The 144179-nt window shown below is 37.1% G+C and overlaps 1 protein-coding gene across 2 annotated transcripts; it reads left to right on the top strand.

Annotated features, from left to right (window-relative positions):
* The first annotated feature begins 29768 nt into the window (after positions 1 to 29768).
* Positions 29769 to 143028, top strand: cntnap3 (contactin associated protein family member 3). 2 transcript variants are annotated; one of them, XM_036528677.1, is made up of 24 exons: positions 29769 to 30092; positions 76572 to 76682; positions 87349 to 87542; positions 96064 to 96211; positions 98339 to 98542; positions 101947 to 102131; positions 102772 to 102912; positions 104870 to 105131; positions 105513 to 105662; positions 107843 to 108014; positions 116023 to 116129; positions 117408 to 117527; positions 120711 to 120908; positions 121740 to 121896; positions 122174 to 122301; positions 122527 to 122697; positions 123902 to 124120; positions 125129 to 125368; positions 126290 to 126514; positions 129830 to 129963; positions 130391 to 130478; positions 133930 to 134148; positions 134782 to 134853; positions 142775 to 143028. In XM_036528677.1, exons 1-24 carry the CDS (start codon positions 29888 to 29890, stop codon positions 142969 to 142971), a joined length of 4047 nt encoding a protein of 1348 aa, XP_036384570.1. In that variant the 5' UTR covers positions 29769 to 29887; the 3' UTR covers positions 142972 to 143028. The 2 variants fall into 2 exon arrangements, with proteins under 2 accessions (XP_036384570.1, XP_036384571.1); XM_036528678.1 differs by lacking the exons at positions 29769 to 30092; positions 76572 to 76682; positions 87349 to 87542 and having other exon boundaries at positions 96156 to 96211; positions 98385 to 98542.
* The last annotated feature ends 1151 nt before the right edge of the window (positions 143029 to 144179 follow it).

Below are 144179 nucleotides of genomic sequence, written 5' to 3'. Positions count from 1 at the left end.
TTTTTAAGAAGGTAAATTACTGGTTCTGCATAAAAGAGCCAACTTAAAATAGCATGAAATAATTGGCACACTTGCAAAGCTTAAGGAGTATATTGATGGGAATTGAAGCATTCATAATGTATTCAGGTATAGTACTATGATCTCCTGTTTTGTTGAACTTGTTGATATTCAAGACAGAGCTTCCACTCTTGTAAATGAAGTAAATTCCAAATGACATTCAGAGAGCCCAGATTTGCATTCAGAGTGAGCATACCAAATAACTATTAATGCTAGATGTTGTTTAGACTTTGAAAAGCTATAAACATTCATTTAGAGTTCAGCTACAGTGTATTTTAGAGCAAATTTCAGATAAACTTTTGACTCAGCTGTTATTACATAACACTTACGTAGACAGATGACATACATGTGACTTATCTGTCTCTCTCTATCTGTCTGTCTATCTGTCTATCCATCTGTCGGCCTGCACACACACACACCACACTCAAACAGTTATATAATTCCAATTTTGAAATGTTTATCAATTCACAGAAAATACAAGAAGAACAATACAACAACCAGAAAAATAAGGGCAGAGAAAGACTCCAGGTGGCCCAAAAAGAAAAGTATTAATGTCAATCCAATTACCAATGCTTCCTGTTTATCCTTTTTTGGTTGAGAGTGCTAATAAAGATTAACCTTATTCTGTGTAGTTCCAGACTGCTTTAATTCTGTTGATATGTCCACAAATGCTTAGGATGGGCGTGTAATATCCTGGCAGATTTCTAAATAATGGTAGGGACAACCTTTAATTTTGTTTTAATTTCCATTAACCATAAAATTTGAATTTGCATTTAAACATCTTATTTGGGGTTACAAATGGCAAAATGTAAACGTAAATCTGTCAGGTCTAATCTGCAGAGTTATTCATAACCACACATAGATTATAGTGTAGTGTATGGGGTGTTTTTATCGAGCCAAACCCAGGTATTAATTATACAGCACTGAAAAAGAGAAAATTAAATCTGTGATTAGTCTTGGGAGGAATATAAATTAGCCCATCTTTGAACAAATTAGTGAATAACTGTAGTTATGCAAATCAAGGGAGCAGTTTGATGTCATGTTAAACAATCTTTCACCCTTGAAGCACTGGAGTTAAATTATGAGTCTTAGGCAAATTACCCTGAACTTTGGCTCATATCACAAAGCCATTAAGTCATAGGTCAGTTGTTACCCCTTCCCCCACTCCTTTAAAAGCCATCAGAGCACTTCCTGTTTGTTCATTATGACATATCCTGAGGTGGTGTGGGATTTTCAGCACAGTTGATTTTACAAGCTGGCAATAACGTTTGGAAGAATGAAAGAAAGTGGTGTCAGCTCTCAGTGGTGAAAACATGTTTAGGGATGTAACGGAAATGCCTTTTAACACACGGTCTTTCAAGTGGTCTTTAAAGTGCTACATTCATTTTCTTCCTGTATTAGTCTACAGGCTTATTTTCCCTATGTATATTGCCAGCGTTGACGTGCAGATGCAACATTTTTGATTGGCATATAATTTTCAAGTAAAAATAATTAGCATGGTCAAATTAAATGAAGAAATGCATGAACAGATTTTGAGTTTGGAGATGAAAGTAATTATTAATAAACAATTAAAGGTTATTAAAGTGAATGAAATGTGAAATGATTTGTTTTAACAGGCACTTCTTTTCTAATCCTGCTAATACTAATATGTGCTTTAAACATTTCAGGCACTACTCCTTTAGCATTCATATATCAAGCACTGTTTTCAACTCTTGATGCTCATTTTCTGTATTACTGGCTGGTCCCTACCATCATACCCATAGGTGATGTTGTCCTTTTGATTTGCATTTGATATATCTTGAATGCCTAGTTACTAGTTACTCTGGATTTGAGCTTTCTGTCAAAAACCAAAGGTAAACAAGGGGAACAATTGTGTTCATACTGATTTCTGCAAATGGACAAGCACACTCACTAAAAGCAAATGATGGGATAGCTGGAAGATTTATCATGTGGTGCTGGAACTCACCACACAATGAATGGGAAATGTTGTAAGGGCTAATGTGAGGGGAAAAAATCATTTGTCTCCCATTGCAGCCCTCTATTAATGCTGTGAACAGATTCATCTACGATCATGCAGAATGGATGCTTCAAACATTTGAAGTTGTTATGACAGATGGGATAATCCTTTCTGAGAGAAGCTGGGCTGCCGCAATTTTTCAGCAGAACATATCCGTTGTGAATAATAGTTATAATAATGTAGTGGTAATAACAATAAATAGCTGCAAGCAGGGGTTTAATGGAGGCCAAATACAAGCACAGGTTTCTTTATGCAGAAGTAAGTGGTGAAATCACACATGAATATTGAGAAATTTGCTAAAATCCAATCTAATATGGCAGCCAAATCATGCAACATGTGCATGCACAGTTGTCTGTATGCACCCATCCTATCAAACAAATAGTATAGGAGCCCTTGCTACTTGAAAAACAATGGCAGAAGTATAATAACAGCCATCAGAACAATAACAATAGGGCAACTTTACACGTTTGGTGCCTATTACAAACAATAAAAATGATGATGTGGCAGATATTTAATGATTTAAGAAAATTACTTCCCAGAAAAATCAATTTTGCTAACACAATATTTAACATATCAAACCATGAACTACTGAAATAAGTCAGGCTGCAAGTTACTGACATTAAATGACATTTAACTTCTTTTTAAAGGACATCATAATACAGAAGCCAAGCCATGTGATTTACAATGTCTCAATCATCCATACAGTGAGAAAACAATAAAAGAACTTCAAGACTGTAAACGGTTGGTGAAAATTGTTACAGGCAGGGAGTGCCCCAGTTCATAGCTTCAGTTATTACAGCTATGACCAATGAACTGCGACCGCAATTGCTGATGACTATTTCATTTTATTCTTTGAGAATGTATTTTCAGCTATAAAGGTACATTGTATACGGGTTCTTAATGGGATTTTGAAAGGTTTCTGTCAAATATAATAGCAGGGGAAAGGGATGATATAGCAAGCTGTTGTCAAGAATATCCAATTAAAGTTAAATGTAGGATGCTAATGATTGCACATGATGAAAAACAGTGACATCAGAGGATGATGCCATAGGACACTGTAAAGCGTCTTTAAGTAGAAGCATCCATGTCCACGTTGGAAAATGGAACAATTCAAACCATAGCACTTCCATGCATTATTTAAATTGGACATATCCCATTTGAAAGTGTTTTCTTGTGTTCACACCAAGGGCGAAAAAACCAATCTGACTCAGCCCTGTAAAATATTGGAATGAGGTAAGACTTAAGAGTTTGGTGTAAACATAACATTTTTTTTCATATTAGCACAAGGTTGACATCACCAGGAATGATAAATTCAACCACAGCATGACATTACTAGACCATCTCTGGATTGATGGCTGCTTCTGAGATTCTCACAACCTGACAATGTCAGAATATGGAAGTAACTTTGGTTTCAAGAAACAAAGACCTACCAGGAATCTAACTGAAAAGAAAGGGAACACAGTTTTCTCAGCTCAACAAGGGGTCAATAACCTGCAACTACATACTGCTTGTGGATTTTCACAGTGTGAATGGAAGGCCTCGGGGATTTTCTGCCACATAATCCAGATTGACTTCTCCATTATTCCTAACAGAAAGGCATCAGCTGATAAGCAAACACCGCTGAAGATCTCTGTTGTGCCCAGGTCTCCAGGAGCTTGATAACTGAGTGAATCTGGACATTAAATCTCATAGGCAATCCCAATACATGATACTTCATCTTAACCATCATGTTACCCCGTTAATGTGCTAAAGATTATCAGAAAATGAGGTGAACTCTACAATGGATGAGGGCAAAAAAATTAAACAAGCAAAAAAAACCCCAAATATTTCTTGTTTACATAACTCTGTATGGCTTTGTATAACATTTCAATCACAATCATTTGTGAATATAGTATATATTTATGCATTCACCTTTAAGGTACATGTAAATGTGGTACCAATTAGTTGAAAGAGCAGTGCTCAAAAGTTCTGTTGGACAGGAAATTGCTAGGGGAATTGTGATGGTATACATGTATCATTATCATCTTTAAGCCTAGGGGGAGATCAAAAACCATGCTATGTGCAAAGGATTGTGGTTATAACATGATGCAGGTCACCAATAGTATGACACCATACACTCCTGTCACACAACACAATCCTGATTTAATGTCACAGCACCTCTGTACTGAAGCACAGGTATCTCACAAACAGCCTACAGTTACAACCTGATGGATATTTCTCCCACAGTCAATTCAAACTTATCCTTAAAAGGCGAGCATGTGAATCGATGATACAAATTTCTTAAACATATTTATGTTAGAATGGTTATGTACAGTATGTTGTGGTTCTTTATGTTTACCTGTGTTTTATGAAATTACATGGTTTGTGTTATAGCATCACACATCACAAATGGATTCTCCAATACATGTAAAGAGCTTAATTAATAATGTAATTAATAAAGTATTTATAAGAAAATGCAACCAGTCATCTAGCAGAGATCCCATGTTTCAGTGCTGAATACCTGAGTATACAGTCAGTTGCATTTAGTGTAGTGATCTAATCCTGCAAGTAAGTGCCTGAATGGACCTGAGTTTCCTATCTCTTATGTGAGTTGAAATAGGAAACTGTGCATTCAAGTCAAAACTACAGAACAAGAAGTGTTAGAAGCAAGTCAGGTTGATCTTAAATATTCTTTTGCTAAGATCAATACAAAACATTTTTTTCATATACTGACATGCAACACATCTTTCCCTATTAAGTGATATTTTTGGTAGCCAGAGGGTTTCAGTATTGCTTCCCATGATTGAGATGTTAGATGGTTGTGAGATTGAGGGTGCCATGCAGGATTGTTTTTAATTTAATTTAATTTTTAATTTAATTTTAAAACAATGTTACATTAATTAATCCCTTTTCTATGCATTGCATCTAAGTTTTCTAGTACCTGCTTCATGTTCATTTTTCATTTTCTGGGGAGGGAGCTACACTACATTCTGAAGTTTGATTTCAATAACACTGTGCCATGAAATGGTTTCTGTGACTTTATTGGGCAGGAAAACTCTTGTTTTTTTTCTTGAAGCTAAACCCATCAATCAGGTTAGGGTGTGATGAAAATAGTGACCCTTTCCCAAAAATTGGAGACCGTTATTATAGATAATATGCCTGGACCTTGACTGACCAGAACACAATTCCAGGCTTTCCTCAGGATTGGCTCACACAAGAATGCACATACGTCTAAGCCAATTTCCATTAAAATGTCTGCCCGCCCTATCATGCAAGTTACCGCTTACCCTGTGTAGTAATTATACATCAATGCCCAGTATCGGCCAGCAGGGTTAAGACCTTGACCCAGTGTCCTGCACTCATTGAGTCAACTGTGTACCTGCTTTATTTATCAAGTTTATCATTGTGGGCTTTAGAGTGCCTTTATTGATTGCTCTCCATCCCTTTCATAGGAACTACACAGGTCCTGAACAGAAGGCTAGTTAGTGTTTAATATTTAAAGATGCTTTTTTAATGAAGGAAAGCATATGGCACATTTCAAGCCTAGGCTTTATTGCTTGTCTTGCAGTAACCTGTTAATAATTCTCCTTTCAAGAAGACCTATTAATGTATAAAGAAAATAAACCACTGAATATGATTGAAGATATACATGAAGAGTACTGAGCTGCATATTTTGCATTCAGAATTACTGTTAATTCCACTCCAGTGCAGTGATTTGTATTTCTGATTTTGAATTATGTTGACCTAGAAGGGTGATACTCTTTCCTTCTCAGTTATACTGTGTTTAATGTAGTATGACAGTTACAAATAGTTTAATGGTGCTCAGAGAAAAAAATAAAATAAAATATTAATGAGAAAAATGTATTTGGGTATCTGACATTTGAAGTTTGAAGCAAAAATCTTCCACTGAAAACAAACACTCTTCCCACCTGCTGCACAACACCAATTCCTCTGCTGAACTTGTCAAGCTGTGTTGGTGAGGGAAACCACAACTTGTTTACTTGTCAGCCAAACTCCTCTTCTCATTAGTTAAATTCTATCACATCAAAGAAGCAGATTTTCCTCTGGTCAGTTCATCACTTTGTTGATGAAGAGGATTTTTTTTTCTCAATCATTGTCTTTAAATTAAGAGTTAATCAGAATAATATTAAAAAAGATGAATACCATGTTACCTTGAAGTCTTAAGTCTACTCTTTTTTATGATTTTTTAAACAGACAGTCTGAACTTATTCTTATACGTATCAGAGATCATCATGCAGCTGGGAACTGTGTTCACATCTTCCCTCTCTCCATAGTCAGACTCAATGCCCCTCCTCCACCAGCTGCTCAGGTGCTGGCCCTAATCTACTGTGCATAGCCAGACAACTTGGCAACATGATGGTACAGCAGGTTGCAGGGACCCTGTAGGAACAATAATGCATATATTTTTTGGCACACTTTCTCTAAAGAGTATTTTATCATATGGTATGTAAGGTGCCAAAACAAAACCGTTCCTTAGAGAGGTACTTAGAGTAATGGTCTACTGATGGTCAGAAATCTAAAACTACTTGTGAACAGATTTGTGCAACTTAAGAATTCTTCAACTTTAGTTCCCAAAAGCACATGTACTTGTGTATATTTACTTGGCTTACATTATATCTAATTGAGATACTGAATTTGTCATGTTTTTTTTTTTTATCATCTGCAAATAAAGTGAGAAGAACACTCAAAAAAACCTGAGGGAAACACAAAACCCTTTTCAACCTAAATGTCAAATAAATATTTTTTTAGAGAGAACAATGATTTAAATGCCATGGCTCTGTATGCTGATAAATCCAAAGCATGGGGTAGAGTCATTCAGGCTGTAGGAATCTTGCACTTTGAAACTAGGATAGAGAGATGCAAAGCCCTTCCCAGCAGCTGACAAGAAGACATTTCAGCTTTTCTGTAGAATAATAGCTTGGACAGTGCCTTAATGCTGATCAGTGATGGCGCCACCAAAATTTGGGAGAATTGCAAAATCAATTGCCTGACACACAGAAAGACCTGTACGATCATAACCAGTCTTGGTTCAAGGCTCTGATGAAATAGTTCTTCTTTCTGTGATAATCATGGGTAGACTGAACATTCCTGGTGGGCCAAGGAGGATTAATATACAGGCCAAATCATTATGTTGTTCAACAAAGCAGTCGGTGTAGTTGTGGGTGAGCTATCGAAGAAATAAGACAGTTGGAACCTAAAAGTTTGTGACACAGTATACAAAACTGACAAAATGTGTATGTGTGTGTGTGTGTGTGTGTGTGTGTGTGTGAGAGAGAGAGAGAGATTGCGCTATGCAGTTTCACAAAGGGCTTAAGTCATCTAAATAGCGAACCTAATCCAACAAATGATAGCTAGTTGATGCTAATTAGCTGACTAGTGTTATCTAGCTACAGTAAGTACATTGCTATCTAGCTCACTGACTGAGCGTTCAGCTGAAGACTAAAGTTTTCTAGTTAGATATGTTGCTAGCTACCAATCTAGCCATTGTCAACATTCGTTCTTACTGGTCTTAATGGTCAACTAAAACAATGAGTCGGTTTGCTGTCAGCTAGCTGTTAAAAGGTAGCTAACATTAGCTAGCTGACGTTGACGTGGTGCACTCGAATCGGTAAGCATGGTGAGTCATACTCTTCAACTGTTACTTAGAGTAAGTATAAGATTCATGACTATATAATTTGAAAATTTGCAGCAGCTTGGGTCAGAATATTCTCAATTCATGTTCTTTTATCACATTATTATCATTTTTATTAGCCTAATTTATTCATTTTAGCAAAGTCTCAGTTTCATGTGGATTTTAATGTTTGGCCAACTTCCCAACTCATATGCCTTATTGTACATAAAGTACTGGGGCTACATAAGTCTTTTGCTGATTATAAATTTGGTTTATTAATTTTTTCATATCCAGGTTGCTGACAGGCCCTGACTAGCACTGAACAAAAATCAGTCTATGTCAGGGATGGGGCAGGGGGATGTGTGTGTCTTGTGGGGGGCTAGTCTGAATGAAAGTCCAGGGCTGTTTTTCAGTCATAGTCTGTCCCAGTCACAAATGTCCCTATACACTTCAAGGGTTGCTTCCCAATCTTCTTTCCTGATCCTCCTATACCTTTCTAGGGCCTTTGATACAGTAAATGGGCTATGGATATCATAATGGACTGACCACACAGAAAGTGGTCAGTAGGGCCTACAACATAGGGAAAATCTGCCCCTTCCTCATGACTTATTCTGACCAACCCGAACCTCATCCAAGCTATGCGCTGATTCTTTTCAGGACACTTTACTGTCGTCGTCATCCCCCCCCCCCCCCCCCCAAATTTTGGATTCCAGTCACATCTGCCCATATTCGCCTCTGCGTGGTGAAATGAGCTTACTGTTACAGTCAGAACAACAGAGTCACTAGCCACATTCCGTCACAGACTGAAGACCCACCGATTCAAATTGTACTTTCCCCCTAGTGTGATCACTTGTTCCTCTTCTATGTTTTTATATTAGGTGATAGTTTTGCTACATGGTATGTGGTAGCTCTGTGGTGATCTCAGAACTGTTTAGCACAGACATATGTCTGAATATGTGTAGTTATGTCCTTGTTTGTACATTTCTTGCTTTTTTTCTCTCGGTAAGAGCATGTGCCAAATGACAAATTGTAAATGTAAATTCATCATTATTGAAATGATACAGCAACATTTTATTTTTCTAAAAATATGACAATTAAAAACAATCATTTGAGTTTGATTTCATGACATTAAGATTTAGTGGGTAATGCACATGAATGTGTGCTATGATATATATGAGCACCTACTGTATGTGGCCCCCCATAGAGTTACAGGGAGGTTCATGGCTTTCTTCTGCATCAAAGTTGCCTGTCATTGATGCAAAGCTTTAAACACTGCTGCACAGGTACGTAATTTCACAGTCTCCTTGAAATGCAAAGCACTCCCATAAATAACCTCTACCAGCTTTATGTTCTCTCTCTTTGTGTACCGTGAATTGTGGACCTCAAATTTATTATGCTGTAAAAGACCACATGGGGGTTGCTTTCCAAAATGTGACACTCATACAGTAGCTCTGAGCCTCCACCAGGTTAGACTGCAGTGACATCCTAGGTACAGTAAAACAGCTAATTTACAGCGCAGTGTTACTGTTCTTTTTTGACATGGAGGTTTTACATCCCATTGTTTCCTTCCTGCAGTGTCCCAGGGAGAACACCTTGATCTCTGCGCCTCTTCAGAGGAAACGACAGCTCTTCAACCAACTTGCAAAGCAATCTCAGCCCAGGTGAAACATAAAAGGCCCAACAGTGCACCAAGTGTGCATTATGGTGTACAGATATAAATCACAATGTGACCAAACTACAAATGGCGTTATTGAAGTCTCTGGGAAAAAAAAAAAAACTATATACATAATGCAGTGAAAAAGCGATTCATACTGTTTGCGTTTTTGTTTTTGCAAAATGTCGAAAGTGCACATTTGGTGCATTGCAGGCATCCTCATCTTGTCAAGGATTTGTGCAAAATAAGCCCTGCTCAAGGCTGGGTGAAATAGAAATGATTTGCAGTGGCAAGGAAATGAATCTTTTCCAGTAAGGTTAAAAGGATATCAAATATTTGTCATCTGTTTTATTTCAAATCATGTTGATGAGTTATATCAGTGACCTCTTGTTATAGGCAGGTAGATTTCAGGAGAAAAACAAGAAATTAATTTATTTTGTTGTATTAAAGAGATAATGCAAGCCAGAAATGTAATAATTACTTCTTCATAATAGCTGCCACAAATATCATCAGTGCCCTGGTATAAAATGAAATCCTCTCAATACATGTGTAATAATCATGAAATATCTCATTTTCATGAGTGTCAGGATATTTTAAACAAAATACACAGCTTTATTGTGTTTATTCTGTAATCAGAAGTGGACATTATTACATTCCACATGTTTAGAGTGATCTGCATTTTGGAGTCCTTACCAGTGTGTACATTTTGTCCATGTACAGTTGAACATGAATCCTGATATTTCAAGTGAATGCTGGACAAAGAAATCAATGTTACCCTGTGCAAATTAGTCAAAGGACTATTTAGAGAATCTCCATCAAGTTGATCCATTTTACTTGCAGTTACAATTGATATGTATCTTGTACAAGATGCAGAGACAAGAATAAGTGTCGAATTAATAAGTATTACTTTGGAACAAAATAAAACTACCAATAGATTTTTACATTGTGCATGTTTGCACATGCTAAATGGGTAAAATACATGGTAAAAGGTAACGCATGCCAAATCACTATATGATTGAACAAGGTCAATATTAATGTAGCTGTTGGCGATTGTCTATATGGTCAACCCCAGTTAATCTACTGAGAGAAAAGCTTGCTTTTAGACAAGGTTTATGTATTCTGTGGTGGTCCAGCATGATGATCAATCTGTGTGAGCCATGAAATGAACCTGTCTGTAGGGATGAGGTCAGGAGTATTGTGCGAGGACTTGCAGTGTACCAAGTTGTGAGTGGCAGATCAAGGCGAACCTGTTTGTTTATACAAAGTTAAAACTAGTCCAGAATGGAATGAGTGTTGAGGAGTGTCCACGCTACAATATGGATTTGTGAAAATATGTAGGTTTGTCTACAGGGACATAGCAATCGGAAAGTAGCTACAGGCTAGTGGGGCAGTGCAAATCCAGCGGCAACAATTTTGAAGCAGATGGAATGGTGACCTCGGATTTGTAGTTAGTGAGGGGTACGTGGCAGATGGATGGAGCAAAGTTACCAGACCCTTAGAGGACCATGTAGTCAGAACAAGTGGACAAATGACTGAGCCTGAGGTTAGGGTAGAGTGCCAGGACCATCACCTAATGGAAACAAATGTGGGCCCGCGGCAGGGCACTGCAAATGGTGCAGATCAGAAACAGGAGTTAGAGAAAGATATGGGACAACATGAAGAGGGAGAAAGTGTTGAAGAAAGCCATGGAACAAGGCAATGTAGATTCCACAAAGGAGGACCAGCAGCAGCACCAGAAACATGGTCAGCCTTGTTATGCCTGAGTTTAACAGCAGGAGCAGCAGATGTAAACTAGGTTGCTTGGGCTGACGGAGCGGTACAAGAGTGTAAAAGAACAAAAGAAGATTGGGACAAACGGCCAAAGCCCTTGTTTAAATGTTAAACATAATAAATAAATGATAATGATAAATAAAAACTTAGAGTCAAAGGTCTTGATAATGTTTGAACAGTGAATTGTACTTTTCTGTACAAATCTGTGAATTTTTTTTCTCATTTTAAATTTGACATTTTGCTATTTAATATTCTTAATTTCTTCATGTAATATTCTTTATTTCTGTATGATGCACCTTTAATGTTGCAATAGTAACGTCATACATCATGCCGTGGCAAATGGTAAGTTGTTAATCCAATGTAATTGATCTTGCTGGGTCAATTTACACCTGTCTTTTCTGACAGTGGGGGGGAGCTGGGATATGAGTGGCCATTCCATTAATGCTCAGTGGTGTGAGCCTTTGTTCAGTAGCTGACTGTTCATGAGAATTGTACATACAAGAGACCCTCACCATTAATGGAGGGTTTATTGTAGAAATATAAAAACGTTTTGTTCCAGACACAAAACAGCCACATTTTTAGTGTAAAAACAACGTCATAATGTAACAAACAGGTATTAATGTGTATATTTGTGTAGAGATGCTACAAATAAATGCAATGTGTGAAATAAATGGCAGAGAGTGTAGGCTGGGGGAGGGGTCATTCCTATGTTCCCAGGGTCCTGTGTTCCCCAGCTCTATATAGCACATAATGGGAACCTGAAAAAGATGTTCCCCAGCTCTGTATTCACTTAATATGACATGGATAATGCTTCCAAGGGCCCAAATGGAGGTTCATGTTAGGGTTAGCTTTGCCATTAGTTTTCTGGTTAGCATTAGCTTTAATGTCAGATTTAGCCTTGAAATTTGGGTGAGAGTCAGAGTTCGGATTAGGGTTAGTTTTAGGGTTGGGGTTAGGGTTAGGGTTGGGGTTAGGGTTAGGGTTAAGGTTAGGCTTAGGTTTAGGGTTAGTGTTAAGGTTAGCATTAGCATGTGGGCAAGTGTTAGGGTTAAGGTTGTGTTAGCATTAGCGTGTGAGTAAGTGTTATCATTAGACTTAGCATTATCTTGAGAGTTAGCATTAGCTTTAGGGTTGTGTTAGTATTAACATGTGGGTAAGTGTTAGCATTAGCATTTCAGTTACTACTAACATTAGCATTAGGTGCAAGGTCGGCATTAGCTGGTGTGTTAGCAGAATATTGACCTGGGGAACATACGACCCTGGGAACAAATATATGTTCCCGGCTGGGGCAGCTCTCAGTCACCAAGGAACAGAGTTTGAAGTGGTGAAAGGGAAGTGCAGCCTGGCCCTGTGAACAAAATGACCTTTCACAGTTCAAATACATATGATTCATTTTGCATTAAAGAAATAAATATACTAAGTAACTAATCTAAACAGTAAGTTTATACTAAACTTGCATGCCAAATTGTAATTGCTAATCTGTCTATACTGTAGGTGTACTTGGTCTGCACATATTGCTTAATGCTGACCACGGCACTTCCCATAGGTGTGCTGGTTTATGGAAACAAATTAGGATACAGCAGCAAACCTGCACTCCAGGGACCAAAAAAAAAATCCCACCAAAGGAGTTAAAGTAAACACAGGTGTAGTGCCCAAGCACAGAGGGTGAATGAACTTTTGGAAACTTTTTGGTCAAGCAACATTCATCACTGCTATTCTTTTCCACATAGTTATGTGCTAAATCCCTGGCTGATGATTTTGTCGTTTCATTTTTGTCATTTAGCAGGTGCTCTTTTCCAGAGAGTTTCAGCAACTTGCATAGGTTTCAGTTTTTTACAATTGTTATTCATTTATACAGCTGGATATTTACTGAGGAAATTGTGGGTTAAGTACCTTGCCCAAGGGTACAGGGAATCAAACTGGCAACCTTTCAGTTACGAGTCCTCTATGCTATACTGCCGCCCTAATGATACTGCTGGTTAAAGTGCAAACAGAATGGAAAGTTGCATACAACTTCCTATGTGTACTCACTCCATGATGGAGTGCACTATCGGTGTGCTAAATGGCCGGTGGGTATATTTGGACACAGCAAATAGTGCGTGTTTGTACAAAGCAAAGTATACACCAAACAACGCATGTAAAATGATGGTGGTCTGCTGTGTTCTCCACAGTATGGCCATGGAACGTGCCATTTGTTCTCCACCAGATGAATTGCAACAATTGGACCCTCTGTCTGAATAGCTCCAAAGAACAGAGCTAGGATTCAGACTTATATAACGATCTTTGAGACAATGTATGAATTACATATAACCATGCATCTGTGTTCCCTAAGGCTTACATAATGCAAACTCTACTACCATACCTTTCCATATCATACCTTTCCTGTGTCAAATACAATTTCTTTGTTAGACAAGACAACTTTTTGATGTTAATATTAATATATGTACTCCTTTCAAATCGCTGCTTATTTCATCTGGTTATTTACAATGTCCTGGACACTCTACTGCTCACACTATGAAATAAATACTTTTTCTTGCATCTCCCTCAGAATCAGATAAAATATCTGCCTTTTTTCCATCTTGGCAGCATTGGCTATATCTGCGATTAAGTCAGAACTTCCTAATATGTAATTGGGGCATTTACTTATTCTACTTACCAATGATAATTGCAAGTAATTTAAGAACAGTTAGGATTCATTATCATAAGAATGAGGGTTAGAAAATGGGTGTTTCTACATGTTTCATAAATCTGAAATGATTTTTTTTTTTTTTACTTAATTTTCCCAGTGACAAAATACTGTATGTTCATTCCTACCAACATTTTGATGAATGACGTTTATTGAGAGTACAGTGATAAGCCTTCACAAGAATAACTCATATGCAAAAGGACAAAAATTTAAAAAATAATTAAGCAAGATTTGTTTGGTTAATTTCATAGTGAAAATTGGTTTATTTTTGTCAGACTTCAGCATCTGTCCTCAAAGAAATTGGGATCAAGAAATTGCCAGAGTAGAAGAACACATCAGATGTTTTCCATTTTTGAATGGACCTGATCCATGTTGACTACTTGGTAATATACTAAAATAGTATCTGCAAGCTAGCCAGCTGAATTGTATCAAAAGGTGTATCTACGAGATATTAAAAGGGTGAAAAGTAATAACTTGCCAAGACTAGTTGCTGCTCGTAAGCTAGCTAGCCAACTGTAGCAACATGCATCAGTAGCTACACAGTGGAACTAGATAGTGAGCTAGCATTGGCTTTGTCCAGGGTGATCAACATCAATGTTACTGCAACACTGAAATGCTAGCAACCTGATAGCTATGTTATTCATTATAATTTACTGAACATTTCCATTCATTGTGCAATGAAAATATTGTTTCTTTTAACATTAGCTGGTGGAACATGGGTAGTGTCAGCAAGAATAATGCTCCAAAGTCCACCTCTGGTAGCTCTCTCTGATTTATGCCTGCTCATGGATGTAATTTTCCTTTTTTCATTTGATAAGTTTTGAACCAGGGTGCAAGGCAGCAATTTGTAGCTATATGTGGTGCTGCAGGACAATCCTCAGAAACACAGTTGTGGTCTGTTGCAGTTTACCTAGTTAGCTATCTAGCTAGGTAACTACCTAGCAATTACAATGACCTCTTACAAATAATCTCAGCTATCATTATCTAGATAGCGAGCCAGTTTGTCTCAGTTGCAAGCAAATTTGATGAGCAAATTTACTAGAACAAAGGAAACATTGATTGTGAAATATGTTTTCCAACTGGTGTACATAGGTAGCTACTTAGCTTGTGATTAATGTACTTGCCTGTACCATGAACTGGTCGGTTGGAACAATATGAGCCCGGTGAATGTACACATGGCTTTTTCAGACCTGATCACACCACTGTTGTTGTATTTACAATTTACATATTAAGCAGTCCCAACTGTTCACATATTAAACATTCAGCTAAATGAATGTAATCTAATGTAATGTAGTATATTGTGAATACAGTGGGCAATGAACCCTTCAGGCCTATATATAAATAAAAATATATATCCAACCGATTTAAGAGTCTGGCACAAGATTATGCAACATAGTAATTATAAAAGGCTCACATGCTTTATGTGTGGATACAAAGTAGTGAAAGCTTCTTGTGAGCTCTTGCCTGTTGTTGATACCATAATTTTATGTGGCAGGTGTAGCATTGTGATTTTTCCTCTGTAAGACTTGCATATTTCTTTCAGAAATATGTACAAGCACTGTAACAGATGGCACTGTATGTGTTTAAAAGCCCTATTTCATTTTGTGTTTGAATAATCTTAAATAACCTTTAACAGCATTTATTACTCAATAAATGTTTTAATTATAACTTTTGAATTTCCTATAACATATATGTAACTGAGTTTATAGCCTCAAACTAACATTTGCATAATTGCTGTTGATGTGCACATCTTAGTTAACATTCAGGCCTCTCTACACTCAGCTTGTGATTCAATTTAACTTGACCCAAGCATTAACAGTGTCATTATTAGAAGTGTGCCATTAGGAGTGCTGAAAAAATATATATGTTGAGGAAAATATACAGGATATCATGACCTCTGAAAGCAGGGTAGTGCATTGATCAAAAGAGGTATGTTTAATTCTGGCTTTACTGCCAAATGTTAAACACAGATTTTTTGTGGATTAGTGCTGCGTTCCATTTACCTCGGAAGTCAGAAGTCGGAGCTGGGAAAGACGTCACACCTGAGTTCCGCGTTCCAGTACAAGAAGTCGGAAACCCAAGATGGACGCCTCCAGGAAACCTTTGTTGTGCTTGCTCTTCTGGAATACAGACACTACAGAATACATATGAGGTGCACCTCAAAAACATCACATAAGAGTAAAGAAGGCACAGAAGGTATGTTTGTTTTTCAGTGTATTTCACTGTGTAAAAAACGTTTTGACTGTGTTTACTGTTGATGCGCGGAGCAGCCATCTTGAATTTTGAGGTCGGGGTTGGTGAGGTTCTTCCGATTTTCCGAGGCGGAAATCTGACTACAGGGGGGCGTTCCAGTTGAAATTTCCGACTGGGAACTCGGAGATTCTGACTTCCCAGTTCAAATGGAATGCAGCATAATGCTGCATTCACATGCTCCTCGGATGCTCCCATTTCCCGAGTTGTGAAGTCGTTCTTCGTCCGACTGCGGTGTGTTCATGCGCTTTTAAATCGGAATGTGGAAGCAACATGGACGCTACAAAGAAGATGTGTCGTATTTGATTGCTCAGAGTGTTTAAACAACATGTTGGTAGCTGTTTCCAGTATTTGCATGAAAACAGAGTGCAAAGGAAACGGATCAGGTGAGCCATGACATTTGAATAATTTAAAACATATGCACGTTAATCATAAAAAGCGTAGGCATTTGCTCAAAAGTGTGGTGTTAGGCGCTTGTGAGAGATGGACATGCAGCTTGCAAGTGACAAAACTGTAACATTTGTTCACATTAAAAGCTTTAGAGCAGAAATTATGTTAATTAGTTTATAAGTGATAGATGTTGAATAGGGACATTGATGCTGATATCATGGGGCTGTCTTATCAAGACAAAGGGATTGTCTTGTGGACTTCTTGTACATCTCTAATATTCACCAAAACTCATTCAGGCAGCTGTCTGACAAATATGACGTCTCCCAAGGTGCTGCCCACAAGGTCATCATGGAGGTTTTAGATCTGTCCTGTCTCTTTGCTTCCTCATTCATCACTTGGCCAACTTATTGTGAGAAGCAGACCAATGCAGCGGTCTTTAGAAGAGTATGTGGCATTGATGGCATTGTTGGAGCCATTGATGGCTCCCACATTAAGATCCAGAGGCCACCTGTCAGGGGAAGGGACTACCTCAACAGAAAGTCCTTATATTCAACTATTATACTGCAAGGTGTAGGTGATGACCAGGGGAAGTTCATCGACATTTTCACTGGGCCTCCAGGGAGGGTACATGATTCTAGAATGTTGAGGTCCTCGCCATTCTTCAACAACTGGAGGCAGTCCATTGGTCATTACAAGCTCCTGGGAGACACTGCCTACATATCGCACAACTACCCCTTCATCATCACCCCTAAGCGAGACAATGGTGCTCTGACAACGGACGACCAGCAGCTGAATGCTCAGATCAGCCGTGGCAGAGTGGTGGTAGGGCAGGCATTTGGACGCCTGAAGTGTAAGTGGAGGCGGCTGAGGGATCTTCAGAACACCCATGTGGACATTATGGTGAAGATCATTGTGGCATCATGTGCTCTGCACAACATGTGCATTGGACTGGCAGAGGAGGCATGCAATGAGCATCCACACGGATGTCCCAGGCAGGAGGATGACAATCATTAGGCGACTGTATATTGAGAGGAACTCAGTGTGTGGCTGGCTGTGAGGATGCTGCAAAAATTAGACATGTTCTCCGAATTCTGAGACACCCACAGCCTCTTCAGAGCCGTACCGACAGGATTTACTTTGTGAATGGACACAAACACAACAAACTGTCATTGTAAACATTACTGTAACGTTTCCTTTATGTAAACACTTTAGTACAAACATATTTGTGATATTCAACTTAAATAAACTTAAAATATATAATAACAAACTATGTTCTGTAAATCTATTCACTGTACAATAAACGTAATAAACTTAAAATATATAATAACATAAATTCTGTTCTGTTAAACCATTCGCTGTACAATGGAACTACAGTTTACATTTCTTTTCGCCATAGTATCACTGCTTGTCAATAAATGACTGCATCATGCGTTCAAATGAGAACTGAGAGGCCTTCATTTGTTGGAGTTCATCATGCCTTCTTTGGCTTGCTGCTTCGGCTTCTTTGAGGAAATCCAGTAGTTCTCCCAGTCGCCCCTTCCTCTTTCTCATAGGGGTGGCAGTGGTGGTGAATGAGGTGGAGGAGGAAGTGCTGTCATCATCAGTGGCATCAGTACTCTGCCGTAGACTGTTCTGCCCAGGTGTTGGCCCTCTCACCAAGGCCTCAGGTCTTACAATCACACAATCACAACACCTTTAGCAGTTCCTATTACAGGGAAATCTACATTGTGATGCCCTCTAATTTCACTAATTTCATGATAAAACTGAAATTTCATCATACCTCTCCCTGTTGAATTATTGTTATCTTTGACTTTTTCAAAGCCATCTAATAATGTACCCCGCTTTCTGGATACCTTTTCATGGTCAAATATTTCATGGAACTGGTTGGTCATCCTCTGGGCTATGTCTTGCCAGAAAACCTTTCCTTGGCCTCTGGTTTGTTTTACCTCCTCACCCAGCTCAGCAAGACTTTTAGGAAGGTTTACATTGCCCTTTGTGAGGTAGTCACGCATCAGATCAATGAGAAAGAGAGCTTGCTCTGTAGTGAAAGTCTGATGTTGTGTTAAGGTGGTGGGGGTATCTGAGCTGCTACTCTGACCTACAACAAAACAAAAATAACATCAGCAAACAGGTGCATGCCCCCCTACACAACATATCCAAAACTAAAATAGAAAAATGTAGACTTGCAGTTAAAACAATACAAATACAAATCTGTAATCTGAGATTACAGAGTTGAACTGTTGAACTTGTTTGTTCCTTTTAAATTCAACTTACCTGCCGCTGATTGGACAGAGGCAGTCTGGACAGGGGCACTGGCACTCTCAGATGTGGTTGCAGAGGCTGTACTTGCAGACACTGTGCTTGCAAGCGGGGCAGAAGAGTGCTCCACAGGGGCACACCCAATCAATATTGGGTTTAATTTAATTGTTAGAGCTTCATCTACATACAGCATGGGATCCCCTTCTCTTTGGTATAGCGTCTGGGTGATGGGTTGGTGGAGACTAGTGTTCCAGTAAAGATTCATGTTGTCATCCAAGTATGCTGAAACAGTTTGAAGCTTTATATTACAAAGTGATTCTGTCCCAGAGTTGTTGCTGCACCAGTACATTCCTAAAATATTGATTTACCTGACTTGTTATCAGGGTTACTGCTAATAAATAACTTTTCTAAGTAATCTAGGTCACCCTACGTGGACAGCAACTAACCGTCACAACCTAATACCATATTACAAATTAAATGTTAGCAAAAAATTGATATAGTGTACCTGGGTATAGTGTATAGTGTGATAGTGTACCTGGGTACTATTTTATATTCTGCACTTCAAACTGTTAACTGCTCTTATTGTCACTTAATTAAATATTTTTTCATGCATATAGTAATTTACTAGTTAAAACACACGCAAAGAACAGGGTTTATATCGGAGGTAGATTTTCAGCAAAGGAACGGTTAATGCCCTAATATAGCTTACATAGCATTCAGCCCCACCAATTCACTTTCTCTGCACGTTAGAAGCCCTTTTAACAACTCTATTTTTTTTTTTTTTTTGGAATAGAAGGCTACCGTGGGAAGTAACCATCTGGGGAAACAAGAACTGTGATTCCAACAACAAGGCTAGGCAGTAAGCGGGCAACACAGCGGGGGGCAGGTATTCCATAAATCACTTCTTTGAAACTTTATTCCTGCCTTCACTCCAAAGTGGAGCTGGGGAAAATTCCTCTACACATGCTCTTCCTCCTCTCTTTCACATGCACACACACACACACACACATAAGATAAGAAAATATCTCGCTCGCATGGAAATGAATATAGAAAACATCAGTCGCAAGATGGTTGGTTACCAGCATTTATTCAGAAGTTGAAAAGGATCTGTGTGTTTTTGTCTGGTTTTTGTTTTTGATAACACAACCAGTGCAGTGACCTGCATCCAAGGTCAAAGCTCATGGTGCCCAATGAAAGCACATGTAATAGGAAGTATTCAATTGTAAGGACATTTTAATGTACTTTGTGTATTATACATTATTTAATGTTTAATATGCATCAGATAAGGTTACCCTTTTGCATTTTGCATTGACATGATCACATTGAATCAAAATGTTAAAAGTTTAAAAGGGCAGTTTGATAGATTCCACATTTATATATCAACTAGATAGCATCCTGTTAGATGTAGTAAGATGGTTTAGTAGTAATTGGAGATTTCACTCAATGGAATTTTCAAAATGTTATCATTATTAAACATTTAATGACAGACAGCATCCCTGGATCAACTATGCCTACTATAGCAAATAAAATGAATCCATTAAATTGTATTCTTCCATTTTTCTCTTAATGTCATGACAAATGTTGCTCAAAGCAGTGTCATGACAGAAATGTTTTTAGGCATGAGTCTTTACATTTACATGTATTCATTTGGCACACTTTTATCAAAAGCAACTTACAAGTGAGAGAGAGTACAACAAGCTATACATGGAATCACATTATTAGAAACGCTCCATGACCAAGTTTCAATAGTTTGCCAGACAAGATGCAAGGTAGAGTCAAGGTACAAGAGTCTTTACTTCTTGTATTCCTTAGCATTTTTTATGTTCAATCTCATGCAGATGTATAGCCTTCTTTCTTGTAAATTAAGGCCATCTGAGGGTAAGGGAGTCACATTTTTGATGATCAATTTATCATCTTTTCATTTTGTAGACATATTGCAATTCAAGCACTTTCCAGCATCTTGTCCTAATGACTCTGGGAGAAGATTTGCAGTGTGTTCACATTCATATTTTAAATGAATGAACTAATGCATAAATGAATGAAAGAATGAATACATAAGTAAATAAGTACAAGAGAACATTTATAAGAGAGCTCTTTGCTCAAAGTTGTGTGATTTTTTTATACACTCCGTTTAACAAAGAATTTAAAGCAATATTTACCTGCATTTTTGCCTTAAACAAAATTGATAAATGCCAGTGAAATTGCTATGGAGCACAGTAGAAGATTACTCCAATGAATTTAATGTTTATGTTTTATGTTCAATGAAGTATTATTTTATGTCAGTGGACTTGATTATAATTTCACAACATAGACACTGAATTCGTAGCACTTCAGTGCACATTAATAATGGTTAACTAGCTTGTTAGTTTAATTAAATGAATAATTGGAAACATACTGTGAAGTGCCTTGGGTATGGATGTTAGCTGCCTCCTTGATAGACTGGTTGAAAGGACTCCCAGCAGCCTTAACACCATTGCTTTAGTGTTTACAGTATTACCATTTGGGAGTTACTGGCCTTACTTAATATTTGTGGCATCAGCTTTATCTTTGTTGTGAAAGATGTTTTTGAAAGATGGAAAAACCTGATACCTGCTTAAAGTAATCAGTAATAGTTAAGCACAAATTTCACTGAATTTGGAGCGAACCTGGGTTTTGAACCATGACCATATAATAAAAACCATGTCCTGAAAGTCCATATCACTGGTCACACTTTCACTTGTGGAGTATTGCAGCAAAGAAAGGTGAAGTGTTTAAAACATCTGCATTCAACAATCATGTATAAAGATGACAGTAAATGATTAAAACTTTCTACATTCTGTCATCATTGTTGAAAATCATCGTTCTGTTGGCACCCTTTGTATGTCTAACTCCAATATGTTTCCACAGATGTACAGCTTAATGAGAAAAGGACTGTCAGTCAGCGCCTCTGTTTTCTGTGAGGCTATTAACCGGGTTCCCTGTTCTTGGCAGCATATCAAAGAAGAAATATCAATTTTTTAAAATAAATGGATTGTGCTCTTATTTTAGCCTATAGGTAAAAAAAGAGGTATGTAGATCAAAAGAATTTTAGAGATTACATTCATGAAAGATCAGCATTCAATATTTTTACCTGTAAAGATAAAAGATTAAACCCTTTCGGGAAGATTAAACCATTTAAGTCTCCATCAGTCAACGTATTGTTCTGTTGGCACTGTTTTTTATGCTTAACTCTAAAGCATCACAGCAAATGGACTTACCTGCATCCTTTTTAAAGTGAACCTGTCTGTGAACCTGTGAACCTGAATTAGTGTAAAGTAGTCCCTCATCAACTGCGGAAGTTCCATTCTTGAATTAGCCCATGGCTGACAAATCCATGCTAGTTGAGGGCTTGAGTCCATGAGAAAGAATTAGGAGTATATGAAACTTTTTGAATCTATATTTCATGTGTCATCATAAAACTGCATTTGGGACACAGGCTTGTGATAAAATTTATAAAAAAAAATATCTGTCCATACATGAAACCATGGACATGAAAGACATATGGAAATTACGCTGTAATGATGGCTAATGATATTAACAGACTGTAAACAGGCCTACTAATCTGAAAGCAGGTTTTAACACTACACAGTGAAAAATGATGTACTTTCCAGCACAGTTTTGAAATTGGGGGTGGCCTTGGAGGTAGAATCAATCAATCAATTAATCAATCTGTAAAATATTATCAGTAGTAATATTAGATGAGAAATATAAATATGGGCAAATACACAAAATATTACTTGTATTACCTACAATGCAAGAGTCTCACTCCTGTAAATCTAACAGTTTTAGACTGGAGACATTTGGTCCAACATTACCAGTTTCGTGACTGTGTCAGGAATTTTCATTCTTACAGAAAAATTCAGTACTATCTGGCGTAACATCACGCAGTTTTTCTTTGTCACTGCAGTGGAGTGGAGTGGCATTGAAAACGTGTAAATGCTTGAATGAAAGGAATCCTGGAATGCCACACCAAATGTTAAGGGTACAAGCTTGCACACTCGTTCAGAAGGTGCAACTGAGGACAAGTGAAAGTTCCTTTTGCTTACTGAGATACTGTCAACCATGTGGCTTGTGCCATTTTGAGAGCAAGTGAGAAAAAATGCAGACACAGTTGGACACAGTTGGGTAGGAGAGGGTGAATGTGAGAAGATGTGAGCTCTGGTGTTCTGTTTTATCAATAAATGAAATAAAGAAAATATGGATTTGTATGTATGTTATTAATAATATAAAATTAACCAACAGGTGTAGCATCTTTCATACAAAACTTTCTTTGCAACCCAGTGGACTTTACAAATCTGTCAAGGGGCTCAGGCAGGGACTCAGGCGCAGACAGGAAGGCACGATGAACAAGGCAAGTTTATTGTATCCAAAATGGTCAAAAACCAGGGTAAACACAGCGAACAACAACCAGAAAACATATAAAAAATCAAGGTCAAGAGAAACAAGCTGGTTCGCAAAAAATGGGCAGGCAAAACAGAACAAAGAACGGCTGGTAGCAAAACAGGAGAACTGAGACGAACTAGCAAAAGAGCATGCAACAAACAGGGAATATATAGGGCGAGTCAGGTGAGAGGATGAGATGCAGGTGTGCAGGCAGGCAGGTGATCAGGCACAGGTGGGCGGAAACAGGGCGGAGAACAGGGCAAAACATATGGAAACAGGAGCACATGGACAGCGAAAACAACAAAAGAAGCCGCTGTACTGAAAAAATCAGACTGACATATGTCACAACATTAGGCTCTACCTCTTGTGCACATGCGAATGCACTTTGTTACTATGGCTAGTAGAAGTTAAAGTGCTACGTAGAGACCTGCAATTGAATGGAAGACAGAGTTTGTAGAGAAACCTGTTGATTGTATTACTTCATACCTTTGCATGTATGGCTTTGACAGGCCAGATTACTAAGATTCTCTTATAGAAGGACATGGTTTCACATTAGTAGCCAGCCAACTAAACTGGGAAGGTCAAGAGTGGTTAACTAGGCCCAAACAATACAACAAAGTTAAGTTTCTTAACATTAGCTAAATGGCTACATCATGTGTCATTACTATTTGTATCAGTAAATCTATCAATCAGTTACATCTATCTACCTAACAATTATCGGCAAACTAATTTCCCATCTAATATTATTTTCCAACTAGCTGGGTGGCTAGCTGCCCCATCTTGACCTATTTATGGGTTTCATTTAAATTCTACTCTTGCAATCTACTGCTCAAGGTTTTATGCTTTCTTCAAGCATCATTAGCCAAATTATAAGATGAATGACAATGGAAGGTTGGTGACATCACAATGATTGCAGTCACTGTAAACACTGTGCTTATAATTAAGAGCAAAAAATGAAAGTGATAAATAAACATTAATCTCCACCCACTCTCCATGGTTTAACTGTGAACCATGATCACAATTATGACAGTTAACTGCCAACCCAAATTTCATGACCACCACAGCCCTACTTCTCAGGAAGGAAACTGCGGGGGTGATGTCATATTATATAGTGGACATTCGCTCATGCTTCTAAACACAGTTGCTACACTTACACTCATGATACATAAACATGAAAGTATCTTGCATGATCTCACATGTGATTACATGGATGAACTGTCTTAATATTAAATGTAGTTGACCATTATAGTCAACGGGGTTTACTGGTTTACTGGTTCCTGTTTTCTTCCATTATTACAAAGGATTTTAAAGTCTCATCACTTTCCGCTACACTGTTGTGCTTACTGAGTTGATGCTTTACCCTTTTCTTGACCTTTTCCTGTGCTACAGCACAGATACAAGTAGCTGGCACACTACGACAGGAGATGCGTACCTCTGCAACTTCAACATCATGGACAAATAGTCAGTTTGGTTTCTCACACTGAAATTGCATTACAGAAAGAAAATTAGTCAGGACAGGTGCACTAGAGGTGTAGTACTACTATAATTATTACTATTATTATTATCACTAGTAGTAGTAGTAGTAGTAGTAGTATTTTGCAGAGGGCACTCATATGTAATAATATATGTATGTAATATGTGTTTATCAAATGAGATGGCTTATTAATCAAAATATTTATATGGATATGAATTATATGTAATTAAACATTGCACATAATTTCATAATAAATTATATGATAAACCACATTTACAATTAAGCACATCTGAATACATATAGAACATATGGCACATGTAAATAAAATCCAAGGAGTATGTAACCCTGTTATATTTATACTAAAAATAAGCTTAAAAATATATGTTAAGGAAAAATATTGAGTTACACAAAATTCTTGCTTACAGCTAATGGCAGTTGAGAATGAACAAGAGAGATGAAAGATCTGGGGAAATGCAAATGTGACGATTGAAGCTTTTCCTTTTAGGAAATGACAAAAACTATAAGTGACAGTCTTAATGTTAGTAAGAAGTTAATTCTAGCACTGGGGAGCTGAAGAAGAAAATTAGTTAATTGTAGTAGCAAACAACAAGTAAAACTTTAAGATTGTGTGCCTCTCAGGTGTTATATCTCAGGGGCTGAAAATCGGAAGTCATTAAAAGTCTGCAGGTGTGAATAAAATAGGATTTGACTTGTTTGTAAATAAGCAACATAAAAATACAACAATTTCCATGTCCAACAGTGGCTCACCTATGCCATTTGGAGTCAAGTCAACATTGCATATGTTCTGTATTAAATGAAAGACAGCTCTGATTACTACTCTCTCTTCTAATTACAATAATTAAAATTGTCATATTTTGCATACTAGTTTATTACTTTACTTACACATAAAGTGTATCACACTTTTTCCACAGATAGATAAGTAGCAAAAAATAACATGAATTTAAATTAAAAGTTTGTTTTGACCTCTTTGGATGGGTTAATGAGTGATATTAAATCCTATACTGCCTCTGGAGAACTACTGACAACGTGTCATCAGATCTTTACATAGAATTTTGAGCATATATCATTATTTTTTAAATCCTACTACAATTAAATTGTAGGAACATGTATACACTTGCAAATTAGCACATTTATTTAAACAAGTCTCCTAATAATTTAAAAACTCATGCAAGCAAATTAGATTTGAAAGAAGTCATTTGTTAGAAAATCATTTATTACAGCAATTAACTGCAAAAAGTAATTTTGCTACCAGAGTTATCTTTTATTGTACATGCCTATACATGGTTTAATTGGTATTAAAACTAAATAAAGCTAAAGTTATATAGACACTGGGCTGCATCTGTTTAGAGTCTTTTCACATGTCAAACCTAGACCTGCTTTCAGGGTTCTAGTCAGTTTAACACTGGTATTGTTTCAAAACCTTTACCTGAGAGGACATCTGATACACCCCTAAATAGTCCAGTGGTTCCTATAAGTGCAGTCTGTCAGTTGTGCTGTGAAGTGTGATGGTTATGGGTAGAATGTGCAATCTAACCCCTGGGACAGCGCTCAGAGCAAAGGTTTAACATTCTCCGCAGCTAGCAGTAAGAGGGAAAAACCTTATATCAATTGTTTCTGAGCAATTGTACATGTTCTTTATTTATGTTTTGATTCCGTGTTTTGTTGGTGGGAAATGTTATTCTTAAATAGCTTTTACAATTGCAGCCTTATTTCTGCATTTGTTGTTGCTGTTGGAATGGCTTAGCATAGGTTCCGTGGGAAGTGCAGCATGAGGCCAGGCAAGAATGAAGTCATACTACGACCTGATGTGTTTGGCTTGAACATATGGTCGCTTTTGGCAGAGACATCCTGAATGCCCTGTGCTTGAAATGTACTGTAGGAAATGAACTGGGCTGAACTGTACCTTGTGGCATCGCAGCCTCTGTGCTATTGCCATGACATTGTAAAGAGCGATCGTACACATTATTCATGAACAGGACTGACAGTGGTGATAATTCTGTTGTTAATTTCTTTGGTTGACATTCCAATCAGATGGGTAATAAAAATAAATTCTGAGCCAACAGAGTAAGATGAAATGTGTCATTCTGCTTTATCACGGTGGACAATGGCAAACTGGGGTCTGCGCTTCTTTCAGTCCGATATTTACTGCTGCTCCAAAACAAGCCCAGTCTCAGTACGTCTCCAGGAGCATTGGGGTACGTGTGTGTGTGTGTGTATGAGAGTGACACACACTCCCACACAACGCTGCTGGTACCCTGCCCACTGCGGTATTCCCTTTCATCCACAGAGTGGCTTGGTCACATTATGTGACTGTCACCCACAGGTGTTTACTTTAAGATCTCCCTGTGACAGCGCTCTCTCCCTGCAGCCATTCCTTCTCACAAGCAGATAGTTCTGCTTTGATTGAATACCTATTGATTTGTGCAGCAGTGATACTTTTATGGCAAGACCAGGACCTGCATCATGATGCGTACTATCCTTTTATATATGCTTATGTTTGTCAGTTTAACATATTTTGTCTGCATCCATGTTTATTCATTTGTGCCACACAATGGAAAAACAGTGTGTTTTATAAATGAGAGGCAAGATATCTGCCCCCAATTACAATACAAAAGATTATGCATGCAATCAGGTGCAGATCCCAAGTGTGGATTGAGAGAAAATGTTTGATTTTTGCATTACAGAAAATCAAAGGAACTGTGGGAATATGTGTAAAGGCACCGCAATAACAACTGTATAATAATTATAATGCCCGCCCCAGCACCTGGAGGCAGCTTATCTAAAATCAACAGAAGACATGAACAACAATGTTGCTGGTTGTAAACAGAACAAAAACCTATACACATTCAAATACTCATGCCTTCACATAGATATTGCATTTTAATTCACTGAACAAAACCTTAATGTCCCATTAACAGACATTTCATTCTCCATCTTTTTTTCTGTTAAAACATTTCCACAATTGCTGGTCACTGTGTTATAAAACAATCTGAAGTGCATAAAATGCCTCATACTTAGGACCATTATTATGAAAAAAAGACATTTTAGGAGTTTTGTTACTTATTTTTTTTACTAATATTTTCATTTCAGTTTGAAAAAGAACACAAATGTGTTGTTTGTAACAAATGCAATGGTGCCATATATATATATATATATATATATATATATATATATATTTTTTTTTTTTTTTTTTTTAAAGGTAGGGCCAAACAACATTGTGCTTTGCTTTAGTCTGCCCATCAATTCGCCAATAAATAAACTTATAAAGGATACATTTTCTTCAGAAAATCCTCAAGGTGTGTTAAAAAAGGCAGCTGATGAGAACACTCAACGTCATTGTAAGAGTGTGCAGCTTTAGAGGACCCACAAATGGGAATGTTTTTCAGCAAGACTGTTCTTTTCAGGGTGGAAACACAATTTGCATTAAGGTAGGTCTGAGGGAGTTAGCCAACAGAACCTTTCAGACCACTGACAGTACTAGTGATAAAACCGTATTACCTTCTCGTTGAATTGTTCATTCAGCATTGTAGTTGCGGGGGCTGAGTGACCTGGGCTTTAGTGGAATTCTCCCTCTCATCAGTTTATCATCTGCAGTATCTTATTGTGTGAGAAATTTTCGGACAATTTGAATTCCTTGAGTTCATTGGTGGCAACAATGAACTCATCTTCTTACTATTATACTATTAATACTATTACTATTACTACTAGAATACTATTAACTATCAGCATTATTTCTTTGGGAGGTATTATTTCATGATAATTCTGAACTGTGACCTCCATATTTGTGAAATGGAGATATTGCCTGATGCCTGTTATGCACCAGTTTTTAGTTCATTCCTAATCATGATAGGAATTTTAAAAATTTCCAGTACTGGTTACAGTTCAATGGTCTGTAGCAGCTATACCTCTTAATGTATTGCCAAGAATTCTGGGGAAGTTCATAGATCTGTTCTACAGTGCATTTGTACCACATTGCATGCAGATAGGACTAATGGTTGGTAAGTTCGGAATCATGTACTTTAAATGTTAATTGATTGGCTTACAACAGCCATCCTCTCAGTGTTTAAAAATGATCTTCAGCTGACTCCAAAAAGGGTCATTCAAATATTAATCTATCTGGACCATTTTTGGTCTTCATAGCACTCCATGAGAATGTGCTGTTTAAGCATTTCACAAAATATTCAGAATGAAGGGAAAAATGGGCCCAGTATATACTGTGTCATAAATGTTCCTTGTGAAACAAGACACACGTATTCCAAGTTTTATGACTAAAGTGCAAACCGTTTGAATGTCATGGAGGCTTAAACATTGTGAACATCTGTTACAGTGCCACTGTGAATCTTATAAATGTGATAATGTGTGTGGCCTACTCCTATAGCCCCTAGAAAACTACCAAGTTGTCAACACATTATAAGCAACATTGCAGAAAAAAAAAACACCCAAAACAGTAGGAGGACTACACATCTATGGTGCTAGGTCGCCTAATAAGCCAAACAGAATCAAAACAAAACAATAGTGTGCCTATGCACTTATAGTGTTATTCTGTTTAATGAGAAATCGAAAATTACTGTATGAACAAGATCAATAATCTTCCTTCCATTTTGACTTGGAAGCCTAATTGCTCTATGTGTCCTTCATTAAGCGAGAGCAGAACATGCATTTAGGCCGTGATTCTACTGCTTGTGGTCTTACTGAACGGTGTGCACAATACTGCATCTTCACCCACAGTGCAGTATATTAAGTGATGGACTGAATTAACAAAGCTTTCGGTATGTCGTTCTTCAGATGATTTCATGATTTAAATTTATGCAGAACTTTGAAGTGACCTAAATGAAGGAATTGTCTTAGGTCTTTGATCCCTAAATGAAGGTCTTCGTTACATTAGATATGCAATAAACAAAAGCTAGGTATTTACCTGCTCTGGCAGAAAGCACTGCCAAATATATTTGGCAGGCCATCGAGATTGGCTTAGAACCAAATGGTGAGAAGCATGACATTGTAACACATTGTTACTTCCCAAAGAGAGCGGACGGTTTATGTAAAAAAAAAAAAAGTATTTCGAAAATACTGCTTAAAGAAAGAATAATTCGGCAGCGAAGACCGTATACGCCCCTGTGCTCTTCTCTGTTTTCAACAACGCTGTCTGACACTCTCGGACCGTCTGCTGGGCTATTTTGAACTGAGAAGAAGCTGTCTTTCCCATGGCCGCCTGACAATAGAGGCACGCTGGCAGTGCGTTTCGGCGGAGGCTGGACCGTAGTAGGTGTGTCTGAGGATAACATGCAGAATATATTGTAATGTGTTCAGCAGCAGGATGGCGTGAAAGAGCTGCACTGAGAGAAAGACAGCAGAGAGAAGCGCACGTTCAAAACAGTGAGAGAAGAGGCAAGGAACACTTCTCACGGCATATCACAAATATGGATTTTGGTTTTAAAGCACATACCGGAATGCTGGCATTGCTGACTACTCTTCTTTGTTGCTTGAATGGGGCGTTTAGTAAAGGTGGGTATCCGATCCATTTTGTAAAAGACGATTTGATATGAACTTGATGTACGTAGTTTGTTCGGTACAACCCGACAGGCAATTTCATTACCATTATGGAGAGTAAGTTTTGGACCGAGTAACTTTGTTCTGTGCATAATGTTAATGATGTAGACTAATTCATCTACATTGTTTGGCAGTGGCATATTTTATATTGTGCGTTCCTGCTGAGTAATTACTTTGAGTCAAATTCGCACAGAATTATAGAAAGGGGCATAAAGACAATTGCTTATCTGTATACGCAAACCAACTGACTTTTCCTATATAAACATAACGACTCACTTACATTTACTCCATTGAGGAAAGCAGCACATTTTCTGCTGCGTATGTACAGTAAGATGTTCAGATATGACTAAAATTTTGTACAATATATTTAAGTCTGTCTGTAAGTAGGGGATTTCAATTAATTTGTTGTCCTTGACGCGGTTTTGCGGGCTGTTGGAGAGTTTGAAGAGAATGCATTGAATCCAGGGAATTTTATCGTCGCAGCGAAAATACGTTTGGTAGGCTACTTTCTTCTGTAAGCGATTTGGATGAACTAAGAAACTGGTATTACACAGTAGGTAACCGAACCTCATACGCTAGATTGTGAAGAAATGACCTGAAATCACGGAATACTCTTCTGGTAAATTCGATAAAAATAAGTATTAGCAGGTACAATTAGCTCGCCATCCTACAAACGGTATCACATCTGCTGAACTTGTTTTGTTATTTGTTCAGTAAGATCCTTAGTACTTCGGTACAATATATATATTCGTCATAGTTTCAAGCAGCGTGTAGAAGAGGCAGGTACTGAATAATGTACTGCAATAAAGCACTTTGATGAACTTCCACAGAGAAGTGACAAGGTAAGTACATCACTTGTGTTCTCTACGCTCCAACCTCGCTGAGTAGCATTTTCAGTGACAAAAGATGGGACGGTACTAGCCCAGTCTTCACAATGCCTAATACCTCCTTAAGCACTAATATTGACAAAGAGAAGAATGGTGAATGCGTCGCAAAATGATTAAAGGGTCAGATCCGATTGTGACGAAAATATACAAAGGCACGCACTATTATTATTATTATTATTATTATTATTTTTATTATTATTATTATATAATTTTTGTTGTTGTTTTGTTGTTATTGTTATTATTATTATTTGGTAATCGCTTCAGCGGTAATGGAAACGGCTACCAAGGTGAAATAGACTAATACAGAATATTAACGCGTTACATTACGCGTTGAATCGGGTGGTGGTTTTCAAAAGTTGTTCTTGGAATTTTGTCAAATTAAGGAAAACTTTTTGGCTCTCAATCATAAATGCATTAAAAAGACACTTTTTAAAATTTGATATTGGTTTGTGTACGGGTGAAGTGTAAAAAGTGATCGCAGGTTTTTTGTGCGAAGATACCTTTTTTACTGGAGAAAGAGAAACGTATTATATGCAGAATTTAAACAGTTTACAAGTTCGACTTGCGTTGTACCGGATCAACTGTAATCACCAGTTCTGCTTATTATAGGTCTAAGCTGAAGACCATCCTGCCAAAATAAGATAAAATGCAGAAAAAACTTGTAAATGTGAATCCTCTGTCTATCTGACATTTCACAGTTATGCCACAGAAATGTGAGCAGATACCTTGAGAGTGAGGGATGGTGAAAACGAGGTGCATCTGCATTGTAATTGAAGCAGATGGGGCTGAACTTTCCAAAACCCCAACACTCTATACATTTCTAATCGGAAGGCAAAATGTGACAAAAGGCTGTTTCTAATCTAGTGCAGGAAGTGATTTTTTAAGGGGTTTATTCCATCAGGGGTAGAAATGATGGCAGATTCTTTTAAGAAGTAAAGAACATCAGTGTTTCATATTCTGTAGCATTGACCTTCTCTGATTTCCATGAGATAAAGGAATCTTCCATCAGAAGATGTACATACATCTGTCTGTATTCTAGTCCAATAGTATTTTCCCAACAATGACTGATCAGTTGTATTTTGACCCAAGTCAGACCTGCATCTGAAAAATTTGACTGGATTCCACCCGACCCAATTTAAGACATCTTAAATTATCACCTGACTCTTGCCAGAACCCAACATCACACCAGAGGAGGCTCATCCATTGAGGAAAGGGAGGACCATCCTCCCTAAAATTTCAGAGAAAAATAAACGTCCAAGAGAAAAATAAATACACGGAAATTTAACAGATGAATCTGTTAAACTACTAATAATACTACTATTTAATACTACTACTATTTCAACACTTTGAAGTCACAAAAATCGTCTCCCCATGTCAAAATACCAACAGCACCCCCTACCGCAATTGAAAATTACTGTACAGAGGTCCGACCTCCCCATGCCTCCATTGATGCCCATTATAAATGGTTGTCACCCCAGCGGCTCGTGAGTCCTGGCTTTTAACATGAGGGTGAATGGCAGTAAGGGAGGACAAACCTCCCTTAGGGCGGGTCTAGCCAGATCCTCTGGATTTAATGCCTAACATCAGTGAACCAATCAGCACAGCTGATTGCGCTGGTGAATATCCAATTAGAGTTTTGAGGGAGGGGGTTATCAATGATATCATGCAAGAATCTTGTCTTGTGTCATTAGTCATACAGCAAGGATAAGAATTGTCGTGTTTAGTCGAGACGTTTTTTCTGTTGGAAGCTAGATTTGTTTATCGCAAATAAAGCCACAGTGGAAACAGCGGACGTTGTCCATGTTTTATTAAATACACCATTTCACTCATTGGACTACAGTGAGAAGGTTAGGGTCAGAGCAACAGGGAGACCAGTTCCAAAAATCAAGATTACCAAACCAAATGGTAAGGTCAGTGTGTTCAACACCACATGGTATGAGAAATACCCATGGCTCACTGGCAGCCTAATGAACAACCGTCTGTATTGCTGGCCTTGCCTGCTAATGGGGAAACATCCCCAAAAATCTCAAACATGGTCTGTTCAGGGATTTAGTGATATAAAGAATTAGGATGGGGCAACAAAACGCCACAATAAATGTAAAGACCACATTGGTGCTGCAGTTAGATTGAAATTTCTGGGCAGGATGCCAATCGATCAAGTTGTGTATGAGGGTGTACGGTTGCAAACGGCGCAGCACAATGCAAAAGTGTGTCATAATAGAGATACTCTGAATTGATACCCTGGTTGATACCACTGCTTATCTAGGCATGCAATAGTTGGCATTCAGGGGGCATATCAAGGGGGCCAGTTCAGACAACAAGGGAAACTATAGAGAGCTAGCAAAGGTGATTGCATGATATGATGATTTACTTGCAGAGCATTTGCAGCCTTCATCAGTGTTTACCGGCATGTCTAAAACCATCCAAAATGAATTGATTTCAGCAATAGCCACCTCAAAAGCGAAATCAAGCAGGAATTAGACGCTGCTCCATTCTTCTCTTGGCAGATTGATGAAACTACAGACATAAGCTGTCATTCACAGCTCTCAGTCATCGTCAGATATGTAGACCATCAAGGAACTATTCAGAAATGTTTTTTCGATGTGTCGGGTGGGCGAGATGCACAGTTGTTGTTCGAGTTTGTGCAGGCTGAGATGTCAGGGTACAATTTCAAAACAACAGAATGCAGCAATTTACCACTATTTAGGTATATTTTTATTGGCAACTAATTTTAGCGTCATCTTCAAATTCATTTTTATAGTATATGGTCATGTGAAGAACAGAACACAACTGTCATTCCCACTAGCCGCCCGAGCTATGCACTATTTAGTTCTGTGTTCAGACCACTCATTGAAAATGTAAGAACTGCTTTCACAGCACAACATTGCCAACTATATCCCAAAAAGACACAAATTAGAATGCTAGCAAGCTTTTATCAGTGCTTACTGTGCTGTTGTTGTATTTTGTATGTCTTTTAGGTAGTTAGCTCACTAGTTGTAGACCACAACTCCTTACTGCTGCTTTAAAAGTGTCTGGGTATTACATGCCTGCATATGCCCTCACTAAGAACCCCCCCCACCACCACCACCACCACCACCATCACCATCACCAAACTTCACCAAGCGCACCCTCCTTCCTCCCCTACTTTTATAATCACCAGCCGCCGCTGCATCACACAACACACTAAGTAAGATAAATATAGACTATATGGCCAAAAGTACAGTATGTGGACAGCCCTCCTAATTATTGAGTTCAGGGGCCTCATGTATAAAACTTTCTTACACACAGATTTGATCTTAGAATGTGCGTATGCTCAAATCCACGCCAAAGTTCAGATTTATAAAAACAGTCTTTGACATGGAAAAGTACTTAGCTCGATGTAAGGCTCCAACTTGGCGTATGCACGTTTCCTTGTGGCAGTGTTGGAGTACTGCAGGTATTTGGAAATCTAAGAGCGCCAACCAGGGTTTCCGCTAGGATTTTTTCTTTCTGGTCCGGTGTGCGGAAAGAATTTACCAGACAAATTTGAAACTTACCAGTCACGTTTCATTAACAGTCTATGTTACAAACGCAAATATAATGTACACCTAGGTTGATGAAAGAATGACAATGATCTCAAATCAGTTTGACTATTTAATGAACAGTAAGGATTAAGCAAAACAAACTGTAACAATTGAGCAAAACCTCAACATTACCCGCTGAAATGTAGGCTACGTTTTGTATGAGCATTATTACTGGACATTTTGACCGGCAAGTTTTTAATTTATCGGTTTTTCATAAATTTTACCAGGCAAAAACCGCTAATTACCGGCTAATGGAAACCCTGGTGCTAATATGTTGTCTGCTGCCTAATTGTTTACACATTATTATTATTAGTAGTAGTAGTAGTAGTAGTAGTAGTGTAACGAAAGAGTCAGAAGACCCAAGTGCAGAGCTCCAGTACTTTTAATACAGAGTCCACAAATCCAAAACAGAATCTTCTAGAATGGTCCAAACACAAGCCAGGGGCAAAGAACTTGGAGGGCAAACAGTAACACCAAACAAACAATCCAAACCGCCAGACAATAAGCAGGGTCAAAAGACAGGCAAACAGGTCAAAACAGAACCAGAGCAAAGCACAAACACCAATAAACCGGTTCAGTATGCGAATGCAATACCTCACAAAGAGGTGCATGAATTGCAGTCCTTAAATCCCCCAGTGGTGATTAACTGAATTTGCTGCAGGTGTGGTTAAAATTCAGATGACTCAGAGCGTGGGTGTGGCTGAACAGGGAGTTGGCTGGAGGTGGGTCTGACAAGTAGTAGTAGTAGATGCTGTTGTAGTTGTATTGCCAGATTGAACACATTGCTTAGGCTATATGTAATGGTTTGCATAATACAGTTATCAGTAAATTAAAACAACATAAGCTAGACTACTAGTGGAAAACAAAACAAAAACACACACTGGTTTTCCAAAACTACCCCTATTAGCATAATTGGCACATCCTTGAAGGAAATTTATTTAATATACTTATTATGGTTCCACACGTGTAAAACATCTCAGTCAATCTATAGGCTATAAAATTTCCAATCATGCAGTAGTTTGCAAGAGGAAGAATGGCTGCATTGGCACTTCTCCGGGATTCCGCCACCCGACGGCAGACGTCTTTACGCATGACAGGTGGCTGATAAGCAGGTAGCGTTTGCCGAGAGCTACGCTATTAGAGCTTTGTGCCCAGATGGCACATACTTGGTTTTAGTGGTAACACTACTGGAAAGGCTCCCAAACAGCATCCCTGAACGCATCTGCACCTCCACCAACAGGACCTCAATTTCTGCCCTGCTAGATCTACCCCAGTTAACTGTAGGTGCTATTATTGTCAAGTGGAAGCATCTAGGAGCAACAACAGTTCAGCCATGAAAGGGTAGACCACGCAAACTTACAGAGCGGGGCTGCCGAGTGCTGAAGCGCATTTGTTGAATCACTCACTACAGAGTTCCAAACTGTCTCTGGCTGCAACATCAGCACAAGAACTGTGCATCAGGAGCTTCATGAAATGGGTTTCCATGGCTGAGCAGCTGCACAAAAGCCCAACATCACTATGCGCAATGCCAAGTGACGGCAGGAGTGGAGCAAAGCATGTCGCCACTGGACTCTGGAGCAGTGGAAACGTGTTCTCTGGAGTGATGAATCACACTTCACTATCTGGCAGTCTGATGGATGAATCTGAGTTTAGCGGATGCCAGGAGAGTGCTACCTACCGGAATGCACTGTGCCTACTGTAAAGTTTGGTGGAGGAGGGATAATGGGGCTGTTTCAGGGTTTGGGCTGGGCCCCTTAGTTCCAGTGAAGGGTGATTTTAATGCTACAGCATACAAAGTCATTTTAGACAATTGTATGCTTCCAACTTTGTGGCAATAGTTTGGGGAAGGCCCTTTCTTGTTCCAGCATGACTGTGCCCCTGTGCGTAAAGCAACGTCCATAAAGACATGGTTTGACGAGTTTTGTACAGTGGAACTCCAGTGGCCTGCACAGAGCCCTGACCTCAATCCCACTGAACACCTTTGGGATGAATTAGAACACCGACTGCGAGCAAGGCCTTCTCGTCCAACATCAGTGCCTGACCTCACAAATGCTCTTTTGACTGAATGGGCACAAATTCCCACAGACACACTCCAAAATCTTGTGGAAAGCCTTCCCAGAAGAGTGGAAGCTGTTATAGCTGCAAATGGGGGCGGGGGGGGGGGGGGCAACTCCAATGCCCTTGGTTTTGTTTTGGAATGTGATGTCCAATAAGCTCATATAGGTGTGTTGGTCAGGTGTCCACATACTTTTGGCGATATAGTGTAGCTCTACTGATCTGCCAGTCCACACAACTGTTCAGTGATCAAACTGTGTACAGCTATTTATGCATAAAAGAAAAGAATGACCACATTTTAATGATTTGTGGAACAGAAACAAAAAAAAATTAGGAATCATCATAGAAAAAAACTGGATTCTTCATGTTGCTTTTCCTTTGCAGCACTATGTAGAAAGACAGTGACATCCACTGTGCCAGGTGGTAAAGAGGTTGCAGCTTTAAGATCACAAGCTAAAACAGAGTCTTAATTTTGAATCACTGTTAATGCAGGTAAGTCATTTATCATAGTCCTTCAGGGAAAAACTAAAAACTGGATTTGAAATATAGCGAGGCAGCTCTCTGAACTGACAATTAGTGATTGTTAGTTAGTGATTGTTAATCAGTGAGTCAACAAGCTAGCTAAGCTTACACCAAAATTTGTTGGTGGCGGCAGTGCAAGTTAGCTTAGAAGTGTTGCTTGCTTGTTGAAAACTAGTTATTGGCCTATTTAATTATCAGTTGTTACTGCTATCAAGACCAGGCATAATTCATCATTATAATTCAATTAATTCATGTTGTTAAATGAAAATATATGGGTGTGCTATTCATTACGAAATTACCATTATATTATGCCTCTTACTAACAGAAAGTGAGAATTTCACAGAAAAATAATGTTTTATGTCTTCTGCTTATCAATAGATTGCACAGTTTTAAAGATAAAAAAGTATCAAGGGGAGATTTATGTAATAATTATTTTGTTTATTTATGTATGGTAGGAATATATGTGGTGAAGATAGAATATGTCTCTAAAGGTCCAGGATCCAGGATTTTTTTTTTTTGTTTTTAGCTTATGATAGACATGACATGAATTTTGAAGGGGAATTCTTGACTAATGCAACGTGGACTGCTGATAAGGTGGAAGTACTGCAAACTGCTGTACTGCTGTAGGACAAGTACTTCCTAGCTGATCAAAATCTTAAACTGCATGCTGGACCTGAACTGCATGTGAATAACTTTGAACTCGTCCACATCACCACACCAGCGGGATTTTGGCAAACCTGCACACTACTAGCACACACACACACACACCTGTACCTCTTTTTGCCTAACAACAGTTGATTCTAAGAGCCCTTGGTACTGCTGTGTGATTGTTAATCCACACATGCATTTCAGGAGTGAGGATGCTTCCCATGTGTTTAAAGAACAGAACTCACATGCATTTTAAACAGCCACAAGAGTTGTACCACAGCCACAGCTGCAGAGCCTGTCATCCAGCATGTTTTTTTGCCCTCATTGGCCATTAATGCATTCATTAAGGATGGAAACAGTGAGGCTTCATGAAGAAATCAGAAGTTGTGTCTTTATGAGAAAAATATGATGATAATAAGACATTATTCAATGCCTCAGCAGTTCAGTTCTAACAGGAAAGGTGCTGAAAACCCTGTGAAACTGAAAGACAACGTATTTTTCTTCAGCTTTGGTTACAAAACAGGCCAGGTTTCCTGGGTGTATACTCACAAAAGCACTGTTTTTGTTGTGAACTCTATGGCAAGGTAGTTCTATAATATTACTTGATTCAGTTTTGTATTGTGCTGCTACTACTAGTCAAATACTCTTTCTGATCACACACAAATTAGTGCTCAATAGCAAACTCATTGGTGTTACCCCACTTTTTACTACATTCAGCTTGCAGGGTGGATAACTGATACTGTCCCTCCCTTTGTAACCACACCATAATCCGGCAGAGTACATCCCAGTGCTTCAGGCCAAAGACACATTGAAGGTGTAACATGTAACATGATTTTTTATACATCCAGCTTCTTCAGACTTAAAAGGGCAATGACAATCAATCATAAAAAAAACAAAACAAAGGTGTCTGAAACAGGAAGGCTGTGCTGCAGCTTTTAACTAAAAAACCGCATTGCCTTTTGGGAGGAGCTAGTCTTATCCATTTGTATCCTACATCACACCACTAACTAGGTCAAATTACAGCCTTAAATGATGAAAGAGACAAAAGAGGTTGGATATCCAGACGTGTACTTGAAAGAATCGTAAATCCTTACAATCCTGAGTCTTTCAACAACAGTTCTCTGCTTCATGCAAAGTTTGTCAAAAAATTTCAGAGCGACTTACACGGTGCATCTAATAAAGTGGCGTGAAAAGTTGCACAAATAGGACACCGCTAAGAGCACATGAACAAGTGACAGTGCCAAACATAGTGCTGAGACTGCAAATTTGTGCCTGTCCTGACGTGTGAGTCTAAAGGAACATGTACGACTTAAGGACTGTACAATTCCAAATATAATGCTATCACATGCCACACAAATAAACCTCCGCATACCCAATCACATAAATCTCTGAAGTACACCTCCACATATATAATTGCACGTAAGAGGTGCAAAAAGATCACGTTTGGGTAGGGGGGGTAGAGATGAGGTGGGTCTTCAGTCTATGATGAAAGATGGTCAGTGTTTCAGCTGTCCTGACTGAAACAGGAAAGGTTGTAGGGCAGGTGATAACTGAAGTGAAGAGGGTGCCATCCCCCTCACTGCTTGGCAGGATAACACCAGCATTTTGAGGCGGCCACAAGCTGCCTGTGGTAGCCATTGAAGGGAGATCATGACGTGTAGGACACAGGAGAATTTGGGGATATTGTGGACCAATCAAGTAGCAGCATTCTGATTAAGCTGCAGCCAGGGCAGCAAGGAGGGAGTTGCAGTAGTCTACAGCAGGTGAGAGAGAACCAGGGTTTGTATCAGGATTTGGGTTGTGTAAGTGGTAAGGAGGGGCCAAATTCTTCTGGTGTTGACGTCCTCTGATGTAAATAGACCAGTTAAGCTTGAAGAAGTGGAGGCTAAAAACGTACCTTTAAACTGCTATTACAATTAAAACTTTAACTTAAAACCAAACAACTCTAAAAAACAAAGCACATGTATACTGTTGTACTGGTGCCAAGGAGGCAACCAGTCATGCTCCCTCTGTTATGTGCCAAGTGCATTGTGTAACTTAAACATAACTTTATGTGCTTGCTCTTTGAAGTGAATGGGACTCCTCTGAGAGCAATGTCTGTCGCCATTCATGACGTCTTTTTAATTTTACTTTCATCCAAACTGTTGCTGTGATTGACACTCATGCAGTGCATATTGGAATTTCAAAGAAATTATGCATAATGCTGCTTGTACTCCTTTGAGTTGATGCTTGCTGGCAATAGACATTCGTTTAGATACAAGACTTTAATTATGTAGAGAACAAAGTAGTTTGAAGGGAAGAACATAGATTATTTAGTTAAAACAGATTTTATTACTGTGCTGAAATTCTTTTATTCCATACTAGTTAACAATGTATTTTGTCGTTCTCTTCAAGTGAGTGTTGCACCGATGTTTTTTTTTTTGCAATTTGTGTATGTTATTAACACTGCAATGTAAGGATGTTAGAGCATTTAGATCTTCTCTGGCTTTGGAGTTACTTGTAAATGGAAATAAAAATATATTTTAAAAACTCAGTGTATCATAGTGGTAAGGAGCGGGGCTCATAAACTAAAAATGGTTGTCAGTTGCAAAGGGGGCCACTGCTGTTGTACACTTGGGCAAGGTACTTATTGTTTCTGTAAATATTCAGCTGCATAAATTGATAACATGTAATAGTAAGCTATGTAAGGTGCTTTGGATAAGGGCATCTGCCATGCTAAACCCAATGTGAAACAAAAACATACAACATCAATCACACGCTAAGGCAAACACAGTGTCATTTTCATTCATTTATGTAATTACATTACATTACATACGTTACATGCATTTAGCAGATTTTCTTATCCGGAGTGACTTCCATCGCAATGGAACATAAGTGTATCCATTCAATTTAAACAAGCAATAGTGTCAGACCAGGCTCACAGCACTCCCAGACCAGTGAGTGTGAGCATAACACTATTCAAGCTCTACCACAAGTTAACTTGTGCACTCCGACAAAAACCAAGTATACTACGATACAACAGGTCCTAGAACACAAATTCATAATACATCATAATACTACACATAAAGTTAACATTGAATCCAAGACGTAGTAGGTATTAGGGGGTGGGGATGTAGTCTGAAGAGGTGGGTCTTCAGTCTGCGTTGGAAGATGGCCAGTGATTCCTCTGTCCTAACCCCCGTGGGAAGTTCACCCCACAACTGAGGGACCAATACAGACAGGGATCGTGACTGAGAAGAGCGATCCCATCAGGTTGGGGCAGTCAGTTGCCCTGTGGATGCAGAGCTCAGCAATCTTGAGGGAACATAGGGTTTGAACAGGGGTCGTAGGTATGACGGGGCTGTCCCATTCACTGTCCTCTATGCAAGCAGCAGGGTTTCGAACTTGATGCAAGCAATAACAGGAAGCCAGTGAAGTGAGATGAGGAGGGGAGTAACTTGACTAGTGTCAGCTACTAAACTGCTGTATGTGGTTGTATCATTGTTAACTGAAATAATTTGTTCTATGTTTTTGATCATGTTATAAACACACCTGTAGAAAACAAGGTTGTTATATGTTAGGTAACATGACCACAAAGAGAGGAACATAGCTAACACCTTGTCAGATTTTGCTTGTTTAGAAACAAGAAAATGTTGTATTTGACAAATTTAAAATAAATCTAAAACAGCATGTATCCATGCAATTTTGACTGTTATCTTAAATAAAGCTTATTTATGAGCTGGCTTTAAAAATATATCCACCCCAAAATACAAAGAAATTATGCACTTTATGTACAAAACATGGGTGATACAGCCATGACACGGCAGTGGGTCCTCATCTGAACTAAATAATTTCAAAGCAAAATTTTACAATTTTTGTGCTTGTTAGCTGGATAAATGCAGTGTCGGTTGCAAATATGTTATATAGTACTAATGTTCAATGTGATGTTCTTATTTGCTTGGGCATGCTGGACTCTACAGGTCATGTCATATTTTTACTTTTGTAACAACAAAATTGGTTTTAAGAGCTAGTAAACCCAATGCCTTAGGTCACATAAAAAACACAAATCTAGGTAAAAATATCTAAAGGTATCTAAAGGTAAAAATAATCCTTTATTGTACAGCATCAAAGCTGCATCTCAGTTTGCACGTGTTGTGACCCTGTTCATCCTCCATTCAAGGATGTACTTGGTATGACATTAGCAAGAGTGCGAGTGGGTTGTAAAACTATGTTTAATTTGGGACATGCTTGCCAACATCTGTACTTGGACATTAATCATCTGGTGCCACCTTTACTACAGAGAGATTTACACAAACCATGGAGATGGCTAAAGAATTGGCTTGCATGTTTGTAGCAAACTATATTCTGATTTGACAACTTTATGAATGTGCAACAAAGCTGTAGCTAATACCTAATACTGTGTCAGCTTTAAATATATGTTTGTTGGATAGGCTGCTAGCTTCACCTTTGTTTCTTCACAACATGTTTATGAAGTAGTGTCCAGTTTTATTGGTGTTAGGTTGATTTTGATTGGTAGCCAGCTATGATATATAGCTCTCACATTTATCCAGTCAGATATTTCTGAATTTCAGACTCTGTAAGAGTTTGTGGGCTAGGCAGACTAAAATGATCCAATTGGTGTCAACAAATTTAAGTCATTGAATAAACTGGAGTGTGCAAGGAACATCTGTATTTTTAATAGTTCCAAATTTTAATGTCAGGAACAGTGAATAACACATTTTATTTTCCCTTTAGGCTTTAAAATGAGTTAAAAGCATATTTTGGAGTAATAAGCAAACAGTCCAAATGATTATAATCAACCAATCCCAATTTTACATTTTCCTGTTATGAGCATGGTACAAACACCAAATGTTTAACACATGGAGTTACCTTGGAAAAAAAAATCCTACTAACGTAATACACTTACTCTTCAATATCTTTCAGTATAATGTATTGTTCTGCAGCCTGAATCTGGGGGAGGAACAGTGAGGGCAGATGAAGCCTCATTTTGCTTGCCTGTTTAAGGATTGGGACAACCTTAAAGATGGTGGTGATTTTACTCCTGGCTCCAAATGAGGGGAAATGCCAGGTGAATTAAGTGAGGGAGCATTAAATAATCGATTGGGCTGCAGCCCTTGTATTTCTGTTAGTATAAAATAATTGCGTCCGTCAGGTTTACGTGTCCTATCTGGTTCATAATGCATGTTCCTCATCAAATTGTGACAATGGGAGTGAAAAATCCTCACAGAAAGCAAGGCATAATCACGGCACACCTTCAGATTTCAATATGATGAAATTCTCACAGGATGCTGTGATTTTCCTGGGCAAGAAATGTAAATGTAAATGTAAGAAAAGAAATTTTTGGGCTGATTCTTTTATTTGAGTTTTGAATTTGATTTAAATAGTGCTGTCTTTTAGATATTCTCAATCAGCCAGGTTAATCTAATTCCCTGTCTTGTGTGCTGAATGCTGTACCAAAGCACCACTTCCTTTTGCTGAGGGTGATTGAATATTCTGCAGAAGCAGATTTTTGGCTGTGCAATGTTGGTGGAGAGGCGTCCTTTGTGTGAGGGGGTCAGTATATGATCATTTGAAATGATGAAATCACATACCTTGCAAATATATATAGAGTGAGGTTATGACATTAGCAATATCCCATCAATTTCTCTCTGCCCCAGACTGGGATCTATATCTCTTACCCACATGTGACATCGAAGCCGTCTTTTCCATACAGGTCTATCTTGAACAAATGCAGCATTGGAAAATAAATAAAATATTTGTATTTACAACAAAATTACTAATAAATACATTTTTTATGACAGTTTTTTTTAATGGCAAACCCTATTTTAATGAGATATACAAGTTTATAAAATGACCATCTGGGGGAGTTAAAAATTTGCACTATTGTATATATTTTTTGTTAGCTTGTTTTGTATAAGATTTCTAATCTGGTGGGCTGAAAGAAAAAAGATTAAAAATACTGCAGATAACACTGTCTTTGTTCAGTCTCTTGGTTGTGACCTGAATAATTGATAAGAAATTACTGTCCTTTTCTCATTATCCACTGATTCTGTGTCAGTATGCTGCATATGAATTAAGAGTATCAACTGTATGGAAGCTTGCTTGATACAGATCCTGAACTGTAAATGTCTCAGCTAATGCCTCTTGGGTCTGTTTCAGTATGAACAAATGTGTGATACTGGATATGGACAACGTGTTTATCCACTGTCACTAACTTGGTATTTTCAACCTGGATTTTCTGTAGTGTAACACAAGCAGTAGAAACAAGCAGTAGAATTTTTCATTCCAAAATTTCAATAACAAAAAAGAGAGAAGAGGAAGAAATCTGACAGCATAAAATTCCAAAGAAAAGAGCCTACTGTGATTTGACACAATTGTCGTCTTAATATTAGCTATTCTAAAATGATCACTAAATAGGCACACAGGGAGAGGGAAAATTGGAAATATTCATACGGAGCTGTCTACAATAAGACTATGCCCATAGAACTTACAATAAATTCATATTGTGATTTTGTGAGTACAGCAAACACCTAGATGTTTGTGCATCGACAATCAGGCTTCTCTCTAGCTGAAGACAGTATGCGCCACATTATGATGTCCCTGATTTTGGGGCGGATCCATGGGTTGGTCTGTGAGGCCACTGATTGGAGTCTTGCCCTAGAGCAGAAGGTCACACTGCAACATGTATATGTTTTGTGAGTCACTAGCTATGTATTTGTTTCAGCAGATTTTTTTGTGAGATGTTTTAGCAAATCTTTAAATGCTTCTGATTAATTAAATGCATTAAACAGTATCTATAAATAGCTGGTTGTTTTCTTCCTTTTTGAATAAACCTAACCCTGTTAACAAGAGCTATAGGTTCATATGGGAGACAAAGTACCCGTGGTATAGGACAGCTAGTTAAATAGCCAGCCAGCTAGCTAGCTAACTTTATGTCTCTTTCCAGATAACAATCTCTTCAGCTATAATTTGGTTCAAAATATGGATAAGCAAATGCCAGCATTCATCATAGGAGCATTCAGCACTCTGAAAAAAGAAAACACTGTTGCCTGATGTGCAATGGACAGATTAAACCCCTGGCTGGCCTATCTACCCCTATATCCATCAGTGGAACAAAGTCAGTCTGGTCTTCCTCAGCTGATGACACAGCTGGAATCAAAGTTGGGTTGAAGTGCTCACCTTGCCCTTGTCAGAGCAAGTGTTTTTACCAGTTGAGCCACTTGGGAGCACTACAGTTAGTTTCTCAGATGAGTGTCATATAATTTAATAATAGTTCCCATTTTCTTATTCAATGGATTAACAATGAGTCATGACGCATAACATCCCTACTGTATGTGAAGTATTTCCCACAATACCCATAATACAAAGCAGTAAGGAATTGAAACGTTACACATTTGCATACAAAAGACAACTGCATACAGACTGTTATGTTCAAGTGAACCCTTTTTACTCAACTGTGGTGTTTGAGGTAGCAAAGTCTTTCCACATTGCACATTGAATATCAGGAGATCTGCTCTGATCTAAAGGCATTGAATTCGTCATGAGTCAGTATTAATGCTCATAATGCCCAAAAGCTATTACTTTTGTATTGTCCACAGAACTATAATCAGGGTTTCACCAGTACCTGTAGTATTAAGCAATATCTTGCATGTAGCTACACATTTCCTGTTCAAAATGTCTGATATGGCTGTGATGTGTAACAGTATTGGAGTATCAAAATGGTAAAAAAATTAGTTCCAGCATAGAAAGGTAGTTGAAAAGTCCTGAAAGGCTCCTCTTATATTATTGTGTTATCATAGTAAGTGATCCTGTATGACAGAGGAGATTATATTGAAAGTCTTTGTATCTAATCTCATATATAAGATATTTAACACATGTATTTAGGAAATGTGCAACCTTGTGTATGATAGGGAAGGGGAGTGATGGAAGTAAATTATGGCCTGAGTAAAAATGATATATTTTGCTAGGCTCTGTATTTTATATGCAGCATACCTCTGTCCCATCAGAATTTATTAGTTTTCAATGAGGTGGTTGTTTGTATTGCAAAGAACATAAACCCACTGAAGAAAATCAATTTGTCGTAAACGCATTGTATATTTTCCGCAAACCCTGCACTGTCTATTATGATTCATGAGCTGGTACTGTCTCAAAGAGCTGGAGTGAAGGAAGGGGAAAATGAGGAATAAATCACCCTTATATTTCTTCTTTAGTGTCATTTATAAAAATTCATGTCAGAGAAGGCCAGCCATGAATGGAAGTCTTATGAAGTCAAGGTTAAACAAAGGTGTGACTTGAGACCCCCCCCCCCCCCCCCCAAAAAAAAAAAAAAAAAAAAACTGAAGTTGGATATTATGAATCAAGATTTATTCATGTGGAATGCAATATTTAAAAAAAAGAATTGACAGAAAATTATACTCTACTTGTGTGTGAGTCATCTAACCTTCTCAAGGCTGAATTCTTCAAAACACTTCAGCACATTCAAACAGACACATTTATCTTAGAAAAAAGTCACAATAGATAAGCTGTTTTTATTATACTTTGAAAACAGTTTATCAGGTAGACATGTACTGTGTCCAGACCATCTTCAATAGTTTATAATTCCAGTGTCAAAGAAAAAGTATTCCCATATTACTTGTGACAAATTAGGAGAAGGATTAAAAGGACCACACATTATTTTCTAGAGCTTACATTGTTCTATTCCAACTTTAGGGTTAGAAGAGTTTAAGAATTGACAGAAGGCACAAATAAGCATTTACAGATATATTTACAGATTTTTTAAAACAATTTTCATTGTACAGCATAATGGTACCTGTGAAAGGTGCAGTTAATCTCCAGGAGAAGACAAAGCACAGTTTCTTTCTGTGTATATTGCACAGCGATAGAGGGTGTTTACGTTTTATAAATGTGAATCATTAAACTCACTTGGCTTTCATATCCAGACTCTTTATATTACTTTGAGGAGCGTTTCTAAATGGATGTGTACATATTTGAAAATGTCCAGTACCATCTTGTGTCTGGTCATTGCAATCACAGAGAAAATGGCTGTCTTTGTTTACTTATGCACATTGCCAATTTTAAGTTTATTAAAATGACTTCAGAACCCACTTCATAACCATCTTAATTTCACTCTTTCTCAAGTGCAGCCATTCAGTTTGCTTTAACCCTCAGAATAGATCTTTCAATTTCTAGTGAATAATCTGTCGGTGTAAATCGATGAGGCAAAATAATTATTTGGTGATATTTAGTAAATTTGACTCAAGAACATCTGAATATCTTCTGAGCACTGGTTGCCAGTCACCATTGTTTATTAACCATTCATCCTGCATTTAAGCCTTTCATTTATGTTTTAAAATGTAATGCACTTGAGTTCAGATATAGAATCATCCTAAATGATTGAATCCTATGTGGAGTCCCGTTCAATCTCTGAGCTGCTCTTTTTTTTTTTTTCTTTTTCATATTGTTTGGTTTTCTTACCCAACATACAGTCATCGCTTCATTTTGCCGTCCAGATTCTTCATGAAGAAAAACATATCTTGAACTATCAGAGGCCCTGGAAGGCTACTTTTGATATGTATTTTTTTGTAATCGGTGCAATCATAATGATACATTTTACCATTGAATTAACAAAGTGTACCCTCATATCAGTAACACTTAGCATTAATAACTGGAACCCTCAGTTTAGTAAAGTGCACCCTTGATTTAGTCATTTTGAGGGCAGAGTTTACGAAATTGAAGATATGAAAGAGTGAAAAACGTTTCAGTGTAATGATGGCCACTGCGATGAGGGCCCTGGAGTCTGTTTTATTTTTAGGTCCAATGGTAATGGATTGATGCAGAGCACTAAACCAGGCCAGCTGGAAAAAAACAACAACAAAAAAAGACAGTCAGTCCCAGTCAGTATGTGGTAAAACTATAATTTGAATGTTATTAATAGGCAACAAAGGAAACATACAGTACATTCAAAAATGTGTGACAGAATGACAGGATGAGTTCATGTGTCTGTGTGCTCTGTAATAGGACTTTTGGACTGCTATTGGGTGGCTTTTGAGGGCTTTTAGGAAGCTTGGTGGATAAAGATGTACACTAAAAATTCAGGCAAAGCCAAATATCCCAGATTTCGCTAGTTCAAATCGGTTGTATCCTTAAGATATCTGAAAATCTGTGATGACAGGACACAGTTGGCTTCATCCCACTGGGGTAGGGTGAGATAAAGGTAGCCAGGTAACTGTTGTATTAGCACCTTATAGGGACATGCTAGATGCCTAAAGGTTATTAGTTTTCATCTGTAAGAGAGGGCACCACTCCTACAATCAGCTTTAGCTCTCTTGTAGTTCACTGTGTGCTTTGGAGTATAAAAGGAACCTGCTGAATTATCACATTCAATGGTACAAGAGATGTTAAATGCTTTACCTGACACAGAGGCAAGACCTCACCTGAGAACCTGCTCTTTGGTGCATAGTTGTACAATTCAAAGTATCTTAAATGGAAGTACTCATGTAAAACATGTGAGTCCAGTCCCCAAATAATGCAGTTGACAATAGTTTTCATTTCTGTTGGACTTAAGGAATACAAAAACCCAGACAGCTTATTGTTATAATGGGTCTACTACTGTTCATCATTTGTTATTCATTTGCCTACAGTGCAAGAGAAACAATACATGCTCACCGAAAGAAAAAAAAAAAAATCCTCAGCTTCCCATTACAAATTCACTGGATGAGAACTACAAACTGAAATAGCAAGAACAATGCAACAGACTAAATCAAAGATCTCTGAAGTGTTGCCTTTTTGGTCTTTTTTTGTTGTTGTTGTTCAGATCTTTAGCCCTTGAGCTCATTTTTCTAACTTTCATTACCTCTCTCCAGCCTCTGTCTTGTTTAAAACTGTTAATGGTGGTATTTTCATAAAGGCTGTGTATGCTGATCCTCGCAAACTGGATCGTTGTGAAGCAAGGATTGGCTGAACTACTTCCTGCTGTCTGTCAGTGGTCAGAGTTTATGGCTGTTATGCATTATGTAGGACCGACAGCTGGTGAGCTCAGGTGACCCCGCCCCCCAGTGATTACAGTTGCCTAGCTATAATACTAAGTGCAATATGTTGTTTGGCATAGAAAGCCTGTTCAATTGAATTCAACACAAAGTTGACTTTCTGGAAAAATATGTCAAATCAGTGTTATGATGGCATTCAGGGCCAAGAATTGCTAATGTCCTAAAATTAAAATGTAGGTGGTTATACTGTAAGATAGGTGTCAAGGTATGTAGCTGTAAAGCAACTCTGCCAGGGCAACCAGAACAATATCTGATTTATGTAATACATATTGTGTGTGTGTGTGTATGCTGTTTATAAAAATACATTTAAACCTTAAGAAATGACAAAAAAAGGACTCAGTAATTCAATAAAAGAATTGAAACATCTGAATTTATGTTTTGCTAAATAACTTATATATTATTATTATTATTATTAATAATAATAATAATTAATTAATTAATAATTAATCAATTATTAATAATTAATAATTATAAATAATTATTTTTTTAAATAATAATAATAATTTACTTTACATTTACTTTTTTTTACTTTATGCTTCATGCATATCAATGGTATGGGGTAATTGATTATGTAAGATATTCCACAGAGAATCAAATTAATATAACACAGCTGATTTAAGTGAACAAATTACGATCATTAATTTAAAACAGAAAATATGCAAAGCAGTTAATGAGAAAACAATAGGACAGACCAAACAAGCACTCAGTTCCATCCCGTTTAATTTTGGATCTATTTTCCTCCCTAATTATGGTCAGAAAGCGTGACGCTCATTTGAATGTCATGGTAATTTAAAATGGTGCTGATCATAAATGAAAAAAGAAAACCCTCTACACTTATGTTCAGGTGCCATGCAAATCACTTTAGATTTTCTATAGGAAAGCCAGCACTTTGAAAACTACACAAGCATTACACAAGAGGTATAACCCTTCTTTGCAGGTGTGCCTCATCACCATCAATATTAAAGCACTGTAGGAGTTTTAGATTGCATCAGACTCTGCCTTAAAACTGTGTATTGTTATTTCATACCACAGCCAACTAGTGGACCACTTACCTGCTCCAAATTCCAATCAGCCTAACTAAATATAATATTTCTTTTTTATGTTTCTTCTGCTTTATTCAACTTTGTTTTGGAATCTGCAATAGTATACTAGTCTTTTCTCATTACAACAACCTCCTGAGTTACGGGATGCACAGGAGCACTGAAGCAAGGCAAATACAATCCTGCAGTACACTCACACGCAGCACACAGCTGATTTCCACACGAGTCACACGGCACACTCATTGGAGGATAGGCACTGCTCAGCCGATGTTGTCCGTGCATGTAACAGGTGCCTGACAAATTATGGGGTGCCTGACAGTGATGAGATGAGGAAGCCCTGGCCAACTTACTCACCTGAAACCCCACCGTAATGAAACTAGTTTATTCCTGCACTATGGAATCACGGCCATTGTCAGTCAATGGCGTGGCCAGTTTTACGTCCGGGCCCAACACTCAAAGCTAACACCCTGTGTTATATAGCATAATATTTCTGTTGTGTAGTTCAGTTGTAAAAGTTGCAGGCTTCCTGTGTCCTTCCTGTATACAGCTACAGCATTATCCAGTATAATTACAGTGTTATGAATTTTCCAAACATTCAGTCCAACCAAGAAGAGTTTTCATCTTTAACCAAGAACATTTTGGTGGGTCCAGTACCAAATACACAAGAGCATAGACACCATGGTTCAAACAGAAGTGAAAGACTTGTGTAAAAGTGCATGTATAAACCACAGCTTGTGATAGCATTTATAGTAGCATTTGCTATTAAATCTGTAATTCAGCCATCACCCCTAGTGATAACACATATTATTTTATTAATACTTAGGTTGTTTGCCTGTAATATAATTTTGCAATGCAAGAATGAGAGGTGGTTTCTCCAGTAATGCAATTCTGAGAATGTACAGTTGTTTTAAATGAAAGAACAAATGAAAACACATTTTCTCTGTTGTAACTGACCCCGCTGAGTCACATCTTAAGGCCGTATCTAAATCTTGTCTCGCCAAACATTTCTTGTTTTGATTGTTTTGATTTTAAAACCTTTGGAACTCTGCGTATAGTGAGAGTTAAGAGGAAGGCTGAATGCCTTGATTTCAAGCCCATTTCTTGATGCAGCACCTCTGAGAGCAAAAAGAGAGCCTGCTAACATGCTCACGTGACAGACCTAATGCATTCATTGATTTGTCAATTCATCTACACAGGTGAGGGTAACAGGCTTTATTGCATTCTATCTGAGACATAAATTATTTATGAAACATCTTGTGAAGGCAAGAGGTCCCGTTTTAGCCATTTGGCCTGCTCCCGTTGCAGGAATGGCATATTGATTGTAGGACTTCTGAAACTTTGCTTTGTGGATGGATCCCACTGGATCCACTAAAGTGTCATGGCTTGACATTTCCTTGTACATCCCCACAGTGCATGCATGCACAGTGTGAATGCATGGTTTTTCCAACAAACACATACACATGGCAATACACATGCATACATGGCAATGGATACAAACAGCATATAAAGAAATACACAGAGAACACAGATTACAGTCATAATGTGAGACAAATATTTTTTTTAACATTGTATTGTGTTTCAGGGTTTAGTATAGCATTGAATCCATTAGCATAGCACAGATATACTAAGGCATAGAATTTACTCAGCACTGCGGGGTGTTTTGTGGTGACAAAAGTAGTCATCAAAACGTGATGTTTATATCTTGACTGTTAATGTAACACATGTCAGACCAGTGATTGGTATGCACCTTCAAAGATTGTGACAAAATTAAAACTATTTATTGTATTTTTGTACATAAAAGTGGTTTATATAGAGTAGCTACATTAATCAGTGTGAACATGACACCCACTCAACATTTATACTTTTGCAGTTGCAGTGAAGTTGTGAATTCGCAGTTTCAATCAAAGTTTCATTTTTTTTTAGATTAACTACAATGTCAGCGTGTAATTATAACCATAGTTATGACCACATTCTCTTTCTCTGTTCTCTGAGATATGAACAACTTATTTAAGTTAGCTAGTTTGTGTTTTACCTTCATATATTTTCATATGCATTCAGTTTACATTTGACCTTAATTTTGACATCCAACTGTCACTGTTTTCTTCAGAAACATAGTTTGACAACTTAAGGAATCACCAAAATTTAAAAGATTCTATTGAAAAACACTAACAATTGTATTTAGTTATATGTCATGGCTAAGGAGAATGTTGTGTTATGCAGTCTGTGATCTGCACAGCTGGAAAGGTGTCTGGTCAGTGAAAGATATGGTCAATGTTGCTGCAAACTAGTGCATGCTGTGATCAAACTGCAGTGCCTTGACAAAGTTGTAGAATGTGGAGGTTACAGTAATGTTTTGGGAGAACATTCATTTTCAATGATACCCTGAAAATGTGTAGAATGTATCAATCAATGATCAATCAACTTTTATTTTGTATAGTGCCTAGATTGTCAGATGTATTAACCAATAAAATGCAGATGTTATGGGCTCATTTAAAACAGAGCTCAATGAGACAAATTACTACATTTTCTGATCAGAGTAAGTGTTTGTATATTGATTGTATAGGTGTTGTCGTTGCTGTAGGTGTTGTTATTGCTGTAGACATTGTCTGGTTCAGACGTAATCAGATGGGAGGTGGGAATTCAAGTTTTCCAGTTAAGTGCAAACTAGCATTTATTATGATCGGCTCCCCTCATGGCTCTGCCGACAGAAAATATTAAACTAAAAGAATAAAGGCTAAATGAGCAAATGGCTACCCCAAAACTGTCCCTTTTCAGGGTCTCACTAGCTTACAAATGTTTGTTTCTCTCTTTCTCTCTTGCTGCCTCCCCTTTCCCTCATTCCTTACTGCAGATGTAGAAGGTCTTTTACAGCTGACACTCCTGACAGAGGTCAGGAGTGACAGATGTCAATGTTTCTTGGGTGCACCAGCTCCTTCTATGTCTAAGAGGGCGTGGTTGTTTTTGCCTCACCCTTCCCCACAGCCACATCCCACAATATACTACCTTAATTGGTAGCTAATAGCCTGATCCCTTTTAGCTTGCTGTACTGTATAGCCAAAGTTCACAATGGTAGACAAGGAAAAGACCTGATGGAAAGTGGTGATGTTGGGCTGGGGAAGCCTCTCTTTACTCTCAACTATTTTTTCCCAAGTTGGCTACACAATTATCTTGTGGCAATGGTGAAAATTAAATGCACATCAGTCTTGTTTCTTTTTTGTTTTTTTCTCCCACTCAACAACTAAGTTAAGTGTGCTCATTAGGTTTCACACTGATGGAAAGCAATTACTGTAATGAGGTGTGAATGAGAGTCTCTGTCACTCTGTTAATCTCCTCGTGCAGAAAACTGCTCCACTGGCTAGCTACAGTGCTCTGTGGCCAACTGTCTTATTCTCGTTTTCACAGTTTTGCATATGTGGAAGTGATATTTCACCACTCAGACTATGTTGTAATTGAGCTGACCCTCTTTATGTCCCAAGGGAAAAAGGCCTGCAGGTTTGGAGTCAATTCCAATTTACATTGAAATTCATGGACAGATCACACATTCACTCATGAAATGGGTAATTTATAATAAATTGGAATTTTAAAAGTCTCCATTCAATGTAATCGGAATTTAATTGGAACTCTTTAATTGGACTGTTTGAATTGGTATAGAACGAGTCAGAATGTTTGTACACAAAGCTGTTAAGCCACTTCTGGGTAGAAAATGATCATCTTGTCAATTTACTGTCAGTCCTTTTTGAAGCAATTTGACCACCAGACGTTGTTAGTGAGCAATTTTGTTGTCCGTTACTTAATAAGCATCCCATAATGTTATAAATTCGCTCACTGTATATTTGCTCACAATCCACGTCAACAGGAATATTTTAAAGTTTTTCTGTGTCTGGAGATGTACAACCAGATTTCAGAAAGACAGCTAAGTTGTGAAAACTGTCAAACCCACATTTAGCTAGCAAGCTAACTAATATTTACATTTTAGTCACATTTGTTAGCTAAATAACTTCATGTGTGTGGCAGTGTTGAACGTTTCAAGCAAGCTAGTTATCTAGCCAACTGCGCTAGTAGTAAACTAGTATGCAATATTTAACAAATAAAGAACACTTCAGTTATTCTTCAGTTATGGTTAAGTTGTTGTTGTTGTTGTTAAGCATTTTTATGAACACTACATCTATGTATAACAGAGCTTTATGTGTTGCATGGGCTTAAAATGTTAACTGTATTTATTAGCTACTAAATTACAGTTTAACTCAGACTCTTCTGTATCAAGCAACACCTTTTTAGTTTGAAAAATAAAAAGTTGTGTTCTTTCTTTCAAACTGTGACTATGTATAAGAAAGGATTTTCATTTATCATTTGTGTTTTATAGCAAGCTTATTTAGCTTGTTTACCAGCTACCTAACTTACGTACTGACTTACGTACCTTACTAAGTTAAGCCATACACAGCAAATAATGTTTCCAGTGTATCTTCTAATTAATGGAGTTAATGCACTTTGTATTCAAAAATGACTGACTCCATTTGTTTTGAGTCATTCCACCTTTTTATTTATGGTACAGTTGTATGATAAATGTAGTTAATTGATCAAGTAATCAATCAATCAAACAAACTTTATTTGTTATAGCATATTTTTAGAATCAAAGCAAATTGACACAAAATGGTGAACATGCAGTATAGTGCATTTCCTTGAGGGGACCAAAATACAGTGGAACTTTTAACCTCAGGATAACATGAAAAGGGTATCAGATCAATTTCTTGTAGTGTCATATATGTCCTGTAACAATATGCATGTTTGCAAGGTGTGTGTGTGTGTGTGTGTGTGTGTGTGTGTGTGAGTGAGCATTTGTTTAGGAATGAGATCATCCTGACATTCAACAGAATCAGTAATCCCTGATTAAGACAAGGTGATGATAGGTTTTGAAGTGATTGGTTAATAATGTATATTTGAATAAATAAAACACAATAACCAAGCTAAATACTTCAAGTACATGACTTACTGCTCCAGTGGAAAATTCAGGAGCGTGGCCACCATTGATGCCTCAGCTGAAGTTTTGAGATTTAAGTCAGCCATGTGCTCTAGATGATTCTGATCCCTTGAATTTTTGAAAAGGGTAAAAAAGGAATTTCCCCATTTGATCAAGATAGCTGTCCAGTATCTGACCATGCCAGCATTTTTGATCATATTGAAAGTCTGTTTAGTGCTGCAGGCAGAGTTTTAGACTACTGGATTAAAACGTATGTACTTCCTTTATACTGTGAAGTGTTCTGAACCTGTGTTCATTTTAATTTGATTTATTGTATGATCGTTAGTTTAGATAAAGGGGATGTATATGTATCTGATTTCTTGTGGCTCATCAGACTCTACCTTTTGAAGACAAGCCCACAGTATGCACAGATTCAGGTGGCACAGCCCTGATTTTCATTCATAATGCAATCCCTATTCTGGCTCAAAATTTTCATTTAATTAGATCTCCCATGGCAATTTCACCAGTGCACTACTGTTGTAAGAGAAATATCTGTGTTGGTCAGCATAGTTTTGGCTTTCACTGTCTGAAGCAGCCTCTCCTGTACCAAGCAATGTCATTCACGTGGAATCCACCTGATACCAGACCCCCTGTTGAACCTTTGAGTGTTTCAGGTTAATTACCTCTGCACGGGGGAGCTGTGTGCCACAGAAGGGATGTAAGAGCTAAGACAGTACCCTGTGGCACCCATATGGTGAGCTGACAGTTACGAGAGGTGAAAGCCTTCATCCTGTTACATAACACTATCCTCAGAGGCAACTGCTCAGTTCACTCTGTACAATCCCCCACGCTACCCATGTGGGGGGGGGGTGCATTATCATAGTCACATTTTGCCTTGAGTTGCACCTCTGTGATGAAAATGGTTCCTGGGCCGGGTATCAGAGAGCAATTTCACTGGTTTCCTCCTAAGAGGCAATATCTCAGTACCTTAGTCACACATTTCTCTCCCAGGCACAGAGCGCCTGGTCTCGCAGTTAGCTGAGGTACCAGTCGGGGTGTTTGCCGTCCTTGTACATCTGTGACAGTGCCCTCTTTAAACCTACCGCTGAGACATCCATCTGCAACACAAAATTCACTGCTGAAGTCTGACACTCGAAAGCACTGGAGCCATAGAAAATAGGAATATCCGCTGTACAAAAAGCTGACCGACACACCGGGCTTCATTTAACAGGATAAAGATTCACCTTTTCAGTGATATCAGAAAGGACTGTAACCGATGTAAAATGGAAAATACATCTTCAGTAAAAATAGGGAAGACTATAGTTACTTTTACGGTATTTACTAATGCAATTAATTCATTAGTTAAGCCAGCTTTCACCTCTGTTCTGGCTGCATGTGCTTTTTGTCCAAAGCACAATCTGAGCACACAGTCTGTTTCTTAGCAGTGACCTGTTGTTTTAGACTTGCCATGACCCTCTCTCAGTGTTTTGAAGACTACATTTTTCTTTAACAAGTACCTTCCCCAGAAGGGGAAGTATGACTGACAATGACATATACATAAGCTTCTCTGTATTATTAGTTAGGTGGCAGCACCTTGTCCATCAGCTGCTGAAAAAGATCTTTTGTCCCATGCAAATCTGAAAGGCACATTTGTGAAGTACCAAATAATATTTTTGGTATGATTTTAGAGCTGAAATGGGATTTCCTTTATTTTGGTTAAATATAAGATTATTTCAGGTATATTAGGTATATATCAGAGGTATTAGACACAGATCTCTCAAGGAGCCCATCTTAGGTAATAGTGCATGCTTCAGAATTTAAGAATATGTATATGACTGAAATGCTACTGAATTTTTGGCACTGGAACAATTAGACTGCAGTGTTTACCTCTGACAGATTTTTCCTTACCTCTGCATGCAGTAGAGCCTCTGGACAGCCTTACAGTCAATATGGCTTTGTTCCCATTGTAACACCATAGGTTATAATCATGATGCTCTACCATTGTTTACCCAGCACTGTCAAATAAGACAATAAGACAATAAGACATGTTGTTTCAAGGGTATTCAGCTGTCTCTCTCCCTGCTACACATTTCACCCCCTCAGAATCTTGCTGCTGTCCGTGTCCACAATGTCTAGACTTTGCTCATCCAAGAACTGCCCATCTGCCTCCAATTTAAAACTCTGGGTACAGTGAGAGACTGAAGGGAGCTACAGGGATTTGCCTTACACGGCTTTCAACAACTGTATTTTATCTGGTTTGTCCACTGCAAACTAGCACCACTGATGTAACAAAAAGAGATCCTAAGGTTTTGTGGCAGTCTCTCATTACAAGACTGGCCACACTTTTCAGATAATGAGGATTATTGCTACAGAGGAAACTATTTGATGCACATTTTTGTACCAGATTTTATGAACAATGTTAATACAAATTATTTTTTTTTTCTTTACTGAAAACAAGGAATAGGGCACGTTGTTGCATGTTAGGCCGTAACACATACACATGTATGATTAATCTGGGTATCTGTGGTAACACCAACAGAAGACAGACAATGCAGGATTCCTTTGTACATGCAGAAGAACAGATTTGTCAAATTTCTGGTTGCCTCACCAGGATTCTTTGGTTGATTTAATGTATTTCTTGAAATGCCACTCCTGGCAAGAAGATACTGTAGATATCTCCAAGTAAGATCAACAGCTAACGTACAGTACCAGCCAGCTCCAAGGCCTCAGATGGTACAAGCTTAATTTCCCCTCACAAAAATGGTATTAGATAAAAATGTATATAACAAAATGCTTGTTTTCTTGAATGCAAATGAACTCATACATAATGGGCCAGTTGTCCTATAAAAGCCTTTCTTTTTTGAAGAAATTAATCAGGTTTGAAGCTAGCCTTTTGAAGTAACACTATCCCCTAACTGTGACATGCCCATAGTCTGGTATTTTCTTCATCTTCCCTAAGCTTGAAAAAAATGCAGCCAGAGCCACTGACATGATGCCATCTTAGAATAATGCACTGGCAGGTTAGACTCTGTTCAGAATAGATTAGATTTTTGACTGATTGGCAAATAAACAGCCAACAGGTTTAGGCAGTGATGGCATAAGTCAGCTCATCACCCTGGCATACAGTGTGTGACACTGCACCAAGACTCATTCATAATATACGTGGCTGTCCCAGTGTGCATAGATCAGAGTTAAAATGGGTTATGAACAGCACACATACTGTAAGGAAATAAAGCATATTTGACCATTTGTGATACATTCTCATTTTTTGCTGTTGAAATTCCTGTGTTTAACTGAATGTGGCAGATGCACATTGTTGCTGATGTATTCGAATGCTAGTCAGATTTTTCAAGTAGAAACTGACAAAAACTGGATAAGCTGACAAAGCTGGATAATGCTATTTGGGCTATTGTAAAAGCTGTCTTTTAAAATTAGACCACTAATAGGAAAGTGAAGCGTATGAGCTTCATGAATGACCTCACACAGCTCAAGTAGCCCAGAACATGGGGGTCTTCCAGATTTCAATACACAGATGCCAGCAACCAATGGAACCAATCCTGAAAAGGAAAATAATGGAAACAATACAGGTTACGCTATGCAAGAGAAATTTTCCATTGCAGTTCATAAAGTATCATCTATGGCCTATATTTTTAGATTTTTTTTTCTAGAGTTGCTCTAAAAAAGTGGGCTACAACATCTGCCCATTTTAATACCAGGATCTAGCAAATGTGGGCTGTGTATCTGAGCTATGGCCATTTTTATTTGTTTGTTGTAGAACTAGGCCATGATAAAAGAAAAAAAAAAACCTTCTCTAATTAAATAATCTATCTTTGAAAATGTAAAATGTTGTGATAGAGAAAATATCCTGTTCTTAAATTGCCTATTACATTTAAACTCAATTTATGGACAATGAAGCTAATCAGTCATGTGTTAATTGCTTTTTGTTAATACTATTTCACCATGCCTTGTATGAGATTTATTTTCCCAAATGCCACTTGTTCAGATATTACTTATTTGGTAGAGAGGACATCAGTCACATACCATGTGCATTACTTCAGGTCACATCTATCTTGTCTGTTCTGTCTTTCTGGACAAGTAAGAATGGGAAGGGCTAATAGGTAGACTTAAGGCCTCATATCGTTCAATTTAATTACTTGCTCATCCTGTAATATATTATTGTGTAAACTGCATATGGAGATTGCTTTTGGTTTTCAGCTTGTGTTGAGATATTTCATCTATAAACCTCCTGAGGGTGTAATAGTGGCAGATGCTGTCTATGGGTTGACTCAGTCTGTGACTTGCATTTCCGGTATTCTGAATCATCTGGTTCGATATGTGACTTTTGTGTCACCCACGATTCCATTGAGGAAAGGAAACAATAACAACCTGTCCTCTGTTGCATTACAGGTTATTTATACATTGGTAGACATATTGTGTACTGTTATTGTTATAAGGATTCAATGACCTGTCTGCAGTTAATTCCCAGGACTGCCTCTATGGCACCGTGGATGTCCTCATAGGTCAGATTTTAAAAGAAGACATAGTTGTTGAAAACTTAAATTGGTCCCCTAGTCTGCTAATATTTTGTTGGAGAAAGCCATACAGGGGAAAGTTATAATGGTTCAGTGTGTACAGCCCAGAGCTTCCCATAGTGAGCAGTGGCTATTGTTAAGCAATGCCCTCTGTTTCAAACCATAAGTTATTCAGCTATATCCACCCAGATTCCGGTAAATGGATTTCACACTTCTGGGAGTAGAACTAATGAGACAGACAGGTTGTTAGAAGTTATCTGATAGTCTTTAAATGGCTGTCTGTAGTGTTTGATGTGAATCATACTTAAGGCCGTAAACTCAAACAAGCGTTCGATCCTTTTTGCAGCTGTGGTGTCTTGTATTAAGGTCTTGTCCTAGTCTAATTGCCTTAGTGTGAAGAGGCAGCGGAACCACTAGTAACTAAAATGCATTTACGCTCCCTTCACGTTATAGGTAGACAGTCTGTGAAATGCATTGTTTTTTATCACCAAATGTCAAAAAGACAGATTTTCTTTCACCCCAGCAAGGACATAGTTTAAAGATTTGTCATTGCACCGTTCCAAGACATTGTTGAGATGCCTTACCTAGGGATCAGATGCAGTGGGTGGTGCCACAGGGTGGTGGTTTGCAGTTTCGGTCTGTTCACCCTATCAGGTTTTACTCCCATTCCCATGTGTTGGCGATTCATTCTGATTTACAGGGTTTAGTGGCCCGGCTGCTCTGTGCCTCCACAGCTCTCTTGTCTGTTTATGAGGTTGAAACTACAGGTTGAGCAAAAGGAGAGGCTAAATCTCTTTGTTGCAGAGTGACACAAAGAAATGTTGATCATGATCGAGGGCAACACTATGCAATATATAGTTGCACATTGTCTGGAAACTGATGCTAAATGTTTCTGCCATTTCTTGAGGGGCTGTGCTGGTTTGCAATTTCTGTGGATGACTCCATGCAAATCATAGCTTGAAAACAGTGAAATCAGCATCTGTCGTGAAACTGAAACTTCTGTGGACATGCACCTTAACCTAGAATCACCCTCAAAATTATCCTCATATCTAACCTGTGCTCAGTCCGCAAGACTCAAGTCAAGTCTCTCCATTAATGAACAGTCCTGGCTTCTGTGATCTTGATCAAGGCATTTAAAAGGGCTATAGAAAGGCCTACATTGAACGGAGGTTTATCCTGACAGCGGTGTGTCACAGGGAATATTCATGGCTTGTGGCGGTCTGAGCTCTTCCATAATGTGGGTTTTTCCTCCTTAATTGATGGTTATCTCAGAGCTATTCTCCTATTTTTGCTTTTCTCTGCTAGCTTGCTGTTGAGGCAGGTCCATAATGTGAACGGCTGCTTTCTCCATGGCTGGATTCTTTTGATCTTTTCAGATATCTGTCTGTAGAAGTTTTCGATGTTTAAAGAGCTCCCCCAGAGCTGGTTCTAAGACAGGCAACCACTGTTTGTAACCAATAATTAGATTCTGTTGCCTACAATGATATTATTGCTGAAATGTATTCCCTGGTGATCTTGTTGTTGACTGTCCGCTGTCAGAAACTGCAGGAGGTAATCAAAGAGCTTATCACCTGACACTATCCTGATGCTGACACTTACCACTTGCTGAGAATAAAAACCTTTACCCCGTCAAAACAAATTTCATCCACATACATGTTACCAACTAGAACATGACATTCAACACCAAGTGTTGATTTTCCTAAAAATACAGCTTCCGGTGTGTGAAATGCAGAACATCGAAAGTTTTGAAGTAATGTCACAGACTACATTGGCTAAATGTGCATGCCAAGAGGAGGTGTGGAACTATTTCAGCAATGAGATGGCAATATTTCAGACACAAAATTCTAGAAAAATGAAACTTTCAATAAGGAGAGTCTCAGTAATGCAATGTGTGTCTTTCAAAAGATTGCAAACCCTGAACCTTCATAATTATTGATTCATTTGGCCTTCAGCACTTTTGGTCTAGCCACTTACAAAATAATCACAATAAAGTCTCCGCTTTGACAGTAGGGATCTTTTATTTTTGGATGGTTTCAGTGCCATCAGTATTATCAGGGCCATTGAGAGGTAGAGATCTATCTAAGGGAGTGTGTTGGAAATTTCCCTTGGTGGCGATTGCTTGCCAGCCATAATTACTTTATTCATAGATTCGATATCCTTGGTGAATTGCAGTCCTAATATTTACATATGAAAATGTTATATAAAGAATGTAAAATGAGTGTATGACATTGAAATGCAATCAGTGCAATCTACTGTCTTGTACAATGTGTAAATTAAGAAACATTATTTGGGGAAACATAAGAATTCACAGCTATTTCTCAGATCTTTTTATGATTTTGACATGGCATCGCAAGGTTAGGGCTTGAAAGGAGTCAACTTTTTTGCCTTCACTATGCAGAGAGATTTCCAAAATGTTTGAATTATTTGCTAATGAGCATAATGCAAAGTGATCCTTAGAGATAATCCTGAAGCAAACAGCATGTCACAGTCTACCAGCAAACTGCTGCTGTATATAACATATACTGCAGCACTTTCAAGCTTCAATCCACCCTTAATTTTGCTTTGAGGGGAAGCATGACATATATACTACCCTTCTGGAAAAATGCATCTTTCGAGAGTAGCTAAAGCAGCCTGATGCTGAATGATAACCTGGCCTGATGTACCCTTTTGATTACAACACTCACTGATTGCACTGATGTGAGTGCAGGCGTGCTCATTGTTATGCTGCCATCTTTGAGAACAAACAAGACTGCTGATTTAATTTCAATTCAGTGGCATAGAGTGAGCAAATGACATTTCAAAACGGCCTATTTTGTGGTGAAAAAGAATCATTTCTCAATTTATACACTTACTCATTGTATTGACATTGATTAATTGCAATTGTTTTGCATTATTAAATTAAGCATTCTGGATAGCTGACGTAAGAGATATCATGAGATGAAATGTTTTTGCTGAAGATGGGTAGCAAGTACAGAAAGACCAAATGCTGCACAGAATTATGTAAAACTTAGACGCTGGATGTGTTGTGGAGTGTCTTGCTCCATAGAATTTGCACAGATCCAGATAATGTTAAATCATCTGATTGTCTCATCCCATTCACTGTACCCATTTCAGCTGATCTACACTCTATAAAGATCAATGAGTGACTCTTTGCAGTTGACACTCTAAAACCTGACTCTTCTTAATAAAAGAGAACATTGAGAATGTGCTGATGTCCTTGTTCATCAGCCAGAACTCCTGGTTTCTTTTAGCCAAGTCATGATTGTAAAGGCAAATACAGGGACTGTAAGGTTATTTCAGTTGTACATCATACAAGCCTGCATTGCCACATGTTGTCATAGGTTACTTTTACATTTAGTTCAAAGCTATATGGAGATGAAGTGGTTTTGCATTGTCATGCCTGCTGATCATAGCCTTTGTCCTGTGCAAAAGCTCTAACTGTGTCTTTTTTGCATAAAACACTATGAACTGCAAAAAGAAAGATGAAAAGGTTTTGGAAATTGTTTCGCTCTGTATTAAAACACATTTTGTTACACAATGAATAAGGTGGACTATTACTTCTCCTAGGACCTTACTGAAATGTAAAAGTAAGAAAACCCATGAATCTCAGGTCCACACCATTGTTTCAGTCTGATGCATAAACATGTTACATGGTGTGACATGGATAACAATGGATATATCAAAAAAGGTTTTGTCATGAGGTAGTTATGCCAGCCATATTCCAGTAACACATGGGAAGATTTTTATATGAAGAGGGTACATTGGCGCTCAGTATGGAATATACACCGCCACCACAAGCCATGTTTGGCACAATTCAGATATAGTGGAGCTGCTGTGGGATATCACCCACTTCCTCAAGGATGCTGAGAATTATACTAACCATAACATACATCAAATAAATGATCTGTGATTTACCATTTGTACTGTTTATGGGGGTGCTGACTTCAGTATGCTAGCCTGCTCAACAGTAGTTGCAGTGAGCTCCCTCTACTGGAGGGAAATTGTGCTACACCAGCTTTTCTTAGATTCACAAAGCACACGTTGGAGCAGTGCAGCCCTCCGTGGCATCATTTTGTTCCAGACGAGCATTCTAAGTGGCTGCATCTGTAGTTACAACAAGAGTACAAAGGCGTTACATTTGTATGCCAACGATACCGTGTCAGCAGTGTGGAGCTCTAGTCACACTACAGTACTAGTATTCAACACCACTCTACTTGCTGCAACCATTTGCTGCGTAATGGATTTCTCCACATTAGTATTCTCAATCTTATTCTGACCACTCAAGCACGGGTCAGTCGCTCATTCCAGTGGTGCGAAATCAGTACGTCAGAGAAAGATACGTCAAGAGAAAGGAGTGAAAGTGAAAACACAACTGTGTCAAGTGCCTCGCAAAGAATGTATTTGACAGTGATGATTAAAAATGTTTGAGGCTTTTTGTACTCCTGAGCACTTTTAAATTGGTTAATATTTCATCATTATTCAAATGGTATCACCAGAGTAGGCAGTTAATGAAAGTCAGTCTCTACGGGTTGGGAGAGGAAAAAAAAAAATCTTTGGCTTGAGATGTTGCAGGCACAGGCACTTAAGTAACCTTCATTCTGTGAATGTAGCATTCATACAAAGGACAGATCTATTGTCCATTTATTACAACCATTCCAGTGTCTGATGCCTTACTTCATGTTCTCTCTTCAGGTTTTGAGTATGACCAAAGTTGTTTCATCTGCAGGCAAGATACTTAAATGCCCAGTGTCACAGAGAATTGCTCTTCATTTAGATAATAGCAAGCATTTCTTCATAAGACTTTTAGAAAAATTTTCCATTGTGTAATTCATCTGGAGTTACAGCACTCCGTTACTGAATACCTTGTTAAGGTGATTCTACTCAATGTAATTGTACTCATTTTCAAACTAAATGCACATGCACAAGTGTCTCATTCTGCATGAATAGCTTTTGGGTAGAAACATGTCACATATACAGTATATTTAGATATGCTACAATGTCATACATGAACAAAGTGGGCCTGTTCTTTCAGGAATTATAATTTTTAGCAGGCACTGTATGTGGCTTTTGCCCCTTGTTGGGTGTTAATTGGCGACCTACTGTAGCAACCATTGGAATCATTCAATCCTCAGAGAGGGCACCAGTCATGCAGGGAATATCATGATGCCCTGAGAGGCACTGGTTATTTAGAGAGGATATTTAAATTCCAACTAGCAAATTTTATGGCATGAGTTCTTTTAAGTCTGTTAGCTCCCAGTTACTCATTACAATGGATGGATATGCAAAATGAAAATTGATTTTTTTTTAGAATTACTAAAAAAAACAAAGAAAAGCACAAACTTAATTAATAAATTCATTAAGAACATGTTATAATGGAAACAAGACAACATGAAATGGAAATGCCATACACAGAAAAAACTACATGAGAGGGAGAGGGAGGGGAGTTAACAACTGCAGGTCAAACTGCATAATCACTGTTTTGACTTACAAAACATTAATTAGAGATGTGTATATCCATACAATTTAACGGATGTTATACAAGCTTAATTTACCTATTTGGCGGCTATAATACAAACAATTATAACAGGAAATAAAGAAAAGCGCTATATATGCATTTAAACACATCTTGTACATCAGCATATCACCTAATGGTGCCAACATTAAATCAAAAGATCAATTATGAAATATTGACTTTTTTGTCTGGGGAAGGTATGAGGCTGTGTCCACTAAAGGGATATGGGTTCATGGCAGGAGACAGATGTGAAGAGATCAGTGGTCCAAACATTGTCAGAAAAAAGTTTCCATTATGAACACCAGTCCATGGCATCCCCGTCTATCACTGGAGGCCGCCTTCTTCTAACTTTCTTGCCAGGTACAAATATTGTTAATGTAGGGAAATTTCAAGAGATCCAGACGTCTGTCATAAGGGCTTCCTTTCTATACAGCTTCCAACTCAGTGTAGGGTTGCATTCAAGTGTAAAAGAACTGCATTTCCTTACAGCTGTGTCTTCTGGCTTCCTCACCAGGTGGGAATGTCAGTGACATCAGGGAATAAAAAAGAGTCTGCCTTTGTAAGCAGCCTTCAGTTTTGTCTCCAATGGCTCTTCTTTTTTTTTTTTTTTTTAGTTTTTTTTTTAATTTTTACTTATTCAAAAGACATACAGTAAACATACATGTATACATAGCACATAAACAGCAATTGTAAAAACAAAAAACAATCAACAGGGCAGGGTAGATATTCTGGTTTTATTTTTCCAGTTTGTTAACTTTTTCTTTGCAATGACCAACAAAAGTAGAATTATCTTCATTGTGGTGCTCATGGCAGTCTGCAGATTGCTAAAGTTTCCAAGGAGACATAATGTTGGATCAAGGGGTAAATTGAGACCAGTGATGCCAGATAAAGTGGAGATAAATTTGGAGTCCAAAATTGTGATACAGGGGGGCACTACCAGAAAGCATGCAGATAATTGTCAGGTGATAAAGTTGAACAATGTTGGCAAATTTCAGAGTCAGCTATGCCCATGAAATACAGTGACCTTTGGGTGTAATGAGCTCTGTGTAAGACCTTGTGCTGAATAAGTTGTGTTCTAGGGTTAGAGGAACACTTAAAGATATTTTCAATGGCTCTTCATATTTGCTTTCCAGAGCCAGTTGTGCATTCAGAACAGAGGGCATCTGCTATTGGGGAAGAATTTCATCTTCCAGAGGTGGCAGTGAGTTCAGGATGCAGGGTGCATCAGTCATCAGGGAGCATCCCCTGTTCCATATCAAGGAAGGTCCCCTTTCAGAGCACAGCCCCATTGTTGTTGCTGCATGTATATAGCACAATATCAATGGCTAGGTACTTAATGTGGGCACACCGTTTCATCACTGGTGGAAGACTAGCACCTCCAATTGCCACACAGTCTGATTGGGCAAGGGAAGCTGGGTAGGTGTTATGCAACAAAGCTCTTGGTGAGAATTACAAGAGTTCACTCCTTTGAAGTAACAGGCAAGGCAGAGTTAAGTGCTGCACATGGATGGCTGGGCACCAGGACGTCTGTGTTTCCTCAAATAAAGCTCAATGCAAACAGATTTCTTTTCCAAATGCAACTGTGTTATTTTATGGACTGATAAGGGGCAGGAGTCATGTACAATATAATCCTCTCCTTTCCAGATAGCCTGATCCATACTGTATACCCTACACACTTACATTTCACCCAACCTAAGCCATGTTTCCACTTAACAGCCCCAGCTGTAAGTGTGCCATTGCAATGTGACACCATGTGGAGGATTTCATTTCAGCTGTGTCATCTCGTGCTCAAATCTCACAAAGTGTTCAAGTGCTGCTGACCCTAGATCAACCTTAGAGTTTAGCCTTTCTGGTGCTGTCTACACTCTCCTCCATTGCCTTCGATCATGAATAAATTATTACTCACCAAAGCTTGCTCATTAACTTGACAAAATGGACAAAATCCCTGATGCTTGTACTTTTTCTTACTCCTATGGACAGATGCAAGACCACAACAAAAATTATGTGTTAAATGATGGCAATTCTGTTGCAGATCTGACTTACCACATATTTACCACAAGGTGAATATTTATTTTGTAATGTGAATAATCAATGGTATGTGAATGAGACCATTCAATGTCTCTAGAAGCAAAAATTGTTGGAAGCACTGTGTAGCTTTTATGTTTTAGAACATGTACACCTATTTCTGCTTGATTCATGTTGGCTATGGGCTGAAATACTTTTGAATCAGGTTCACCAGCATTATGTTGGCCCAGGTCAAATGTTGAAACAGCTGCAGCTTCCCTTCAGGTGTAGATGACTTACAGTGTAGTTCATGTCAAAGTATGTTTTTCCCCATAGAAAATGATCCACCATTGAGAAAAAGCTGGCTAACCTTCTCAAAAACCATGCACTTCATTTTACATCCATCTGAATACCCTTGCTATTTCAGATCAAAAGCAATGGACTAAAACCATTGTGTGCACTGAAATTGATTTGCCCAGACAGTGTTCTTAGTAGCTGCATATTTCCTTAAACAATGTTAATGGCACTAATATCAATAATTATGGACCAGTTGGAAAGGATTCACAATTTCCTGTCATCTTTCAATGTGTAGATAAATGGGAGTTGAATTAACTAAATTACTACACTTATTCTACAAAATATGATAACTGAAGGGGTGAAAACATCCTTGTTGGTTTCATCAGTTCTCTAAGGGAATTACAAGCTCAACACTAAATTAAGTAAAGAACATTAAATAAAATTTATTTTAAAAGGGGGCACATCAACCATATACAACGGACACATATTTACACAGTATAATATAGCTTTGACCCAAGCTGTGTGTTTTTATCAAGAGGTGTTTACAGTAAATGTCAGGAAGACTCTCTGTGGAAGGATTTGTGCAATTAGATCAGATGTCTGTGCTCATTAGAATGCTTAAACATGAACCGGCACAATTTAGATACAGTTGGTTGTTCTTAAATGTCATCTCTAGGAGAGGGGAATCTCATCTCGTTTGTTGCACATTGAAGCAGACGTAGAGAATGAACAACAATCAGCATCATTCACAAAATACGTATGTCTCAATAAATCAGATGATATGCCTAAAAAAATCATGTCACCCATTTTGTACATGTGAAAAAAATCTCTTGGAAATTTATTCACCGGGGTGGCAGTGTGGCATAGTTGTAAGGATAATCAAAGGGGGCTGGTTTTCTGGGGTACTGCTGTTGTACCCTTGGGCAAGGTACTTAACCCCAAATTGTCTCAGTAAATATCTATAAATGGGTAAAATGTAAAATTGTAACCCCTGTAAGTCGCTCTGAATAAGAGCATCCACAAATGAAAATAATGTAATAATGTAATGTATTCAAGCCAAAAAGGAAAATATGTGAATTTGTCAGTGGAAATGTTGGAAATGTTTTGGAATGGCTGAATGATTGCAACTGTTGGCATAACAGTAATGTGGTCACTAGGTATGAGGCAAAACTCAGTACTGACAGCATCACCTAGTACTAATAATTTCATTAATGCACACCCACCCTCAAGTGTATTATCGCTTTATGTATTAGTCTTAACTTAACTGACTTTTATGACTTTTATGTAACATTCAAATGTTACATACCCAAACCAGTAACATTTGAATCTTTGGTTGGAAAACTGCATAGATGCAGAATCATCGCACTGCACTGACAGTCCTCAGGCCACATAAAGTGATTTGTTGGTCCACACACCCCCGTAAAGCAAAACTGAGCATGACAGTAATGGTAAGCAGCTAACACAAAGCCTTTTAAGTTAATTTACAAGCACTGTTTCTTCATATTCAGAAATGTAAAAAGCTGTGGTTGGCGAAGGAAGAGCCTATGGCTAAGAGAAATACATGTTTAGTTTGAATATTGAATGATCACTGTAGTTATTGAGCTCTGATGATATTTTTAAATGTGTAGAACTGCTCTGTTTCAGATGGTGCTAGCTAACTACGCCAGGCACCATTACTTTGTATTTCAGTGAATGACAGTTTGTTATAGATTGTGGAATTATACGTAAAGCGATTCAACAATTTTCAACTTGGAATGCCAAGCTGACCAATCAGATTGCACAGTTGGAAGTATCCACGTAAAATGTTTATATAGTATAAGACCAACTGAACACTGGGTCCAAGCAGAAGAATAGTACACCCTATAAAATAAATTCAAACAAAACAGTGAAGGTCTCGCTACTTTAGTTTACTCCCATGGTTTGTCTATAATGCACTAAAATTTATGGAAGACTATAAATGCATCTACTATTGAGTTCCTGGTGTGGAGAGGTCTCCAGTAGAAATTGATTATACTTTTGTTCATTATTTATTGATTGGAGAGATGAAAATGAAATAAATTTACATTCAACAGAGTCAGCTTTTATAGTATGTATAGAAATATGGTGTCCCATTCCTTTTAAAAATGTGATTTACTGGAAGTGGAAATGAATAGTATTTCATTCCTAAACTCAAAGACCTAGTGGGAATAATGTTCCCTACATAAATTCAATTGCTTGGCCAGGCATGTACAATGCTCAGTATTAATGTTTAAAGTATCTGATTTTTGGATACATGGGGTCCTACATACTGTGTGATATAATGGCTCAGTGGTCAGGTTAAATGTTTCATTTTACTTCACAGTTGTCTGAAAGTAATGGTGAAATTTTATCCCCCGATCTACAAATTGACAACAGTATCCTTGTTATAGCACATGGTTTTAATTATTTTTGATTTGTCTTGATTTGCCTTTGTATGACTGTTTTTATGTTTTAACTTGAAATCAAACAACTGAAAATACTGCCTTATATCATTTATAAGAACATTTGTTGTTCTTATATTAACTAAATTAAATAATTAAATATATTAACAAAACAAAAAAATGGATTGTTTCCATTCTTTTGAAAGTAAGAAATACATAAATATGTATTTAAACAGACCTAATGTGAGCATTACTTGATATTTTTCCTTTCATAAATCAATATGTTCATGTTAGCAAACATTTAATAATCATAATCACAATATGTGATTTAATATACGATTTATCAAATCACCATTGTAATGTGCAATTTATCTGTCTTTTACTCATGTATTTACCTTGTAAAATTGTGTTGTAAACATGAGGCATAGGGAGTACATAACTGACCATAAATATATCTGATCAATTATAATCCCAGATGATAATCCCAGATGATGGCACATGGTTGAAGTCACTTTTGTGAACTTTCCTGTTTAAATCTGAGACTTCATCAGCTGATAAACACTGCCAACACAATTAATGTTAGTACTCCAATGGAACAAACTAATGACAGAAACAGAAACATTAAAAGGATGACCTTTGGGCCAGGGATAAATGCAAATGTATGCTTTTGGAAGAAGTTGCTGAGTGCCTGCATACCGGTTATTGTCAAATTCAGAATACCAAATAGGAGTCTGAAAAGCCATGGTAAAATGTCCTCCTTAGGTCAAGGTGCAACATTTCTGATAACACCTGGCACATCACCGGCACAAGTAAAGGATATAATTTACCACTTGCTAAACCAAATTTGGATGAAAAGGAGCCAGTGACCCAGAGGCTGCATGGGTCACCATGTCTGTTTAGCGCACAATACTTGTTTGCTTAATTCATTTGTTTGTAGAGTTTCAGGTTGTCTCTGCTGCTCTGTTTGTTCTTTCTCATTACCAAAGAATGCAGAGTCATCACAGCTTCAGGGGGAATGGCTGTATTCCTTTGGGATAGCAATGTGAGAATGTCCCTAACTATAGCTGTAACAAAACTAATACTGTACCTGCCAGATCTAATCTATAAATTCTCAATAACTCCCTGCTATTGTACTGTTCCAGAGCATTTTTCTGCTTTAAAGGAAAATGGTCAACCTGATGTTCTGCATCATTCATACCCCTTACATGTATTCTTAGGTAGTCAGGAGTCCTCACAAGAACTGAAGCTTATCTGTATCATTTAACAAGTTTAAAGGCTCATTACCATGGCAGTACATCCAGTATAGGTAGCCAGCTCCAGAACAGGGTCTTACTTTCATTTACAAGGTGTTTCTCCAAAAGCATCTTAAATAATGGTGCTCTTAGAAATCTTCATAGGTTAACAAATGCCTGAGTAATTGTAGAAATATAAATGCATTGTTAGAAATTAAATCCTCCCTACCATGTTACATGCATGTTCATGTATAGATAGCCCATAGCTTTTTCACAACAGTTGGCCAACACTCATTTCTACTTGGATAAAAGACTGTATCTCTGCAACACACGTTTATCTTATCTTCCATTTTAATATTTTATACGAACTGATTAATGAAAGTGTATTTTATTTTTACTTGAATAAGTACAAGAGCAGTTGATGCATTTAGTTAGCTGATGCACATCAAGTTAGCTTAAAAAACATATAAATGCATGCCCTACTTGTTAATGTAGAGAAGCAGCATAAGTTAATGACATGCGTTTTGTTTTTTTTGCATCTTTTTGTCAGACAGAAGGCCGCAATGGTGGGTAGGGCCAATTACACATGAATGTGTTTTCAGGACATACTGCATGACTTTGAGGTGGTCATGTCTTTCAAACGGTCACTGTTACTGGTGGTAATGTAGCATGTCCCCATCAGATGTTCTAACTTAATGTCTTAAACTTTTCAATGTGCTCCAATTTCTCCTTCAGCCTAGCAAAGTAATGATGTGTCATTGAATTTACTGCAGTTGTTTGTCACCTCTGAAAGGAGCTTATACAAGCTACATACCAGACCTATCAAAAAAGAGTATATAAAACTGCTATTGCACTATTCCTTGTTTAGCATGAACAGCCAAGTTATTTTAGGAATATAAGAATATGTCATATAATTAGATGATAAATAATCGCCTGTTGAATTTACCATAATAACATGCAGTAGATGAATTGCTAGATTACTGTTCAAGTATTGCATTTTAATGGAATAAACACTTGTGATAGATACCTTTGGCAGCCATTGACATTATTATTTTTTTTTTTTACAACATACATAGTGTGTTTGACATCCTTATATTTTACTATCAAGATTTGCTACTTGGATAGACAGGGGTTGTCCTTTTGTATACTTATTTCATCTTGTTCAGTGTGATGTGAAGATGCAAATAGAATTATTTAAAAAATTAATCTTATATTAATTAGAAATTTTAATCCTGATATTGTGGAAGGGAGATGTTACCAGGGTATATGAAGTTAGCTAACATGCATTACTGAAAATGTGTGGATCATCATGTATTTATTCATTCATTGGAGAGGGAGGCTATACTCAGTTGGGTTATATCGATTATCACTTTCTGCTTTATTACACTCTTGCTCATGAGATGAGGGCCGGTGTTGCTTCACCTCCTAGAGTACAAATCTGCTTGTAGTTACTGTTGATGTTATTATGGTAGTAGTATTGGTAGTAATTGTTACTGTTGGTGGTGGTGGTGCTGCTGCTATTGTTGCTGCTGGTGGTACATGTCAGTAGCGTGGTGTAGAGGCATGGATCAGAGCTTGTAACCCAAAAGTTCCTGGTTCAATTCACAAGTGGGGCACTGCTGCTGTATCCTTGGACTTAATCTGAACCAAGTACTTAACCTGAACTACCTTAGTGAAAGCTGTATAAATGGATAAAATGAAAGCTATGTAAGCTGCTCTGGATAAGAGCATCTCCTCAGCAAATGTAAGGTCTAATGTGAAGTGAAGTGGATTCCTTTTGACCTGTTATATAAAATCAATTGGACTCCTGTGGCCTGTGCAGTATCAAGACACTGTTGACATCCTCTGTTGTTGTTTTTTTTTTTTATTCCTGAAGTATAAGATGATGCATTTATTCATGTATTTATTTCTTTTGGACAACACATCCATACATAATAGTTATGCACTGGTTGTTCTTTCCCTGTACTTTCATGATGGTGTCCCTCAAAAATAGGGCGTCCTGTCCTGGACTTGAAGAGTGGAAATAGGAAAACATTTATGTTTCTTTCCTTCTGTTTCCTTTTTAATAAATGAAGCTTTTCACTCAGACAGTGTGAATGTCGCCTTCAGAACTGAAAAGAATCAAAAGACCCAGTCCAGGCTTGATAAAGTAATGCAGGCATAGATAATGGCTGTCAGGCTTTTTAAGATTAAGAAAATACTATGCTATTAATGAGAAAGTAATAATTATGACTCAGTGCTATGAGAACTACAGCAGCAGCAGTACATACTGCTGTTAATAAAGTGATAATAATAAAATTATAATCAGAGATGTTGTTAGGATCTTGAAACATTGGGGGCTCAGCCCAGCCCAGAAATCTTTAGATTTTCACCCGATAATTGCACCATTTTCAACAGTGGCAGACTCAGGCTGTTTGAAGGGCAGGGGCAAAAAAATAAAAAGGGCACCAAGGGGCCCTTGAAGACTTTTCGATTGGATTCTACAAAGTAAGGTCATCCCACTTTCTTTCTATGCTTAGTCCATGTTCCACATTAATATCACAGTGAGCGCAGGCTAGCTAGACCAGTGGTTCTCAAGCTGTGTGCCATCGCACACTGGTGTGCCTTGGGAGCTGGCCAGGTGTGCCTTGGAATTAGTCTTATTTATGATGATTTACATAGCTATAATCATATGTAAAGGTGTGCCTTGGAAATACTTGTTTTCATAAATGGTGTGCCCTGTGACAAATTTGAATTTAAACAAACTGAATTTATAGATTTAAATCTTTGGCGTTAAAACCTATGGATACTGAATGCAATATTTTCCTCCTCGTTACAAAACGATTGTGTATCGTATGGGACCCTTGGCAACACTAAGTGACACACGAAGGCTGTGGCATCTGGCATGAGTGATTTTTTTAAATGTTATTTTTGTGGGGGGGCCATGACCACCCCTTGGAGCCGCCCCTGAATCCATTTCCTTTTTGAAAAAGCTTCTTAAATCCACAGCCTTCAAGTCTTGCCTTAGTGATTTAGCTAGCTAGCTACCACCAGATGCCAACAGTGACAAGTCCTGTAACTGGTGCGCTCTCTCTCTCTCTTTCTCTCTCTCATGCTAAGTAGTGTGAAGTAGATCTGCTGCTTGAATGACACACAGAGGACCCAAAATGTACTTGCGTTTTTGATCAACAATATCATATTATTTTTCGAGGGCTTTAATACATGATTGGAATGACAGATGAATAGATCCAGAGCTAATTTTTTTTATTATTCTTATTTTTGTAAAAAAAAAAAAAAAAACAAAAAAAACAAAAGAGATCCGGGGCTATTCATAAAACATCTGGGGCTGTAGCCTTGGACGCCCAGGCCTAACGACACCACTGATTATAAATATAATGGACATATTTGCATAGTGCAGAACTGTCAAATTTGAAATTCAGCCAGCTAATAATGAAATGAATATAAATATTTCATGGATTACACAGCCTTGACATACACTTGTTTTCTTTTTTAAGAATGATTGCTGATAAATGTACTGTTGATTCTCTCCAGCAATGGTTCAGTCATTCCAATAAGGCCTTCTTAGTGGACGCAAGGCTGTGGCTCATCAATCATTAAAGTATGTAATTAGCTGCTTTCATCATCAGAAAGGTCCTGTTTTGTTGTTTCAAGATAAAGCAACAAGTTTGAACAGTGGTTTAAAGACTTATTTTGAAAACACTGTCATAATCCACTGAGTGGTTTTTAATTATAAAACAATAACATAGTCCATCTTTGCTTTGCAGTTGATGTTTTTTAAATTGCTTTCTGAACCTCTGCTTCTGATACACATAAAAGTGTATGATCCATGAGAAATTAACTTACGACTACTGTCTAATAACTCCTTGCTTTATTTTATTTACAAGGTAGTGTTTTGTTCATAGACGTATTGTTCAGTAGTGCTTTTTTGTGTGTGTGTGTGTTTTTTTTTTTTTTTTTTTTTTTTTAAAGAGGGTTTAAAAAGAGACATCCTGGTCACCATTTTTTCAAATTCTGGTTTTATAACTACTTTGTATATTTGTGGTATATGAATGAAAATAAATTAAAGTACAACTTTCTGTTTAGTAAAGTCCATGTATATAATTTGAAAATGAAGCAAGGACTATCCATATGCAGTTTTAAAAAATGGAGTGTTGGGAAAGCTTAATAAATGTCTGTGTCAAATAATGCTAGTTTCTAATGAGGACAATCTTTTTATATTTAAATACTGGCTTGTTAGGGTGGCCAGAATCAGGTTGCCTCTTCCTAAATTTGTTTATTAATCACAATAACCCACCATGTAAAAAAAAAAAAAAAAAAAAAATTGTCAGAGATCCTCCTTTTTCCCTTGTGTAAACTTTGATCACTTCTGGTGAGAGGAATGGCCTTTGCACTGGGAGACTTGAAGTTGGAATATAATATTGCTCCTATGTGCAGTATTCTTTTAAGAGATAGAACATGACATGAGGAAAATGTTAATGTTAATGTTAATATTCCTGTTATTGAAATCAAATATTGAAGTTTCTAGGCTATTGTAGGTAGTTATTTATTTTACCTATCTTGTTGATAAAGAAAATGGCAGATTTTTATTCCCTATTATGTATGGTTTGTGTAGCTTAGGTTAGATGGCTAATATGATAGAGGTCAAACAGTGCATTGAAATATCCTATGAAAAAAAACTTCTTAGATAAGTAAAAATACAGATGATGATTTTATGAATGGATTTATGAAAATGAATTTTAAAAGTTATGCTGAGGTGGTTATTTATTTATAATAATAAGATATCCCTCTGAAATATACTTGAAAGGAGAGCAGGATGGTAATTGCAGGCTAATAGTTACGACAGCTTGCTTTCTAGTATGTGCATACATGAATAACTTCTATCTTTGCCAGTGGTATGGAATGGAAAGGCATCCGTCACACAAGATGCTATTTCAAAAGTCAACCTCAAGGATAGCAATGCTTTACAGTGCGCTTTTTTGATAAATGTGTACTATTGCACAGCATATCACTGAACTGGACTATTCCCATAGGTTTCAATGCATTGGACAGCAGCATCAAAAGAACCTCTATATTCCTCATCAACTAGTCTACTCAGGAGATGCTGCTCTCCCTGTTGGGCTACTGATACTCCTGTCTGTCTAACCCCCTATCCAGTTCTTTTAGACCCTTCCAAATCATCCAGATATAGCTGCTGCCAAGCTAGTAATTCACCCTTACTCCCCCCTAATAATCACTCTCCACTGGCATGTACAGTAGGTTTATCCTGCATGTTTTAAAACTATGGTACTGACATGGTGCACACTCAACCAGGGCCACTGCATATTGTACTGTATCGCCAAAAGACTATTTGTCCTCACACCTCACCCCCACTCTCAGCCTCTCTAATGCTGTCAGCCTGCCCCTTCCCTCTGTTGCCTCATGGCCCAGTCTCATTCATTTTAATCTCTGGCACCCTCACGGCACACAATTAAAGGAGGCCTTTCAAAATTGCTGATCTCAGTAAAACTCAAAGGACCCTGTCTGACCTAGCCTAGGTGAAACAGTGCTTAAGTAAAGAAAAAACTGGTTACTGGGGTTTTTTGCCATGGCTAAAGGTGTGTGGTAAGTGAACTGTTGACACGTATTACTGCTATATATTCTTTTCTGTTCAGAAACTTTTTGACTTAATTTTGACTAATTAAACAGTTCTCATTTCCCATGTGAGTCTATTGTTTAACCATGCTTTATGTTTCCTCTGACAGAGAATTGTGATGGCCCACTGGTATCATCTCTGCCTCAGACGTCATTCAACAGCTCATCCCAGTTGTCCAACAGTCATAGCCCTGGCTTTGCAAAACTCAACAGAAGAGATGGTGAGTAAATACTGTCACATCCCTTTTCATCTATGAAATCCAAGAATTTTTAAATTAATTGTTTAATGTTATCTGTTGTCATTTTATTGCTCAAAGCATATGCAGTTTTCATAGAGCTGGTGAAATGTGCAGTCACACTTGGAATATGGTTCATTCACCTTGTCACTTAGAAAAATTATTAAACTATTGTTATTATTGTCATTTATATATTGGATTTTCCTTGATGTATATACCAATACAGGACCTCATGGTGATTGTGTGCATTAAATCTTTTGCTGTGTCATCATGTTTACTTTTTTAAGCCACATCCTGTGTCATAGGAAATTGATTGTATATTTTTCACTGTTCTAAAATATGCATACATGCAGTTTGACAGCCAAACATTAGCAAAACGAGAACATTCATCAGATTGATATCCACTTAAACAGCGGCTCATTCATTATGCTATAATTCAGTAGAGACTAATGCGTTTCAGTTGATTTTGGCTCTTAAATCTGCTGTGTTTAAGTAGCGGTTATCTCATTAAGTAAATGAAGTGTCAACAGAGATTTGAATAATAACTCTTGTACTATTGAATGATTATCATACATTCGTTTACTCCATTTCGTTGCCAGAAAATTCAAAGACTGCAGATTCATTAAGTTCAGCTGAACGGCAAAATCAGAAGAATTCGTAGGTGGTTAACGTTATCTATCCATCTTACTTTCACCATCCAGAAATCCTGTAGATTAGAGGTATGAAGAAGAGTACATTCTTCACATACAGTAATCTGAGGAATTGTATTGGGGAGAACACTTTTGTGGGGTGACAGTGAATGACCTGTGAAAACACCTGAGGTGATTGACAGGTGGTTGCAGATGTATGCATAGCCCAGTCTTGTTTTTTTTGTTGCCAGCACTGTCATCAACTTGGTTGAACAGCCTTTTCAATGCAGGAAATTCATACTTCAAAAGCACAAAAAAATGGCCACCTTCTTAAACTTTTTATATAATCAAAAAGGAAGATTATCATCATTAAGGGGTACAAATAGTTGTTATCTTTTTTGTTAGACACATTGTGTGTATGTTAGTGCAATCTGGGCGCTGTGTGCATGATATAAATGTAAATACTGATATAAAATATTTAAATTTACTTATGTAATTTAATTTGACATTCCATCATTACTTTGTTTTGTAAATGAACATAAGTATGTCATCATTAGTTAAGCTTTAAAATGTCAAGCCAGTGAGCTGCCATTGATTGGTTTAAAGAAAAATTTGAAAGTTAGCTAGACAACACATGGTATGATTCAATATTGTGTGTAATTTGAAAGTTAGCTAGACAGTACATGGTATGATTCAATATTGTGTAACTAAAATCTAATTCAGATATATTTATAGTTCTAATGAATGTAACAGTGAAGTGATTGAAGTTGACTGTATCTAGCTTTCCAATGTTAGCTAGTTTTTAAACAGTGGCATTTTTATTTGCATAGTAGATCACAATTAAAATAATGAAATAATTTACTGTTATACATGATGTTCCTTGACTAGAGTGGAAAGAATGTGTAAAATAGAATGCGAGACCAAGTAATCTTTATTTTTCTCATGCAATTTTTCTTTTTTAAGAACTTTTTTGAAGAAATATAGGGAAGTTAGACATCATAGCACATGATGACATTTTTTCTCCACATTGCATACATTGCATTCCATTGGGCATTCAGTTGTAAAAGTCCTGCATTGAAATTAATTGCTATAATTTTTGCAAATAAAAGTGAAAATGTTATAGTTATCTGCCTATTGATCTAGCAACCATTCATTTCAAACCCTAAATGAGCCAAAATAGAGCAAAGGCAGTTTCCTTAAAAATACTGTTAGCTATCTAGTTAGGTAATACAATGTAATGGAGGTGTTTCATGTTGGAATTTTATTTAGTGCTTGACCACTTGCACAAACCTTCATAAATCTGAATGAACAGGATTTCTTTCTTCTGAGTATCCCATCAGTAAACAGCTGAATATGAATTAATTCTAGATGCTTTTGAGTGGTTGTTGCATGAAACTAGTTGCATGAAGTTGGATCACTGTCAACCTTCTACAGCTTGGTTGCAGTTGAGTTGCTTGTCAATTCCAAGTAGTGTTACATATTGTAAGGAAGGTCTAACTTTGTAACAAGTATTAAAGGTTTTGTGTGAATTGGTGATGTAACATCAGCTTTACATTTAGCAGAATAGCTAGTCAACTTTTTGGTATGTCTTTAGCTAGAGAATAAGAATATAGTACATAGTAAAGTTGGTTTTAAGTACTTTTCAGTATTGACACACAAACAAGAAATATAAGGACCATATGCTGTACTAAATCAATTAAATAAATTTTAAATAAACTGGTTTGCTCTACCCTTTGTTTATGAATATTTCATAGCAAGCACCAAACTGAATATACTTAAACATAAATCTCTCAATTTGCTATGTATTTTAGCCTGGTCAATGATACCATTTCATACTTGTCAGAAACAAAGAAATTTCAGAAGCAAGCACCATTAGTGATAACTGATTATTCAATATAACTGGAAATAAATCACTGATAGATATATGTAAGCATCCTCTTGTAAATCAACAGTGAACTCAGTGTTGGCAGTAATCATATGTGGTTCAGCATCTTCCATTACACCATCAATAACAATAGCACAATGATATTCCTTCAATCCACCTTCCCCCAAAAGATCTTAATTCTAGTACATTTAAATGCTATTTTTAATGTAGAGTCTGTAAATTTATTTCAAAATAGGCTGCCAAATACCTCTGTAGCCCACCAATTAAACTAATTGAAAATACCAATCATTTATATTAACTTTAAAGCAACTCACTGGCATCGTTTGACACTTCTCACTCCACTTTTCTGTTATGTGGTGTATTATTTCCAAGAAGTCGATCACGTTAACATTAATTGGTGGTGTAGACAGAGATCCAACTAATGGATCTCATCAACTTTTCATAGACTAATTATGGTCATTACACACTGCCAAATAATTCCATGTTTTTGAAAATGATATGCCATGTCATCCATATCTTTATTAGTGGACATTTTTGTCAAGAGGCTTTCTGCCCTAAATTATTCTGGTCCCTCATAGTGTGCAGGTGGAAAAACGGTGAATTATTGATGAGAAAATCACCAGTTCATTAGACATACATCTGTTCTCCACAGGAATTTAGTCAATCTTGCCAAAGAGATGTCGGATGCAATTTTGCCTCCCTTAATTGTAGAGTGCAGGGAATGTTGATTGCATTTACTTATTTATTTTTACATATATGTAGAGCACATAGTAATTGGAACTTTTAGTATGGACTAAACTAAAAGCACATTTTATCAAGATGTTCAAAATGTATAATCCCAGATAGATTCAAGCTGTTTTAGACAAAATAAAAATGACCATAATAATAGTAAGCATAGTATGTTTGAAATACAATGAAGAAGTCTGTTGAGTCTGTTAAAAATCACTGTCTGCTTCCATCAAATGTACCCTTTGCTTAGTTATTCTGAAACTCAGTATGCAGCTCAAACTACCTCAGAAAATAACCAGCTGAATAAATACATAACATGTAAAAATTTTAAGCTATATAAACTAAGCAAGTTTAACTAGGTGCAAAAAGTCTGATTCTTTTGATATCATGTTATCACGCTATCAGGTTTATGTTTATATTTTAGAAGTAGAGCTCCTAATATGTATATATTATATATGTATATGTCCTAATATATAGTGGGTTGTGATGTCCAGCCCACCAAATCATAAAGAATGCAATGGTCAGTGAGAGACTTTGCATTTGTAATAAAACGTATCGATGCATGGTACACTGAATCAAGGCTCCGTAAAATGGAGGAGGCTGCATGCATATACAGTATATCACCGTAATCAATCACAGGCAGAAAAGTAGCTTCCACAAGTTTTTTTCTTAGCATTAAAAGTAAAACAGGATTTATTTCTAAAATAAAAGCTAATCTTCACTTTGAGCTTCCTAACTAGATTAGCAATATGTACATTAAATAAAAGCTTGTCGTCTATCCATATATCTAAATACTTGTAAGAGGACACACTTTCAATGGATTTACCATCGGACGTGAAAATGATAAAATCATCAAGCAACTGTAAGTGAGTAATGTTTTCTGAGCATTTGAAAGCAATTTTAAACTAAGCAGAGCAGTCTGTAATGACTGTAATGCAGACTGAAGCTCTTGTACCGCCTGTGCTATGGAGGGAGCATGCATATAAATGACAGTGTCATCAGCACAGAGGTGTATTTTTGCTTGAATGTCCTTACCCAAGTCATTTATAAAAATAGAAAACAAAATAGGTCCCAGAATGGAACCCTGGGGGACACTTTTGGTTATCTCAAGAAAATCAGATTTGTAGCCTTCTGCATAGACACACTGGGCTCGATCTACAAAACAATTTCTAAACCATTTAACAGCCTTGGGACCAAAACCAACATTCCTAAGTTTGTTCAGCAGCAATTCATGATCCACTGAATAAAACCTTAGATAAATCCACAAATAAAGCAGCACAATGCTGTTTTCTGTCCAGGGCACCAATGAGATCATTTGTCACAACCATAGCAGCAGTAATTGTACTGTAACCAGTTCTAAGACCAGATTTAAAAATGACTTAAAATGTTATTATCACGTAAAAACTGTTTTAACTGCAAGTTTACCTGGGATTCAAGGATCTTAGCCAAGACTGAGAGTCTGGAGACCGGACGGTAGTTGTTTAACTCTGAGGTTTAAGTAAGGGGAGAACAGCTTTCCAACTTTTAGGTATGGAGTTGGACAGAAGACTCAAATTAAAAATATGAGTAATAGGCTCAGCAATAATATCTGCCGCCATCTTTAAGAGATAAGGATCCAGATTGTCTGCACCTGCAGACTTTTTGGGATTAATGTCTTTCAAAGCTTTACAGACTTGAACAACAGAAATAGGTTTAAAATTGTATTGTGTCGTCGTTCTTATTTGAACGTATTTACTGAACTAGGGGGAGCCGAACAATACCAGTGTCTTTTGTCAGCAGGGTGGCGTAGTGTTAAGATGACTTGTAATACTGGGGTTTCTGGTTTGAATCCCCAGTGTAGCACTGCTGTGGTTCTCTACATAATTGCTTTAATGTATATTCAGCTGTACACACGAATTGTATGTAAGCTCTGTAAATTAATTTGGACAAGAGCATCTGCTAAACAAATAATAAGATATCCCTGTGTGTATTTGTATGTTTCACTCGTCCTATAATTAAGCTATGTTATTTGTCTGTAATTTACATCGGAAATAGGATTCCCTAGTAATACAGTTCATGACTGTATAACATTGCATTGTGGCACAGATGTTCAGACCACATGTACTCTGTTAGGTACTATCAAGCTATTAATATATTTTCCTAAGCCTAAAACCTTTATTTAATTGAATTTACCACATATTATTTTGAATAATAAATATAAGTAAGGCTTCCTTTTTTCATTTCCAGTATTTACATTATATTTTGTTTTATTTCACTGACCAACTCAACTAAATCAGCCTCTCTTGGCATCTCTATGTAAAGCTAGGTTTGAGGTTTAAACACCTCTGACTTCACCGTGTGAAGTCTTTGAAGAAGTGTTGCACACACGTCAACAATAAGAGTAAACAAAATGAACAGTGTCACACCTATAACCATTGCATGTTTAGAATGCAAAAAAATGCTCAATGTAACTGGCTTGCTGCAGTGGGTAGATGTAGAGTAGTATGTATGTCCTAAAATAGGAATGACCTTGTTGGTTAGGTAATTATTTCTCATCATTCAAGCCGTACGGTACTAACAAAAGTGTTAGCTGAGTTTTGCCATAAGGTTAATATCAACAATTCAAACATGTCTTCTGGTTTAGCTAATACAAGCAACTGTTTTGACTAGCGGAGCTGCTGATTTTTATCACAGTAATTTTGTGATACATATATATTATTTTCATGTAAAGAATGTACAAGTGGTGTCTACTTTTCATATCTGGTTCTGTTTCTGTGTTTTGGCAATTTTTGATGTTCGAATATGCCCAGATTTAGTCTGCAACTTGCTTTCAAGAGAAAATATGTGAATATGTGGTTCAGTTTATTTATTTAGTTTTTTATTTAAATGGATACCTTCTATGGCAAATATTTCACACACTACGTTTTGGAACTAATAAATTGAAACCTTTTAGTTTTCATTTCTTTCCCTGTTTTCTACCCAACTAGTCTCAAACACTGATTTAACATCAAGTGTCCCCCCACAATGACAACAGCTGCATCCAAGTAGGAGTGAAAAACAAAGCACTCAGTACACACACAAGTCAATTCAAATGCTTTTCACACTACAAGTCCCACATTACACCTGGAGGTAACCACTGTACAGAGGATGTGTGTATCTCATGCTATTTGGGTACCTTGTTGGTGCCTGAATGAGTTTTGAGAACAAGGCCAATTTGTAGCGACTGTAGGCCCCCAGTCCCTAACTGCAGACGTCTGCAGGCTGCAGACATGGCTGGTGTTGAACCCCAGTTGTTATGCTTGGCCTGCGCTAGAAATGATGCTTCTACCATCTGAGCCACTTGGAAGCCCAATTAAAAACACTTAAGTAGTCATTAAATGTGCAGTAAGTTCACAATCAATACACAACAAAGCCCTGCATGTGCAGATGAATTCTCAGCTCTAAAATGATGTTGCCACTACCTTTCATTTAAAGAGCTTTAACTTCAGATTTCCTGTTTAAGAAACATTGTATCTCTAAATCCAGTTATCCACACAGTGATTCTAACAGCATACACATGTGACACAGCATTGAAGTGCAGGTATAAGTACAATAGTTCCTTTATACACATTGTTACTTGGCTCCATTTGTAACAAAGAGGTTATTTTTTCATGCCTTGGGACCTTTGGTTTCTGTACAAAGGAAGCTGTAGATCTGGGAATAAAATTCCCTCTTGTTATGAGAACAGCCAAGCATCTTATTTTTCATGTATGTATATATTTTATTCTTTATTTCAAAGATGATTCTCATATCTTTGTTCTCTGTATGTGCACAGTGGAATGACTAATGCAAATTTAGTGGACAGCTAGCTAGTGTCAGTGACCTGTTATTAATTGGTGTGCAGAATTTTGGCCAGAGAACTGGTTTGCTTATGATGTGAAATGACTTATGATGAGAGAAAAACTGTTAGATTGTTAGATACTGTTAGATTATTTTAGCCTTTCAAGTGACAGTTTAAATAGGAATTCATGTGGGCCATTTTTCATAATTATATGAGAAAGTTCTGCGTGGATGAGATGAAACATAAAATGTAATTCAAGTTAAGTAATTAAGACTAATTAGGCTAGAAAGACTGTGTGCTCTGTTTGTTGAAGTAGCATGTTAATTTGTTTTTCTACTCAGCTGCTACCTCTTTCCAGCAAGTAATGAGCAGGTAAAGGTCAAATCATTTGCCTCCCTGCATTACTATGGTGTATCAATTGCAATGTCTGTGACTGAAGCAATCATGAATACTTATATGGATAGATACTTACTATGATAGCTTTACGAGAGTACAGGTGACAAAATACCATATTATCAAATGGATAGTTGCAGCCACACAATCTTATTGATCAATTTGGTGCTCCAGCCTAATGCTGTTGAAAATGACCAAATCACTGTACATCCCCAATCAATAACAAACTCTATCAGCTAGCAGCAGCTGAATCAGTGATTTAACAGTACCAGTCAAAAGTTTGGACCACTTACTCAGAGAAAGTTTTTTCTTCATTTTTTCTATTTTCCATATTTTTGAATAGTAAAGACATAAAAATTATGAAATAACACAAACTGTGAAATAACACAAATGAGGATAGGCAGTGACAAAAAAAGCGTTAAATCATAACTATGTTAAATTTTAGATTCTTCAAAGTAGCCAAAAATATTGTTTAAATTTTTTTTTTTTTTTGAAATTCATACATAGGCATCAACTTCACTATTTATATTTGTCTAAGAAACAGATTTCAAGCATTTAAGCAAAAGTATTTAGATCAAAATGTCTTTGAATGCAGGATTCCCATTATCTTAATCAGGTGTGTCCAAACTTTTGACTGGTACTGTATAAAATTAGGGTGTGTGTTATTGCAGTCATTGGCACATTGTGGTAGTAGTACCGAGCTTGCCATCGTACCTTGCAACTGCATCACCATTGCAGCAGTAATCAGGAAGGACCGTTTTTAGAGGGTGCAAAACGATGGTGTGGCTGTTAATTAAAGGTGGCAAGTGCCATATTGTTTTTTTAGGATGGCACAGATGCTGAGAGATGGCACTGTTCTCTAGCTTTCTTTACACTGAGTGGGCGTGGCAGTTATGTGATCCTTTTGTTTGGGTAGGAACTGAAGCTAATGTAGGGCCCAGTAATATTTAAATGGACCTAAAAATCCATGAATGCAAGTCCAATTGTCTGTACTAACAGAACCATTAAGGGGTGATTACTAAAATACAATCTATAGAAGAGTCTCTGTGGGCAGAGCTTCCACAAACATTCTGCTCACGTCATGTTAATATTATACATGAGTCTGTAATAAGTGAGCCTTTATGACTGCTGTGTGCAGAAGTTTCCTTTGTTACTGGTATATTTCTACATACCTGTATCAGTTTTTGCCAAATGTATTTTTTTTTCCTTTTTTAATCCTCAGCATTAAAACAAAATCTGTTTTAACAGACATAGCACCTTTTGAATTTGCTAGCCAATTGTTAGCATTTTAAGAAAAAAGAAGCACAGCTGTATTTATGGAAGTATAATTCATAGCTTCGCTTACCAGCCATAGGATCCTAATGGGGTGTGCTCTTGATTCTGGCACTGTTATGTTTTTTCAGTTGTAGCCTGTTACTTGGCAAGAGAAACATGACAAAACTGTTTTTTAAGTTTCGTAGACCACCCTGTTGTCCTAAAATCTCAGTGTGAAAAATACAGCTAGAGGTGCACTCCTGGGAGACTCAGATGCTCATCCAGCCTCTTAACACAGTCCATCTGCCGCAGCCTTTCTGGCTCCACTGAATCACTTGAGTCTGACTCAGCATGCTGACTTTCCCTCACACCAACATTACCATATTTTACTCCTTGTTTCTTCTTTTGCCGTCTCGTTTTGAAGCCAGCATATATCTGACCATATGCCCCTCTTTCCTCTGACTGTAAATTCAAAAGCACTTTATGCCATTGTGATTATTTATGGCCTTTTATGGACTTTAATATTTTACACATCCTGCAAAGTGGTCACAGACCTTGTTTTTTCACCAGATCATCTGAGGCAAAGCTTTTGCTTTGCTTATGGCTACAACCACCTCAGGGCTGAATACAAGGAGCCACAGCACCACTCTGCATTGCTTCTTAAAACCAAGGATGTGGGTTCATTTAAATCAGATAGAGGGAAACTTTATAGACAAGAGAAATGAACTGGCTTATTTCTAAACAAACTTTAGTATTCCTCAGAGCTGCTCAACAATCAGAGAAAATGTATTTGTATTCAGACTTAATTGAGAGTGAATACAGCAATTTACGGTCTCTCCATGCTGGACCCGATTTGTTGTTTGGGGCAGTTAGCAAGTGCTCTTTGTCTGAGACCAGTGAACAGTGTAATGAATTCTTGCTTGTCTTGTGTATTGAGACGCAATCCATAAGATGTTAAACTGTGTATTCATTTTGCCAACTGTCCCATAATACACCCATACGTCCATATTAATTCTTGCAGTGAATACTGTTGCAAGTTTATGGCAGTTGATTTATAATGGTTATATGTATACATAGTGTATGCATTATGTATTTAAATGAAGTCTTTAGTCTCTTTAGTGGATTTAACTAGTTATTATGTAATTCACTGTAACATACAATCTACATCAAACTTGCTTTTACAAGTATGAATTAGCATGTGATGTTTCAGTGATAGTGCTATGTAATCAAGCCTGTGTGAAATTCAGTTTGGACAAATAGACATATATGTATCATGCAAATATCCAGTTGAGAGTCAAGTACTGTACTCAAAAAAAGAACATGCAATCTGATAATGTAATGAGATATTTCATTAAATGTGTGTTTGGCCATAATTCATTAATCCGATTGTACAAATTGTTTAAATCAAATTATTTTTGATAGAAATTATGTTATTGTGAGTTTTGAAACGATACATATTTAATTCATGTCATGAGCAAACCTTTTGTAATGGAACACATCACACATTTTGGATTTTTTGCCATTTTGAACAATTTTTAAAATACCCGAATGACGTGAATGCCAGACTGATTTGTGTGATATCTGGGATACATTATACTGGTGTTAAAATACATTTGTATGGAAATTTTTACTGCAATTCACTGCCACTGTGTTCCAATGAATTTACTTCATCTAGAAAGAATACATAGCTGATGACAACTGGATTTTATATCAGAATGAGATTTAGTGTACTTATATCCATTATTCGTGTAATATATTCATCAGTTCCACTCAAGTTAAATGTTTAAAGATTCTGTGGACATCAAAAGCTGATTTTATTGCATCTTATCATTCCAAATCCCAGGACAGCAGTTTTTCAGTCATTGTTAACTTCATTCTATCCATTCTGCTTTTCATGGAAATTAGAATCAGTTTTTTTTTTTTTTCCCCAGTGCAATTTGTTTCTTTTTTGTTGTTTATAAGGTGCTGGTGGGTGGTCCCCAATGGAGTCTGACAAGTATCAATGGCTGGAAATTGATCTTGGAGAAAGGACTGAGATTACAGCCATTGCCACACAGGGGAGGTATGGCAGCTCAGACTGGGTTACCAGCTACCTGCTAATGTTCAGTGACACCGGCAGAAACTGGAAACAGTACCGCCAAGAGGACAGCATCTGGGTAAGTGTGGAATTATAATAGACAACATGCTAAAAAATGCAACATGCTGCTGTTCCTTTATTTGCATATTTTTCCCTTAAACAGAAATTTACAGGTGATTATTAAATGAGCATGGATTCTCTGAGTTAATTAGTTATCACAGAAGAGAGTTTAAACAAATGGGGAAATAAAGTGGTGTTTTACTGGTTAAATACATTCAGATGACAGCAGGTGTGCATGATGCAGAAACAATTTCTCATAGAATCCATTCACGGCATTTTTGTCAGGAGCCAAGATGTTCCTTAGTATCAAATACTGCCCCTTCTGGTAATATGTGTTAATGGTAGAGAAGTGTCCAGCAACCACCTCAGTATGAACTTGAGTATTCATAATAAACAGTATGTGTTTATGTAAGATGTAAAATATACTGTGAAGATACAACAATGTATGTATAGAATGAGTATTGATCTAAGTCATGTCATTGTCTCTATATATTTATGTTTGTGTTTGTGTGTGTGTGTGTGTTGTATTATGTGAAATAAATATGCATTTAAAAATTAGATATACATCTATTTAGATTTACCTGTGGAATGGTTTACAGAAGAAGACCTGCACCATCTCATTGTTCCTTTGTTTTGGCTTCAGTTTTCCTGATAAAAATTTACATCGGCTCATTGTAGCTTCTATTCAAATTAACAAGTACCTTATCTAACCTTCTGAGACCTCCTTAAACCTCTAATTTTCTGTGGGGATGTTAGAAATATGCTCACACTGACAAAACCTTTCTCAGTCTCTACACACCCGCAATACCGTGGGGGAAAAATTATAATCCCTACTTAGCAAATATGTGCAACAGACATAGATGAAAGAGTTAAGGTTTAGTGCACTCTCTTTCCACAGCCCCCATGCCTGAGGGCTCCAGTTTTAGTGAGGACTTAAAATGTTAAAATACAGCTCACAGCAAACTCTTCTCAAATCCTTGAAGTACTGTATTTCATACTATGACACAATACTGCTGATGGAAGATCAGTCATTCTGGCTTTCTTTATCTTGGAGTGCTCAGTACCTGTTATATAAGACAAAACTTTTTGCTGTAACTCAGACACATTCAGTTTTTGCTGGGATGACTGTCTTGCTACGACCAAAGGTCTGTCAGGCCTGATGTTAGAGAATTTACCCCATAGCTCACAGCATATTTCAAAAGGCACATTGAGGAAATGAGGTGCTTTTCTTGAGCTCTCTCAGCAGGAAACAGTACAATTTGCATGGCTTAACACTTCGCTTCACAAGAGAGCTTATCCCTTCAAAGGCACCGAAGATGCTCTTCGGTGTGTGCTGTTTCCAGTTTACAGAAGGGATTTTGACTTCTTAAACACATTTGAAATAAATAAAAGCATCAGAAATCTGGATTAAATAGTGTTTGTGCAAGGTGGCCTTGTTTTTTTCAGCCACACAGAGGTGAGCTGTACTGACTTTACCTTGAAATGAAATAATACAATAATTATATTTATAAGGACTCAAGTAGACATGGCATTAAATCAGTACATATGTATACACATATATACTGTACATATAGATACATAAATGGATAGATAGATAGATAGATACATGGAATAGACACCAAACAATATATCTAACTAATAACGAGCTGAGCTGCCCTTTGCATTCAGAACAGCTTGTACTTGCTGTTACACAAGTTTTGAAGTGTTTCTGAAAGGAAAGCTGCATGTTCTTTCAGAGATGAAGGAGGTGGAAATCTACTCCTTATATTGTCGTCCAGAACATCCCGTGAAGGTTCAGTGATTTTTAGATGGGGTGGTATGGGCCATGGAAGTGTGGTGTTTGACTCCATCCCAGTGTGAATGAAACCACTCTTAAATCAATTCAGCGATGTGTGTGGTGGCATTATCATCTTGAAATATGGGAACATCTTGAGGAAACAATGTTTATACCTTAGGGTGCACCAGGTCAGAATAAAAATGCCTGAGATGTAGAGTAATCATCAGACCCAATGACTCCTACAAGATGGCTGTCCATACCATAACAGATTTACCACCATGGTGGGAACAGACAATTTTGGCTTCCTCCACACATAAACCCATTCACATGTATGAAAAAAGAATAAAGGAGGACTCATCAGACCATATTACTTTCCTCCACTGCCTAGAAGTCCAGGTTTTGTGTTCATTACACCAGGTTACACATTGTTGCACATTGGCCTTGGTTAAAAGTGGTTTCCTAATGGCAGTCCTACCATAAATATCAGCTTTGTGAAGCTCACAATTTACAGTTTTTGCTGAGGCTGGGTCATGTAGATGTAGATTCAGTTCTGTGGTATCTTAGGCTGTTTAGCGGTTTTCAGCAGCTATATATATATATATATATATATATATATATATATATATATATATACATATTTTTTTAGGTAACAGATTTGCATGCCATGTATTACCACTTTCTCTGTATCTTGTGATCTTGTGGTTCCGGGGGGAGCCACACAGTCTGTAAACTTTCAAATAAATGATCACCAAGGGGGTATTATGATTGGGCTTAGGCAGGCTTAAAATGTATTTGAGCACAGTTTACTGCTCTGGGGGTATTCTTCCTTTGGATTCTTAAGTGCTGATGGGAGAGTTAGGCAGATCAGTCAGGGATTCATCAACATTGTGTTGCATTGACAAGCTTATTGTAATCTGACTTGAAATATACATGCAACCTCAGAGATTGAATAAGTACAGAGGTACATTAGTACCCCTACTGGTCAACAACAAAAGAAATAACTGAATGGGTTAACTGACAATAAGGAGATTATCAGCCTTGATTGCACACACTTTCCTGAGAGTTGTGGACTGCATTCAGCACTTTCAGTTGGACAAAGCAGCAATTCTTCTCTTGTGTGGCTTGCTGTCTGAAGACCTAGAGAGCAGCATAAACTAGCAGAATGCAATATGAATGCTTTTGCCACAAAACTCTGTGACAGGATCGTTTCTCTTGAAGGTTGCTATATTTATTCTGATATTTTGTAATTCAAGAAACAGTGTAACAACTATACACCTTTTCACATCACAGGAACAGTGACACAATATATACCTTAGGTCCCAATTTCACGCTGACGCAAGTAAGCCCAATTGTAAAGCACAAGCAAGTTGTTGAATTTACATTATCCAGTAAAATTGTCTTACAGTTCGCTAATGTTATCTTCTTTGCTAGCTAGGTATATGCTTAGAAACAAGTACAGCATTCTGATGGGCACCAGTTTATAGACCATGGTTTGAGAAACACAGCTTTATTCAGGATACTGATCAACATGTATGCCACAGTGTTACCTTGTTTGTGTATATAGCTTATTCAGAAAACGCCTGTAACCAGGGTAAAGACCTGTCTGAAATATTGTATGCATATTGTGCCATTGCCATTGTGCCGTGCCTGCATCTGTCTCATGTACGCTTCTGTTTCCTCTGCTGTGAATCTAATTTTGTGAATTTGGTCAAACTGTGCCTCCTGAAAACAACAAAAGGGAAAGTCTTTAAGAGAGAACTGATCATTACTATGCCCAGCCCTGACAACACCCACAGGTAATAATTTCACTGACCCAACCCATTTATTAATGTTGACCTCTGCCCCCAAACCTTTCTACATTCATTTGCACACAACACTTACTATTGTTTTAAGCTTTTGCTATAAGGGTCCTTTTTCACATACACAGAATTGGCTGGGTTAGTATGTCTTTGTTCCATTAGTGTCAGATTGGAAACAATATCATGCCCCTTCTCTCTTTTACATTGGTCAAGAGTACTTCTGACAGTTGCAGCAGTGTGTTTTGAGTGTTCACTTAAGTGTTAAGAAGTATAATATTGAGGGGGAAAATCCTTTATACTAATTTCATGAGACAGGCAAATGAGTATGGTTTTTTGGTAGTTTGGTCTGTTTTACTTTGTTCATTTGATTTGCTGCTTTAGTGAAGCAAGAAATCCAGTATCTGAAGGCTTTTACAGCCTCCCAACTTTGTCACGGAAAGAGGATAAGCATGTATTTCATCATGTAGTCTTTCAAAAACCGCCTAAAAGAAATATATACCTAAAATATATAAATGACTGGTAAGAAGATATTTTTGTATGATAAGAGATTCAATCATAATTATTAGATTGCGTCTCAGTAAGTGAAGGGAACAGTAAAATGTAGCAATACACTCCATTTGAAAAAAATGTCTTACATGGGGCATCCTGTTGTTGAGTATGCCTCTATTTGTGGGATGAACATAGCAAATGTGCAGCAGAACCATTGAAATTATCAGAAAAGATTTATAATCACAGTAGACTTCTCTTGTTCTCAAGTTCAAGACTTGCTCCGTTTACACATTGAAATCTCATTCTGTCTCTTGCACGATTGTGGGGTGTGTACATCATGTTCCATCATCACACAACATCACAAGTCATTCAACACTGGAACATAGCCTAATTACATTACATTACATTGCATTACATTACATTCATTTAGAAAACACTCTTATCCAGAGCGACTTCCAGCACAACAGAACATAAGTGTATCCTTTCAAGTTGAATGAGTAACAGTGTCAGACCAGGCTAACACTGTGAGCATAACACTATCCAAGCCCTTCCCTGAGGTAGGATTCAAACTTTGTCACGAAGTTCAAGATGCACATCCCCACAAATGTTTCTGTCAGAAATACAATTATAGCAGCATACATTTGCAAGTATATGATGACATGCCATGAGCAATGTTTTATAAACATAAAAGAGGTGTTGTATGTGAATTTCAGTTTTGGTGATGCTATGTACACAATATTTATATTTTTGGTGAAAAACATTATAAAAAGTACAGTGATGTAGCTTTGTCTATGTTGCACCTTAAATAATCTACAAAGATAAAATAATCACACAGTGAAAAAAACGTCCAGTATTTTGTGTAAGGTAATATTATTCTCAAAATTTTATAACTGACAAAAGTGAATTGACAAATTTTCTTTAAAGTTTCAAATGAAGGAGAAAACACATCAACAGGGTGACTTTAAAAAATTATGGGCGTGTTTGGATATGCAATGTTTACTTATTCCTTTAAAGTAGTTGATTGCCCAGAGTCATGTTTGACTATAAAAATATAGCCTGTGTAGCCGCAAACCCATTCTAATTCTAAATTTCTTTTAAGGTTGTGTTTATTTGCATAATCTGATTATGTTGTGGCCTTACTTCAGCTCCATTGAGGTTTGCAGTGCTAGTTTGTCATTTCAAAGCACCTTGCTTACTCTGTTTTAGTAATGTTAGCATCATTCTGATATTACTTCAATCATGTTAATTGAGTCATTCATAATCAGCAGTATCAGTGAATAACAAAACTTGATATGTTGATATGCAAATTCATGTACTAGTGCTATAGTGCTTTTATCTTCCTGAATTATCTAATTGAATAAATAAATAGTAATCTTACTGCATTTTTCTTTCAGAATTTATTCAACACTCTTCCTAAGAATTGCTTAGTTTGTCATCCAAATGGCGGTTATGAAAATCAGTTCACTTGCTCCCAAAAAAAAAAAAAAAACAAGATGCCAAAAACTGTTTGGTATTTTGTATTCCATTATTTATTCAATATTATACAAATCTGCTGTTAATGAGGAAATATCAGTGTCAGTCTCAGAGGAATCTCAATATGAATGATTTATTTTGAACATTTGTGACATTTCATCACGCATATATGGTACAGACAGCAATCCCCGGTGCTCACTGCACATTTTACAGCTGAATATTTGTCCCATTCCTCAGTTTTCTGGCAGACTGATGAAGCAGTTGTGATTTGACTTTCCTCCAAGTGACTATCACATGCACTGGTATATACCTATATACTGGTATATACCAGTATATCTACCTATACTGGTAGATATACTGTTTTTTTTCTGTATGTGAATATTTAATCTGTAATATCTGTTTAGTTTTCTCACGAAGTACCAAGAAAATATTTGACTCAGCTATAGGTCGATGAAAAATTATTCTTTTCCTCTTTCAATATAACATGATTAAATTAATACAACTGCATAAAATTTCAGCTTTCAGAGACTTTTCAAAATATCTAATGTGGTATATATTGTAAAATCACACCTGGGAGATAAATTGCAAGACATGTGTGACTGTTGGAGTTTGTTAACAATTTAACTTTTGAAACATGCCATTTAGTAAGTAATATGATAATTGTGCAACCTATAAAATGATGACACGAAGTACAACTTTGGGTGGCATGAACAGACATTTTGATTTCAAAATAAATAAGAACAATAACTAAATAAGTAAATAAATAAATAACTGTTCAGTCGGAGTGAAAATGCTTTATGCTTTCTACTTTAACCTTTAACCACAATACTCCCCCAGCTATTTGTATGATTTTTATCTCTTATAGGTATACAGTCATCTGAGCTTTGCGCTAATGAGAGACAGAAGCTTTCTGTATGTCATTGTTAATTCCAGTCAATCTTAACAAATTAATGTGGCAGTGCCGGTGATTCAGTGTTTAATGGGGTGCCATATTTTGCGGAATATAAACCTGCCATCCATTTTTGGCCACACTTTAATATAAGAGGTAATTTATCGTGCTATTCCTTCATTATCTTTATTACCATAATAAAATATTGTGCAAGTAACATAATTAATGGATATAAGCTCTTGCGCAGGGAACCATAGTTGTACACAATCTCAATGAAAAATGTGTTTGTGAAGCTAAGTCATGAGATTTAGAGCATAAATAACTATGAAATACCTTAGAACAGTGCTTTCTACTTTTTAAACACATACTTTATATTCTGTATATATCTGCAATGTTTTGCCAAAAAAGTCTGTTTGATATACATACTGTACCATGCCATATCAGTACTTGTTGTGAATTTGGAGGAGAGACTAGTTATACTGGTGAATGTACTGCCTTTTTAAATAAAAGGAGCTTTTTTCATAGTTTGAATTTGATCCTGACACACTTCAGCTTGAACTCTTCAACAGAGTTTATGTAAATGTGATGTTTCTACTTGTTAATGCAGTTTTATAATTGATTATAGCAATATTACGCATATTATTTTAATGAGCCACAGCAACAGTCCACATCCTCTCCCTTGTTAGAACTTAAGAGAAAATATGAGAGGACTGGTGACCCCCAACAACTTCTAATTCAAAAAGCTGCTAAAATATTTTGCAGACTACAAATGAAATGTGAATTGACATGAGCCTTGAATTTCAACTCATGTCAGCTTCTTTGTACCACTCTCTGTTGCTCTTAAGAACTGAGAGATTGGTTCCTTACAAATAAGGAATATAGAAGTACACATTTGTTTCTGTCATCAGTAGATCATACTGGTATAAGGTAATGCTGGTGTGTGCCATGTTTGACTAGTAGAGTGATAGTCTGACTAGGAGAGAACTGAGCAAAGACTCAGAGAAAAAGTTTTGGTAGTATATTTTTTGCATAACAGACTGCAGACATGACTTAAGTATCTTCCGCTTTGTAAGGGGTGTAAAATACATGTTCAGGAAGTTGAACATTTTTGTGTGTGTATGTGTGTGTTTGTGGGAAGGGTGTTAATTTTTAAGATATCACAAAGGGTGGGATTCAATCAAGAATGCCAAACCGTCTTAAGGAAGAATGGAATAAAAAGTATAAGTTCAGGCATATTTAGTCAGCCTCATCTGTGTAAGGGTCAATCCTGTGCTCATAGGGGTCCTGCTTATTTTAGTAATGGCTCAAAATCCAGAAAACAGGAAAAGGTATTGTATTAAGTTAAGGTTGGTTGGGCTGGAAGTTGTACATTTTTTAAAGGACAAGTAAATGACTTGTCTGTCTCTTATTGGTTTGTCCATAACGAGTTTTAAATTTAGGTGTGCTAAAAATATTTTGGTTGAACTGTGTTGACTTTAAACAATGTTGGTAGAATGATTTAAATATAGCAGGTGTAGCAACCATAACAGTGGACCTTACATGGATTAAAGACTACAAAATTAACAGGTGCAAGGAGGCAGCATATGTTCCACTGAGATGAATGTTTGTTCTTTTTTTTATCATGCTCATTGGGTTAACAAGCAGCACACAAGAGCAGTTCCTGGACACAAGTCAATATAAAATAGTGTGCAGTTATTTCATAACATGTCTGTGTACATATAACATAATCATGTAAATAATGGTTTGGAATTTTAAGTTTCAATGCATGTTTTGGTGATCCTGTACAAATGTTATTTTTTAAAATAGTATTATGGGAATGGTTGTAGGTAGTTGTAGGTGTATGTACTCTCTTTTTGTATGTTGTAACTTTGTACTGTTATGTAAAATGTAACAAACTGTAAACTAATAAGTTACAAGTGGGAATAACACAGCCATGTGCCAGCTCTGGTAAATAAAATGTGTTGTACATGCTGTCTGCAAAATATATCCTTTATCGTGAACTGTTACCCTACTATAGTGGAATAAATGCGTCTCATTTCATTCAGTATCATAACCTTTTTCCTAAAGATCAACCAACAGGTACAGATATCCTTAGTATGTTCTGCTTCCACAGGCATTTTCTGGAAATACAAATGCTGACAGTGTTGTTCAGTACAAACTGCAGCAGCCTGTAATAGCTCGGTTCCTACGAGTCCTTCCTCTGGACTGGAATTCAAATGGAAGGGTGGGCATGAGGTTGGAGGTCTACGGATGCCTATACAGTAAGTAAAGATGAGGATATGTCAGTCTGCAACAAAGCTGATGATATTTGGTCTGATATTTTCAGACAAAAATGCATTAACCTTTGTGATCACATTTCATGCCACTTGCTCTAGGATCCAGTTGTTTATTTACAGTTTTATGGAGCTCCTGACTAGCTCCATGGTTAAGGGGTTCACTCTGAGCACATGCTGAGCTCTACGGCTAGGGTTGGATCCCAGCCATGTGATGACCGGGAGCCCACATTGGGCGCTTGATTTCAGGCACACCATGACTTTCAGGTGCCTGTATTTTGCATGGATGACATCCTTAAAGCCTCCAAGTGGTGCTTAACTCACTGTAGTGAGCTAGGGAAGTTGCAGTGTGAAAAACAGAAATAGTCACAGTTGGCATGCGAATGTATTGGAGGATTGCATTTGCTATGCCCCAGCACCTCTTCATGAGTACAGCAGTTGCTGCAGTGAGATTAGCATAACATAGCCAGTGCTAACATCACCGTTACAGTTCAATCAATATCACTGCCATTTTGGAACCACAGCCCTTAGTTCAGTGAAGTGAACACAAGTGACTAAAGTTGTTATAACAAATGCAGAAATGCTTGCAACTTGCTCCGCCAGCCTGTATATCAAACAGCAGCTGCAAATGCAAATCATAATGTGAACTAGCAACAGTCACCAAAGTTGCACAGAACAGGTTTAAGTTCATGTTAAAGTTACATAAACCATTCATCCACAGCATTTGTTAGGTAGCTATCTGCCTAACCAGTTAAAAATAGCTGACTGTAATATTAGCTAGCTTACTAACCACTCTGGGAACCTGACTTCAGGTATCCCATATTGTTTGTGAATGACTAATCAAAATAACTGGCTAGTGAGATTACATCAGTTAAAAGTTTGTCAGCACCATCTTAACTGACATTACCTGAAGTGTAAATGTTCACTAGATAAGCAGAGTACTCTGTTGGGATCCAGCCCTCTCTTCTTACTGCTGTCTGCTATTTCCTATGGTGATCTTCATCTGATGGAAAATTATAAAATGATAATCCTGCCATCTGTTGTCTGTTGGCACATAAGAAGACGAAGCAAGTTGCAGGGATTTTTATGTTGGCTATAGTGATATTACAGCTGTCTGTCAAAGCGTAGCTACTAGTGTTCACTTCACCAAGCTGAGGTTGCTCTGTGGTTCTAAACCCCCAACATAGCGGTGCCATCCCATTGAACTTCAAACCTTAGAAAAGGTGATTCCAAAAACAGGATTGCATAAAGGGTAAAAAGCATATAAGATCAGTTTTGCTGAAGTGATCTAGTGCCAATGAGAGGCTTAAAGGCATAATACATCTGAAATGTTGAAGTCAGGCAACCATATGGCTGCATTTCCTATGCTGTTTTTGGAAAAGTTGATATCAATGGAGAAGTGTGCAAATATTTTAACAAAGCAAGAAGATGTGGAATCAAACATGACATGTTAATCCCCCAGACGTGCCTCAATATCAATTTGAGTTCTATAATGAACACAGAATCCAGCAGTTTCACACAAATAGCAGGGTGTGATTTCAAATATGCGCCTGAAGTATTGCTTGAAGATGTTAAATATTACACATAATATTTGCCCTTGGAATGTTTTCCAGTTAACCACCCTTAAATAGAATTCATGATTTTCTGCAATGACCTCTGAGCTGTCAATCATTAACATTATGCTGCAGGAAATGCACAATGCCAAAGGTGATTGAAAACCATGACTAAATACATTCAAATCCCCTAGAAACTGCAGAGATTACCCAGAATTTATGAAAATATATCATTTTTTTGCTATTTTATACTTTGAGGTACCGTTCTCTTTTTTATCATGACAGTGCCTGTGTTGCTTGAAACAATGCTGAAACTGTTGCAAAGCAGCTGCAAAATTGTTTAGTGTGGCTGTCGTGTCAGACAGATATCTGTGTGCCCTGATTCTCAACATGTTATAGAAGTTACATGTGTCCATGTGATACATTTACATATGTTAATGAGTGCATATTCATAATTGTTAAGGTTCATGCATTACCATTGATTTTGTTTTTTTTTTATTTTTACAGAAAATGGAAGCTGTAATGCCTTATGAAGTTTTTACTTGTAATATGTTGTTTGCAGAGTCTGATGTGGCAAGTTTTGATGGCAGCAGCTCATTGCTCTACAGGTTCAGTCAAAATTCAAGTCAAACAGCCAAAGATGTGATATCCATGAAGTTCAAAACGCTGCAGAATTCCGGAATTATCATTCATGGTGAAGGACAAGAGGGACACAGCCTGACACTGGAGCTGCACAAAGGAAAGCTCTTACTTCACATCAAAATAGGTACTGATCTCTGAATGTCCTTTCTTTAACGAATCTATGGAAGAATTTTACCCTCTCAACTTGTAAAGTAGGTTTCAAGGGCTGGATTTCAGACAAAGGCTATCTGCGAACTGAGGATTACATTTCATGTAAAATGCAGTGCCAAAAAAGTTTATTTGACAGAAACACTATCTGCATCAACACATGGCGCATCTCACAGTCCCACCATCTGTCTACACCTCTCTTCCCACTGGCATAGTATGGTAGCAAGAGATGAAAGCATTCCTCTGTCACAGTTTAACTCTAGAAGGATGGGTTTGTTCATGATAAGTGTAAGGCAACAAACACGCAGATTAAATTTCACGTTCGCCACACAATTTAGGGAGTAATTAATGGGCTTGATGAGCTGAGCGCTCAAGTTAATCCAGATCTTTAATTTGCTCGCTGTGCAGTAACTAAGACTGTGTGCACTCAGTGCCTCAGTGATTCTCTAAATGTCCCTAAGGTTGATCTTCAAATCCAGTGCACCAGGGAATAATCAGCAGCGAGCCAACTATATAATGACAAATAGGTGCATTTAGCCACAATATTATGTTTCCATAGGGGCCTGTGTTTCTATTTTAGTGGCCAGTGGGTTGTGACTAAAAGGTTTCCAGGCAGGGGGAAGTAAATCACATCCATGTGTTTAAAACTAAAACATACAACACAACCGAAATGATAAATAAATGCACAACGTTTAGTTCTCTAATACTCTGTCTTTCAAGGGAGGTGTTGAACCAAGATTCTGATCTTCTCATTTAAGATCTGACGACAGATAGAGCATTACAGCAGTGGGATTGCATACCTTAACTTGAATGTTACAATGTACCCATCAAATTATCCCTGTTACTTAACCTGGTGAACATGAATTCCATGCTAAATTCCATTTTTTAATTATTTTGAAGAATGATTGTTACCAATACTGAAGCTTCTATCGCTATATTTACCAATGTACATTACAGGTCAATGATGACTTCTTAAAATGAGTGAAATAATGTGTTTACGTGTTACAGTTTATTTGCAGGAAATATTCATGTAGCTGCTTCAACATTCACTCACATTTTGCAAGTAGTGCCATCATAATTTAGAACTTGTCACATATTTAATGCAGGGACTATCTTATGGGACAGACAGTATACAGCAACCCATAACCAAGGCAATTTAAAACATCCTTGCTTTTATCTGAGATGTGGTCTCAGAGCATTTTAAAACATTTTAGACAAGATTTAAGCCCCTGTGTTCAAATCTAATTTAAAACTGTCAACTGTATATATATATGACTATGTACACACACTTCAACTGAAGAATATATTTCACCTAAAGAGTTTTAGTGCAGAACAAAAAGAACTTCAGAGAGTGGGAGCTGATTTCAAAGATGACAATTGCCCTTTCATTGGTCATAGTGGACTATTAACAAAATAAGATACAAAGGGCATTCAACAGGATTCCTACTAAGGGATACCTTACATTGTTCAGTAAGACATGCCCTGCATTTCAAAATAATTGTAAATAACACGTATTTAGAATAATAAAAGCTTCCTGGTGAGATGTGCACTATGGAAATAATTAGTATCTCATTATACAGCTTTCTGGTACTAAGAAAAGAGTGAAATCACTCTCTGACTGCACTGCACACAAAATGCAAGAACTGAGTGTTGAAATTTGCTTAAGACAATATTTGTACTTTCTGTATGATTTCTGTGATTGAAAACTTTGTTATTTTCCAAAGACATTACTGATTGCGAAAGCAAACTTAAATGAAGAAAAAAAGAAAGAAAATATCCACCGAAAAACATTCCAGTCACGTACAGGATGTTCATGCTAGCTCTGAGTTTGCTAGTTATGCCATCAAACTGTACAAGAAGAGGACATTTTCTGAAACACTGCTAAAAAACTGTTACTTCTTGTGAGGTTCTGTGAGAAATTGACCTGCTTTTCCCTCGGTCCTCTAAACACATCTAGTATGTGAAAACATTCAGTTGTCTAAATTGAAGTGAAGACTGAATGTTGGAAGGATTTCATGGCAGCACTCGCACTGGGGTGCATGAATCGCAGAGAAACTGGCCAGGGGCCTTCATTTCACTCTACAGAATCACAATACTTATCTACCAAGGACTCTCCTCTTGATCTGCCAGTCACATTTTGCCCATCTTGAATTTAATTTGTTGTAGTTCAATGGGGCAGAAACTGGATGGCAACCAAAACAGCAAATTGAAGCTTTTTAACATAGGAAAAAAGTTCTTTCTTGAGAGTGCCTTTATGGCAGTCACACGGCACTATCCTAAATCAAGTGAGGCTGGGAAATATATACATTTACAAATTTGCTTAGCATATGCCCAAATCCAGAGTAACTTACACCATGTACATTTTCATATATGATTAATTTGTATGCCTGGATATTTATTGAGGCCAATCATATTAAGCATCTTTGCCCCACCTGGAAAGTAAACCGCCAAACTTTGGGTTACAAGTCCCAATTCTAAACCACTATGGCACACTTATGGCCCAGTGTCATACATCCTATGTTTAGATTTAGTTTACTTTAGATCTCAGTAAATTGTCCATGTTATTCAGCACTTGCTGTGGATACAGAAGTTTTATTATATTATATTATATTGACTGGTTAATTAATCCATAAAAAGTGTTTCTTTTAATAGCATAATACACAAAAAAATCTCATTACTCACACACTACTATATGTATGTCATATTAATGATGTTTTGCCACTGTACCTATGTGTTGTAGTTTGAAGACGAAATATACATCATTAAGTAATTGAGCCATATTTTCTTGTAATTGTGCCATTTCAGAAGCCCTATATAGAGGTTAGTGAATAGGGGGGGACTTATATTAAGATCCTTTTATTATATTATATATTACTTTTATATTTATATTTATTTTTAATATTTATATTTATATGTATATTATTTATATTAATATACATTTCCCAGTGTCTTTCTACATCAACAGTTCACAATTCTTAATGTGTGTGAGGAGTTTGGAAGGATTTGGAAGGCTGATTAAATCATGTGGTTCCCCTGGTGAAGAAGCTTACTGGGAAAAAGCTGCATAACTACTATACTCATTATTCAGTATAGCTTGAATGTGAGATCTAACCCCATTACACTTTTCAAACTTGATTATTCTGTGAAGGATTTACCCATAAACAACATTTCCATGAAACACTTACTCCAGAATTCTACTGGCATTTGTCTATAACTTGATTCACAGCTGAGTTCAAGTATTACTTTTTGTACTCCACATACAGTTCAGAGAGGGGAGAAATTGCTGGAACTATTGTAAAATATTGAGGTTTTGTACAGAAAAATTATTGATTGAATCCAGAGGTTCATGTAACGTGAATTTATTTATTTTTATTTTTACAGGCAGAGCAAAGTCCAGTTCTTCTGACAGCCCAAATTTCGTGACACTAGGGAGTCTATTAGATGACCAACATTGGCACTCAGTTGTTATGGAGCGTGTCAACAGGCACATCAATTTTACGGTGGACAAGAGCACACAGCAGTTTGAGATCAACGGGGACTTCAGTCATTCTGATATTAATAATGAGGTGTGTTGTCCTTAACCTGATTTTGTTCCTTTTGGGCACTCAGAAGGTTTGCTTGATTTCTTGATTTCTGTGTTCCTATATATTTTTATCCCTCCAATGCAAATTGGTATAAGAACAAATAGCTGCCTTTGTTGTTGCTCAGGAGAATAATGTTGTAATTATGATTATAGTGACCTCTGGGAGGCATATTTTTCAGCGTCTCTCCAAAATATGTAAGCATGCCTAACCAGATGTTTACTTAATTTTTAAATGTAATTTGCAAGGTGAACATGAAGCTTGCAGAAAATGCCAGTTGTATGGCTTACATAAGAGAAGTGTGTTCATGGTAAAAGACAGAAATAGATTAAGTTAGAAAATCAAATTTTAGTGTCAAATATGGCTGGAAATTACTTCAGCAAGATTGTTATTTTCCAGCTTCTAAATGGATTAAAGTCAACATCAAGATCCTGAAACCATACATTTAGCATGCTATTAGTGAGTGTGTTTCCGAATTTTCACAGTGCAATATCCATGCTTAAGATTAAGTCTCCATGAGCAAGAATCACAAAAATCACCTTTTTATTCCACATTAACTGCAGCAGTTTACATATGAAATAATACCTTGGAGAAATTTAACATTGTAATGATGTTCTTTCACAAGCTCAGCTTTGGAGGTGTCGCGGGCCATGGGAAATCAGGAACGTTTTCTAGGAGAAATTTCCATGGGTGCCTGGAGAACCTGTTCTACAATGATGTCAATTTGATAGATCTGGCAAAAACCAAACATCGGATAACAGTAATGGTATGTTTTTTTAAAAAAAAAAAAGTCAAATGGATGGATCTATGGTCAAATTAGATAAAAGGTGACCAAATATCAAATCAGAAATGAAAAACTTTGTACAATAAATTAATGAATGTATTTTTATACCAAGTTCATGGTTTCGTTCTATAGGGAAGTTTATTATTTGTTCAATATTTGTATTTGTAGTATTTTTTTCTTTTTTCTTATACAAGAAATGCATATTTGCTTATTTTGTTAATGTTAAATAGTTATTTTTAATGAGATTTATATAAAGTGTAATATACAGTGTGTGTATTACTAAGGTACAGTATGTTTGTTTTTACTAACCTATTAATACTAATGTTTGTCTTAAACCCTTTTTGAGGAACCATTCAAAATTGTTATTATAATCCCCCATCTGGACCAAAAAACAGACAAGATTTGACAAACACTTGCTACTAAATAACATTGTAACCATTTGGAGTACATAAAGACAAAATTTGTGTAATACCTTACGATGTCTACTCTTAGCATAGTGATGCACTTATTTGTAAGTCGCTCTGGGTAAGAGCGTCTGCTAAATGATGTAATGTAACGTAATGTGTATAGCCAGTACACAAAGAGCCACACCATACAGTACTCTGTTATCCGAAAAGACTGATCACTTCCCATCTGATATTTCTGCACTACAGCCATGTCACTTTATAATGTTGTATAAAGCAGTTTTGTGAGGAGGTGGGAATTGGGTAGCGATCACATGCAATAAACAGTGGTTACCATATCAATACAGTTATTGGGTTGTTTCCTATTAATGTACAGAGTCAGCACATTTGCCCTCCACAGTAAAAACCACAGTAGGCACAAAAACACCCAATGAATGCAGTTATATTTCTTCTTTGGGAAATCCTGGATGTAAATATGGTGATTTCTTTTGATATTGATTTTGTAAGTACAGGAATCAATAAAGCATAGGCATTAGTGAAAATCACTATTTAGTATAAACATCCCTTAAAAGTTAGAAATTATATAACAATAGTCAGGAATTCAGTCCTTGAACAGTTTCCCTAATGGCTTTTATTTTGCATTGCATTTGATTGTGGCCATTCTGTTCAGCTGACTGTATGGGTTCTTGACCTTCCAAAATGTATGAAATATTTGACCTTTACAACACAGATAATCATTTCAGTTTGAAGCACCAGTTTGAAAATGGCATTTCACTGTGTTGCAGTGCCAGAATGCCAGAGTTCCTTGGTTCTTCTCTGCAGAAAAATCCACAGCTAGTCACAATACAAATGAGGGCTTTCATTTAGATTGCCATTCCACCTATTTCACTATTGTATTCATAATGAACTGAAACGATGCACAGCAAGAAATGAAGCAGTACGTAATTTCCTGGAGATGTTATACTTTTGCCCTTGAAAAGTCATCAGTGTCCTCTAGAATGCAGAAACCTTTCAAAAGGTTTTGTTATGGCTTCAGAATTCAGTCTACTCTCAAATACAGACAGATTCTGAAATTAATTAAAGAAATGTAATAAATCAAGAAGAAATCATATCAATTCCACTTGCTCTCACACAATACATTTTAAGAGCACAGTAGATGACACTGGATTTGTGCGTTCAAACCAAACTGACATACTGAGTTTGTACCCTTGCACGGGCAGGATATTTCATCTAAGCTGCATGTAAAATACAACTCCGGCTGGTACAGGTGTCGTAGTTATTGACACATGACCATAGTCATTATTTGAAATTTTTACCTGATTTCATGCTCACAGTATTGCATTCAAATGAGGCGCAGCCATGTGGGCCTCATTTCTACAAGGTTGATTAATGTCATTACTATGATATTAATTTCCGCCTTAAGGAGTTTCTTAGCCGCTGAGAACACTTACCTCTCCCCTTGGGGTGTCAAATTGTAAGTCAGACTGTACTCAATTCATCTGTTTATTGAAAGTGATTAATATGTATGTTTTCAGGGCAATGTTACCTTTGCTTGCTCCGAGCCATCCAACGTTCCAGTGACGTTCTTAGGCTCTGAGAGTTACCTGCAGTTTCCTGGGCCACTGCAGAAGGACAGCATGTCAGTCAGCCTGCAGTTCAGGACATGGAACAAAGCGGGACTCCTCCTGACTACTGAAATGCACCAGCATGCTGGGAGCTTGTGGCTTTACCTCAGTGAGGGCAAAGTCAAATTACAGATATCTAAGTCTGGAAGAGTTCTGGTGGATGTTACAGCAGGTAATGTTGTCCTCAAGCTACCCGGTATTTGAGCTGCATTCAAGTCAGAACAAGTATAGCTGCCTCTTTTGTTAATATGAATAGACCACAGTGATACTCTGTTTGTGTGCAATAAAAGTAAATAGGGTGAGCTATTTTTTTAACACTCATTTTAATGCCATTTATATACGATGTATTTACCTCTTCTTAAATCTTTAATCTCTTTAATCTACTACAGGGGAACCTAATGCACTTGTGAAGTTTTGTATTACAGTAACTTTGTCCAGAACTGACGTGTGTATATTGGGTTGAATTTACACATTGTCATACTCCAACATTACTCCAAAGTAAACTTTAACTTGTAATTGAGTGGGATTTAACATATTGATTCTAATTTTTCAGGATCTAGCTTAAATGATGGCCAGTGGCATTCTGTGGATTTCAATGCAAGGAGAGGTCGTTTAAGCGTAACTGTGGACAAAGAGACAGGGTCTGCTGCACATGCAAGCTCAACTTTCCATTTTGCTGCTGGCAACCATTTATTTTTTGGAGGTAAGGATATACACTATCCATCATATGAGACTGCACACCGCCAAAACCCTAGTATCTAGTTATCTTTTTCCTGCAGGTTTCTCAAAGTCATTTTAATAAAGTGAGTGAAAAACCATGAGTTTTCGTGGGCCTTGGACAGAAGTACACACCATTTTCAGACGCTAAAAAGCTAAGGTAGAAGAATCAGCTTTCTAGTGTTCAATCTATGTGACTTTTTAAAGGTTACTAAGAATTTTCATGTCAGAGACAGGTCTCACACATCTTGCTTATATAGGATGTTATATCACACAAGCCTTCTCCATATGAGGAAGAAGCCAAGACAAGCTGTGCTTTTGTATTAAATAAAAGCAAGATGGGGAGGTGCCAGGCATTCTAAGGCAAAGCCCAGGGGTCATTAACCACCCAGACCTGCTTTATTTTTAGTATAACAGCACAGCTTTGACCATAAATCTGTATCACGTTGAAATGAACTTCCATATTAATACACCAAACATACCAGCTTCTTAAACAAGGCTGAAAGTTACCAGCATGCCAGAAATAATTCAGACTGGCCCATGCCAAAACAACATTCTAAATTATGGAAGATTATCTATGTACATTTTAATGCTTTTCTCAGCTAGCTAGCATCATTGTACCAAAGGCAGTGGCACAAATTAATCAATAGGAATAGGCTGCTAAATAACTACAGGGAACTACCCAGACCAGATTGTCACTGCAGAGGTGACAGGAGCATGAGCTGTACTAACATGACAGTACTTTTTTCTCTCCAACAGCTAGATTGGGACTGGATTCTCCACATAGATACACTTTGCTAGTTACATTTGCACCACAAACTGCACTGCAGCAGCTACTGTAATTTCATCATAGGACCACAGGATTTTAACCTTGCTACTAACCACACAAGGAACAATTACAAGCCTGCATTACCAGTACGCCAGGACCAAATACAGAGTGGCTAATAATCACCTATACTACAAAGCCATTTAAATGAAACTTTATTATTATTATTATTATTATTATTATTTACTTATTCCTTTTTTTCATTTTTAAGGGTCAGGGAGCAGGTTTAGTTAAATCTCATGTAATTCCTTTATGTATTGAGAATGAAATGCATCAATTTTACAGAAAATCATTATGCTGATGCTACTGTATTTCTTCTGTGTGAATGAGCAATTCACAATTTCTAACATATTCTACAAGGTTTTCTGCCGTCATTATTTATGAGAATAAATATTGGTTTAAACTTGCAGATGTCAGCAGCCTGCCTTGAAGGATCTTCTGTGGAATGTATTGATTTCTGTGACAATAGCCTACATATTCTGATTCACAATACATCTGTAATTCTTCCAGGGTTGGGAGGGTTACTTTAAAAAATGTATTCTGATACAATTGCTAATTACCTGTTAAAAAATGTAGTCAGTAACCTAATCCAAGTATCACAATATTAAAGTAACATAACTTGATTACTTTCCATTACTTTTGGATTGCCTCAATACCAAATATGACTATAATGTTAATTTGGTAGCTAGCTAGCTAGCTAACAGTACTGAAGTTGTCAGAACAGGTTGCTTGTAGTGTCTGTGGTAAAATTAACTATTTGGTGTGAAGAGACGTGACAAGGCTGTGTTAGTTTAATGGCTAGCTAGATAGCTATTAGTAATATGACAGTTGAGCAAAGTGTGTGAAAGCCAAATTAGCTAGCAAGCTATGTAGCTTTCTACGTTGTTTTTTTTTATTTGTTTTTTTTATTGAAGCTAGCTAGCTATGTGTAATCCTGCTAATAATCCCCATTTTTACTAAATGTATCAGTAATCTGATTACGTCTTTTTTCTGTAACTGTAATGGAATTCACTTACCCTTTTTTGTATCGTAATTACGTAACGCTGTTCCATGTATTCCATTACTCCCCAAGCCTGAATTCTTCACACCAAGGATCTACACATTATCACATGCAAATATTCAGTTGCCAATACAGCATTTGTACTCATTTTTATAATAGGAAGAAAATGTACTCCATTCATTCAACTTAGATGATAGGCTGTTCAAAAAAGGATTCCAACATAGAAAAGATGATCTGAATAAGCTTCATTAATGGGTGCTCATTATTTCCAGATCATTCAAAGATGTGATTTGATTTATTGGAGGATGAATTTAAATTTTTGGTGTCATTTGGTTTGCAGGTTGTCCTGACGGCAGAAACAACCAAGAATGTAGAAATCCATTCAATATTTTTCAAGGTTGTATGCAGCTCATATATGTTGACAATATGGCTATAGATCTAATCAAGGTGCAACAAAGACTAGTGGGGAATTTCAGTGACTTGCAAATGGACTTATGTGGCATCATTGATAGGTAAGTAGTCTGAATCGTCACTGCTAACCGTTTTCACACTTTCTATTAATTATTAATGTGTACTTTTGTTTTCTGTGTTATGCCTATTCTTAATTTCGTTCTTAGGGTATATTAAGGTATATTAACATTAAATAAGAAAATGCACTAATTGCACTTATGAGCTCAGGAGAAAGATGTACTAATGTGCTACAAATGTGTTAACATTGCAGCATTAACACATAACCTAAACCTGTCCCAGTGTGTGTAAATTAGGATCACAGACACAGCGCAACACTTGCACTGAAATGAATTTTGATTAGAGCTGCAAAGCAAAGGACTGCCATTCTACACCAATCAAAAAAGTGTCTGATTGGATATTGACAAACACAACGTGCTGTTCTAATCTGAATCTGTCATATTGCTGTAATTTCAAGTATTCAATGTAACTTCTGTTGCATTTCTAACTGGAAAGAATGAGCTATGAACTGACTGGCAGTCCTTTAGTTTTTATTTATCTTTTGAATTCAGCTTTTTTCCCCTCTGATTTTTGTTACTTGGAGGAAACGTTTTAGAGAGAGATGCACTTTTTGATAACACAACTTATTTACCAAGTGCGACAGTGAAAACAAGAAGAGATGATTACTGTGGTCAAGCCAATCACGCTGACAACAAATCTGCAAAAAGCACAAGCAGTGGCCCATATGAAATGTAGAGTTATTGCTCAACGGTAGCCGTACTTCAAAAATAACCATTGTGACACAGGCATAGTGTGAGATTTGTCACATTTCACAGTTCTGGCATGTTTCAAATTGTCTGTAGATTTGAGGATATTATTTTCTGTTATTCCTTCTTTGTTCTGGATACGCTATCCTTTGTATCATGATCATGGATCGCCTGCATTAGTTATGTCATGCTTCACATCAAGCCCCTGTTCCATATGCCTGCAGTGCACTTAATCCTTAATTTTATCGAGCATATTTCATAAAATGTCCACTTTATTTACAATATCAGGAATATGACACCCAACAATGTAGCAAAATAAATATTTTGGGGGATGGATGTGTCAGGTATGAAACTATTTGCTCACTTGTGATGAATAGACTAAATTATATACCTGAAGGGGTTGTGTCCTGGGGCTTCTTCTGGTTATGTCCATGTAGAACTTTGTAAAGGGGACAGACTCCTGGTGCAATATAAATTGAATTAATTCCATCAAGCGTACGCAGCGTACTTGACAGAGGAACAACTACTCCTCCCGGTATGGATTACATAATGCAGAAAGCCTGTATGATGAAAAATAAAAATGCGTGGCAAGGCTGCTGACTATATATTATTCTGAAAGGGCAGTTTAGGGGGAAGTAACGAAAGATTCTGCATACTGTGCACATTTTTGCATACAACTACTTGTGTTTGAATCTCCTTTCATGTAATTGTCATTTCAGTCTCTCTGCAAATAGGAGGTCCTTGATGGCTCTTTGAAAAACAATTTTTTTACCCACAAATGGTTTTGTAAACATACCACCTCTCAACTTTCTGTCACGCTTATCACTCACTGTAGTTGTGAATTAATAATATTCTCAAATAAGAATTATGATAGTAGTTGTATGACCTTTATTATTAAGTTGGCAGTGGCCATCGTGGAACCTGACAGGGAAATGAGTTTGTGACAAGATGAGATGCTTTTCAGCATTTTATTTAGTTTGCTTGCATGTGATGTGCAGTAAAGTTTGTGTGGAAATATGTACACATATCAAGCAGGTTTTTTTTTTACCATTCTTAGAAAATAGAACTGTCTTCATTGGGACTCTGGTGTTCTAGATGAGTGGAAAAAAGTTGATAAGACTTCATCAATGGTTCTAGTGAAATTTAAAATAAATTATATATTACTCACATTTCTGTTAAGTGCCAGTATAAAGTTTCTTACATGCAGTTAAAAGCCACAAAATGAAAGATGTTAAAACATCAAAGGGGAAGACTCAAAAACTTGCCTTGGTTGCCAGCTGAAATCAAGACTGTTTACTTGTGTGGCCATGCTGTCGTCTCACAATCTGTCTGGGTCTGAATGTATCATTTGTGTTATGAATAAGTAAGCACAAACAAACCAATTAATTTCTCTGTTGTGCTATTGTTTACGCAACATTGATCACTACTCATGTTGCAAATATTTATGCATGATAATAGTCTGCATGTAGACATATTGTTCGAAAAGATGATTGGCACGTTTTGGGATTAAAACACATTTGGGTAAATGTTGGGATCACATAATTGTTGAACATCTCTTAGAGATAGGAATGGATCAAGTCATACTATGGATCAAGTCATGTTCTCTGATGTGAACTACCTGCTCACAGAAATTACATCCCTTAGGGAAAATGCTAGAATAAGGGCCATTAAATTTTAATCGATTGAAGCTTAACGAAAATATGCCAAGCCTTTGCCTCAAGAGCATTGCAATTATCTGACCACAGCAATTACAGTACAAGATCCTCAGGTGCTGAAAGAACAGAGCAGAGACAGCCAATATAATTGAAGCTTGTACGGGACAAACATTTAGACAGTGTTGGGTTAAAACAAATGGTTCACTTGAAACAGTCAAAGAGAATAGATAGCAATTTAATTAACTGTACTTTAAAAATCAAGTTATAACCCAGTAATTGGCAAGTAACATTTGTGTGTCATGTCTCATTAAAATATTGTCAGTATTACAATTTTTCTGTCAATCATTGTGTGTGATTGACAACAAGTTAGCAATTGACTGATGTAATTATCTAATTACAGAGAAATCAGTAAACATTGCTCATTTCATGTAACTAAGGAAGTAGTATGAGTCTGTTTTTATGGCTTTATACTTCCATCCTGGTACACGCTCTTGATGTTACCAGGAAATTAAATTTTATGCAGCGCATGTTATGAATTTATACACACAGTTATTGTGTACAGGGACTAGTAATTGATATTCTTTATTTTAACAAGTGGTAATAAACATGGAACTGGTGCAACTGTTCATTATGAGTTAAGAAAAGTGCTATAAACAATTTATGTCTGTTTCCCAGTTCTTTTGAATAAGTAAAAAATTAAAATTGAAGTGCATCCAAGTTGCTCCAAATTGGCTAATTGTTCATTAGAAGTTACTGATTAGTCATCAGTTTTACAAGTTGAGTGTTGGTTAAATACTAGACAAGGGGAAAGTAATTATACATTGAATGATTGAAAATGCTGGTGGCATTTCCTTCTGTGTGCTTGTAAGTTACACAGAAGCAGTTTTCTTTTCATAAATGAAATCAATTTTTCTAAAAGGTGTTACCAAATAATTGTTGGGTTATCATTTCATAAGTATGATCTTTTGTGGTTGCACCTTAGAAAAAAAGATGCAATCATTTGGCAAATGTGATAACCTAGCAGTAATACCTCCCTGAGAGTGTGCTGCTCAGAACGCAGAAACAAATAGCAAATCTGCAGTTGTAATGCAATTTACTTTATAGAAATCACTGTGGTTTAGAGCATCAGCTGGGCAAGCAAGTTGTTTAATGTAGCAATTACAAAATTAAGTAGCATCGAGGGTGAAAAGTATTTTTTTTAATTGAAATTATTTTTAATTCAGATGAAAGTAATTCCTTTTACTTTGCAAAAATGGATACTGTATATGAAATTGTAATGTAAGAACAAATTTGTATGAACCAATTATGGGGTCATTATTGAGAATCTTAGGAAACCCTTGCATTGTGGAAAAATATGAAAAAAGAACAGAATTGAACCTTTTTGAGATTATGGCAAGTCCAGTGTTTAACACACACACACACACCTTTGATCGTTGAATGTGATTTTTTTGTCTTGCTCAGTGCTTCACAGATGCTGTGCAGATTCACTAAACTTTAAATCATCAGAATGGCTCTTCTAACGACCAAGCTGTCTGATCAAATCATCTCATCCACATACTATACACAGTCCAATGATTATATGCAGCATTGCTCCTCCCCTCCCTACTACTTTTATGTCAGATCCACATCATTTCATAGCACCAAGGTGATTTACTATGGTGATCACAGTTCTTGTTCAATCCCACAACCTAGGAGTTATAAAGTTCTGTCAGATGTGGTCTAAACAGTACTGTTACTCTGGAGGATTTGGGAAGATTAACTGCACAGAGCAGTGATTATCCATCTTGGTTATGAGCCACTAATCCAAGTCATACTAACAATATATTCAGGAACTTTGAAAATCAGCATACCACTTTTAATAGGAATCTTATTTCATGCACTTAACAGTTCCACAGCAGCAGTCTCTCCATCTGTTAAAAGCTACGCAATTCATAAGCTGGTGTGCAGCTGCAAGATTTGCTGAATCCATCCTTCAATCTTTTCTGCTTTCTTTTTCCTCCCTTTTGTCGACACAGTTCAGCTGTTGTGTCTCGGTGATCAAGTGAGGTCTGCAGCTGAAGATTAAAGTGCACCAACTGAAGCAAGCTCATTTTTCGCGTTAGGTGTCGTCAGGCACACTTAATCGGATGACACTTATGTGTTCACTACTTGGTTTGAAGCTAGAGAGCCTGGTAGAGCACCGAGTAACCCTATTTGCACCTCTGAAGATTTCACAAATGATGGTAATTAGTATTTTTACCAGGAATGTCAACTGAGAACTTGGTTATACTGTACAGCAATAGCCTTGTGGAAAAGTGAGTGGGAAGGGATTGCAATGGTTGCATAACCAATTAACTGAAGGGGAGTGATGGGCAGATGTGGACAGCCAGTTTAGAAATTTGACCAAGCCCCCGGGGTTAACAGCCCTACTATTTCGATAAGTGCCATGGTATCTTTAATGACCACAGTGAGTCAGCCCTTCAGTTTAATGTCTCTCATGAAGGCACCTTCGACAGCACAGGGTAGCCATCACTGCAGTGGAGTGTTCTTTTTTACTTGTTCCAGTGGAAAGACTGCCCCCCCCCCCATACACACACACAGGCCTACCAACACCTCCTCCTGCAATAACCTGCTTTTTTGAAGTGGTCTCTCATCTAAGTACAAACAAACCAAAGCCCACTTATCTTTGGTGTGAAAAGGCTATACCACAGGGTGGTATTGCTAGTCTGACACACCTATCTTTGTGTTTCTCACTAAATAAGTTTGCTGAGGTTTGGTCAGGCGGTCCCTAATTTACATGGTGAATAACAGTTTGTCTCTTAATAGGTCTTTTCCTGCATCTGTGAAGTCAGGGCATGGTTGTGTGTGATCGCAAAAAATCCCCAGTTGTCTATCTTCTTAGGCCCATGCAGGAGAAGCAACATTATACTGGGATTCATTCTGTTTTGCTTTTGCTCCTTGAAAAAATGAATAGCAACCACATATGAGGGTATTTGTATCTGATTGCTCTGTATTAATATGGTCACTCTTGCCGAACAGCCAAAATGAAAGGATAAAATTGTCCTATTTGGCATCCTTGTGCCCTGTCAGCCGAGGCAAGCATTGCCTTGTGTCCTGCAGTTACACTCATAATAATAAGATTTTATTGAGGCCATGTTGTTAGCCCTGGTCTACTGACTGGTAGAAAATTGAGTCTAATCTCCCACAGACTCGTTGATGTTACTTAAAGCACCAGAGACAGTGACATGCCACTTATGGGAAACTCTGCAAACAGCTAGGTGTTATTCCCATGGCCTGTGGTGACTGTCTCTCAGCTGCTGGCTGCAACACTGTGATAGGGCCATATATGTTACATCACTGTGATTGGGGTCATTCTGTTCAGATCTTTACCAAGCAATAGCAAGTGAGGGGTTAGCAGGGGGCACCTATGTCACTCTCCTGTCATTCTGCCTTAAGCCCAGGAGTCACACCTTGCCTAGAAACAGGTAACTACTCTTTTCACTGCAAACAGAATATGGTTATTTTTCTACGCATGCAGTGTTGTTAATATTCTTTTTGAGTGTTCCTGTCTGCACTGTAAAATATGTATTAAGGGAAGATGTGGCTCCCTCAGTTATAGTAATGAGAAGGGTCACTCTCAATTTGGCACACTCCTTCAGTTAAACACAGTCATAAATAACTGGTCTAATTCTTACTCTCAATCCACTCTTAAAACCCCACTGTACTCCTACGGCTTCTTTTTGTTGCATTCATATGGAGCTATCAATCACTGTAAACCAGAGATTCTGTATTGCGGAGTCTTTGTTTCATGCTTTAAAGAGGCAGTGATTCTCCTACGTGTCAATCGACCAGGTGCCAAACACCCTGCATTACGCTGTTATTCACATCTAGAGACTGGGTAAATCTGCAGACTGTGGGTATGTGCAGTGTAGGACTTCAGTGGATGCCTCATGCTAGATTATGTTTTCCATTAGTAAAACAGAGACATTAATAGAGAACAAAGCTTGCTGTGTGACAGTAGCCAGTTTTAAGTTCATGCGATGCAGCTCAGTAGTCTTCTTGTATCGCTGCCAAAAGTAAATGATTTCAAGCTCAGTTAGGGATTCTAAACCTTTTTCTTCAAATGCCATTTTAAATCTATGTCTGAACGGTGGGAATAGTTGGGATGGCAAATGTTTCAGTTATTTTTCATCTGATCTTAATATTTTATATAGCTTTACACAGCAAAATTTTCATAGTCCATAGGCCTCGCCTCAGTCAAGAGTTCTTAAATTAAGAATAACGTATAAGTATAGGAATGGATCCGCTGAAAAGAATGTATCTTCTTTGTTGCAATCTTTATTGTTGTAGCATTAGTTAGTAATGCATCGCCACAGGCTGTCAGTGTGGAAGGTGTTATGAATATAGCAAAGACCTACCTACCTGTATGTGAGGAATTCATGAGAGGAAATGCAAGATAAATCTTCTGTGAATGGGATAACCTATGAACACTTACATGTTTCCTTGTATGTATTGCATACATTCAGTCTTGTCATACAGATAAAAATTGAGATTGTTGCTATGCCACTTTAGGTGATGAAAGTGGTTAATGTCGCTGTAAAGTGTCTATTGCATGGCCATAATTATGCTAATAAATTAATAAAACAGTAAAAGTTGTAACATGTGGCAAGAGTGTTTTACATATGTGTTTTACATATGTGCACACATAGTGTTTTGCATATGTCAGCAATGCTCTGACGTTTCACCTGTGGTTAATTAGCTCATTGGGAAGAGGCTGTTCCCTTATTTGGAGTTCATGCAGAATGTTTATCCAGCACAATGGTTCATTTTGGTGTTTAATTAGATCATTTAACTAGCATGTACATTTCCATGCACAAGTTCGTGATCATCTGTTTGCCCAGCATAGGAGTACAATCTTTGTATCATGGTACAATCAAGACTGTAACCACCTAACATGGTGAAGAAAAACACTTGCAGTGTCTGGGGCTTAATGGGGCACCTCAGTAAAGACTGCAAGTTGATATGTTGTTTCTTATCTTTGGAATTGCATATCTTTTCTCTGATGTTGCAAATTGATCCAAGTATCCCCATATCAAAACCATGTCATCAATGCATCAACATGGATCAAAGACACAAGAATCCTCAGAACTCTACCTTCTACAGGCAATTAAACGCTAACCCTAATCCCCACACTATCTAGCTGGTCTTACACAGTTTGTCTAAAGAAAAAGTTGAATAGAAAATTATTGAACTTCTTCCCTAAATGCAGGATCACAATTCATGGTGAAAACATAAGGGCTTTTTTTCTGTAACTTAGAACCGCTCATATTGTGCACCACTTGTGGTAATGACACCCACAATGTGCTAAATGAGTTTTTGATGAAACATTTTGAAGATGAGCCATGGCATATGTGAAAGGCAAAGCTTTGTTGTTGTTTTATAATTCAGATGCATTGCATATAGAGCAATTTGTGTCTCTATGTTTAGTAGTAATAGATGATGAAGTTTGTCTGAGAGCATAGGGTATTATTTCACATTTTAAAAAATCATGTTTTATAGTTAAGAAACTTTTTTTTTCAGTCATGAATTGCACATAAGGTCAAGGACATTTTGTGGCTATTTTACATACCTTTACTTTTCTTTTTGAATTATGAATGGCCTCTTCATTTCAGATGTTCCCCCAGCCATTGTGAACATGGGGGAAAGTGCACACAGTCCTGGAATACATTCTACTGCAATTGCTCCAACTCGGGCTACATTGGAGCGACATGTCACAGCTGTAAGTGTCTAACCATCCATTATACAAAAGTAGTCACTGAACAAAAAGACTAATTTGATTCAAGGTCAAATGCTTATCTCTGATAGACCAAGTCCTGTGGAAGCAGTCCACTTGACAAAGCTTCTACATTGATAGGGATTAAGGAAGAGCTTTTAATGATCTGAAAAGCCTATCTGAGTCCACAGTCATCATAAATTGTGTGGAAGGTTCACACGAAACTAAGCTGTTGTCAGTCAAATATAATAGCTCGCCTATTTAACACTTTCACACATGAGTTGCTAAAAGTAAGAGAAATGCAAGAAAAAGGCTTCATAGTGATTTTCTTTGCATAATTTGATTTTACTTAGAACTTGATCAATCAAATTAATGTTTTAGAAACAGGAATGATTAAGCATGAAGTTAATTGGTGTATGGGGTAGAAGAAAGCTGGGAAGGTGTAATTCCCATTCAGAGAGGGAAGCCATATTGTAATATACTGCAGGCATACAGTCACAGTTTTGATGGATTTATATACCTTTAAGTTATTTAATATTTAGATTCAACCAGTATAAATCCAGAGAAGATAAACAGTTCCATTTCAAGAAATATTATCTCACAGTCAGCCCTTACAGAAACTATCAACCTTTAAGATAGCCTACGGTGTTTTTTAATACCCCATCTTTCAGTTACACAGTAATGTTACACATTAATAATGCAATCATTTTGCATTTTTAGACTTGGTTAAAAGCCATTCCAGACTAAGACCATGCCTCACTGAGTTCTGTCATCTTCCCAGATAGAAAGCCCAGCAGGCTTCCTGTAACTTTAAAGACTTCCACTGTTTCAGAAATGTACAATTAGAAGTTATTTTTGCAAGTTTATCATGTTGTATAGTCAGTGTGGATTATGGCTCCAGACATCACAGGCACATAGTACACAACTTAAGGCAAAGAGGTGCTTAAGTTGTGATTCAAAAGATCTAGGTCCCTTACTTAGCACGCTCTTATTGAAGATCCCAGGGGGGCTATATGGCATTAGTTCATAAGAGCTCAGTATATCCAATAATCCCAATTAGTCTACGACACATATAAAGTGTGTTTTGCTGCTGTTAATGAAGCCAGTGCTACTGAATTATTTATTAAATCCTGTATTGAAAATGTAGTTCTTCACTCAAATGTACATGCGTATAGTGACCACTTTGGTCTGGCAAATGTCCTTAGCACAAAAATTCTTTGAAAAACATTAGAAACAACTAATGCCTGAATATAATTTCTTTGTATATGTGTCTGTGTCTTATAGCTATTTATGAACAGTCCTGTGAGGCATACAAACACAAGGGGAATTCATCTGGGTTTTATTATATTGACTTGGATGGAAGTGGTCCACTCAACCCACAGCTAGTCTACTGCAACATGACAGGTATGCTGAACACTTCTTTGCATCCTAATGATTAAGTCATTTTGGCAGCGTCATGACATTGCCTTCAGATCCACTGTGCAACCACACAGGTGCTGTCACATGCCTCCATGGGGGGCACTGAACTTAACTCTCAAGTCAACATAGGAAAAAAATAACTGATAAAAGACAACAGCAAATGAACTAGGTATTATTTGCCTTTGGATCCATTTGTCTTTGAATTATATATAGACCAAAAAGTGTGAGAGTGCGAATTAAAAAGAAAATACATACTCATCTGTCTTAATGGGCATTTAGGGAGGTTATGGGGTACAGGGCAGTATATCACATTATAGTCAGAGGTGTTATAGAATTAATATTCCTAAGAAAATCTTTTATTTCAAGCAGGAACCAGAAACATCAAAGGAATCCCCAGAGAAAAGGGGACCACTCTTCCTTGTGAGACAGATTGCATATGTTAAAATGAACTTGCTATCTGGAGCCGTCTCTGTTTTTGCCTGTGACAGCTGTCTTTCTAACGTCTCTTTGGTTTTCTGCTCTCGGCAAGGTTCTTTGCAAATTTTTACTGTAAAATGAAGAATGCTTTCATCAAACTTGACCCTCCAAAGAAAGACACTATTATTTTTTTTCAGCATATTTCAACATTCTCCATTACTTCTCCTTGCTACACAATTACTATGGTTCATTAAAGGGATGCACTTGGCTCAATGGCAGTGCCAATCATGGTTAGAAAAAGAACAGATTGTAATGAACTCTCCATCAAAGCCCACACATATTGGAGTGAATCCATCAAGAAACATACTTGTCAAAATGAGTCTGCTGGAAAGCTAACTAATATGGAAAGCCAATCTATCGCCCTGTAAATTTACTCCAATTTTGACCAACCCTGAGTTTCTAATCAGCTGTAAAAAATTATATTTCATTCATGAAAGCAGAAAAGCAGTGGTGTGTAGTCAGTGTCTTGGCAGTATTCTCAGAATGTGCACGCCTATTTATCTTGCAGTTAATTGTTAATATTATCTTATTATCATTTCATTACCTTAGCCAGGCAATTCAGTTATAGATCAGTGCACATTTGAGTTGATCTTGAACTGTTTCGAGGTAAAAACTACCAGATTGACAAATTAAAATTGAACTATTTCAAATGATTAAAAATATATACAGTATACCTCACTTTCATCCCATGTATTGTCATTTATTTGAAAAGGGCCTTCCAGCAATCTTCACAGCATGGGAAAGCTGTATCAATTCTGGTCGATTATTCATCACTTCTGTGGCTCTCTTAATGAAAGGTGCTGCCCCTGTTTTGTTGTTCGTAGCCGGAGCACACTATACAGTGAGTGTAATTCACAGTTCATGCACAGTTATACAGAATTAATGGCTCTATTAGGCAGTCAGGAAGCAGTCCATATAACGCTATACTTCAAATAAATTAGTGTGGAATTTAAAAGACAAGGGACACCATTGTGGATTTTATGTGGACATTCATGCATGCGCACACACACACACACACACACACACACACACACACACACATACATATATATATATATATATATATATATATATATATATATATATATATATATATATATATATATATATACTGTATATATATCATGATTGATGCTGCTTGATACTACTGTAGTTTGTAGTTGATGGCCAGTTAGGGTGCAGTTTGTGCTGCCTGATGAGACAAATGACTTGATCATTTTTCTGGCAGCTTTGACTCAGAGGAATTGCTTAAGTTTGGATGTACATCTCAGGACGAAAAACACCTCTCAAGATGTTAGATGTACATGCCTGAGAGAGATCAGGGTCAGTTATTACTCCAAGATGTACAAAAAATCTTAATGCAAGGAATTGCCTAATGGATCCTTGAAATAAATGTAACTTTGTACAAGCCTCAGATATAATAAGTAAGGCTACAGTTTTGTCATGGATGCCACATAGGTCTTGGGTTTTATGGAAATTAATAAAGGCCTGTGAAATCTTGAATGCAAGCAGAAGATGTGAGCAGTACAAAAGAAAAAAAAAACTGAAATGGCTTGGTTCATTTCCAATGGGCAGAAATAATTAACAAAAGAGCAGGCTTATTTCTTTTACTGAGAAAGGCGGAAATGTAATAAAATGAGGAGTTACATATACAAAGGGAACATTTCATGAAAGTGGCAGGATCCTGTTTTCAATGAGCAGCATTTGATATTCCTACAGATTACATAAGAACAGCAACCGGCTAGAAATGTCTCAAGTCTTTGTTTTTGAAAAGGTAGTTGTTTATTACATTATTGTACTGTATTTAGCAAAAAAGTAGGTGGTGACAGGTGGCAATAGGTGTGCCGTGATGTCCTGAACATGGCCGTAACCAGGGTTTGAAAAATAGTGAGGTCCAGGGAGGTTGGTGTTTAGGTTTTGTCAATGTTGTCAAATTTTATTTTTAGCTCTAAAAAAAATTACCGAGGTCTGGACCTCGGTGACCTCATAGCTGGTTACGGGCATGATCCTGAATGGGTCACATTTACTTTTATGTGGAAATGGAGCGTACCTCAAACCTTTCAGCCCCATGCATTTTAGGTGCCTGGTATCTTTGTACAATCATCTCAATTGATTCCATGCATAATGTCGTCATCCCCTTCTGCAAACCTGTGCATCACAGCTCAGGAGGTGACACTTCCGAGGGGTAATGATGTGTGCCATTATCTCTCGCACCGTTTTAACACTCTTACCTGTAACTCTAACCCATAGCAGCAGTGGGTAAAAAAAAAAAAAAACCTTACAATGGGAATGTAGCAAGACATAGGGGACTTCTAAATGCTGTAGTGCTCCTTCTTCAATGCTGAATAACAACTTTAATAAGAAAGTTATTTTATTTATTTTATAGTTATTTTTATTTAAAAAGTTTATTACCTGTTTTAGTTTGAGGCATGATTGTGCATTTGTTGATCACTAGAATGAATGCAAAATATTGTTCCAGAATTGAAGAGGTAGAAGTGCACATTTTGCTCAACTTCAGTACTCACAGTCAGGCCACAGTTGAGAACTGTGGACCTCCAGAGTATTGTCTACATTGCCCTTATCCACCTTCCCTTGTAACCCATTTGTCTTCTTTATTTATGTCAGTACTTTTGAATAGTTAATGTATATGAAACCATAATTACAAGATCTTCCTCCCCTATGTTCTTCCAGACAAGACATGGATGGTGATACAGCACAATAACACAGAGCTGACTAAATTAAAATCTTCTGGTGGGATAAGTCAGCACTTAGTCTACTTTAACTATTCCGCCAACATGGAACAGCTTGAGGCTATAATTAACCAAGCAGAGCACTGCGAACAGGAAGTGTCCTACCACTGCAAAAAGTCACGCCTCTTAAACACACCTGGTAAGCCTTTTTTTATTAAGATTATTGATCCCGCTCTCAATAAAGGTCAGGCTTATTAAGCTGCTTTTCAATTTGCCGTGTTTGCACTGTACAGATGGAGTATAAATAGGCATCTTAAATGGATCATTATGCTATTTGCTGCAAATTGATTAATTATCTGGGTGGATTAATATAAAGACCCATTTAAAACATTTTGTACACAGTGTTAAAAGTTTTTTTTTTTTTTTTTTTTTAACTTATGAACTCAGTATCTGTGTGTGTGTGTGTGTGTGTGTTGCCCATATGTTTAGGTTAACAGTATGCTTGGACGAACATGAAGTAGTGAGGTAGTAGAACACAACACATGTTTCCTGTCTATAAACAGTCTCATTTCTGCATATCCCTTCAAAGGAAAATAATTTGAAAAATAAATATATACCATCACAAAATGTCAAATGAAGAACACAGCATTAAATTCTGCCTCTTTATATTTAGACAGGTAAGTACAAATGGATAAACCTGATCAGTAAGCACTGGGAGGTGGGTGCTCTTTGGTAGCAAGTATATTTACATTAGCATTGTCTCACTTCCTACCAAAGAAAAAATATGTATATATATATATATATATATATATATATATATATATATATATATATATATATATATATATATATATATATATATATATATTGCGCTGTTTTAAGTCACTATGCTCCAAGAGTCAGTTCTTGTAATGGTTGGTAATTGGAACTTTAACTCAGTAGAAATCCTATCAGGAAGTACAGTACATATTTACATATTGCTTGCTTTCTTTCATGTGGTTCAATAATCAATGTTCTGTGTGTATCTAAGATGGTGCGCCATTGACCTGGTGGATGGGGAGAACACGTGAAGTACACACCTACTGGGGCGGAGCAACACCAGGGATCCAGAAATGCTCCTGTGGCCAGGAAGACAACTGCATTGATTCCAATTACTATTGCAACTGTGATGCAGACCGGAAAGAATGGTACAGCCCTGTTTTTGAATCTTGTTATTTGTGTTAAAAAATACAACAGGTGCATTTTTATAAAACATAACCTGCTCTGCTCTATTGAATCATATTCATTTATTGCATTTTTAGGCATGTTTTTCTTAGCTGTTTGTGTTAAGTGAGCAATTCTCAGTGCAGTAAAAAAGTACTAGTAAACATGGTTTGAAATGTTGAGTAATCACAGGTCTCAATGTATTGAGTAAAGCTTAAAAGACAGCAGGTTATTTGTAATGCATTCCATTTACTTTGACAGGACAAATGATTCAGGTCTGCTATCATTTAAAGACCATTTGCCCATCACTGAAATATCTTTTGGTGACATAAACAGAGCCGATTCTGAGGCAGCTTATAAAGTCGGCCATCTGCAGTGCTACGGTGACAGTGAGTAATAAACTTGTCGTGTAAGAATGCAATGTTTTTAAATGGCACAATTTTTTAAATTTGGGAATAATAAACAGTCTCCTATTGGATAACTTTTCAATTTGTGCACTGAAATTAACTTTTTTCACAGTTGTAGTACATGTAGGAAGGCCGACCATTGATAAAACATTACACTGTGTCATGATGTCATTACATGTCATTTCTTTTTACATTCATTCTGACTAGAGAACTTTTGGAATGCTGCCTTTTTCAATAAGGAGACGTCCTATCTCCACTTTCCCACGTTCCAAGGGGAGCTAAGCGCTGACATATCCTTTTTGTTCAAGACCACAGCCACATCTGGTGTGTTCCTGGAAAATCTTGGAATTAAAGATTTCATACGGATCGAGCTCAGCTGTAAGTATGTGCAAAATGTCAGAATTTAGAGTGGCTTCACAAGTAATGTCCAAACATTAACCGCACTATTTTTCTAATACTTTGTTTTCATTCTTTATCTCTTTTGTTCTTTAGCATGGACAACTTAAAAGTTAGTCTGTAATACACAAGACACTCATACAGTTGACAGAGGTTTTGTCTTAGCCGTTTATTATGTTGGCATATTCAATACGGCCTCAGTGCACCTAAATGAGCACTTATTTCTATTTGTTTTTGTTGTTTTTAATGACAATGTTGCCCCAGCTCTTAAACAAACAATGCAATTGAATAAATAATTAAACCCAGGTTAAATCTAGAGCAATCACAGAAAATGGCCATACTATTTTTGTGAAATTTAACAATGGACTAGAAATACATTTTAAAAAACCCATCAACCTGAAAACTACAGTAATGATTGCAAAATGAACCCTGCCAGTCCTTCAAATAAGTCAGGACATCAAGGCTTTTTGCCTTAAGTGGAAAGATAGAAGTGTGCAGAGAATATTAATAAGGTCGGAACAGATTATCATCATTTTTACTGCATTGTGTTTTTTTCTCCCGGTCTTAAAAAATATTGAAAAGGCCCTTTCCTCACTGAGTTGCCCAGTTTATATTCATCTGAAGTCTCAGAGTCTACACATTGAGTGGCCTAGTCGAGTTAAATGAAATGAAGTTCATTTTAACATACTTAAGAAATGATTAAAATACTTCCATGACAAATATTCCTTGAGAGACAACTGTGCACCAACATATTTTTTAGATTCTTGAATACTTTCTATATTTTTTTTCATTAATGTTGATTGTCAAAGTATCTCAAAACAGCAGGTGTGTTTGTACTTTATCTTAAAACATGTTCATGTAAATGTGATGCATTGATCAGTTCCCATGAATTTTCAGGACTTGAAGTCAAGGAAGGCAGAAAATTAAGTGAGGTGTTTGTTTGTGCAGACACAAGATGAAGTGGAGGTTATGCAGAAGAGGGGAGCCAAAGATTATGTAAGGCTTAGAAAAAAAAAACAGTCAAAATGTCGAGGTTTCTCAGGACAAAAATCACCTTGTTTTCCTGGTTATTTGTTTGTTTACTTATTATTCAAGGCCTCTCTGCACGAAGAGAAATGCTAGTTTACGTAGGAAAAAAAAGTGAATTCACGAGGTGTACTGTTCTTCAAAATCTTTTAACTTCCAGCCCCTTCTGAAGTAGTGTTTTCATACGATGTGGGAAATGGTCCTTTTGAAGTGAGAGTGGAGACACCCACTCAATTAAATGACAACCAGTGGCACTATGTGAAAGCGGAGAGGAATGTGAAAGAAGCCTTGCTGCAAGTGGATCATTTACCGAGTAGGACACAGAAGGCTCCTACAGATGGACATATTCATCTGCAGCTCAACAGCCAATTATTTGTAGGTAGGATATCGTTTCCCCCATTAGGCTTCCTGACATGAGCACCTGTAAGAACGCATTGACTATTGACTTTGTATAAAAGAACAGGGATTTGAATTGTCTTCATTTGATAAATGTCTTTTTTTGGATTTTGTTTTAATGAGATTTTTATGCCTCTTAATTAGGCTTTAATCCAATATTAGTGAATTACATGCTTTATTTTAGAGTTCCAGTTGTGGCCAGCTCATGGTATTCTCTTCAATCTCAAAAATTCAGAAATACAGCTAGCTAGATTAGTTACCATAAAAATTGCTTCTGATACTACAGGCTACATGTGCCTAAACAGTAAATAAAAGCCACTCATGGAAAAAAACTGCCATTTGACTGATTAAAATTTCAGAACCAGTCAACTTTAATTCTGTCACCTATTTTTTTTAACTGTGGGTAGATATATTACTGCATTTATTTGGATGACTATTACATAATCAAAATTGTATTTAAAGAGAATAGTTTTGTGGGACAGATGACTCGGTGACATTCTGTTTTCCTTTTTCAAGCACCTTGGTCAAAATTGGTCAAAACCTCATTAACTCAACACTGTGCTTCATGCTGTTATGCATGGCCACAAGAAGAAAGGAAAAGACTAGTTTTGAAATGCTTTCCATGGTGAAACTAAGAAGTATCCAGATGAAGTCAAGCAGTGATGACCCACTGATTCTGTGCTTTTGAAAGACTTGAATTCTTTGTTCTGACTTGCTGCCAGGGTTAGAATATGTGTCAGCTCAGGAGAAAGAGAGGTGGTTAACTGGCAGAAATGGAAAAAGAAAACATTTTATAGGAGTCAGATTCATATACTTTTCTTTTCACAGCTTTGTTTTTAGCATTGTCACGAAATGGCCTTTTCAGACTCCAAGTCGGTGCCAAAATTATGTTTTCAAGAGACGAAAATAGAAAATGAATCACAGGGATAGGTCTACCGTGGAAACGAATAATAATTGGGGGGGAGAAAAATGCCTCTTTTTGTTTCTGCAGGAGGAACTGCTTCAAGGCAGAAAGGTTTTCTTGGGTGCATTCGTTCTCTACAACTAAATGGAATAACACTGGATCTTGAGGAACGGGCCAAAATCACGCCTGGAGTCAAACCAGGTTGCCCAGGGCACTGCAGCAGCTATGGCAGCCTTTGTCAGAATGAAGGGAAATGTGTGGAGAAATATAATGGATTCTCATGCGATTGCAGCTTGTCTGCATTTACAGGACCTTTCTGCAAAAAAGGTAAATGGGTTCATTTCATGGTTAAATGTATTGGCCAATTTACATTGCCAAGGCTTTAACTCTTGATTTAAATTGGCAAAAGGTCATGCATTCCTTAATATAACCTTGAACAGTGTCTAGAGCAAATGTTCCATTGTCTTTACTATGTGCATTTTCAGCACAATAACAGATACCTTCAGAAATCTTTCTTTGGATCATTTAATGAGGCCCACTAATGGTTGCACAACTTATACTTAAAGGATGAAGGGATACTCCTCATCACAGAGGCAGCTCAATCATCAATAGAACAGAGTACTGGGGTTATTCAATGACGGTGGTATAATTTAGTAGCCCAGCAATGCTGAGGGGATCAGCGTTAATGCTGCCCACTAATTTCAGCCAAATACAGTTTTGATAACCCGAACATCCACAAGTGACTGAAATAATTCAGTTGACCGATTGACTTCTGAGATGGTAAAACTGTTACTGTCAGGGTTTTTTTGTTGTGCTAAATATGTTCTCTCAAGTGAACAAGTCGCAAGATAGTTTGATTATTAAGGCTAAACAAATGTTAAGACTTAACATACCAATTCTATGAACACCTTATGTCAGGTCTTCACATCCCTGCCCTCATCTGTCTGGCAGGTGGGCTTTTCACACTGATGTTCATCTAAGCTATATTTAGCCAGATGTTCAACAGTGTACATAAGTCAGCAGTTCAAATCTGGGGCATTTCTGCATGTCATGACGGATTAATGAGAGGTTTTATATTCTCAGCATTATGATAAAGCAGTAAGATAAAAGGTCAGTGTATTTTTACCTGCAAGGTCTAGATTGTCTGATGCTAGCACTAGGCACAAGTATGATATCAGAGGCTTTTTAAATAGATGTACGCGTTGTTTTAATTGTTTTAATTAAATGTGTTCCCCTTTATCATTTCAGAGCTTTCTGCTTACTTTAAACCAGGAACATCTGTGACATATACTTTCAAGGAGCCGTATGAACTGACAAAAAACTCAAGTACTCAGTCATCTTCCATTTATTCTGATTTAACTCTTCGAGGTGAGAACATCACATTCAGTTTCAGGACGACACAAGCTCCAGCACTGCTCTTGTATGTTAACTCCTACTACAGGGAATATCTTGCAGTTCTGCTCAACAGAAATGGTAAGTTGATCAACCAATTTGAAATTATCCAATTACTAATTTGTATTTGCTGTGGCTTAAGACGGTTAATGTAAGATTCCAAATCTCAGAAGACATTGACTGCTGTCAGATGCTATTGCATTACAGCTCATATGAATAATATGTATAAGAAAACACAATCATCTACCTTGGATACATTCCAGGGGGCTACAACTTAAAAACATGCATCTTGTGAGATGGTCTATAGGACATACTGTACAATACTTCAAGTACTTCAAAGGCACATGCACTTCAAACATCATGGCCTCATGGGAATGTAGTGTTTTTTGTTTTGTTTTCTTTCATTTTTGTAGAATAATAAAGACCTCTGTACATCTGTGGGTGAAATTGGGTGACTACTTTGTGCAGAGAGTAATAATTTTAAATGGAATGAATCCCCTTCAAAAGTGTAGCTGGAAATGAACTGACAGATTTTAGCGGACAGTGCAATGAGCACTCCCCTACTCTGCTGTACATCCACCTGTGACCGGTCCTGCAAGGGCTAGTCGCTCCAGGAAGCCCAGATGACATATTGGAGAACATTGTGTTATTCCATGACAGCTGCCTGGTTTCATCCCATATGAAATGCAGACAGTAGTAATTGGCTATCCATACTGCTAGTTCACACTGCTTTTTGACTGGCATTTGAGAATATACACAGCACACTTCGCTGCATGTTGCAGGTTGTCTTTATCTAGAGCAAGGGATTTTTTTGGTGAAATCCTTGTCATATCTGAAAATTTCTTGCTGTTCCTAAGTAGCATGTTAAGCACAATTGCATATTGCTTTCATATTTATGTACACTCTTTGTTTTTTTTTTTTCATTTTGTTCTTTTTTGCCCATGTGAGTATGAAAAAAATCAGAAGCACTTTATTTTATGGCACACTATTCACCTGGTATTGAGTATGTGAATTGAATTTAATAGTGATTAAGAAATTCTGATGAAACGAATGAGTAATTACTAGTAACACCACTTCAGTTCCTAATATATTTACTTGGAAAGAACTGGTTGCAATTACTTCTTATGAAAATAAACTTCTTTGAAACTAATGAGTAACTATCATCATTATTACTTGTAAACACTGACTCTTTACATGAAACACCAAAAATGTTTATGCTTGACTTGCATTACCCTTAAATTGGTAGGCAAGTTTTATTAAATTTATACTGTAGGGTCATTTATCTTACCAATATCATAAGTAATTACAAAAGAAACTTCCAATGAAATAATATATGTATACATTTACTTTTTTAATATTGAGTGACTACACAGGGTGTTTTCACACTTGGTTCCTTTCAGCCCTCAAAACGAACTCAGAGCGATTAGTTTGTCTTAGATTAGAGCATTTTTGTGCATATGTGAACACTCCAAACAAACTCAGACCCCTCTAAAATGAACCAAACTGAGACCACATCCCGAAACATCATGCATTTATTGAACTTGTGTTTTTAACAGTGGATTTTCTTGAACTTTAACCTTTTCGTGTGTACAGTCACAATGGTGTGATTTGCCATTTAGTGCGTATGCTAAAACCGGTGTGATTAGAACACTAGATTGGAAAAATTCTAGCTAATTTTAGATTTGACGAAACAGCGATTTAACGTTAAAAATATAGCAAATGCTAACTGAAAACTATGAGAGGCTTAATAACGCTAATGAAAACATAACAAACCATGTAAAGTAATGCGCTACGTAGCATAAAAATAAGTTACGTGCGAAAGGGTTAAATATAATTAAACTGAAAAACAAATAAAAAATAAATGAAAAAGAGATAAAATAATAAATTGTATATATATATATATATATATATATATATATATATATATATATATATATATATATATATATATACACACACACACACACACACACACATTTCAATAAATAATGCGGCACAATAATTGTTTTATCTCGATTATCTTGTTTTCATAATTGTTGGAAGCCAAAATCGTAATTAAAAATAAAATTCAATTAATCACCCAGCCCTAGACGGAACCATGGCCGCTGGTAGCGATAGCAAGATGATAATTTAGCCAAATACTACAGCAATGTGGATAAGACAAGTATAGCAACAGCCATCTTGTTCCTAGTGAAAGCTACCCATAATCCAAAGCAGTAAAGGTCTGAGAGCTCCAGAGGAACTATAGTGTGAACAGCAAAAGGACTGAGGCCCCATCAGAGCTGAAGTGGACCAGAAAGAGAACTGAGTCCTCTTTCCTGTTGGTCCACTTTAAGAGGACTGAGTTTGGTTCATTTAAAAAGGACTATATGTGCAACACCCACAGTTTCACACACTGATTACTAGGAATGTAACTGCATTTGTAATTTCACAGGAGCTGGACTGTACATTAAAGTTCTACCTTTTACTTGGATATCATGCTATAGTTACCCAATAACCTTACATGGGAAATATCTTGGGAATTATTACAATCTTGTTATTTCATAAGAACCAGAGTGAAATAAATTTGAACCTTTTACCTTGTTATAATCCAATAATTACCAATTTCCTCTCCATTTACCCATTTCTTGGAAATTATTCATGTAATTATTCTAAATTTTCAGGTAATACAAAATTTATAACATTTTGTTGGTTTAAATACATTCCACATTTGTGGAAACAGCAAGCAATTACTTGTGATAGAAAGAATGGTACCATGTAAGTATATATTATTTTCACAGAACGTTTTTGCTGAATTATGGGTAGTTACTTGGCAAGAAAGCAAATAAAACACAGATCAAACACATGTAAACCTTGGCATTTCATATAAACAATTAGTAATTACCGGTAACAGAAATGATCTTGCCAAGTAATGACTCATTATAGGCTACTGAATATTATTACCGGGTAGTTTTAGTGTTACCAAGTAATTACCAAGCTCAAACTGTTACCATCTACCTTCCCAGTAAAAACCAGGTAAATTACATACTGTAAAATAAAGTGCTACTAAACTGTGAAACTGTGTTTCTTCAGAGGCTGACAGCTGAAAAGCTATGCAGTGTGTGTGTGTGTGTGTGTGTGTGTGTGTGTGTGTGTGTGTGTGTGTGCTACGCCAACAATAAACATGAAGTAGGGTAACAAAACCACAGTACATCTACTGCTGAAGTGTCTTGTTTCTGTATGTTAATGTTAGGTAATTAACTCAATCCTTTGGATGTATATTGTGAAAGTAAATCTATTGTTTATTCAAAATTCACAATGACCTTGTGAATGATCATACGATTTGACCATTTTCACTGACATATTTGTCACCATGTATACAAGTTGAAAGTAATGGCAAGATGCTTCCTTTTTAAGGTCACTTGGATATCAAGTACAAATTACAAAATAATAAAGATGCGGAGATATTCAGGATGAACATGAGAAATTTGGCTAATGGGCAACTTCATAAATTGACCATCAAGAGGCAAGCAGACATTCTCAATGTTCAGGTAATTCATTATGCTTACTGGTTTACTATCTTGTTGTCAGATTGTGTCTGTGGACTGTGTAATGTCCATTTTAACACTCCAGTTGATAACATGTACTTGTTGGTGGAGAGCCTTGAGCTTATTAAATAGAGGTTGTCTATTCAAGACTACTGTGCATAAAATAACCTTGCCAATTAGGCTAAGCTTTCATGATAATCACATTTTGAATGTGTAGACTCAGCTAGGAAATCTGCCCAGACTCTAGTACTTCTTTCTGTTTAATTGAATGGCATAGGCTCAACAGCAAAGCAATCATGTGTTTAAAGTAGTTTGAAGTGAAGGTTTAATTAAAAACCTGTCTATGGAAGAATACATTCTGCATAATTTGAAACATGGATGCGTCAGAGTTTTTTTTTCCACTCATCAGCTTATATTTACTGGATTTTAGGTTGATCAGTATGAGAGGGAAGAATTCAATCTATCATCTGATGTGGAATTCAATGCAATCAAGTCTGTTGTTATTGGAAAAGTTTATGGTGAGTAAGACAATTTTAAAATGGTGGATAAAGTTCATGGTCAGTCTAGCAATTCTATGTACATGCATTTTTATATCAGCTTAACTTTCAATAACAAACTTAAGGAAGTAACCCATTGTTACATAATGTGCAAAAAGCAATTTGCTGCCTGCAGCACAAATGAAAATGTTGTGTATGTCATGGCAAAAAGTAGCACTACCTTATGTGGCTGGATTGACTTTTCACATAAGTATTCATTGTGCATTTTACTGTCACATTTAATAATGAAATGACTGAAAAATGTACATGGCTTATGGCTTGTTTGTGCAGTGGAGCAAGTACAGTCCATTATGATCCCAGGACAATTTTATTAACTATCAACAATGCATTGTTGTATATCGCAATGCCTTCTTTGAGTTATTATAGTGGTATTATTGTGTCAAGCAGGAGAAATTGATTCTTGTTGCTAATACATGTTAATATTGAGAAATTAACATGTATTCAGTATTAACACGTATTCAGTTTTCATTTGTTCAGTCGTGATGTCGTAGTTATATGTTAATGTTGGAAAAATATAAATGGTGCAACATACATATTTCTTTGATATGCATGTAACAAACATTTTGCATGCTTTTTGGACTGTGTTTTGTCCATAGAACACACAAAGTTTTAACCTTTCTATAAAGTGACCTGGTTTTTAGGATTATTTGTAAATGAAACTATTCATACTCTACGGTGACTGGTGTTGAGGATAACTGAGAAACAGAATAAAATGGTAACACAGCTATTGTAGCTCATCCTATGCCTATAGATTGCAGCTCATCTTATGCCTATCCTATGCTTGCAGTTTAATATGGAATGTAGTCAAAAACTTAAATGTGATTTTCATCGTGATATAAAAGGTGTAAAAGGTGTTTGACCAAAACCAAGTACAATGTTCCTGTTATTATAGCTAGGTGTCAGTATGGCAACAGCTTGTAAGCTAATAAACACATATTCAATATCAAGATTATGTCTTTTTTGAAAGATATTTTGAAACAATGTATATGTATTGTACTATAAATCAAATCCTGGAAAGTACATGATACTACTTTCTTAATTCTCAAGCCAGAAATCAAATAATATAAAATTAGAAGTAGGCACTTTATATATACATAGATAGGGTGTTTGTACAGGGAATAACAGCTTTTTGGTCTACACCACATACAGGATGTAATTTGGCATACTTTGACCAGCAACCATGGAAATACATTTTTTCCTGAATTCCATTTTTTTTTCAGCTAATTGCAGGTCTAACATTTGTTAAATGCAATCTGATGCAATCAATGTAAAAGGAAAACAAAACATCCTGAACCTTAGAATCTAAATGCAGTCACCCTATACACAGAAGTGGCTGTGTCCACTTTTTGCATGAACCTGCAAAAACAAATCGATACACCCGCAAGATTCAATTATAGCTATATGCAATGAAAAAATGGGGTATCAGGTCTGCGGATATTGGGTCTGCAGATATCAGATGAAAAAGTGGGTTGGAGAGCCTCAAATATTTGCCAATGTTCAGTAAAGTAAGCACAAGGCAGAATGTGATCTTCTTTGGGATTTTGCACAGGTTTCTTCAAGCCTGTCCACCTAGGATCTTCCCGGGAATTATATGAAAATGAAATAGAACTGGATTTTGGCCCATGACGTTAAGCAATACTCTTAACTCGGCACTCTTGGGACTCTTATTTTCAACTGATTACAAAAAGTCTGAATATGTTGCATATATAAACCCAGAACCAACAAGACATTTTGGTTTAAGTAGACACTGTTTCAGTTTCCCAGCCTTTCACGGGACATCCATTCAAATGATGGAGAATGGTTATTCTGTGTGTCACAGGTTTATTTGTTTTGATGGAAATAACTATGAAAATAGGGGGTAGTCAAGACAATGGAAACACCAAATAAGAAAGGATATTTTGTAGTAACTACAAAAAATAATTAAAAAGAGACTACACGTTTCATTTTAGTGTCAGTACTAATTGCCAGTATGTTTCTTCTATAAAAATGTTTTATAATCAAGACCTCAATATGTGAATTCACCCTGAGAGAGGATCTGGTCTGAGGTGAAACAGGCCAGACTGAAGACAATAACATGATATTTTATCAGCTGGCCTACATGCTGTTCTCAGGGGACTGGGAGAGAAAGTCAGTAGCTCAGCAGGGGTTCCATCTCTTCGTGCTCAGTGGTAATCTCATAACAGAGGAGGAAGACATGGCAAACAACCACCCCATCCTACAAGTGTAAGCAATATACAAGGATTGTATAGAGAGAAGAAAGACCCAGGCGATAACACGTGATTGTTCAACCATCACAAATAGTTCTGGAGTTCTTTTGGATGTTCTTTTTCTGTGGCCTCCAGTTGATCTCAAAAACAAAGTGTAGGTTTTTCAATCAGAAAGCTGTTTTATATAACATGTGTTTACACAGACATAAGTATAAATCCATGTAGTTGTATTGTACTTACTCCAGTTTTGTAGAATGGAGAGTTTATGTATTTTTTTTTTTTATCTACTTACTCCCCAGGGTATTCAGAGAAAAATACAAACACAAAGAATACAAACATGGATTGTGAAAACCAAAATGGTAAAAAGCTCAATAAAATGACTTAAAGTTGACTATTCTGGCATGGAGGCTGCCAAAAACAAACAAAAAATAAATAAATAAAAAAGGTGTGAGCTTCTGTTATTTTGAACTTTTACAATAGGAAGTACACTGGAGAATACATACAATCACAATAAGTAAAGGTATATGGTTGCAGATAACACAGACAAAGAACATTGCCAATATTATTGTACATCAAAGCTTGTGCATAGATAAGATAACACTCTAGGCATATGGCATATGAGAGAATAGAGAGCACATGGCGTTCATCTAGCCCTCTCAGTTGAAAGTACTGATCTGCAATGCTCATTCTACATTTCAGTTGTATGCAAGTCTTGATATGTTGTCAAGACTCTTTGTTCTTGAAATTGTAGAACATTCAAAATATGTATTAACCCTAGAATGTCAGGGTCATCATGTATATCTGAATAATGTGTATATCCAAGACATGTATATACGTAATGTGTCCTATTATGAATATATGTAATATGAAATAGTATGCTGAAAAATTAAGGTGTATGCTGTTCCTTCAAATGCCCCCCATGAAAAATTAAATTTAATACATTGATGACTGTGTCTTTTCCACCTGTGAATGGAACTGCCTTGAAGGTAAGTACATTAGGAATCTCCCCAGTACAAGTAACATTGTGGGGGGGGGATTTCAGTCTGTGATAGTAAATACACACGCAGCCTGTGGATAAAACCAGCAGGGCAGCGGAGGTGAAGACAACTGTATCCTTTCTGCTGGATAGTTTATGGAGGGCATTTCCAAAGCTATTTGCCCAGGTCGCACGCCTTTCTCCCCTGAAGTCACTCTTGTGTTCACAGAGAATGGCGAGCTGGACCCGGAGATATCCAGGGTCAACTCGTTGGGCTTCACCGGCTGCCTCTCGGTGGTACAGTTCAACAACATCACCCCACTGAAGGCAGCTCTGCTGTACCCGAGCAGCAGCCCCGTCACTGTTAAGGGACAGCTTGGGGAGTCACAGTGTGGGGCCTCCTCTCCGTCCAACCCCTTCGCTATTGAGACCACGCATTCACTGTCAGGTAAGGTGTGAGGATTTGGTCGTAGCTGGTCCACTAAAAGGGGTGAAGTTTAGAGAAGAAGGACACGACTGATTAAGACAGGGCAATTTCAGATCACTTTCTAAACAAGGCATCATACGTAATGTAATCATAAATGTTGACCATAATGTAAATGAGTCTAATTATTCTTAAAAAAAAAAAAAAGAGATGAAACAGAAAGCCAGTCTTCTTTGCATCAGTGTCTTTTCATTGATGGGACATGATGTTAATGAATAGGACATTTGAGGAGCACTGCTTTTATATAGGTCTATGACAAGCTGGAAGACAGGCCTTTTCTGCTGTTTTCCTTTGCATTGACATTTCATAGCTGTCCAATGTATCCATCTGTCTTCTTTTGCTGGAATTGCATATATCTCTTTGTTTTGTAGGCTTTCTCTGCAGACTTAATAAAGGCTCATTGAATACTCCCGCAGTTCATAACAATCAAGTCAAGTGTCACTGACCGAATCAGCGTTTTGTTTATATGAAAACAGTTAAATGAGCATAATCTTTCACCAGCAGCATGTACATGGTTTATTGTTTGCTCAAAGTGGGAAAAGATATTCCATGGGCCATATTGATCTTTTCTGTCTTTCTCTTCTGTTTTTGCTTTAGATCACTCTGGTACAATAGATACCGGTGAGCCGATAGTCAATGCAATCAGGAGTGACTCTGCTCTTATTGGAGGTAACAGGGATAGTAGATAATTCATTCATTGTTTTTCTTTTTCTTTCTCTCCCTCTTTCTTTTACAAATTAAGCATGAGATGAAATTATTACTCAATGCAGTTTAGGAAATAAATGATGTCCTCAGTTTACACAGTGCATCTGACACTTCTATTCCCAGTTTATAGGCTTAGGCATCAAATAATTTTGTATTATATGTCTTGAATTCTTGCATTTTTTACTGGTGGCTAGGCATGGAGGCTGGGAAACAACATTTGTGATTTTGGTGACAGTTGGTCAGTTGTAGAATATGAAACCTGTCCCCCCTCCCCCACCTGCTTTAAAGATGGTTTAGTAATTCCTCATGTTTTTACATTATGTTTAATGTGTTTTTTTTAAGTAATTTAAACTTATCTATAAATAGTCTCACTCAAAACTCTCAACCTCGCAAGGACACCAAAAGTAATTACATTTGTAAAATACTTTGGTGATCAAGGAACTTTTACCACTATCTTCATACTTTTTTAAAACTATTTTTTAAAATCTCTGTAATGTAGCATTAAATTGACTTGAATTGTGCTTGGGCACTCCAATTAGACGTGTCCTTTTCTCCTAAAAATTAAATATGCCAAGCATAATGGCATATAAATGACAGACACATTTTTTTAAGTTTGTCAGTGCCATGGGGTAAAATTACACTGCATTGTGCCATTATGGGATATGATTAAAAGAACTCTCACAAAAATTGGCCATAAATTGCTATATGACTTGGCCAATTTATTACAGGGTTATATAATAGATTGGCCTTCACAAATTTTGCAAGGAAACAGCAGTAGTTTCATTGAGCTGAGGAATACATTGTTTGGATTCAAATAAGATACGGTTATTGCTGGATGTGAGAGCTAGTAGAGAGTATCTAATCAGAGTTTTCATTGAGTTAATTAATTAAATTTTGGAAATAGTGAGTTCATTTTAAGAAATTATACTGTTTCACAGGATGATCCATTATGTGTTAAATGCTTTGATGAGAATTTGATCTATTTTTTATAGATGCTTCTTGTTATTTTCTTGCTTTCTGTGATTTATGAAAAATCTGGATCTCTGTCTCAGAATTCAAGGAGGTTACAAAGATTGCAAGCTTTCAGTGAAACACAAAATAGCAAAAAAACATCAAATTGCATCACCTCATGCACTATACCCTGAACAGGACCAGAGATGTGGTTTCAAATAGGAAGAAAGCTGGTTCCAGACTGGATAGCTTGCTGCTTGTGTACTGCAAGAAAATACTGTACGTTCCTAACAAATGAAGGAAAAAAACAACAAAAAAAAAAAAAACAAACAACAAAAAAAACTGTCCATTGGCAGCCATGACAGTTTCCATAGGATCTTTAAATGAGCTCTTTATGCTCATACTTAAGTATTTTGCATATAATATATTGTATACACATATATTGCATTATTTTCCTTTGAAAGAAATGAGTTTCTTACAAATATTTACAAGTTGTTTCTCAGTATGGGTAGTACCACCCACCCAGGGGATTGCTTCTGAACCTTCAGGGGTTGTCTTCCTACACAGTGTGTTCAACTCTGTATGGCTGCGAAGCCTCTCTGGGAACATCCTCTCTGTCAATTAAGAATATAAAATATTCCCGGAAAGTGTGATGTCAGAGCCCCTGCAACTCCCTGGCGACCAGTGTGTCATGGCTGTCAGCATGGCACAATCTCTCAGTGTCTTTGTTGTGCACCTTTGCTACATAGTTTGTTGTTGCTCCCATGTGGTTGGTGGACAAGGGGTGGATTTGCAAGTGGGATTTATCTAAAGAATTTGAATAGCCGAGCTAAGTGTTTACATGTTCAAATTATCTTAAGCGGTGTCAATGCAAAAAAGGTTACCCAGAGGCTGATTTAAAGTTGAGAATTTTTGAGTGAAAACTGGTCACTGTTGTTTTCCAGTTACTGTATATGTGATGACTAAATGTAAACATTGCACACGCTTATTTTGGGACAGTTATCATGAAAAGGATGAAATCAAAGAAATGACAGTAAAGATAAAATATAAACTGTAGGAGGAAAAAGCATAGCTGAACTGATCTGGTATTTATGTCAACATATTTAAAGGAGTCAATCAGTGTGCTTAGGAAAATATTTGGTAGCAGTATACTGTACATCTAAAAGTTTTGCAAGCATTATTTGCTAGATAACAAATAGCCAACATATATCTAGCCAACTAGCTATCTACTGTATGGTAAATAGTTTTTATGTATTGAAACAGAAAATAAGTTCTAATGTCTCTTGATATCACAAGGTTGGCTGGTTACTAGCTAACTACTGTAAAACTACAGGTAATGTTGCTGTAACAATAATTACATAATTTTTCTATACTACTCAACTGTTTTTCACCCAGCTACCACATAAGCTGTATCCATGGTCCCATAGCATAATTAATGGTCTGCTTTAAGATAGACCAGCAGTTCCCAAAAGTAAGGTCCTTTGCACCTCTTTGTTGCACAGATCTTTGCATTCATATGAGGAAATGAAATGAAAATATGTTCATGAATAAATTAAACAGCATTTAAGCCATCATTGTTTATGTTCTCCTTACCAATATATATGAAACTTAGATGCATCGGTATGGTTTAAGATCTGCAGCATGCAACATTTTTGCTTAAGTTCCTCTTAAAGATACCACCCCGGATTTTTTCAGTGGATATAAGAGAATAATGTCATTAAAATGTGTGTGGAAAACTTGCTTTATTCTCACTGTCACAGTGGGATTAGATTGAAAGTCCAGCACAATTGTTGATCACTGTTGTAATTCAAGATCCCCAATTTAGTTAAAGCCTTGCTGTTTAATTCTTCAGATCTTTTCCTCAGTGCTTGTATATTTTCATGGCTTGGCTTTTGGCCCTTATTAGTGGTTGATGGGTAGGGCCCCCCATGGTGAGTTTCAGATTTGTTAATTCTTAAAGCTTAGGGATTCCTCTAAAATAAAACAAGTTATTGCCTCCCCTCTCAACATGAAACTGTTCCCAAGAGTGTGGAGAGTGTGTTTTGGTTCAGTTCAGGGTTGCTCGTAATGACCAAAGTCTGCATGCTCTCTCTTACATGGGGAGAGGAAACTACAGAGATGAAAAATCAGGAAAATTGGATTTCAGACTCCACAGATGCTAACACTCACATATGTATACACACCCACATACTTCGTCAACCATAATTTCATGGGATTTAATTCAGAATTTACCTTGAATGCATAAATAAATATCGCCTGTGTGTTCCTTTGACATTACACCATATCTTGGATGAAGATATGGTGTAATGACAAAGGAACAGGGCCCATGATGAGAAAATGGATAAAATGTGTCTTTTTCTCACTAGATACAGATCATCTTCTGGGATGGAAATTCAGTTCAGCCACTTTGAAGAAGTCAGCATTCAAATGCAATGCAATCCTATAATTAAGCTTGCATTTCAGTTCAATCTTTAAGCATAATGCTTGTGAAATGCCAGCAGTACTCACACTTAAAAGGACTGGAATGGTTTCAAATGTCTTCCTCTGGTACATAATCACTGTCAGTTTACTACCTTAGGCTGTCATCAAAATTCAAAGTGCATCCATTCAGTAGTGCCAAGTCGTGTTAAGGTTGGGACTAGCAGAAGGATCTAGTGGGAACAAATATCAGGCATCATCATGCTGGTTGTTAGTGCCAGCGTAGGCTGTAAGGTGAATGACACAGGCAGGTGCCGTGACTTAATACGCAAAACTGTGGTGATAATTCATGAGTAAAAGTGACAGTGTAGTGCATCAGGTCTTAAGATAAGGCTTAATGTGGTTAGGCTTGAATTTACCCTTAGCTTGAAAGTGATTGTCTAATGTGCCTTCTGCCCAAATCGGTGATAAGGCGGCATTTAGGAATTGCCATTCTGAAGCTCTGATCGACTGTTTCCGCTGAATGGAAAGAAGCTTATGCATTTTGTTGTGAAGAACATCAGCAGTGCTGCAGCTGTCATTTGGTTCTGTGCACCCATTTGTGTAACAGCAGTGGCCACTGTCCATGAACTATTTATTGTTTGCATTATATTGGTGTGCTCAATATGTGATTAGCCATGTAAGACAAGCATGGGCCTCTACTTTACCCACCCTGCTTTTTTTTCTTAAATAAATTCTCTAAATAAAGTCTCTAAAGCTACAGACAGTCCTGCCATGGGTCAAAGCTTGAACTGAAGAAAACCTTTACTCTGTCAGTATCACTTCTCCTAACTCCTTATCTAACTCCTTCAGAACCTATAAAAATTTCAAGAGGGTTTTGCCTCCTCCTTCACCTCCATTTGCCATTGCAATTGCATTGTATGCAAACGAGGGAAAAATTCTCAGCACTGATGGTGGATCAAAGTACGTGTGTACCTGACCAAACTGTCACCGATTGCAGTGCATTCAGTCTTGTCTTAGCACAGAGACAAACTGTGAACTGCCCCAGAAAGCTGGCATTAATTGGCATTTCACTTAGAAAGAATGACCAGCAGAAAGCACAGGATGGACTTGTTTGAACATGCAGCCAATTCTTGTGTGAAAGGTCTAGCTGAGATTTACTGAGAATATTGTTGTGTAGATGGTAAAAAAAGGCTTTTAATAGTGTGACTTTGTAATTTCAATAATTGACACGGGTAATCTTTTTCAAGTTCAACTGACATGGACAGCTCATTGGAAGTTAATATATTCACATATACATCTGCAGGGGCCATTATGTTGGAGTTGGGCTTCAGGAGTGTAACAACAGTTACAGTACACTTCCACTGCAGCGAATTTCGCTTCGCTCTCATTCAGGTTGTATGGGGGCGAAATTCGCTCTGACTGGGCAAAATTCACCGAAGCAAGCGAAATTGAGATGGCGAATTCCCAACTTTATGCAAATGAGAACCACGTGAGAACCAATCAATTCAGTGTGTGATGTGTTTAGTACATGACATTCTCTAGAGAGGCGGGAGTAACAAAAAAAAGTCTGACCAAGATGGCGGAGGATAAAAGCTACATGTAGCATGAAAACATGTATATGATGTGTATGATTAAAAGATGTATGGGCAACCATTTGTGTCTACATCAACACGGGTTGTTGTTTATATGTTACATTAACTTAGCTGAGACAAATAGACCCATATAGATCATCATTTAAACACTTTAACCTAGATGACAGGCTAAGGGCTAACGTTTTCAGAGGACACCACGTATACACTATGCAAGAAAACTAATGTTAATTAATGTTTAAGAAAATTTATGTTTTAAAGCAGGCTATAGCAGGTGATAGCAAAAGCACATACGTGAATTTTACTCACGGTGTTGTTATACTAAATACCGATGTACACAACATAATTTAATTGGCTTAATAAAAATCATTGTATTCAGAACATGAAAGGCCAAAAAAATGGGAGGTAATTAAATAGGTGGAGAGCATACACAACGCAATGTCTATGCCATTTTATCACAGTTGACTGGTTGACTTCACAAGCTAGCTGAATCACTTGCTACAATAACTAGCTAGCTGGCTTGCTGGCTACAATAGCTTGCTAGCTAGGTAGCTTGCCAGCTGGCTACGTCACCACACCACAACTACACTTGCTACTAACAGGATAGACAAACTGGCTTGCTGTTTTCGCGACCATACCCCCAGAGTGAAAATTCATCGGGCCAAATTCACGAGGTGTTTCGCTGTGTGGAAGCCTAGTGTTACTCAGCTGCTCTCCCATTTTGGGTGCACACACTGGAACAACAAATAACAAATCAAACTGAGTTGTCAATTTTTGTTTTACCAATTTGTACCAATCAAAAAATAATATTTGTTATTTTTGCTATGTGCGAAGCACCTTTCTGCAGTGTTCTGTGAGTTGTATTGTCGCTTTGCTGCTTGAATTGCATTTACGTGTGACATTAAATACATTTCTAGACATAGGCATCAGGGGTTAAGAAAAAGTATTTAAGCAGGACATTGTGCACAGGAAATATTCATGAATTGGTCCATAGCTGATGTGGTGTCCTCTGAACAGATTATATGACTTGGCCGATTTTTGTAGATGTAATTTAGTGGGACTGTTTACTATTTACACATTTCAGATGGCCGCCAGCAGTATAGCTTTCTATAATATAAAGTCTACATGATTTGCTGTTAATGAATCACATTCATGTGTGTAAATAGCCTTAATTTGGAATACAATGCATGGCTTTAAAGATATGTCTAGTAAGATGGGCGCTGTAACAGTAAAATAATTTATGGTAGTATAACCTTACAGTAACCGCTTCTGTTGTAGTTGATTAACTACTTGTTGTCTGATGACCTGATGTTCATTGTTGTTCAAAAAATGCCCAAGCGATGTGATTTAAAAGGAGAGCATTCACTTAAAGGAGAGCATATTCTAAACCAGTGTCCACATTGATTAACTGAGGCACTGGTGTCTTCAGTGAGCAGAGAGTCCCCTACTTATTTTACACCATCACTTCTGACTGAAACATGTTGGTTCTAACTCTGCTTACCTTAGCCATTTGACAAGAAAAGGCAACAGGTATGGAGCTATTATGGCTGCAGTTCAAAACCACCCCTCTAATTCGTTTGAGGGCTCAAGATAGGAGATCTCAAAGCAAGATTAAACTGGTTTAAAATTACCTGAAGTATTTTTTTTTCACCGAAAGTTTTGGTTTTGATAGTGCAGCATGTTCAGAACTGAGGCTTAGATATGTAGAGCTGCTGTGCATCAGAGTTTCTCAACTTTATGAGATTGTTTGACCTTTAGTATCAGCTTGACATTTAGTTAGCTAGCTGGCAATCTATTCTATAGTTTCCAATCATATGCGATAGCTGGAAAAAAAAGTCAGCACCCATGTTATTCCTCCATGAGTGTGTAGTATATTAGTTGGGAGACACTGTGCAGGCGTGCTAATTCCTATGAGCAATGCTGTTATAGGCAACTAACATTGCTTTTACAATCACATTTTCAGTGGAACTCATTGGTATGCTTGACGCAAACTTATATTAATTCTGAGCCTAGTGAACTTCAGTCTGTTGGCTATTGAACATACGCTACTGTGTGTCTTACCATGCATTGAATTGATGATGGGTAGCTGCAATGATCATTCAAACTAATCGATTATTTATCAGTTTAACTATAGGCATACCAGCATTAACCAACGTTCCAATAAGAAAGCAGAAAATACAGTAAATCAAAGAGCAAAAATAATCACCATAAATCTGCAATAAGGCAGTTACCTAATAGTTTTGAAATTTCGCTTGAGGCTGCATGATTTTCAAGCTTGTCCTCAAACAAAATTAAGAGAAACATGGCTATAATGATTGGCTGAGCAAAAAGGAATATTGTACAATTGTTTGTAAAATCAGAGGTGTACAAATCTTGGCCCTGATCAAAGGGAGAGACTGCCCGTGAGTTGACTGTTTGGACGTGTACCTTTTACCCTACCCACATTATTGATTTTCTTAATATCAGTACTGCTGTTATTTTTTCACAGCTAAACACATTTTATCTGCATTGCATATTCATAATGTGACGCCCCCCTTTGTTACTTGAGCAACCCCTAGCCAACCATCTGAAGCCCATCACCTATTGAGAAACACATTTTCATTACATTAACAATGACAGAGAAATAAGTAAAAATCTAAACTTGAAGTGTTTTGTAAATTTTCATGTAACTGCATATGTACAACATTTCAAAAGTATCCTCATAACTATCCTGGATCTCTTTAAAGCAGCTCTGTAGCACTGAAATAGTTATATGGTTCCATTTTTTCATCACTTATTCAAGTAGGCAAATTCAAGAGTAATGACAAATTCAAAATGTGGATGAAAGATGCCACATTGTTAAAACAGCATATGTACAGATAGATTATTTATTAATCAGGCTAATTACAAATGTATTGATTTAACTTATTGTGTCTCATTCACAGGTGTCATTGCTGTCATGATATTTATCATACTCTGTGTTCTGGCAATAATGGCAAGATTTCTGTATCGGCGAAAGGAGTCCTTTCAGAGCAGAGAAGCCAAAGGAGACAAGTCGGATGATAGTCCCGATTTTCCTTTCAACAACGATCCAAACTCACAGAATGTATTGAGTGAAAACCAAAAGGAATACTTCATATAATGAACTCTCCCTCTTCCTCAGCACTCTGTTACACAATCAAGATAAACTGGGGACAAAAATGCCTTGCCAAGTCTACAGACATTAACATTCATTATGCATTATGCATAAATCCTAAGCAACTTTCAATGGTGGTTAATTGAAATGTGAGAAGGTTCAAATTGTTCACTTTTTGTATATACATAATGCAGCTTGTCTGGTAGATATTAAAGGAGTGAATATTGACATTCATTGACTGTAAATACTCTTTAAATTGTACATGTTGAATTAATGTCTGTATAACAATCAGCATCTTATATTCCTCTGAAATCATGATTTGTTTTATGTTTAATTGAAAGAGCTTATTAATTCCTACCATATAATGCAGAGTAATTGGAGATAGTCAAACATATTGTCGGATGTAAAATAAATGTTTGAAGTGTTCAGTGAAGTGGGTTTTGCTATCATAATGTTCCCAAAAGCACACTAAAGTCATAAAAAGTTTGATATCTGCCCCTTGTTTTTAAATCCACCGGGAATCCCCTTTATCTACTAATTTTGTTGCAGTGCAGTTAGCACTTGTTTCAGGTGGATGTGGATACACAGCATATAACCAAGAGACATCCAATGTTCTCAGTTACAGCACATATTTCTCCAGCTCGGGACACTGTACAAACTTCTGCTAAGTGACTCAAACCGGTGATGTCAATATCTTATGGGCTTGGTATACTTACGACACATAGTAGGTGTGAAAGTTGAAATTTTTTGACCCCACCTCCGAGTACTGAGTTCAACTATAACTGTCAATTCTCACACATAGAAAGAATGATTTTTTTAATAGTGGAAATGAAAGATCATATCCCTTCATTTTAAATGCACACACACAACACAAACAAATACATATATACTCAAAGTAAAAATCAGCAGAGAAAATAATGCTGGCAAGTATTCAAACACTTTCCAAAATAATGGAAAGAGATGACTGAAGAAACAAAAAAAGCAATGTTTTTGTTTAATTCTCAAAATCCTAATAAATAAATCCAGATTTGAGAATAGAGAAAACAGTGAAATGAAAAAGAAGGGAAAAAAAATAGATAAGAAAATGAACACTAAAATAATTTTCTTGACATTTTAAAATGTGAACACATAAGTTCTAAAAAAAAAGTGACAACTGAAAAAAAAAAAACTTGAACAAAAATAAAGTGTGAAGAAACAAAACCTGCTGGCTCTAT

The sequence above is a fragment of the Megalops cyprinoides genome, chromosome 5 (assembly GCF_013368585.1).
Source record: "Megalops cyprinoides isolate fMegCyp1 chromosome 5, fMegCyp1.pri, whole genome shotgun sequence".
Taxonomy (NCBI): domain Eukaryota; kingdom Metazoa; phylum Chordata; class Actinopteri; order Elopiformes; family Megalopidae; genus Megalops; species Megalops cyprinoides.
The sequence above is the reverse complement of the archived record's forward strand: the minus strand, read 5'-3'. Positions and strand labels throughout refer to the sequence as shown.

Excerpts from the sequence above, each read along its gene's own strand:
- cntnap3 (XM_036528677.1), top strand. The coding sequence starts at position 29,888 with ATGTGTTCAGCAGCAGGATGGCGTGAAAGAGCTGCACTGAGAGAAAGA. Across the intron at positions 102,913-104,869 it reads AACATCGGATAACAGTAATG|GGCAATGTTACCTTTGCTTG; the intron begins GTATGTTTTTTT and ends GTATGTTTTCAG. Across the intron at positions 125,369-126,289 it reads AGGACCTTTCTGCAAAAAAG|AGCTTTCTGCTTACTTTAAA; the intron begins GTAAATGGGTTC and ends TTATCATTTCAG.